Below are 129,427 nucleotides of genomic sequence, written 5' to 3' on the forward strand. Positions count from 1 at the left end.
CAGGGGTGACAGCCACCTGCGACACAGCACGGCTCCTGCCAGCCTTTGGGGCCTTTGGAGCTAGGAGTGACAGCCCGGAGCTGTCACGATGACGGCCGGGGCATGAGGCTGGCCCCTCCAAGGGGCTGTGGCACACACAGCAGTGGCTCAGCCTGGCTCCTCGGTCGCACTGGAAGCAGACGGGATCCCAAGTGTACAAAAGTCTGCGAGGTCAGAGATGGTTTTGAGGAGATGGTTTTGAGAAGGGACGCGCTTTGTCCCTCAATCCCCATCGCACCGGCATCGCTGTCCCGCCCCGGGGGCAGCGGCGGGAGGGCTGGGCGGTCTCCGGGGAGGGCGGCCCCGCTCCGGACCCGCCTCCCCGGCCGGCCCCGGGCGCCGAGCACCCTCCTCCTCGTCCCCCTGGCCCAGGCGGGGGCTGCCCGCGGCGCCGGGGCCACACAAAGCGGCGAGCGGCGGTGCCTCCGCGCCGCCCGTCCGGCGACAGCCGCGCCGGCCATGGAGCCGCCCGTGCCGCCTCAGGAGCAGCCGCCGCGCCCGCGCTCGCACACGGTCACCACCACCAGCAGCTCCTTCACCGCCAACCTGTCGGCCAGCTCCAGCACCCTCGCTTACGACAGGGAGTTCCTGCGCACCGTGCCCGGGCTCCTCATGGTGACCGAGATTGTGAGTGCGCCGCGGGCGCGGAGGGGCGGGGGAGCCTCGGCCGGCGCTGGGGTGAGGAGGGGTCGGGGCGTCCCTCAGCGCATCCCCCCGTGCGGGGCCCTGCCCGCAGGTGAGCGCGGGGAAGGACGAGCCCACGGAAGCAAGAGCGGCTCTGCGGCGGAGGCACAAATGTCCCGCCTGGAAATTGGGAAAGGAGCGCAGGGCACACGCGGTCTGCTCAGCCTCCCGTGGTATCTGCGGTATCATCACGTCCCGTAGCGGAAAGACGAGTTTTGGCAGACAGGGAGCTGAGCTTTGGAGACTTTTCTGTAACCACATTGGTTGTGTATGCTTTGCACTTGATAGCACACGAATAGGCATAATGTGAGAGTTTATTGAACAATTTATCTTTGTTTCCTAGGTCAAAAAAAACCCCAATTTCCTTACGTTCTTACTGCTTAGGTACACCTGTGCAGAGTGGGAGATGAACTGATGCCTTTTGGGTTTGCTAGTGAATTTGTTTTTTGCAGGTAGTCCGTAAGGTGTAAATGAACATACAGAGAGCCAGGCAGTGCTAAATTCGGTCACTTGCCTTAGTGAATTTCTTTTTGGAAGGTAGTCCATAAGGTGTAAATGAGCATACAGAGAGCCAGGCAGTGCTAAATTCGGTCACTTGCCTTAGTGGTAGGCGCTGAACTGCACAATGCCGGGATCCCTCTGCAGGCCCGTGTGCCCTCAGTGCGTTGAGCAACAGATACTCAGCATCTCCTCATAAAAATGATCTGTTTCACTCATCTTCACCATTAAAAATTAAGAGTCTTAAAGAGCTGGCTGCTCCAACTAACTTTTTGAGTTTCCTATGTGAAGTTTTTGTTGTACTGAAGCTTCAAAGATTAACTTATCAGATCACATTCGTTTTCACGGCTTGAAAACGTGCTTCACCAGAGCAGTGGAATGGCTGTTGGTTTTGCCGACTTCAAAGTTAAAATAACCAGGCGAAGCTTCAGGCTGATGTGTGATGTGGGACCTCTGGCAGGAGCAGTGCCATTGGAGAGAGGATGCACACTGAGATGCCAGATTGCTGTGCAGGCCAATAGTGATGGGGCTGTGAGGTCAGAGCCTGCTCCCAGCTGGTGCCCTGTGTGCCAGTGTCCTTGGGAATTCTGTCGATCTCCAACAGATAGGTGATTGTCGGCTTGTTTTGGCTGTTAAATACAGGAGATGCTTCACTGTCAAAGCTGTGGTAGATCTGTGAATAGACAAGTCTTGGAAATAATAGCTGCTTTCTTTTCCACTCTTTTTCAGTTAGTAATTACCACGGAGTTATGTACCTTTCTAGTACTTTATCTGAAGAGTGATCCCACTGTAGATTGTTACAGAGGTGCCCAAGGCTTTTCCAGAGCCCTGCTGGAATGTCATATATTCATCCTGGCTGTGAATACTGGATCAGCTGCACTCACGTTGAGCTACATGGCCACAGGGCATGGACAGGCTCCTGCTTACTGTTTGTTGGAAGTGTGCCTTCTGCTTTGTGTTGACAGGTGGTGTCGTGCAGCTTACCTTTCTAAACAGTGCTGATGCTTTTTAGGGGGATTTTGTTTCCTTTCAGCCATTCCTAGTTCCTGGGATAATTATAAAATGTGAAATGAGCAGTTCCTGGCCAACTCAAAGGAGCTAATAGAAGTCTCTAATGTAGATTAACTTTTACAGGTTTGCAATGGTGTATTTGAGAGAACAGAGTACAGTTCTGATATTAAGCTGAAAGGTGTAGGGCAAGTCCTACAGAAGTGGAGTACTGATAGATAGTGCCTTTAAGGAAATACTTCTAATTCCTAACTCCACTTATTTTAAAGCAGCTAGACTAACTGTTCTTCTGTGAAATTAAACAAAAATATATAGTGAAGACCTTTATATGGAATTAGCTGAAAGAACCCCAGTTACTAAAATCAAATAGTAAGTTTATATATGTCTGTGTGTATATATATGTATATATATATATATATATATACAATTTGGCATTGGGTTTTGGTTAAATATTTTCCACCAGTTTGGTATGTTCTTTTTTTTTCTGAGAGAGAATGTGCTTTAGCAGAGCATGACTAGAGATCCCAAGATCTCTACTTCAACACTTGCTGTGCATATTCAGCAGTATTGGAGTTGTGTACCCTAAATCATCCTGTTCTGATTGCTGTGCCTTGCCTGTACCAATTGGCCCTTCAGGATATTTCTGATGCCCCAGCTTATAGCATAATCCTTCTGCTAAGGATGTGCAAACCTGCAAATGAGACCAGCATGTAATTCAGTCTCAGGAGTTTGCAGCCTGGTAGATCTTTTCCAGTCTAAGCTCTGAGCTCTAAAGAACAGCTGCTGTGATAGGAGCATCCCTTTGCTTCTGGTGCCCCTTCTCTGGGGCATCTGTGACACGGACAGGGAAGAGGACTGTTTTTAGTGATATCTGCTATCAGTGCAACTTCTCATCTGCCAGATCCCATGTCCATGTTAAAGCTGAGCTAGGGGCATTAAACAATGGTGCTAAATGCTCTGAGAGTTTGCACTGTGGGGCTGCATAAATATTTGATTATTGCTGCTGTCAGTCAGCAATGTGCATGCAGCAAGAGGGGTGCAGTCTGTGTCTCCTGGCTCTGAAACTCTCTTCTCTGTGTAGGCAAAGGGCAAATCTGTATTATTCTTTGACCAAAGAGAATGGAAAAGCAGAAAGTTACCCCATAAATAAAGCATTCCAGCCCCTTAAATGGAGGATCTTGATCAGGTTTTGCTCCCACGCCCCTGATTTGCGTACTGTGAAGATGAATTAACTGCTGTGTGGGTTTCCATGTGTGCTGGTAACCAGCCTACATCTGCACTGAGGCTGTGGTTTAATGGCACAGTAAATTCAGCTTAACAGTTCCTACTAAGAGATCCTTTGTAGTCATGCAAAGCACTGGTCTGCTATTAACTCGGTCTCCTGTTTCAAATTTGTTCAAAATGAGTTAGCTTTATAAAGACAGGTTTTATGATGGATCAAGTATTATCCATCCTTTATGTAGCTGCTTTAGAGCCTGTGTAAATGAGGGGTGAGGCTGACTGTGCCTATTCAGCAGTAATAGAGTTATGTACCCAAACCTGGTTAATCTTAATTCTGTAATGCCTCTTGGTCTAGCACTGCATACATCTAGCATGAATGAGCTCAGAAATGCAGCCTGAAGTGTAGGCTAAATTACCTGGTGCTGACAGATTTCCATTGCCTTTGATGTCTGCCTCCATGACCAGAGCAGGTGCAAGGTTTCCTGCCACTCACTTGGAAAGAACCGGGGTCAGTTCATTTCTGTGGAAAAAGCAAAATGGAAATTGACACTGGGTTTCTGAGAGGCCTTTGGAAACTGGCATAAAACACAACTTTGGTGTGTGGAAGGCTGTCCAAAGCACTTATATACAGAAGTAGTGGTGTTTGCTGGGCAGGGCAGGGGGTTCTGACTCTGGAAACTTTCATTTACTGGCCTTAGTTGGCCATTGACTCTGCAGGTTAGTTTATCTGCATCTCTCTAACTTCTCAGAATGTCTCATCCATTCATGGAATATGTGTACTAATCTTTGTAAAGAGCACTGAGATCCATTGGTGAAAAGTAGTACAGAAGATGTAAGTGGTGTTACACCAAGTCTGTAAATGAGAAAATGAGATGTCAATTGCCTGGGTTGACACTGAAGTAAAAATACATCATATAAAGTAATTGATACTGATTCCTACAGTGTAGCACCCCCAGTCCCCCTGGAGGATTTACAGTTTCAAAATGAGCAAGTATAGCAATTTCTAGAGATATCTTTTGAGTGTTTCTTTTCTGTGAAATGATGGCCCAGAAAAGCTACATTTATCTTCCTGGTACTTTTATGGCCAAGAAAAATGATGGCAAGTGATACCTTCTCAGAGCTTTAAATCAGCTTCTCAAGTCAAGCATTGTGGATCACTTTGGGGAGGTAGAGAGTTTTGTGGTTGCTATGGATGTAGTTATAAAAATATTTACTTTCTAGCAGGATGACATTGATCTCTTCGGATTGTTGTTTCACACCAGTGTGTTGTTAGATGGATTCTCTTGTAAAATTTGCACTACTGATTTTAAGGCTTGTCATGGCTATTTGACCTTTACAAAAACAAATACTTATATAGCTTGGAAAGGTTTAGAAGGTTGATACTTTGCTGCTGCTGCACGAGATCTTGTGATGGTGTAAGTTTTAGTTAATTGTACTTACAGTTGCATTTCTTTGTGCTGTTCTGTGCACATTATTCTTTGAAATGCCCAGAATAAAATAGATACTTGAAATATAAGCCTGATAGGAATTCATTTACTTTATTAGCACCACATAAAATTGGAGTTCAAATTTATGTTTCTGGACAATAAAATTAAGTTTGATCACTGGTTCATTATTCTTCTTCAAATGTTAGACCTTTGAAGGTTTAATTCATAAAGGAAATACTGTTGACTTTGTTTATTCTAGTAGACTGGTGACCCTCAGAATATTAAATAGATATTGAAAGTTAGGTCAGATCTAAGATATTGAGGGTGCCAAAACCAGAACAACTGGAAATGCACAAGCGTTTGTTCAACAGACTTTTCACCTTTGTCTTTTTCCTGAGAGATGCATCAAACTCATCTACTGATACTCAAGTGTTAAATTAACTCAGCAATAAAGTCATATAAATGTTAAGAAAAACAGAAGTAATACAGAGGGGATGATCTACTGTGACAAAGTTAAAATACAAAAATTCTACTTAAAGCTCTCCTTGCATTTAGATTTTCTTTTAGTCTTACAGCCTCTCTGACTGCAGTTCAGTTTTATGTATATTTACCATCCTCCTTCTGCCCTCCCATTTCTTGGAAAAGCTCAGAAGAAGCATGGAGGGAGTTCCAAAGAGCATCTTTGCTCACCTGAGTGGCAGCAAGACTTTCTCTCCTTTCAGGAACAGTAGTGATTTTTTCTTTTTTCTTATAAGGTGATTTTTACTCCAATCATAGCATGTCTGCTTGCAAGTAGTTGACAACACTGAGCTACCTCCTGACATGTTGAACAAGTGCTCTGCCTGGAGGAGATGTACACAAGCACCATCTTACTATTATTCACTTTGAATTACTGAATGGAAAAAAACAAATCCTGTAGTGACTAGTCAGTCACTTCATCCAGCAGCTTCATGCTCCTATGCACGAATAAGAAAACACACAATATAAACTCTCAGCTCTCTCTTTGGTCTTGATCAGACAAAACTCTTGCTGAAGTCAGGTTTCAGCTCTGCCTTTCTTAGGTGCTGTTGTTCCACTGCTAACCCTTAGCTGTCTTTAGTGTACTGAATACACACATCTATATGGTTTCCATCTTCCTTTAGGATCATATAGTTATTTAAAGTTCTGTTTCCTGTAAGGTCTTTGGTTTCCTGGACAAGATCAGGGTGTTTCCTTGGGAAGAGAGAACTGTTTGGGGGACACAAGGAAACAGAACCCTTTGAACGTGCTCCAAGTGATGATAGAAACAGTGTTAGGGCTAAAATGGTAGGAGGGTGAAAATGCCTCTTAAACTGAATGAAGATATTTTACCAAAGGTCAAAAATGCAAAATATTCTCAATACGTCAGAGTTAAGGTACAACACGTATGAAATGTCTTTATCTCTTCATGAGAAGAATGCTTTCAAGTCATACTTAAACATCTACTTTGTTGTTGGGTGGGTAGTGAATATAATACAAATCCTCCTCCCCCCTCCAAAACTGTAGAAATTATTTTTCTTTTGTGCCTGCAAAAATTCTTATGTGCACAAACTTAATTTTAAATAAATAAATAAATAAATATTTTCGGGCTTCAGTGGCCTGTGTCTGCATGACAGTGAAATGTGCAGTCCTCCCATTATTCCTAATGGACTAGGCAGAGCTTCCCAGTTGCTTAGCTTTAGCATGATGCTGCAGCTGGGTGTGAGTCCTGTGTGAGGGTAGGTGCTGAGGGGACCATCATGGTCTGAGGACAAAGAGCAATGATGTAGTTGTAAAGAGACTGTGACTGCATTCCTGAAAATTGCCTTTTCCCAGATATGCACAGGAGTCCCAAATCCCTGGGTAATCATGCTATGGGAAGACAGTGATAATGCCAGATATCTGATAATGATGGAGACACCTGATGGTGCATTTTGTCCTAATCCTGGACTTGTCTGTTCTCTTTTCTTTGTGGTTGTTCATTTGTTGTTCAGTTCAGATTGTTGGGATTTTTTTTCTCCCATTGTGTTATTTTTTTTTCTTTCTACACTGTCATTCCTGCTTTTTGTTTGGAATTATTTATTATACACTGTTAAGCCTGCAGATTAGAGGATCATGAAGTGGTGTATGCCTATCTAAAACCCTCTGTATTCCATGCAGTGTATGATGAAGAGGTGTATTTGTTGGCAGCAGAGTAAGAAGGTGAGCAGGAAAAGGACACAGAAAGAAGTTGCCTTTGGGTCACACTGGATTCTTGCAAAATCATTAATGACCCCCAGGTTTCTGAGTCCATTAACAAAAAATGCTGCTTCTAGAGCAAAAGCAGATGCCTTTCCCTCCCTGCCCTTTGGATGGGAGTACTCCTGTGTACCTGGGGAGCCCACTGATGTGTCTGCTCTGTTCTGTGCTATGAACCTCCTGTGTAGTACCAACAGGCAGGGTTGGAGCAGAGGTGCCTGAAAGAGTCTTCTTAAAAAGAAGAATCTCAAAACCGCAGAAAAACTCTCTTGGGGACTCTGAACCCTTCAGTATGGAAAGTGTGGAGGGAATGATGATGTTTTGTTCTTGTTTGTTGATTGCCTTCTCATTCAACCTACTGTTTTTTCCTGTTCTCTTCTGGCAATAACAGTGCCATATATTTAGTTTATAATGGTCACGCAGACAAATATGCATATATATGTGTACACATACATTTATATATCTATAAATAGGTCTTAACTTCATTTTACTTTGGATAAAGTACATATTGTATTGTGTGATATTTCTGCACTTTTTCCCCTTTGAATTCCAGAAAAACAGCAATAAGTGTCCTTGCAGAGCGGACCTAGCTCTTTTTTTTTTTTAGTGTCAAACAGCAAATAGCTTTTAGCATCCATCAGGCCTTTGGCAAGGTAGTTCTGTTCCTGTGGCCTGAGCCAGTTCCCCGTGGAAGCTGCTGGTACTAATTCACCTGCCTCTGAAAGGACCAGATAAGGTATAAGGCTCTTGAAACTCCAGTGGAGGAGGGACTGAGTAAGGAAAGAATCAAGTCACTGCTTTCAGTGGCACCTGGGACTGGTCCAAGGAAAGTTTGGTGTCATGCTTATGTTAATGAACTTGAAGAGGCTGAGCTCCTGGTTCTACAGACATTAACATGGTATCCAGGCTTTGCCAGACCTCTTCACTGCACAGACTTGGATCAGTCCTGGGCGTGATTGCATTTTTGCCAAGCTAGAGAACAATATTGAGTGTTTACACTGACCATTTTTGCAAGCTATGGGTGTGCGGATGACACTGATGCAAGCACAGGTTTGCTGAGAGAAAAATCTTCAGACCAAAGAAAAAACCAATTTCAACAAATTGGTATTGTTAGAGGTATGCAGCCTGTGTAGTTTGTTCTGGGCAGCCACAGTGTTTCTGGTCTGATTTAAGATGTGCTAAAATCAGATTTTGTAGAACTGAGACAAAGTAAGTAGGTGTGGTAATAATCAGTAAGGTGTCAGTCTCTGGATATATCATAATCTAGTTATGAAGAATAAGTAAATTGAAAACATCCAAAGCAGGACCCTGGAAAGAGGCCATGTGGGAAAAGCAGCCTCTCTGATCATACTCTGGTAATCACTTCTGGTCTTTGACTGGTAGCCTAATGTGCACAGCTTGAAAGGAAATCTGTCAAGAACCTCTGCTTTATAGCAGAAAATAAGAACAGTTTGTATCATCAGCTTTAAATGTGGCTGCTGTGTCCAGGCCTGAATTTAAATAAATTAAAGGTGGCACTGTCTTTGCACAGATCCATTTATTTAGCCTCGAAGTTGTGCAGCTGCTAACAGGCTCCCTTTTTTAAAAATCTTTCTGGGCTTTTTTATTTTTTTCTTTTTTTTCCCCTGCCTGTCCCTTTAATATATATTTTAGCATAGGTTCTCTGCATTCAAAAATAATGGTATTCCAAAGGCTTCAGCTCATATGGCAGGTAATAGCTGAATGGGGCAGCATGGTTTTGAGACAACTGTTGGTGAAACTTTAAAACTGAGACAGTGTTGCAGGCAGGAATTCAGTGCTGAGGGACAGTGGAAGAGATTAAAAAAAAAGTCCTCTACCAAGAGGAAAACATCTACAATGTGCCTTTAAAATGACACTTCAGCTGATAGCATCAGCCTTGGTTGTGCCCAGCCAGAGACAGCCACTGCACGGCAGACTGACAAGGATCAGGCGAGGAGAAGGTGAGTCCATGGTGATTGCCTATTACTACTGCTGTAGGTTGGAAAGCATAAACAAATGCACAATTGTCCTTTACAGGATCAGGATGCAACTATGATACATGCTGGCGAGAGTGGTGCTATAATTCAGTCCTTAGTGGGGAAAAAAGACCAAAAAATGACAGCATTTGTGCTGATTTGGTTGTAGTTTAATTTGTAAACAGTGATGTACCTTGCTATCAGGGACCTCATGTGCTGTTTCAAAGAGCTTCCATGTGTATAAGCACTTAATAATTACAATCAAAAAACATTATTATGTTATTAAGGTCCTGGAAATTAAACACCAAAATTAGTTTCACCCTGGTAGTGTTGGTTTCGTATTGAATTGTGTGCAGGTACTGGAATCCAGTCAAAACCTGCTTGATTATGGTTTTTTTATCAAGAAACTTCTGTCATGGTCATTGCACAGAAGAGCTTTTCTAGGCGTGACTGGGATATTGTGCACACAGCATTGGAGGAAGTCAAGTTGTGAGTAAGGAAAGGGATTATTCAAAGGGAGAGGATGGTCTCCTGGCTAATTGCTTCCTTGGAAAATTTGATTTTTATCTTCTCCCTGAACCACAATGTTCCTATGGGATGCTAGACAAGGGAAGTAAGCCCTACATTTCATTGTGTTCACTCTACTCCTTGTTTTCTGAATCCCCAGCTTTGGGTCTGAGTTGCAGAAAAGCCAATTAATTCTCAGATGTGTCTGAAAGTCAGTAGCAGCTCTGTGTTCTGAAGATGCAAAATGCACTGCCATAATAAATGCTGTGGGAAAAGAGTTTTCCAGAAATTTGGCAAGAATTGGCTTTTGACCCTAATTTTAGTGCACTGTCTAAAATTGGGATAGCATACTACTCTATCTCAGAGATGTGTTTAATAATTTATTGATGGACTTATGGGGCAATACAGATAACACAGTGTTTTTCAGGAGCCCAAATGCAAAGCTGAGTTGCAGTTCTGCAGGCCATGCAAGTAAACAGGCAGAAAGCAAAATAAGGGGAGGCATTAGTTCTGAAAGAGGTTTTCCCTTCTGTTGCTGCATGCAGGTGGTTGTGGGGAGAAGGGGAAAGTATGTGGTCAGAAAATTATAGGCTATAGCATAATGTGTGCTTAACCAAGGATAGAATTAGGATGTGTGAAGAACTCGTTTCTGGAAGTGTTGCATACTTAGCCCCAGGTATTTCAACATGTTTGTCCCTCTCTCTCGTCCACCCCTCTGCCTCTGTCCCAAGTCCTAATTTCCCCTCTCTCTTCCGTGATGGGTTTGGTTTGGTTTTGTTTTGTCTCCCTGCCTCATTTCTTCAAGCCCTCTTGTCCAGCAGCTCTGGGCAACTTGCCAAAGGTCTGCTTTGCATGATTTTCCTCTGCTCTTCTTCAGGCTTGACAGAGAAAATCAACGTAGAAAATGCAGCTCCTACACTAAAAATTTGGCAAAATGTTGTTTTAGGAGAGGAGGTGTTGGGCAACTGAAAGAACAGGCTCTGCTCGATATGAGACATCCATCTTTAATGCTTTCGTAAAGCTGTGGGTGGACAAAGCCATGAAAAATACCATAGTATTTTAGAACAGTATTAAAAGTAGTGATACAGTGATTTAGGAGGTTGTTGGTGAATATTGTGACATGTTTAGTTCTTCCATTCAGCTAGAATGCAACTTTTTCTAAAACAAAAGGCATAAAACAGGCTGTATAGAGCTGGATTTTTTGAGACCAACTACAGTCTTGTGGTGATCTCAGTGAATCTCTTCAATATAAGAGATTCAGGCACCATGGAAAAGCAAGATCCCTGCTGAAATTTCTGATTGATGCTTCAAGGCCTCTCTATGTGCATAAGCCATGTTCATTGGACTGTGCAATACAGTCATAACAGTTACTGACAACAGTCATTGCCAGTTGGCCTCCAAGCTGAAAATATTTTCCCTTCCCCATGCTGTTACTAAGATATAGCACAGTACAAATCAATACATTAATTAGTGTTCTTTTTATTTCTCCTAATGCATGGGAAGGAGTTGGGATGCCAAATAAAATTCATACTTGACAGAAAGACAGTTGTCATTGGGAAACTACTTATATTTAATTTTGGAAAACCACAATCCTTATTTTACTCTTTTGAGTACATTCTTATATTGCTGGGACTTAACTTTAAAAGGCAGTGTGCAAGAGGAAAATAATGACCTACTTGAAGAGATGGCTCCTCTTGTGATGTGTTTTCTGTTTGAAACATGAGCATCCATGCAAAGATGTATAAACTAATCTTGAACATACAACACAGGCCTGTGGAACTGTAATTTAATGATGGAACTTGCCATGAGTGAAACAGTGAAAAACAGCTTATATGTTACTAGGTACCATTTCATTGTTCCATTTGGCATATTGAAAGGATTTTCTGTTTAACTTCTCAGAAAAAATGGTAGGAATTTTACCCAGGAGAATGAGGTTTCCAAGCAGTTTTTTTTCAAACTAGGGATTTCTTCCTAGACTTTGGCAATCATGAAACATGACCAGACGCTTGTACAAAGAACTTGACATTCTCTTTATGTAGTAACAGACAACTATCTAGCAAATGTTTGCCTGAAATAAGCAAGTCAAGATAATGTGTTAGAGGTGAGATGGGGTCTCTTGTAAAGTGTTTTACCAGCTCAAGTTAAAATTAAACTGAGTACACAGCAATAGATGAAAAGGAATTCTCTAAGGTTGGTTACATCTAATTTTCACTCTCCTTATTAAGCTGTACAGTATAATGCTAGTCTTGGAGGGGAAAAAAAAGAAAAAACACAAACCAAAAGAAAAGTCCCCCTCCCACCCAAAAAAAAACCCCCAACCCACCCTATACTGTGTCTGAAGTAATTTTCATTCTAAAACCTTAGCTTAATTTCAACATGCCTCTTCAATTTAGGTCTCAGTTTAAAAAAATGGCAGAGAAGGGAACTTAAAAAGAACACTTAATTTTGACTTGTGTTGGTTGGTGTTTCTGTAGATTACATGTTGCATGAACAATGTTCACGAGCAAGATGACGACCCTGAGAACTGGTGCAAATACAGTCTGGGTGAGTTGATGGGAACAAAATCAGATTAAGATCTAATGTACACAAACAATGTTGTTATGAAGAGAAGGTTTTAATGAATCAGTTCTTGATGCTCTTAAAACCTGTTGTGAATTTCCCATTGACTTCAGCCATCCCGCCATATCTGCACAGGAAATGAAGAGAACATGAAAGGAACACGAAAGCCAACCTACCGTGCAGTCTGTGTGCTCTAATGAGCGCTGGCATTGTTTGTCAGACTCCTCAGGACAGCAGCTCCTTCCCGAGAGTCGTTTCCTATCCCCTTGGTAGCGTTTGTGGAGGGCAGCTCTGCTGTTGCTTCCGTTTGGCACAGAAGAAAAGAGTATGCCCAGGAACTTTCCCCTCTGGTTTCTTCTGCCAGGGCCACGGATTAGTCTGATAAAAGAGATCACCTCCCTTAAGACCTTTCCTCTCCAATCCTCCTGCGTGGAGCTCTTGCTGTCAAATTAGATTCAGATCAGGAGGAGCCTAATTAACAGCTTGTACCATTTTTGTGTTGACCTGTTGTGCTAAAATTGACTTTGGGAGGATAACAGGCACGGTTAACCCACTTGGTACCAAGATTACCCCAAAAGTTCCCTGTCATGCTACCTGTTTCTTGCGCACAGTTTCTTTGGCTTGAACATCTAGCTGATAGATGGTGAAAGGGGAAGCTGTTCAGATCCATTGCTTGGACATGCTCTTTTATAACCCAGCTGCCTAATTTATGTATTTCTTCAGAGCTCCCTTTAGTCATGTATCCCACAGTCCCAGGACATACCTTATTTTGTAATGAAACACTGATAATTTTTTTACATCCACATCATGATTCTGTTAAATCCTGTGTATCAAAACAGCTCAGCATCATAGCTATCAATCTAAATTTGTTTATTCAGTACAACAGATGGGTTTGTCCCGTAGCTGTCCTGCCTTATCACTGGATTATCAAATGATATATGCCTTTTCCTATATCAAATTGCTGTGCATGCTGTGCTCTTCCTTTTCCCTTTGTGTGAACTAGCAAAGCCCCCACAATAGCAGCTTGTGATGCCTTTCAGTGCCCTAATTCCTTTTTGGTTTCTTGGTTTTATGTGCTAAGACCTGTAATATTGTTTGCAGTAGGAGATTACACTACGTGCCTCTGTGTTTGTGCACATTTCATCATAGTGGGCTGAGTTTTCAGTGTGTGTGGATGTGGGCATTTTGATATAGCAATAATTCATAGCTTGAAGAAAGGGATATCTGCAAAGTACTACTTTTTTAGCACTACTTTTTATATATGTATAAAATTTTTTAAGTTATTTGAAGTTTTTTTCCCTTTTTGATTTGCAACTAGTAATAGCAGGCTTTGCAGGGAAAATGTGCTAAAGATCTCTGCATACAGACTTTTTGAACAAAAAGCTGCCATGTCATTGTACAGGCTTTCCCTTCCCCCCTCAGTGGGAAAACAGGAACTTCAGAGGGGGCAGTAAATAGCTGAAATACTCAACAAAGAGCACTTGAACAAAAGGCTGGTAACACCTCATTGTTGTATCTGCACTATTGTCATTCTAGGGAAGAAAATACTAGGCAGAAGAAAGCTGTGATCCAAATCTGAGGAAATAGAAAGGGGAAAAGGTGTGGAAGTTAGCTAAGTAAATATAATTTAGTTGATTGTGTATATTGGGATGCTGTAATATAAACAGCACTACAGGAAAAGGCTTGGGTTTTTCAGAACCATTTGGGTGGGAAGGTCAAGCTGTAAGCTTGCATAGTGATATGGAGGCTTTTTATTCAAAAAGCTTGTGTGCAGTGAAAGATATTTTCAAAGTGTTTTTCCCCCAAAGCAAGTGCAGAGCACACCCTCACTCTGCCTGTAATTCCTCAGCAACTTGGCTGTTGCTACCTTACCTGGAGCTCTCCTCCCCATAACCTTGGTGTGTGCTGCATCACTCGCTGCTCATGAATCACAGCTCACATGCAGACAGCCTTTGACAAAGCCAGTGGCTGCATTTTTGGACATTGGTACTTTCAGCTGCCTGCACTGCCCCAGCAGCTGACCCAGTCACGGCTCCCCTCAGCCTGAGCTGTGACTGAGCACAGCAGTGGCGGTTGACTCCAAACTGCTTGGTGGTGGTGGTCTGACAAGGTGACTGCCCTCCATTTATCTGCCTTTCTCATTCCCAAGTGCTCGGTGCTGTGGGAGCCTTGTCTTCCCTTCTCACAGCTCAGTCTGTGCATGAAACTCGCTGTCTTAGTCTGCTCACTGGGCTTTGACAGTGCAGGGGATGGGTGGAGGCTGGATGGGATGGAGAGCAAGCAGTGCTATCTCAGTTTCATGATGTCCTAAGGAGATTTCCCTGAAATTTAGAACAAAGCTCTAGCCTGGGCTAGGACTGTGTGCTTTGCTAGATCCATCTAGGGGTTGTACCAGCTTTCAGTCTAAAAACATGCTTGTCTCCCAGAGGAAACAGCCCTGCTGACAGAGGAGCTGGAAGGAGAATGTGTGGGGAATACCTTACCACTAAGAGGTGTAATTGCTCTAAACACTTTCAGCCGTGAGGGATTCATTAATCCACAGTAATCCCTGTAGTTTGTAGCCATTCTGACATCTGTGAGCTGTATTGGGAAATCAGATTTAGAGGAGAAATTGAATGAAAAATTCTTGAAAACCCAAAATATATTAGCTGTATTGTGGAGACAGTGAAGCATTAGGGAATGCAGTGAGAGCAGCAGCTCTTGGCATTTCTGTGTTTATGCATTATGGGAGGCAAATACAAAATTTCTGGTTGCAGACTGATAGCTTATAAATGCAGACAGCTGACAAGGTCTCCATGCCTTGCTGTTCACTGCAGTTCACATTCTAGCCTGTGGTGATACCACAAACCAGTGATTTGTTTACCTCAAATACACTGAGCTCTAGAGTGCAGTGACTGAGGAGCAGCTTTGTCTGCAGTCACCCTTGCAGGGCATTAACCTCTGGCACAACAGCAGGGCAAACATCTGAGGGACATTAAATCATTTCTGCTCACATATTTAAATCTGGATAAGCCAATGGATTGAGGGGGATTTTTTCCCTTGATTGAAGACTTTTTTCTTGCACTAAAAAGCTGGCATTTGTCACCAGTTGTTCTGTTCTTTGTTTACATAAGGCCCATTGAAGCAGTTGGAGAACATTATACCCTGCCCCACAAATAGGCATGTATACTTAATTTATGACTTTGGTAATTTGAATTTCGAGTGTCAGGTATCCCACAGACCTTTTTACTTTGTTCTTTTATACTGCATGCACTGCTTGAGTATTTATTATGGAGAGCAGACAGGCTGTGGGAAGTCCTTAAGGCTTGTGGACTTTTTTCTTCAGAACCTTGAAAATAAAGTTATGGAGCTTGAGGAAAAGGAGTTCTCTAAAAATATGACTCATGTGTAGAGTTGTTTTACTTGTTTGGCCAATTAATTTTTTTTCATTTGGCAATTAATATTTTCACTTGCATATAATTCTTCACCCTAAAGTTGCTTGTTTAGTACCCTAAACATCTCTGCAAAACATTAAATGTGGAACAGTAGTAACAAGCCTTATATAGGTCTTATGTAGGCCTCTGTTGAAAACTTAATTCTGGATTTGTTCTTGATTCCTTCAAAGTCAACTCTTTCTATTACTACCACAAAAATAATAAAGAGAAAGATAAAGCAGAATTTAAAAACCCAATGTAGCTTGTTGCCAGAAGCAATGCTAGCATTTCTGATTATCTCTTGTTCAATTGTGTCTTGTCAACAATTTTGGATATGGCCCTTAGTTCAAAGTTATCTTTGATATATTGGTGACATATGGCCATTTTGAAAAAGGACATGACTTGAAACTGACTCAGAAAAATTCAGATGAGAAATGGGTTGGGGTTTTTTACCAATGAAAGCAGTAGACATTACGGCAGTTTTTTTAGAGACAAGATGAATTTTATCATTGCAACACTTGTGCCAAGGTGTCATCTCTTTCCAAAAAGCAATGTTGTAAGTTGAAATCTTTATGCCATTGGCAACATGGCCAAAATGGTCCTTTTTGACAGTGAGGTCTTTGAACATAAATGCCTCCAAAACAGCATATGCAAGAGTTAAATATTTATAGGCATGCAGTTCTTCTGTGTTGTTATTGCCAAGTGTACTCAGGAAAGAAAGCAATTTTGTCAGAGAAGGAAAAGGATTTTTCATTGAGGTGCTTCTACAACATGTGGATCAGTCTTTGTAAAATCTTTAAGCTTTACCTAAAAATGTGAATCACAGTCCTTAGGGTTGGATTATTATTCCTGGGACTCAAGATAGAAGTAGTCTGCTTCTTAATAGGCAGACAACAACAGATCTGAATGCAGATTCCTTATTTCTTTATCATCTTATTTTCTCCTCTGTTTGTTGGGCAAGGGGAATTGTTTCAACTTTTGATGATGAGAAGATTCTGGCTCACAGCAAGAAAAAATTCTGTATTGTACAAAATCAATTTTTGTGGTTTTCAGCTGTGGAAATTAAAAGATATTTTCAGTCTAAAGGTTTTTTTTTAAATAAACAGTTAAGGATTTCCTCCTGTTTAAATGGATGAAGAATGCAGCAAGAGGTTTTCATAGCAGGTACTCCCTTTGAATTTTCCATTGCATCATATCTGGCTTTATGACTTTGTATCTTAGCTGTGGGGCAAAATAAAAGTTATTCCCAAAGAAGTAATAAGCTTCCTATTTTAATGTAGCAGCTAAGATTTGTGAAACAATGCTGCATGCCCGCTAATTTTAGGCATCTCTATTTACATGGCCTAACAGGAAGATGGAGATGTAAAAATAGCAACAAAGAGCCAGTGACATTATTAATAAAGCAGCTGTATACAGCATTGTTCTCTTGTAGACAGCCTTTAAACAAAGTGAACTACATAAATAATCATTTATAATTCATAAGGTAGTCATTGTTAGGGATTCTCCTTTAAAAATAATTCACCTTATTAATGTAAAAACAATGGCAAAATTACTTTTTTTTTTTGTATATGTGTATTTCACATGCACCAAATGTTAAAATTAACTTACAAAATCATTGCTATTTATTGAGAAGCTGGTATTTTTCTACCCTCAGGAAGTATGTCCCTTCAGGGGAAATGGGAAGAAGGATGATAGAGTGCTGCAAAACTTCTTTCAAAGGAAGAGTTTGTATGTCTGTAAAAGAGGCAATATCAAGGTTAAGGAAGACTTTTCATGTATGTGATTTTATTGGATCAGAAGAACAAATCCTTCTGCCGTCATGCTCCAATAAGAAACAGTAGTAGTTGTAGTAATAAAAAAAATAGTAAATAGCCATATTGGGGAAGACATGTTCAGACAGATACAAATGGCCCTATATCTTTTGATCTCAGAATCTGCTTCTGCAGTTTAAATAATAAAAGAAAAAAGTAAATGAGATTACAGACAGTTACTGCATTTTTTTCCTAGTTTTTCTGTACAAGGACAATCATTTCCTCACAATGCACATCCCAAAAGCAAGAAACAAACATTGTATTCAGTGAGCACAGCAGATCAAGCCTGCACATTTAATTTGTATAAGTGCTTTATAAAGGAGAAATAGTATTCAGAACTCAAGGGCTATACTGTGGTCATCACCTCCATAAATACGCCTCTACTGCTTGGCTTGAAGTAGTCCCTCTTAGGAAGGACTTCTCAGGAAAACTCTCATGTGTTTATGAACCAGGCACTGCATTTGTGTAAAGGAAAAGGAATATATTAAGCTTTTTGTCTGCCCCACCCAAGCTCCTGAGGTGGAAGGGGGCAACCCTATCCCAGAGTTAAACTGCAGCTGCACTCTGAAAGTCCTTTCTGTCTTGAGGAGAGATGTGAAATTCATCATCATCTGACATTCTTGGCGAATGTGAGGAAGCTTCTTTTTTTGTCCACATCTTAGGTTCATGTTTCAAAACAAGAATTCAAAAAGCTTGCCAGTGTGGTTTTCCTTTTTTTTTCTTTTAATTTAAATTGCCTCAAGGAAGCACTGCAAGCTCTTTTAAGTCCTTCCACCAAACAGCTGATGTTCCTGACTAATGTGAGCTCTCAAATCTACACATAATTTTATAGTATGAAGATCTAAAATTTAAATCAATTAAATCATATGGCATTGTATGAGTGCAATGATAGGTCTCCTCACAAATCAACTCAGTAAATTGCAGCAGGATCTCCTGTGAGTCACATAGAATTTATTTTTACTTCTCTACTGCCTGTTTGGGGACTAAACTGTTTAGAGGACTAAACTGAGTGTTAATTCTCAAAGAAATCAGTTACAGGTTCTACTCAGAACTCCAAAATGTAATAATATTTGAACCTTAAATAAAAAAAGTCATTCAGTCTTTTAGTTTCACCAATCTTGATTTATAAGGAGGCTTTTGAAAAGGAAAAATTATTGGAATATGGAATTTTATCACTACTTTTATATCCAAAGGTGTTTGTACTGAATCTTCAAATTTTTCCCAAAAAAGCCATCACCTCTAGAAGCTGTACAAAAGAAGTTACTAGGACACAAAAAAATAGATATCCTGTGCCTTCTGTGTCTCTATGTGACTATTCTGCTTTGTAATTGTCTGCTTTAAAATTCATACTTGAAGGCGTGGTTAAATGAAAATTTGCTCAGAAAGTAACTGGAAAGGCAGATTATTTTTTATTTGATTCTAATGTGCTATTACTTTACATTCTCCTTTCTCTGCTGCTCAAGGGCAAAATGTAGCAGCAATTCCAGTGAGTAATTCCCAGCTCCATGATAGTGCAGCGTTTACTGTAGCAGTACCACTTCACAGTTTCCTGACAGGGCTGGGAGGAGGCAGGGAGTTTGGAATCAACAAGCATTTCTGCACAATATCACAGTGTTTCTCTCTAGGAAATCCTAGGTGGTGAGAGAAACCCCTGCCACGGGCAGGCCTTGCTGAATTTGAAGGAAGAGGGAGTGGCAGCAGCATTCCTTTCAGTAGCATCCCTTGGGACTGTTTGATAAGAGGCCAGGCAGTCTCCTCTCCTTGGTGTTTAGATGCTCTTGTCGACCTTTAGAGATTGAGCACTGTGGAGGTCACTGCCTTGCACTGTCACCCTTCCAGAGAGGTAAGTGCTGCTAAGGTCAGGCTGCTTGTCTCCAGTAGCATTTGTACCACCCCTCTTTATTTTCACATGACACTGTGGCCCTGATGGAGCCACTGATAGCAGTAGCCAGTGTGGTCCCAGCCAGCTGCAGCAGCTCTGAGCCTACAGGTCCTTCTCCTGGCTGCCTATCTCACTGTATTCTGCATCAAGACACTTTCAGACTAGAGAACGTGATGGGCACAGACAAGGCTGTCTTCTGCTGCCTCTTTGTAGATGGTGGCACTGTGATACCAAGTTAATGTATGCACAGTGTACAGTAACCTATATAAATTACTCCATGTGTGCAGATCCCCAGGCAAAACACAAGGTTGAGTTAGAATTTACAGGCATGGATAAGCAGTACTGTGCTCCTGAATGCAGCCCTCAAACTCCAGAGCATTTAATGTGGAAAGTGCCCTGGGACAAGGACCAATCTTTATGCTTTGTACACATTTTAATGGTCTGTTAATGATCAACCTCCACTCTGAGAAGATAAATTTCATGATGATATAATTCAAGCCAGATTCTTCACAGTTGTTTGAGATTATTGTAATTCTACTTTAGAAACAAATGATATATTGATGTGACATGTAATCATCTCATCATATTCTATTCACACTTCTACATCTTCCAGTCCTTGGTTGTCAGGGTTGCAGGAAAGGAAGGCAAGTTAAAACCAGAATTAATGGATCTGGTCAGTGGTTTGTTTAGCTCAGTCTCTGATGTATACTGATACTGAAAACTTAAGGAGGAATGTAAGAAGGAGCATGTGCTGCAAGCTTTTCTTCTCTGTTCTGGTTTTCTAACTTCTAGCAAACTGCACATTTAGGAATTTCCAGTGCTGAAGATTGCTGACTATCCTTACTGTCATGTATGTCCATAATATATACAGACAGGACTGACCCAGAGTGTGTATGATGTTTCCTATGGCATTCTGTGATTTGGTTATGTACTGTGGGGTTTTTTCCTTCTTTTTGATTTTGTTTTTAAAGACCATTTCATTCTGTTTGCTTTTCATCTTTTTGTGTGATAATCTTAGCAGGATGCTTCTTGTGTTGCAAGTCCTAATCTACTCCTCGCTCCCCTCTTTGTGCCACCTGACATTGTGCAGATTTCTGTCATATCCTCCTTCAGTCTTCAACAGAAAATTGGATCTGTCTTTTTTTCCAGCTTTAACTTTCTTTTCTTGTAGGAGCTGTTCTCTGTGCCTTGAATAATCCAACTGAATCATTTTGTAAGTGGAAGGGAGGAATGAGCAGAACATACTCCGTGTGTGGGTATATCATTGATTTATAAAGCACTCTGGAATTTTCTCTTTGGTAGAGGTTTTTATTACTTTTATTTTTTTCCTAAGAGTTTCTAATCTTCCATTGTAACATTTTGATGACACAAACAGAATTTACGACCTGAACAAACTCTTGTTTCTTATTTACCTTCTGAATATCCACTACTCTGCCTCTAGTTATTAATAGAGCTTCCTGAGAAACTGTAAGAAATCTGTTGTAGTGATTTCATAATTTTGATGTGGTATGTCTGTGTTTTCCAGAAAACATATTTTGCTTTTTTAATATAGCCTACCTCCTTAAATTTACTGTGTTACTGGTGTTAGCTCTGGTCTTCTGGTCTCACACATTCCATGCATATTTCTCAGGTGAAGCAACCTGTAATGTGCTGCTGGCATGGACAGCACGATTTCCTTACTGACCCCCACCCCTGGGTGATTTTTCTGGGATGCCAGATGCAGTGAGCCGGAGCACCGTATCACAAAAGATTCCTCATGCATGGACTGCAGTGGAGAAGGAGTACCTTTGTGATTTACACCTTTTTAGTAGGTGGTAGATTACTAAGGTGACATGAAATTGGGCGTGCTGCTGCATTTTGCCTGGGTGGTGCTGTCTTTATGCCTGGGCAGTGCCCATTCTGATCAGACAAAAAGGTTTCTCACTTGCATGCCTCCCTCTCTCCACTCTTCCCAATGAGACTTCATAGTTCCTTGGGCACTCCTGAGTGCTGGCTGAACACCAGGACTGGGCTTTATTTACTGGCTCACACATGAGGAGGTCTGGTTCCCGGTTTTTTAGGCAGAGGTGCTCCTGGACTCTTTCTGGGGGGTTTGGGGTGGATGTGGGAGGACTTCCCTGCTTTGTGGAGCTGTGGGAAAGGCAAGGGAGGTCTGTCAGCCCTCGAAGGGCTTTGTCTGAAGTCTCATTCCGGAATAGGTGTGTTCCCTATTGAATGAAGTGTCTGCCAGAAGGCTTTGACCCATTTCAATCTTGGGTCAGGAGGTTTTCTGACAAGTCACAGGATTTGGACTAAACTCTGGGGTAAGAGAGTTCAGTCTTTGATGAAGATATACATCCGGAACATATTTTGGCACATGCTGCTTCCAGCAGTTTTCTTTCTTAGGAAATCTGTCCTAAACAACAACTCTGGGGAGGTGATTCTCTGAAGCAATGGTCAGTATTGCCACCGTTTCAAGCCCATTTAGCCTGTAGTGAGAGGTGTGTGCTGGTGCTGCCACAGAGCCAAGAGCATGACAGAAATCTTCAAGATTAGTGGGAAGATTCAACACTGAAAACTGGTCACTTGAGAATAATTAAACAGGTATTCAGAAAATTTTTAGAAATTCTGGGTAAGTAGAAGAGACTGAATTTTGGGCTTTGATTAGGCAGAAGTGTTTTCAAAGCTAGGAGAGGCTTGAGACCCATAGCTGCTGCTTAAGTTTGATGCTAAGAGTTGTAGTGTGCAAATTATAAAATTGGTATGTCCACTATGACCACTGCATGCTTCTGTGAGCACTGTGGATTTTAGAATTTTTTTCTAGCAAGGCAAAGCCATGAAAAATCTAATGAGAGGGGGACACTAGAGAGTGGCTGATGTCAGCTCGCTGTAATGTTTGGTGCTTGAAAAAAAATGTTTGAGACTGGGAAAGAGAAGCAGTAGGGTAAGGCAATGTATTGATTAGATTGTTCCAGAGTACATTTACATGGCTCTTGAACTGTCAAAGACACTTCAGCAAGGTTCTTATATCTCTAGAAACTGTAGCTGAAAAACATTTTTTAATTTCTTCATCTTTGCACCTTTACTCAGTGTTAATGGAAATAGTTGAAGTTTGTATCTTTCCATTTAAAAACATGCTTTTCTCTTTTTCACCTTTTCTCTGACTGCAGCAAGATTTTTATATTTTGTATTTTAGTCTGGATTGATGTTTGATTTATCCAGCAATTACAGGCTTTCACCTTATTTTTTCTTACACTTCTTTTTTTTTTTAAGTTGAACACATCAAGTATTCTTATTTTGACTAGTTCGTGAATAAACTTGCAGTTGATGTTGCTCTTGTTGTACCTGGTAATGAAATGAACCTGTTAAATTTGCTTGGGGAAGACACTCAAATTTGGAATTACCCTAGTGATATATATCTATATATATATATATAGATATAGATAGATATAGATATAGATATATAGATATAGATAGATATAGATATAGATATATATATTGCTTATTTTGAGTGGTCCTTCCCGATTTGCAGGGGTTGCATTGAATGGCAATTGCCCTGATGCTACTGCTGGGCAAACTGCCCCTTTCCCTGAAGAAAAAAGCAATGATTGTGCTCGCTCTAGTGGCAGAAGGCAGAATTGTTGTGTCACTTCATGGATGATATGTGAGAGCACAAAAATTCTGATTTAAAGACACTTTTAAAGTGCAGTGCAAACACTTACTCCATTTAGCCTGAGCTGGAAAAAACATTAAAAAAAAGTAATTCTGTATCTGTAAATAATCTGCAAATAAATCAATAAATCTGTAAAATAAAACCAGCTGGAAATGCTACCATTAAATCTGCCTGTTCTTATACTGACTGTCCTGGATATGTTTAACAGGAAAGGTAGAGGGAGAATTCTCTTTTTCTCACTCTTTTTTTTTCTCATTAAAATCCACACCAGCACCACCATCTTGGTATGTAGCCAAGGCAGAAAAGGATGGAGGTTGAGACATTGACAGGCTGCTTGTGCTGCTGCTAAGGTAGCTCCTAACTTGTGATTTAGTAATGAAATAATGATGTGCAATAATTTAGAATGGTCTCTCTGTCTTCTAGTCATAAATCTCCTCTGCTAGGAAGAAGAGGCAAGATGTCCTGCTTTCTCCTTGCTGGATGCTGTCCATGTTAAGTGGCTCTGCATACAGCAGGCAATTCGTGCTGCAAATGCACAACTCTTCTAGTATCCATCTGCCATCCTTTTCATCTGCGCCAGCAGCAACTCCATATAAATCCTGCAGTGCTTATGGTCACAGGAAGCATCACCTGGATAAAGAATAGGAAAAGCTTCTGGCAAATGTACCAAATTTTTGTTTTGGTTTGGGGTTTTGTTTGTTTGTTTGTTTGTTTTTAAATAGGTGAGCCGTGGGTTTTTCTTCCTGTCAGTTCTGCTACATTGAGACTTCTTTTATTGTGGAAAGGACATATACACATTTTTAACTGTGTTGCTGAGTTAACCACTCAGGGGAAATCCTGGAGAATTCCAAACCCTGGTATTACTGGAGAGGAGTTGTTACATCGTAGTCTTTTGAATGCAGGTGGCAAGTACAAATTTTCTTTTGCAGTTTTTAAGCTGCTTTGAAAAGCAAAACTGGAAACACAGATTCAAGCTCACACCTGCTTTTATACCTGCTGAATTGTGACACGAGACAAGTGTCTCATGTACTAACAACAAAGCCCTCTTTTTTTTAAAGTGACTAAATAATCCAATACTTTTGAAGTTCTCAGCACTGCAGAAGAATTATGGCGTTTATTTAAGGGTTTGAATATGTAATTAAGCATCTAATTTTAAACCTGCACACTCAATAATGTTGGATTTTGCTACCAAGTTACTTCCTTTTTACCGTGTCTGCCAACTGCTGAAGTATGCATTAGTGCAGTGACTTATTAATGCATTTTAGTAATGGAGGTACCTGATCAAGCAGCAGCCAAATGACCACAAAATAAATGTCTGAGTTGAAATCAGAACCTGCCATAAACAACAGAAAACTGCTTGACTTTATCTTGCACTGACATCCCTATTCCCATCTGACTGGAAAAACTGGACCCATTGGTGGAGCCCTTATAGTCTTAGGACCCAGCATCCCCTCTCATCCATTTCCACATGAATGCATTATTTTCTTGGGCTTTCTTCATGCCTTTCCCTCCCCCTTTCTTGGGCTCATTTTTTCCAGAGTAGTAGTATGTTTCTGTAATTCTAATTAAGCATATCCTGACTTGCTCATAAATTAAAACCAAATACTTAGCTATTACTAATACACTCTAGCCTACCTGGTCATAGTGAGAAAGAGACCTTCCCAGTTCCTGGGTGGAGCCTTCTGCCTTGTCTTAGAGCTGATCTGGAGCAGTGAAGGTGTCTGTGCACCATCTGTGCTCACTCCCCAGCTGTTGCTGATGTTGGCTTTCCAGTATTGCTTGCCTGTCAACACTTGCCAGATTCTCTATGCTGGATGCTCATTGAGGTGACATGTGAATACAGTCCACTTTTTCCCAGTGGGGAGGTGTGATACCAAACCAGTAGGAGAAGTGGCATTCTCAGCTCCAGCAGATACAGCAGTGTCACCCAGTTTGTACTGATCTGTTGAACAGCAAAGCTGTCATGTAAGGGGCAGTCAGAAAATTACAAGGCAGGCATTTAACACCAGAGAAACAATCTCGGTATTTAGCATGCTGAGAATACCAGCTAATCACGGAAGGCTTGTCTAGATGTCTGGATTCCTTTGGCTCCTGAGGTATTTTGTAGATGCTGACGGCCAGTGTGAACTTTATATCAATTTATTGCATATGTTTACATATGCAGTGAAACCATTTGCCATACCATTTAACTACACGGAGTGAATTGTTGACCATGAGCTGATCTGACCTTTTCAGATCTAATCAAGAAGTCTGAAATATTATTTTAGCCTGTCAGCTCCAGTAATATGCTGTAAGAGTATCTGGATCTAACTGAAAATGTCAAATGTGCTCTAATATGCAACCCATCAAAGTTACGATGCAGGAACCAGTTAAGAATATAAATCTGTAACATCTGTGGTGCATCTCAATTGCCTGGGTGAGTTGTTCTGCCATTGATACAAGCCAGCTAAAAACATAGGCTAAAAGCAATTCTTCAGAATACACATGAGGTGTATAGCCACCTAAATATTAAAATGATCTTGGAAGAGGGGTTACAATACTACTGGAAAAAACAGGGCCCAGCATGAATACTTGTGTTCTAGGGAATGTCTTGCTAGCTCTAGTGTGTGGTTACATAAGATTAGTGGTCTTGTGCAACCTCAGAATTTTCCTTTTTAATTTTAATAATTTGCCACTTGTGAAGATTTTGCTCTTTCAAATAACAATCCATTATATAAACTGAGGTATCCTTATCAATCTTACTGCATTTAGTACAAATTTTTCATAGTCCTGTGCATTTCATGAGAAATCTACTTCTATATTTAAAAGTGTTCTAAAAACCAACACTTATAAGAGTATTTAATGATTAAATTTTATTTTTTTTTCCTCACATTCAAAATAGGTTCTGTTCTTGGTATTTTATAAGATACTCAGACCTAGGATAAATCTGCCTTCAATAATTATTTATCAAGCATGAGATCAATTGTTTATCTGTATAATTTCTGGATGATGAATTTAAATTTGGATTCAAGTGTATGGGTGTAATGAAAAACAACTTTGTATCCTATGAAAATGGTAATTTTTTTTAGCTAAACAGTCTATCAAAATTGTTTAGCGTTAAAACACTTGTTACACTAAAATTGAGTTGCTTTTTATCTGATTGTGGGTAGTTCTTGCAATTTGAGGTGCTATTAACTGAATTGCTACTATTAGTAAAACGTTGTTGGAAGTAGAATTAAAATGAACTATGGGAAACATTGCTGAACCGGTAACTTTGCATTGTAAATAATGTGTTTTAAAGGCTCCATTTAACCCTGTTTGAGCTGTTCTTGCTTGGCAATGCTGCCCTCCCCTGGAATGCTGCGAAAAGCAGGATTTTTTTATTCCAGTTCTAGAGCTTCCTGTTGGAGAGAAATCGGTGTATTGGTAAAAACGTTGGGGGGAAAATGCTCTTAAACAGACCGTTGTATGCCTTCTCTCTTAAGAGAGAAAAGCAAACTCCAAACAAACCATAAAACAGACATTAGTACAGTGCTTTTATGTATGCATGATGTACATGTAGATGAATGTACAAATAACATACATCTAATCTACTGTCAATACATGGTAGAGGGCTGAATTAAGTTTGTGTGGCAGTTTGGAGGATGAATTGAAGACAAACAGATACAAGGTGGTAGGAGGACCAATGACAAGAAGCTTTTCTATAACAGTATAGTTTTGCATTGTAAACATGAATGATAAATCTCAAAACATTGTATGTATGTTCAGTTCTGCAAATGTAAATGTAAATGTGACCATGGCCAGCAGCTTGCATGGGAATAGGATTGGCTCTTGTGCAAATGAAGCTGTTGCAAAACCATCATCTGCTGTCAGGGTGTGTTGATGACAAAGATGTCACCACCAGCTCAGGAAGTCCCTTTACTGCACAGTCCTGAGGGCTGAGGAAGGTAGTCCAAGGAAATATTGCTGTTGATGGTCTGTTCTTTAATGTATTTCCTCAGGTGTCTGGTACTAACTGCTGCTGGAGATAGAATATTGGGGTAGAAGGTACTTTAGGCTGTCCAGCTGTGGCTCTTGTGTGTTAAATGCGCTGCTATTTGCTTTAATTTTGTAATCCTTCCATTTCTCACTGCTAGATAATTTCACCATAGTCCAGATAGAGCAGAAAGAGTTAAACCTTGTTGCAAATACAGGAATTTTAGTTCCCACATTTGAGTCTAATAAAGTGTGTGGAATGAGCTTTGCTTTTTTGTTTGTTTGTTTGTTTGTTTGTTTGTTTGTTTTAAGGTATAAAATGCCACTTTTATTTTATGGTAAAGATTTTTCTTGTTGCTGGGCAACTTGAAAAACACACTTTTTTTTCCCTATGTCATATGACTTACATTTTGCTTGCTCCTCATTCCTTTTAATGCATTGGAGATCACCTAGCATTGGAGAAAACTGGAGAGAGTATGTTAAAACCTCTGGTTTGTGTATTTCTTTGTGTCTTAGATCTGAACAGACTGCCACATCAGGAGGGAGGTTTTTCTCCCACTGGTTTGCTTGAGAACTTTGCTTGAGTGTGAGTCCTTGTCTACTACTTAGGGTCAAGTCACCTGGGAGATGTTTTAAGAGCTGTGGAATATAATGACATTCCCAATCTGACTTGCTCTTCTCCAGTTACAGTTAAATGTTGTAGTGGTGTTGATACTTTACTACAGCCTTTTACAGCAGGGTCTACGAGTTGTTCTGTGTCTGTGGTGCCTGCCAATCCACAGAGCAGCTGTGGGCCATTCTGAGCTCCACTCCAACTAGTAAGTGACCTGTGACTGTGGCAGGTAGAACCTGAAGATCCCAGTGGTCTTTCACAGGCTGTTGTTTCTAAAGTGACATTGCTGGCAGGAAAACAGCAGCATTTGCCTTCATGCATCAGCAAGAAAGTTACAATAATCAATCCTTTTGGGAGCTAGCTGTAAAACCACTGCAAGTATGGCTCCAAAGTAGTTAAAGGTTGGGCTAAATCAACAGATAAGATGCCTTTCCCTTTGTGAAACCCTGCTACAGCAATACCAGTTTTATATGTTCTTTTTTGTTAGATCAGTATTTTGTCAGTGCAGCATCCCCATTCAGCTCATCAAATGGTTCATGTGAACAGCAGTCTGAGGTCTAGAATTGTGTGACAGTTTTCTTTCTTCCCCATAACTTTTGCAGGTGCTGGGGCTGCTGGTGTGGACCCTGATTGCTGGAACAGAATACTTTCTCTATCCAGCCTTTGGCTGGGTGATGTTTGTAGCTGTGTTTTACTGGGTTCTCACCGTCTTCTTTCTGATCATCTACATGACAATGACCTACACCAGGATCCCCCAGGTGCCATGGACCATGGTGGTAAATATACCCACTCTTTGTTGTTCCAGCTTTGCTGGGTTTTGAAGAGAATAAAATATTGGTGCATTCTACATGTATATTTTACCAACTCTACTTGTACTCTTTGCAGATTTTTCCCTGATTACTGTGTGGCTGCAGTGTTTAACTTTCAAACTACCCAGACACATTCAAAGCACTTTTTCTGTGATGTTTCACCATTTTGTTCAGCCATTGATGTAGTGACTTGATTTTTAATGTGTGTGTGACTGATACTTATGCACAGTGACCTCTTTTTTCTCTCTGTAGTGGTTATGTCCCATGAAGAATGAGTCTGTTGCTGCCTCTGAGGTAACAGACTTGGCCATATGGCTTAAACAGCAGAAATCCCTACTGGAATCAACACCATGCATTAGAAGCAGAACTTGGGCTCTTAAAACATGAGTCTTCCTCTGCTGAAGTTAAAGCAAGGATAGTTCAGAGGGAGCAACACTCTGACAATCCATATGTAGTCTACTGTGAAAATGGTGCTGAAAATTATTTATATGTAAAATATGTACCATGTAAAGGATGTACCATGTAATCCTTTGCTTTGAGCTCAAGAGTTAAAGCAAATCAGATAAACAGCTACTGTAATTACAGAAAAAATTCACAGGCACTTAAAATGCAGATCCAGTTTTTATGGTTTGAGCAAACCTGGCCAGCTCTAACTCTCAACAGTATATTTTTACCTCATTTGCATAACATCCTGGTCTTCGGGATAGTAGATCCTAAAAGTCATTGTCATTTCAGCCAACTGGCTATTTGTGACCCATCTAAGAATCACTATAAATTTCATCTTTACATTTGTTGGATACAGTGAGATACTGTTATTTTTTTTTTTAACAGCTAAATATTATTGACTAGGATTCTGTTATTTCTATGATGAAATGTATTTGACTTCTGTGTTGCTAACAGCCTGTTATCAGCTATATTGTGCATGTGACTAAAATTGAATACTAGAATACTCTCCTCTTTTAGTGTTCCCATTTGCTGCAGCAATAAATAGCCAGCTATAGCAATTACTAATAAGAACAACCAGGATTATGTTCAGATAGCTTCTCTATTTTCGAGTTTCATAACCAGCAATTACCATTAAGGCTGTAACACTGCTATAGAAATGTTGGATTATTTCAATTACAGCAGTAATGTATCTGGGTATATTTAAAGGTGTGGGGTTTTTTTTTTCCCATTGCATTACATGTAAGTAAAGTACATTCAAAGGGAAAGCATCTTTATATCCATTTGAATAAAGCTTTGGTCATTACCCTTCTTTCATCTGTTGAATGCTATTATGAGGCAACTGCACATAAATGAGTTGCCACTGATCTATGTGGCAGACAAACTGGAATATTTGATTTGTTTCTATTTCATATTGAGTATATTTCTTGCTCTGAGTTCCAAATAAATGTAAGTCCAAAATGTAGTCTCCTTTTATATAAAAGGGTCATTTAAAGAGAAAATAAATACAAAACAAATAAAAGATGCTTGTGTTCCAGCTTGTTTTGCCCTAAGGTATTAAAAGAGCTTTCGGTAACAGAGCTTTTGGAAACAGCCCTTGAACTGGTCCTTTGCTGCTCCTGTATGGCCAAGAGGAACGTTGAGTCTCTTTTCAGAGAGGTGCTTTTAAAGTCTTTGTTAGAAAGAGCATGACACACACCTTTTTGAGGGAGTTCACACCCACCTTTACCCTATTCTATGAAGAATCCTGAATTTCAGTATCTGCCAGTTATTGCTGTGCTTCCTTAGGTGACAGTTAGCTCAAACTGCTCCTATTGTACGCAGTATCCAAAATTACATCTGGACATCTCTGTCATAAATTCACTTTTTGCAGGTTAAGCACATTACCAAATTGCTTCAGATGCAGTTACTTTTACTGCAAATTAACCCAAAAGATGTGCTTCAAAACTGACTCTGCTTCATAGTGCAAGTTTTTTGCTAAAACAATCAATGGAAGCTTTTAAAATCTGGTGAATTTGAATTTAAGAAGCAGATGGTAATTTAGCATGAACCATTTGGTTTGAGTAATATATTGGCAGCAAAGGCCCAATCAGCTTGCACTACATTCCATCTTCCCCAACAGTGTTATTTCCCAGAGCAGCACTTTGCAGAAATTATGTGCTTTTCTCTTTTTTCTACATGACAAGATATTGCAGGGATTTGTAGCTTTCCAGGGTAATTGAGTCTTTTTGGAATGGGAAATCTGAAAATAACAACAAATACTCTAGGTAATCAAGTTTGGGGTTTCTAAATCAGTGCTTTACAGAAGTTCACCAGAACCTGCCAATTGTTGGCATCTCATCCTAAAATTGACAATTTGATATTTTATTGCTGTACTGCCCAGATAAAACAAGGGGAGAGATCTGTGGATAGATATAGTACCTTTTATTAGACAAGCTGATATAGGTGAGATGAACCCCCACTCATTTGTAAGTGTGTGAATCAAATCTCAAGTGCCAGTCCTTGGACTCCATCTGAGTGCTGAGGCACTGCCCAGCCCAGTTCCCTGGGAAGGGATGGATGGAAGGATAGAAGGATGGTGGATATTTTCCACTGTTCCTTCTTAACTTCTCTTCTTGAGCTGCAGCTTTTTTTATATTTTGCCAAAGCTGCTTAAAAGTGAATTAAATTGTGGGTAATTGGCATAAATTCCTAGCATCCACTGGGTCACACAGTGGGGATTAGTAAGTTGGAGTTGCACCAGCTTGGCAATATTTAGGCAACTAGAGCAACAGAGTTAGGGGTTATATTTGTGTGACAGTCTGGAGTGACAAACTGGGGTCAGAAGCTGAAAGGAGCTGATTATGTACATGAGGAAACCAGGTCTATATTGAGTTACCCATTCCTGCAATTATAACTAGATGCAAAGCATATCAGAGGCATTCCACTTAAACATGGCACCAAATTTGTATGCCTTAGACAAGTAGCAGAGTAGAGTTTAAAAGGATTTAACTTTTCTTTTTTCAAGAAGAAACTTCCATGACCAAGTAGTAAAAAAGCAAAGGACAAAGTTTCATACATACATTTTTCATCTTCTTAGACATCTGTTCTCTCTTCCTTTCCTGTTCTCTCTCACATGCAAATACCAAACAAACTTTTTGTTTGCTCTCTGTAGGGTTATGTGAGGTCATTGTTATCTGCTTTGCTTCTTTCTTAGTAATAAATATAAGTACCCTGAGACATTAACTTTGCCTCTTGAAAGAGAAAATGCATTATCTGCCATGACTACATGAAGACCCATGTAGTCCAGTCAGACTCTTCTCCTACTTGGATTTACCTGCTTCTTTCTCCACTTAAAAACAGGCAGAAGTGAAAGGTACTGAGAGATGGAAGAATACAGCTGAGAAAAAAAGTCACTCTCTTTATGTCCTTCAGTAGTGTAGAAGACAAAGTTTTGGAAGCTTTATAAATACTCTCCATATGCCAGGAGTTGTTGGTTCCTATCTTTGTGTAGGTTAGAAGTGTAATCAAAGTGCAGTTTGATCTTGTTTCTTTGTTTGTTTTTTATCATGTAGAGTCATATTCTTACTGCCTAACTCTTCAATTGTGGTAACCAAACTGAGTCCTTACTTTCACTTCTGGAAAATCACGGCACACCGACTTTAAGACTTTTCTGGATTTAGTGTGATGGACAGAACAGTTTGTCCAAAATATCGTTCAATGTTTATGGATTTTCAAAGCAGTTAAATCTTAATCTTACAGATAGAAACATTGACAAAGACAAAAAGTTAAAAATGTTAGTTAAGAATGACATTTCTGGTGTACACTGCATGTGTTCACTGTATTTCAGAAGAGAGTTTTGTAATGCTGGAAAACGAATGCCTGTTCATATTAATGATGTATGTTTGTCTTTTCAACAGGGTTTGTGTTTTAATGGAAGTGCCTTTGTTTTGTATCTCATTGCTGCCATTGTAGATGCATCTTCAGTTACCAAAGATCTGGACAATCACAATTACAACAGCTGGGCAGCTTCTTCAGTGAGTTCAATTTTTGTTTAAATCAATTCTACATCCAGTAAAGTTATAGCAAATGAAAACTCGTTGGAAGTATGGGTTGAAGTTGCAGGTGTTCTGCATTTTGAAAAGCTGCAGAGTAATAGGGGTCACATGCAAAACCTATAAGTAGCTGCAATTTAGTTCATAGTTTTTAGAGGTGACTAGAAATTTCACCAGGAGATGACAGTCACATCAGAAAAGGCAGTAATGTTTTTAAGATCACACTGATTTCCTCCTCCCTTGCCCCCATTTATAACCAGCTCTCTGGCTGAGGTCAGAGCCTGCACATCAGAACAGACAAAAAAAGATTGTGTGAGCATCGAGTCACCCCAATGCACCTGGACAACTTCAAAAGCAGTTTAAACTAACTCAGCTAACTTTGCATACTTATGCACAAGATGCATTCAGCTTCCTGTGGCCTGAGCTATTGTCCACACTGTCCACACTGTCCACACAGCACCTTGGAGAAAGCCCTGGAATGGTATTGCTGTTTCCACACTGATCTTCCTGTTACAGCTTCAACTTTTGATAATCTTTCCTTTGAGTTGCAAGAGCAACATGTGAAAAATCATGTAACATGATTAAATCACTAATTAGTCTGACATTACTATCTTAGTGCTTAGATTTAGAAATCCAAAACAGTGAAAGTGGACAAAAAATAACTTAAAACAAAAAAGGAATAGAAATCAGCCTAACTTTTTGAGTTAGGTGAACACATTCCCTAGCAAAGTGAAGGGAGTTGTAGAAGAATTTATTTCATGTTGTGGCAACAGGAGTCAAATTCAATTGTATACAGGAATTCCAAATTAGTGAGTGTTCATGCTTCTGCAGTTGTCCTACTGACTATTCACAAATCCTGTCTGAAGCTTTTTTTGTATGGCCATGAACACAGGAACTATGAGCACCTGCTCTGTTTTTGTCCTGGGAATTGGATCATTAAATCCCTGTCATTTCAGTGGTGTTCAGGGTCTTCTCTTGGCAGTTTGTAACTACAGATCTGTTACTCAGCCACTGCAGCTGACAGGAACTTGCTTGCTGCTAGATAAAGCTTCCATGCTGATTCAGGTTTTATGCAAAATGCATGACTGCTCAGTGTCTCATGGGAGGTTTGGATTCTCTTCTAATACTTCCTAATAATGTTTATCTAACACAGTGTCTAAATAAACTATTAAATGTGGATTCTTGCTTTCAAAATCCATTAAGGGTTTCAGGGATAGAGGATTTAGCAAATCATCTATCCCCAGTAGTCATTCTGTTAGAAAGATTTTAGATGGAGCTTTTATTTAATAAGAAACAAAATCATTGGAAAAAGAAGAATGCTCCAGTATTTTATTGTAATAAGATTTTACATCACCATCTACAGTTTTTTGGAGTTAGAGATTAAATTAGCATTAGACAATGCTCACCAAGAGCCCCCTGTTAAAAGGCTTAGATTTCTGCCTGGATGCTCAGCATGTGAGCATCACAGTGCCTACTGTGCTCAGCAGTGCCTACCCATGCCAATGATGGCATATAAGCCAGGAACAACTGTAGAATCATAAAATATTTTTAGGCTGGAAGGGACTTCTTGGAAGCCATCTGGCCCAACTCTCTCCACTCCTACAGCTGGGCTAACTCATATCAGCTTACCAGGGCCTTGTCCACTTGAATTTGAGTATTTCCAAATATGGCCATTCCACAATGCCTGCGTTTGATTACTCACACTGTGTGCTGGGTTTTTTTTTTCCCCTAATATCTAATTGAAATTTCCTGCCTATAACTTGTGTTTGGTTCCTTCTTGTCCTATAATTGCTCAGCTCTTAGAAAAGTGGTGTTAATCTTATTTGCAGTGACAGCTTTACTTGATTCAGTTACTAGCACAAAACATTCTGGTATTTTCGTTAAGACCATGTTGAATATTGTCTGTTTTGAACAACATGCAGTGATTAACAGGAACTTAAGCACTAGTGCTGAATTGGACTTTATCAGTACAAGTGAAATAAACCTAGCCTGCTATAGAAGGCTTATAATGGTATCAATTTCTGACAATGTAGTAATATGACAGCGTGGTTGCTGCCACTGAGGAATATCTTTATCCATCAGTAGAGGACCTCTGAAATTGGTAAGCTAATCAGCAGTGCTGTTTGACAACATGTCTGGGCCTGCATTTAAATCCAAGCTTTCTCTGTAAGCAAACAGATGCATTGTGAGCCGTGCTGGGGTACAGGTGGGCTGTGAGCAATATCTGAAACACAGCAGCAGGGTAGGAGTGCTAGCTTGAGCTCACATTGTCCATATAATGAGGAATATATATAAAAAGTTGAAATATGTCATGTTTTGTCTGCTCCAAGCCCATATTTCTAGGCATAGTGTAAGCTTACTTTTACACAGTGCTGGCTGTGATGGCCACACAAGCGCAAGGTGAGAGTGTGCCATTTTTTCTCAGCTTGCTATTTTCCTTTTTCCCAAGTCCCATAACTATTTTTTTTTTTCCCTTAGAAATTACAATACTTTCAAATATCTTTATTTCCTAATCTGTTTTTTCCTCTCTCTCAACAGTTCTTTGCCTTTGTGGTTACCTCCTGCTATGCTGGAAATACGTATTTCAGCTTTATATCCTGGCGATCACGAACTTTGCAGTAAATACTTTATTAAAGTGAATCCTGTTGTGTAAAGTACCTTGAGGATTATTCAATTTTGATAAAAGCTTGGAAGAGGGGTGAGGTATTTTTGAACATTTCTCCTAGAAATGACACGATATAAACTGAGATCAATGGATTATTTATAATAATGCCATCTTTAGAGACATTTTTAACCTGACTTTGTACTATATAATAAAATTTCATACTGCTTCTTTTAAAATCAACATAGTATTTTTCTAGACATTGTATAGTTATTACTACTAGACCTTTAAAAAATCTTACTCAATGTGCCAGTTATGTAAATGCAACTTTTAAAATGTTACAGTTATACTTTTGATACTGAAGGCTACCAAAACTAAGATTGATATTGTATCATTATTATGTATGAAAAAGTGACATTGTGCAGAAAAAAAAACACCTGAAAGTTTAAAAAAAAAAATAAATGATCCAACTGTACATGTTTTGTAAACTGAGAGTAGAAGCTTGCTTTTTTAAATTTCTTTTTCAGAGTACAATAGATACTACCAAGAATTCTGATGATCCTGTCAGTGTGCATAGTGTAACAGCTTCTCAGATCACGAGGTTGCTTTTGGTTACTGTAGGTCTGAAGCTCAGGTCCGAAGCTGAAGAAATGCTGTTCCTGGAACACATTATCTTAACAGGTTTCTCAGATCCAACAGGCTTCAAAGCAGGAGCCCAGACAACACCCCCTTAGTGCTCAGTGCTCAGCCTGCTGAGGGTATCACAAATCTCTGGCTGAAGGTAACAAACACTTCTTGTTTCTCAGCAGACTCTGGTTGTTTGGGTTTTCTTCTCCTCAGATTAGGCCATTACTCTCTCTTATTAAAATCTGGGCTTCTAAATCCTATTAAATGATACAGAGATTAAATCCACAGCAGAATTGTCAAGACACCAGTTCTACAAGAAAGGAATTTCCTCCCTCCTTTCCTGTCTACTGGCATTATCTGCAACTTGTTAGTTTAACAAATGAAGTTGGTACTTCTATTTAAATAACTTTGAATCAAGCAGAAGTATGACAGAATATGACTTTCAAAACAGATACCTTTGAAAATTACTTTCAAATACAAATTACCTAAGGATTTTTTTCCAGAAATTACATGGTGAGTGAAAGGTTGTGATTATTTTATGATGTTATTTAAAGCTTTCCTCATTTAAAACTACTGGTGAACCTTTTATTCTTGGATTAAGAAGGTTTGGATTCCCTTCTAGTCTTCAAAAGCTTATTTGGTTGATAATATATGGCAGCAGAGAAACCTTACTGCTTAAAAAAATCTTCTTTATTTCTCCTTGTAAATAAATGGTGTGTGGTTACTTACATATGTGCCTTGCAGAAGATTTATCAGCAGACAGCTAATTCCCTTCTTGATCACATGCTTTTTTTCTTGATTATCTGTCAGTCCTAAGATTTCAGTGTAAGGGAAGCCAAGATATTATTTAAAAACCTATACTTGTCTACAAATTGCATTTGGCCTACACAACATGGGTCAGGCTGTCTGCTGCTTGCTAAATTTATCCAGTTGTGAGAAGGAAGAATGGCTACCAACTCTGCATTTTATCTACACAGATAAAATGTGTCATTAAAATCCTGTATGCTCTTTTCCATCGCTGGGAATAAAAAGAATCAAAGGCATTGAAATGATCCAAGTGCCAACTGACAAAATGTGACTTTATCAGTCACACTGTTAGAAATATAGCCAAAATTAAAGTTTCATCAGTGACTTCTCATCAGTCAAAAAGCTTCAGTAGTGATAGAAATTCTTTCTTAATTGATATTTGATGTATCTATTTCAACTCCAAAGGATGTGACTATGTTTGCACAAACATTTCAAGATTTTGTAGTAACTGCAATGGTTTGGTCTAAACTCATAACCCAGACCTCATTTGTGGACAGAGGCAGTAAGAGGAATAGAGCTAAGAGGAGGTTCTAATTCGTCCAGTTTACTTAAAACTGTCATGGCAACTGTGTGTTACATGTCAGAGTTGCCCTTTAATGTAAGATAAAACCAGATAAGGAGTGATTCTGGAAAAATATCTACATGCTCTCTGAGACTTCAGTGCTGATCCTCGAGGGAAGATTTGCAGAATGACTTCTGAAGACAAATCTGTGAGTTGAACCCTTAATTCTGAATTTAAAAAAATACATACTAGGCAAAAATTTGCTTTGTACTTGGCCTTGGTTTTTTTTTTCTTTTCTTCACAAACCATAACTTACCTGCCTTGCTCTGTCCTTTCACAAAGATAATTATCTTACTTCCCATGCTCTTTCTCATCTGTTGCCCAGGTACCAACTGTCTTATTTTTAAAATGCTCTGAATATCTAGTTAAAATTGGAGGAGTCAGCACAAGCTGACCATTCCTTTTGGAATTTGCTTCTCCAGTTTCAGGCCTGAAGAAAGGCATAAGCACCCAAAAGATTATCTTCCAATTCACTAGTCTTAAATATTGATTTGGAAAGTATGAGTTAAAATGCATTTGTATATTCTAATATTGATAAAGAAGATAAGCTAGCTGTGCTTTATCATATAACAATTAAAACATGGTTTGTATCTGCTGTAGGTTATAACTTGTAAGATTGAAAGAAGCCTTAAAAGAACAATTAGTAAGTGAAGTCATTACTGAAATGCTTAATATTTGGTATTTAGAAGAATAAACAAACTGCTAATAAACTTGCAAAATGAAGGTGTTTGACTTATAACTAACTTGTTTCAGACAAAGTCTCTGAAAAATCTAAGTCACATACATAAGGGTACTTGATGTCAACTTATGGCCATTAATTTTCATTTATTAAGGAGTTGTCAGCACCTTTTTTCATCCTCATACACAATGCCCCTAACAAGACAAAGTAAAGAGCATGAGAACTAATAAAAACTTCAAATGCAGTAGAGTTAGGTTGACTTTGTCCCAGTGCTTCACAGAAGATGCCTGTATTGTTGGGTAGAAAATATGTCTTTTATTCTACTGGTATTAATTTAAAGTTATTTCTGTTTCACTGCCCTGAACTCAGATCAGCAGGGTCCCAGTCACACACACACATTTTCAAAAGAAATAGAGAACTAAAGAAGCTGAACCAGCAGGTAAAACTGCGTATTTCTAAATAGGAAGTGAAGAAGTTACTGGAATCTTCCTCCACAGGGCTTATAGAAACCTGTAGCCATGCATGCTTCCGAATGGGAACTGTAAGGAGAAAAAAAACCAAACAGCTGTTTAAAAGTGGAACAAATTTTTCTTTTATTTCTCAGCAACTAACATTTTACTCTTGTGGCAGTAGCCAGTGTTGTAGCTTTGATATCTAGTGACATGAGATAAAATGTGGTGGGACCACATTTAAAAGGTAATACCTTTTACCGCTACCACAAGATGGCTTAACAGAAGTCCAGAACTATGTACTGCTTAATCTAATGAGGACCATTGCCCACATTTTGCTTCAAGTAAATTGCTTATGCTGGGGCCTTATGTGTGTTGGGGGTCATCTGGGCTTACACGTCTTCCCTCTTAGGACAATTTTAGTTGCTGAAAGAACTTATTAAATACTAAATATGAACAGAATCTGTGTCGTAACTGCAGAACAAAGCAGCAGAAGATAGGATCACTACTGCAGTGAGTACAAAAGTAGCATACACCCAGCTCAGAGGCCTGCTAATACCTCACTTGTCAGAAAGCAGAACAAGTTATTTTTAAACGTGAAGAAATACATAGCTTCCTTTGCTGCGTTTCATTACAATTGCTGTATGATTTAATTCAAACACTGGGCCTGAGACATCTGGACAGCCCTTATAGTTTTACCTGTTGCTGCCCATTACTGCAAATGTTTTTATCTTTTATGAGAACGAGAATCAGAGGGCTGGGAGATTGGCAAGAGTGGGAGCCGTGTGAGAAGGCGCTGTTTGCAGCTGTGCCTCCACAGCAAAGCACCGGAGTCGCTCCCCTCCCAGGGGTTTGTCACTGTCCCCGCCGAGCTGCTCGGTGCGGAGTTCCCTCCCGGCAGGCGTCCCGCTCCCTCGGGCCTGTTTCCACGAGTCCCGCTCCCTCCGGCCTGTTTCCATGCATCCCGGGCGGGCTGCAGGGCGCGGGGGGAGCCTCCCTGCGCGGCTCCCGCTCCCGGCTGTCCCGGACCCGCTGTCCCGCCAGGGTGCGGCGGCGTCTCCCCGGCGGCCGGGAAACCCCCGCGGCTCCCCTCGGCCTCCCCCGCCCCGCGGCCCGGGCGGGCGGGGAAGCGCCGCGCTCCGCCCGGCCCCGCCAGCCCCGGGGCGCCACCGCCCGCCCCGCCCCGCCCCGTCCCATCTCATCCCGTCCCGTCCCGTCCCGATCCCCGTGCCGGGCCGAGGGGAGCACGGTCGCAGCCATGTCGCACGGGGCTCGAGTGATCCGCACCGGGGTCAGCAGCGCGGGGCCCGCCGCCCCGCCGCCCGTCACCGTCGCCTCCTCCTCGGCGGGCTCGGACGGGGAGCTCATGGACGGCGGCTATTTCCGCTCCTGCGCCGGCATGCTGAAGGTGGCCCAGATGGTAAGGGGCGAGCGGGGCGGGGGCCGCTGCCGGGGCTCCTCGGGGCCCTCGCAGCCCGCGGGAATCGCGCCCGTCCCGGCCGACGGCTCCTGTGGCGGCGCGGCCGGAGAGCCCTCAGGCTCCGCGCTGGTTTGGCCCCTCAGCCCTCACAGCTGCCAGCAGCACCAAAACCCGCGTTCCTCTGGCAGAGCGTCTGTAAGAAGCTGTCCTTGCCTCCTCCTAACGCAGCGATGATCCCTTCTGAGCAGACGGACGTGTGCGAGCCCAAAGTGTCAGTGTTAACTTTTTGCCATTGACAGCGGTAGCACCGTGATGCGATGGCACACCGTGCAGCGCAGCACCTCATTCCATAGTGTGGGTAAGCTTTTAGGAGACAGCGGGGACAAGTGGCGGTGCCCACAGCGACCTGGTAGAGTTGGGCACCACAGCTGAGGCTGCAGCTCCCGCTGGCTCCGTGCCCTGCCTGCCAGAGACCTCCAGCAGTGACCCAGTGACACGGGGAGGGATGCGGGAGATGTGTGGCTGAAATTCAGTAGCAGTCGATGGTGGAACGCTGCCAGCATTTGAGCCTTAAGTGAGCGCATGAAATTCAGCTCCATGCAGATGTGGAGAAGATAACCAGATGGATAAGCTCTTTCTCATTTTTATGGGCCATAATTATCTGAGGGGTGATTTGTCAGCTTAATTACGGTAGTGGCAGTGATAATGCCCAGGAAAGAGGATGAAGGACATCGTGTATGGATACCTTCACACGTACATTTTCATCCTGCAAAAACTTGTGCCTTGACAGAGTTTTATCCTGGAGTTGTTGCCTTCATTTTTTGTAAGCTCCCAATGCCTTCTTTCCCCATGCCTGTATTTGTCCGGTCATTTTTTTAAAGTTGTGTAGATTATTAGATTTCTAAACTGACATTCAAAGTTAGGATTCATTATGTTCTAAGTTATTGAGTAGTAACATCAAATCCTCAGGTTTCTCTTTAAAAGCTGCCTGGTTTCTTCCAGTTTGTTATTAGCTGTCAGCTGCCCTTAGAAATGACCCTCGGTAGCAGGAGATGAAGTTGACCATGACTGTTCATGGCTGCCTTTACCTGCTGAGCATCTGCCCTGCCCTCATGAGACCTCGGAGCTGTCCCTCACTATGAATTCTGTGCAGTAGGAGCACACAGAGTTGCCTGCTGCCTTCTTCTGTCCTGGGCTCTTCCCAAACCACTGAGTGGATCTGGGGAGTCTTTGCAGGAGACATGTGAGCATGTGTCTACATTGCAGCTGAACCTGTAGCCCTAAAGCAGTAGCCTTGTGCTCTGCTGATAAGCTGAAAGTCTATTTGCTTTCACCGCTGTAGAAAGAACAGATCCTTTTATGGGCTAGAAATAACTCATCCTCTCTGCCCTCCATGCTGCTCTGGTGTCTCTCCAGCTCTGAGGTGTGACTCCTAAAGCTGCCACAGCATGGGTATTGGTGCTGTAATGTCAGTTTCTGGTGTGCGTATTAAGTGCGTGCATTCTTTACATGCTTGACATATTTTCATGTGCTGGATGTAAATCTATCTAATTTTATGTAATGCTTCACATACTTTGCATAAAGTCATATTTTATCGATGCCATTCAATCTAAAATTCATCCAAATTTAAGCAACTGGCTTTCTGTGGTGACTTTAACAGAAGTTAAAATAATCTAAATTATTTTTTGGAGATGCACTCTTTCAGCTTCACCTTCTTATATTTTTGTGCTTTTCATCTTGCCTGTAAATATCAGTAGGAGTTACCTCAGGTATTCAAGGAACTTTGGCAAATGAACTTCTTGCAATATCACATATCACAATAGTGCCTTCTCAAGTAATTCCATATGAAAACCAAATGTTTGTGCTGTAGCCTGTAGAAATAACCACGATACATTAGTTCTAGATATACTCCTGCACCCAATAAAATAGGAAGAGCTAAATATTTTTGCAATTCTCTTTTATCTCTTCTCAGTCCGTATTTATACCCACAAGTCCATTTGTATGAGCATTCAGTTCTCCTAGTACAAAGTGTTGGCAGTAACTTTTCCTGGTAAAAATTTCTTCATGCTAAGTCTGTAGACATTCCTGCACTAGTGTAGGTGTGGCTGGTGGCTGTAGTCTTACTGAGAAGCAGAGCCCTTATGCTGGCAAAGGGGAAAGGTAAGGTCATTTGGGTTAGATATATATCACATTAAATTGAGTGCTGGGCCTCTGAGTGGTTGTGGTTGTGGTTGTGAAGAGGAAACGTAACAAGTTTTGTTTTCTCTTTCTTCCTCGTCCCCTTTACCAAGAAGTAGAGGATGTTGTAGAGAGCAGGAAAGAAACATTTCATCATTTACTGTAACGTTGAGGGCTGTTTGCTGTGCTTGCAAGATAAAAACCCCAACGATTAGATGTATGTGTGAGTGACATTAATCTAATGTATGACAACAACATGCTATGGAAATCATAGGAAGAAAACAGAAGATAATGTTACAGCTGTTCTGCTGTAAGACAGGACTAAAACTCAGGATTATTGAAGAGATTGTGCAGCCTGAATTGTTGCTAATTTTGAGTGTTACCCGTGCTTTCTCTTGAAATTCTGGGTGCTGTGGTGTCTAGCATAGAATGAAATTAAGAAGAAAAAAGTGTTTCTTGCCTGTAAGCCTATGCAAGTTCCTTTACTTTTTTTGCTAGAGAATTTCTTTAACCTTGCAGAATGATTATAGCTTTGAAAAGACCTTGTATTTTATGCATTGTCTTCATGGCCTGGGGAATAGTCTATAAATATGTTGAAAATTAAATGGAGGAGAAAACATAGTTATGCAGACTTGTGTATTTTGTGTGGCACTAAGACAATTTGAAAGTTGCTTTTCCATATGTGACTGTCACTAACCTTAGTTGGGGCTCTTCAAAATCCAGTGTGACCTGACATTCTGATTTTAACAGGAAATTGCAAAGTATTTCAACATCTAACTTGCTCCAGCTTGTTTATGTTGCTAATACAGATTTTGCTTTTTCTTTCCTTTCCTTCTCTTTTCTCTTTTTTTTTTTTTTTTTTTTTTTTTTTGGGCATTTGCTGTTGTGCCAAGACCTCTTAGGGATACATGCAGGATCCCACTGTGGCCACCTTGGTTCTTTAGCAGCAGTGCACTAAGCAAGTGTGTGAGTGGGTGTGTATCAGTGTGCACAATACACTTAGACCAGAGAAACTGAGTTGAATGACTTGAATTTTTGCCAGCTTGCCAACACTGACACAGGTGGCACTCTCCAGCATTCTGCATGAGCTGTGCTGGTTTGGTTGAGGCACATTTGCTTTGTGTTTGTTTCTTTTTCTTGAAAAAGAAATTCACAAAACCAAGTTCTGCTTGGAATTATTTGAGAGCTACTCAGTCTTTTAACTTGATCTTCAGAATGAAACATCTTTCTGTCCAAGGAGGTGATTGAAGTAAAACATCTAATTCTGTGCTACTGCTAACTTGTTTTATTGTAAGCCTTTGTAGGAACTGTTGCTAGCCTGGCAAGTTCTCAGTGGATGGGTTCTTGGGAGTTTTTTTGAGGTATCCTGTGCCATTAGGGTCAGTGGTATCAATGTGCCTTTGTATTGTCACCAGGGTGGCTCGAGTGCCAGCATTGATAGATTGAAACAAGTCTGGTTCCACTGAACCAGACTCAAATGATTGCATTTGTCCTGGAGCCTCATGTGCTTTTTGTATTTTTACAGCTGAAGTCTGGAGGATGCCACTGATGCTATTCTGGATGAGATCCTGCTTCCAGCCCAGCCCATGTGAGACAGGGGAGCCTGTTTAGGTGTCCCCCTCTCCTAGGCACTCATAGGAGTGATTGTATCACTTGTGCACAGTGTCTGGGGCAGAGCTTTGCAGGACTGTGCCCATACAGAATGAAGAGAGAAAATTGAAGAGCTGAGAGCTCACATGTAGGAGAGCCATCATGGCACAGCACATGCTTGTGTAGGTTTTCAGGCTTCTCAAACTGTTGTTGGACCACTCCTTTTTCCTGAGAGGTGCACAGTGACCCATGGCCACCTTTGCCTCTCTTTCACCTCCCCCAGGTTGGGCCAAGCTAACTGTGCTCACAGTTCAGACTGAAGGCCATTGTTCCCACAATGACACCACTGTTACAGCTCTGTCAGAGTAAGCACAGCCTCAGAACACAGGGTGCTTTAAGCTAAAACCAGTGCTGATTCTGTCAGCTCAATGTGAGCCATCAGACAGAGAACAAGACAATCAAAATTACCTTCTCAAGGCTGAAGAAAAGATTTACAAGCAATTGTAATGTGAAAAAAGGATAAACTCAATAAAAGCTGACTTAACAACGTCATCTTAACTTGTTAAAAATGCTAAAGCAATAGCTAAAGCTTTTCTGCAGAGTATCTATTTAATTTCCAAAGTATGCCTTGACAAAAGCATGACATACTTGACAAGTGAATGGCCAACAAGACAGTGTGTAATTCTGAGCAACTTTGAAGTGTGCTGAAACCTCTCTGGGTTATTTGTATACTAACATATAGTTGCATAATAGCATTCAAGAGAATATTCATTCATCCAACACTGAAGGCTAGAGAATGCTGGCAATGAGGCTGCTGTAGCCAAGCTCCATTTCTGAATGTGTTTCCAAATTTACTGAAGAGCTATATTCAGAAGAATTTAAAATATGAAAAGAAAGCAAAATCTGTTAGTGCAAGAAAACAATTTCTGATTAAAATCATTGATGCAAGAAAAAGAAATTCACAAAAGCAAGTGGTGCTTGGAATTATCTAAGAGCTACTCAGTCTTTTAACTTGATCTTCAGACTGAAACATCTTTCTGTCCAAGGAGGTGATTGAAGTAAAACATCTAATTCTGTGCAGCAGTGTGTCAGTGACATGATTTTGCCTTTATTCTAATAAAGCTGTTCAGTCAGAAGAGAGGCATTCTGGTGACATGCAGAGGTGCTGAAATTGTAAGCCTGTCTGTGAGTCCTGTATAGAATGTGCTTTCTGGGGGATTGTGGAAAATCACCCCAAAAATGTGCAAGATAAACTACTGGCTAAGCAATGAGATGTATTTTCTGAGGCCAAGGTCAGAGCTGTTGTAGCTGCTCATTATTTTTGTTGTTCTGCTCGAAACTGCAGTAAAATCACCTTGCTGGGCATGCTGAACAAAGAGAAAGAAAAAAACTATCTGAGTCTTAGATGGCTCCAAAGCTGGAACACTCGAGTAACGAATGTCCAGGCTTAGTAATTAAGCCCAGCAGGACTGGGAGGTGCTGTTATTTCCCCTCTGAGGACACAAAGCTGCCTGCCTCAGCCAGTGGTGTTTTTAATGTGCTGCTGTTCTGGGTGGCCATTTTTTCTCTCCAGGTGTTTGTGCAAGAGCTGGAAGCAAACACTGTGTTCTCTGCATGCCAGCCAAGGAGTGCTTGCTGGGAGCCTGACACACTTTTGTTTGATGATGTGAAATTCCACAAGCAACACCATTTTAAGGAGTTTCCCCCTTCTGTCTTGTCTCCATGCAGCTGTTCTCAGCTGCAGTGATGTAGGTGTCTGCCAGGTTACACAGTACCAGGGAACTAATGGAGCTTCACTTCAGCTCTCTGGTTTGCTTTTTCCATAAGTGTTTTTAGGGAACAGTGCACCCACAGAGGCTGCTGTGGGCAAGAAGAGGTGTCTGCCATGGAAGGGCAGGAAATACATGAGCTTGAAGTGGTTCCATGTGTTTCAAACCACAAACTGAGAATGTAGTCCTTTTGCTTTTTCTCTTGGGCAGGGGAAGGTTTTGTACCATCTGTTTTAATTTCTATCTGCCTCTTTCAAGAAAAAAAAAAAGAAGCTTGTAGTTTTTCTGATGTCAAAGCTGCTCTAGAAAGCTCAGAAATCAACTCCAAGGCAATTATAGTCATTACTAAACACTAGGATATCTCTGCTCTGAATGTGTCAGTGAATGTTTTATTTTTTACTTACTAAAAGAGGCTTTCTAAAAGCTCAAAGTTGGAGCCATCTTTTATTGCTTATTTGGTGCATCCATTTGGATTTGTTGCAATCCATTCATTAGCAATCTCTGTGCATGTAGAGGTGATTGTTTCTGTAGAGGTGATTGAACAGGGGTCAACAAATAACATTTTCTGAAAGAACAAAAAAAGGGAAATGAAGCATAGGAATTTACCACATCACCTGAGATGTGTTCAGTATGCCTGAATGAGCAGAGTGAAATATTGGCAGTGGTTTCTTAGCACATTTGTTTTATGGGAAGTTAAATTTTAAGGTGGTGTTTAAAAATCTTAGGTCACACGGTGTCTGCGGATAATAAGATATGGTGAAAAATGTGGCTTCTTACTGCTCTGTGACTTACTTTTAAGATGTGCAAGAGCAATGTGTTCCCTGTCCTCACTTTGTTTGGATTTGGATCCCTTTGAACATGCTCCTCTCCTGCCACAGGGTGACAGACCCCACTGAATCCCTTGTTTACAAGCTCAGTCTCCCTCTGCCCAGAGCCTGTACATGACACAGAGCACCTTGCCAAGCATCCTTCACTGGGCTCTAGGGCTGCAGGGGCTGGGACGATTTGTTGTGTCTCACTGGGATCCAGCAGAAGCCATGAGTGAGAGAGAGAAGCACACCTGACCCTGAGGCTCTGGTACCTGCTCTGCATTAGTGGGGTGTTGTTCCCCAAAGCCAGACAGTGTTTCCTTCTATGAGTAAGTGTTTCCTCCACTGCCCTCCCTGGGGAGTCCCTGTGAGGTGCTCACTCAGTCCTCTGGCTGAGCTGTCCCCTTTGTGCTATTGTCATATCGTGTGTGCTGTGGTCTTGTCCTCCTATTTTGTGGTCATATGTAAAGTATGCAGCAGCCAGAAATTGCTATTTTCTGTACACAGAGCTCAGACTCTGGAGTTGCTGTGATTTCCCTTCACCCACCTGTAAGCTTCCTCTCCTTTGTGTAACTGAGATTCCTGAAGGGGTCATTGTGGCTGAAACAACTCCCTGGCCTGTGATGATGGTCATCTGATGAATGTAATGGCAAGGACAGATGTGCCTGACTGGTCAAGGCTAGCTGTCTGCAGCTTTCAAAGCCAAAACAAACCCGGCTGCTGTTCCTGCAACAATAGCAGCAGCTGCAATGCTTAGGGCTTCCTCTTCTGCTCACAGCTTCCCTTAAGGAAAATGGAAGTGTCGTGATGACAAAATTGAAAAGCTGCTTCAGGGGGAATTTTCTCATAATATTTTTGGCAGTTTGTTGTTCTGTTTCTGTTTTTTAGGGATACCACTAATGAGTTCAAGACACAAGTGCTGACAGCTGGGCAAAAAGTATGCTGTTAACGTGAGATGACCATCAGCAGCTGCAGAACTGCAGACTGACTTGGCCTATTTTCCTCGAGTCTGTAATCATGCTCTGCAAGAGCTCTTTTCTTTGTTTGGGAAAAGCACAGTCCCCACTTGCTGCTACTCACCTGCTGGCTTGTTGAGCCTTTTGGCAATTGCTTGAGTATCCAGCTTCCCAGCAGACACAGGAGTGCTGTCCCGGCCTGTTGGAGAGACCTGTCAGTCTCCAGGCACTCACTGAAAGCTGCCAGCTGCAGCAGTGCCACGGGGAATCTCATCTCTTCTCATTTTTCCCTCTTTTTCAGTGCCCTTCACTCCTCTGGCACCTTGCTAAGCATGGAGTATTCACACTTAGAAAAGGTTGCTCTGTGGTGTGCAAAGACCCACCCTGATCCAGCAGCTAGGCTGTGATGATGCCAGGTCATCTGGGCATTGTCTTGATGTTTTCTGGAACTCTCACCTGTGTTTTCCCGATGAAAATCATTATATACCAGCACAGCTAACAAGGTCGACTGGGTGATGTAAATGAGTCCTCTTCTTATTCAAGGAGACCTCCTCAAGGATCCTGTTTCCATGGCTCAGCAAAGCCCTTGCTGGAGATGATAGATAACAACTTTTTAACTGCTGTCTGTGACTGCCAGATGTCAGTGTGGTGATCTCTGAGGCAGGGAGAGATGTGGCAGGTGTCAACTGAAGATCTGAATCAGTCAAGCACTAAATGCCTCACTCAGACAGTGAGAAGGGGCTGTGTTGTGAGCAGCATCTCTACGGGGGAGTGATGAGCAGATTGGTCGCTGAGGGTTGGCAGGCAGAGGCATGAGGCATCGCTGAGCCCTTCACATGGTATCCCTTGATCTCAGCAACAACTTCCAGCAAGATGAGATTGCTGTTTGTTTTTTTCATGCATCTAATTTGATAGCTTAGCTAGAATGATTGTTGCCCTGGGGTACTGGTTTTTGTGTTGTATGTTCCTATCTTAGTTTTAACTGGCTCTGTGCTGCTAGATACGTGTTGGATGTCCAGAACATGGTGGAAACTTTGCTGCCTGTAAATATACACAATGTACCCTGGGCTTCTAGCAGCCAGGCTTGGTTGGCCAGCCAACGTGGGCTCCTTCTCTGCAGGTGGTATTGCCATGCACAATTGGTGGATCCATTTTTAGACAGCCATGAAATTGATCTACAACATCTCTATCGCTCACAAGTATGGATTAAGCTCTTTCTAGATTGTGTATCACTGGCAATATAGGACTTCACTCTGGGGCTTTTTAATGGGCCAGCAATACAAGCAAGCCAAACAATCGATCTGAGAATGGTTCAGAGTGGTGGTCTCAGAGGTGCCTGGTTCCTGCAAGCAGTTTATCTTCCCAATCAGCTAGAAGGAGGTGTGGCAGGTGAGGTGGGCAGCCTCCTGCAGTCCTTCTCCACTTACACAAACCTACTCACACTGGGGACTGTCTCCTCCTGTCCTTCTGTCTGACTCTCAGGTTTACCAGATGGACAAAACAGCTGATGTGGCTCTCCAGGAGGATCTAGATGTTGGAAGTGCTTGACTTGCAGAAGACAGAAGTATCAATCACAGCTTGCTGAGCAGTTCTTGAACCTGGAGAGATTTGGTTATACTAATTCCCCTCATTTTTGGCTGCTATAACCAGATACTCCATTTTCTCCTAGGGGATTCTGGAGATTCAAGTCTCTTACAATGTTTTTACTTCCTGTAGTCTTTTGAGATGATTTAGAGATTCTCCCTACTATGCAAGAGAGATAATCTTCTGCAGTGGGGTGAGCCACAGCAGCAGCCACAGGCTTATGTGGTTTTTTGCAGCAATAAGGTTGCCTGCACAGAGGCAACCTTAATAATCCCTTATTAATAAATAAACAAGCTACAAAGTAAGGGTTCTCCTGGTCCACAGTAATATTTCCATTTGTTGCAGGTGGCACTTCTTTGAAAGTTAGAGGGAAAGCAGCTGTGTTTCCCAGAGCTAGAACCTTGCTAGGGCATTTGCTGTATTAAAATTTCTGTTCCTATCCATTGCAGACATGCTAGCAGTCAGCTGTGCCGTTAATAGGGTTTTGCAGTGGATTTTACGTGTTTGGAGAATTGTTTGTAACTTGCATTATGTCACTTGTGCAATGTTACTCAGTTGCTGCAATACTTTGAGGGTCATGTGTGCAACTTTTATATAGATTGGAAAAACTTACTGATAGTGCTATCACAGTTGGAATGTTTTAAATTTAAGTAGATTTTTAAACAAATTGGAGAGAAGAAGAAATAAAATTATGAGGTTGTTGTGGGTAACAAACTTTTATATTTTTTCACTAATTCACTGCCTGATGGGAATATATCATATTGCTTGCCATGTAACCATGAAGTCCTCAGCTTTCAGTAAATAACATGCAGGATTGTGTGGTGCCTTTCAGTGTGTGCAGGCAGCTGTGGGATTGAGGCAGGGAGCTGGTTCAGCTGGCAGGGGTGGGATTGAAGTCCTGCATGCCCTGTGATCAGTGGCAGGCTGGGCTTAATTGCAGCTAGTCATTACAAAGACTTGCCTTTTTAATGATCATGGCTGACACCCTGCTTCAAGGGCTCTTTAATAATGTCCTTCATATGCTGGCTCTGGGATTACCCCACATCCTTTTCCACCACTGAGGCCTGGGCCTGAGCAGAGAGATAACTTCTTATTAATAGATACAGAACACCCCTCCCTTGTACTTAGGATTGTCCTCTTATCTGTGTTGTAGAGGGTCTGAATAAGATTATTTTGCCTTTTCTCACCCTCCCACCATTTTTATCTTCAATAAATACCCTGTGGATGGTGGTGCACAAGAGAAGTGACTTATCAGAGGCCAGGCAGCCTCCTTATTTTAGCAAAGCAGCCAGACAAGAAGGAAATCTGCCCAGACGCAGGGGCTGAGAGATGATTGTGCAACCAAAGACTGACTGCTTCACAGAACCATGCACTTGCAGGCAGCTGATTTCATCTGCCATTAATGAAGTTTCAAATGGACTGTGCCTTTTATCTTCTTTTTCTGGTGGGGGTTTACAGCTCACATTTCCAACACTGCCCTGGGAGAAGGAAATCTTGTTTACAGCAGCAGTCAACATTGCTGCTTAAATTAGCTGGACCAGTCTTGCCTGAGCTGCAGTTATAACCTTGGTCTGTGCTTTGCTCATCTTTCTGATTTGGGAAGCTGTTAAAAAATTATTTTACTCCATCCAGAAGTATGAACTTAATAATATGTGGGTGTTGCTGCACTGTGTTGAGGTGTAACATTTGGAAATGTCCAGCTGTAATCAGTGACATTTCTCCAGGGCACAGTTATCCTGATTGGCTCTCATAGGGATGGAAAATTCCATCTACTATCTTGGCTGGTGTCACAAGCTGGAAACTTTGACTTTTTTTCATTCAAATACAAAAAGCATTTAGCTCTTATATTTAAAAAATGCTGTGATGAAACTGCATGAGTCAGTGCTGTCCCTTGCTCCAAATTTGCAGACACACTTTCTGTACAATTGCTTGCATTAAAACTTGGGTAAGTTTTAAGATAGTGGAAATCAAACAGGTTTTATCAATTTTATGAATAGTTTTCAAGGTCCTCCTCTTTTCAGATTCAGGAGGAGGGACATTAAAGCAGTACAAAGGTTCATCAGTCCTCCAGCAAGTACAATGGATGAAAAAGAAAACCACTTTCAGGTCTTACCAATAGGAAACTGGTGAGGCAGAGCTGCTGCCTGCAGTGTTTGTGCAGGTGTAGCACTATGCTGAATCCTGTCCTCTGACACTTCTCCCCTGAATGGTGCTAATTTTTGGTTAGCTAATTTCAATACGTGCCCTGATGCAAGACAGTGGGCAAGATAGTTAGGAAACATTAAAAGGGGGAATTGGGGTGCATTGTCATGTGTAGAGGGAGATTTGGATGGGAAAGAATGAGAGATACAAAAGTAGAAGAAATATGGAGTGTAATGGAGGGAAAGAAAAGGAAAGGGGAATACGGAGCAGAAAAAAAAAGGAAAGGAAACACCAGAGACAAAATGTCTCTTCTTATGGGAGGATATGGTAGAGGGGAAAAGTCAAGGGAAAAAATACTCTGAGAAACACGAGGATGTGGTTATACATTGCATGGCAAAGTAATTAAATGAAAAGATAACACAGAGCTGGGTGGATTATACACAAGAATGTGTATGTCCTGGTATTATGGTAAAACTTTGAGATAAGAGTTATAATGTTCCTCTGTTACTGGGCACCTTGAGGCAATTTTGCCTCATATTAATGTTATCTTTCCTCCTGCAGTTAGGCTGGCATTTCACATCTTATTTCTACATAGAGAAAGAAAATTATTATCCAGAGCTTAAAGTTACATGGTCAGATAGCAGTTTCAGCCTGGCAATTCAGTACATCATCTTGGTATTTGTAAAAACCATAGTCTGTGTGTTTCTGCAATGAAGCTTTTTAATATTGTTCTTTGTACTACCACAGAAGATAGAAATCCAGATAAGGGGTAGGCCACATGCAGTGAGTTAACCCCAGCCAGCAGCCAAACACCCAGCCAGCCTCTCACTGCCCTCCCCTGCAGGATGGGGAGAAAATAGAAGGAAGGCAAAAAGACCCATGGATCCAGATAATGGCAGTTTTATAAGGAAAGCAAAAGCTGCGCACACAAGCAAAGCTGTAAATTCTTCCATTACTCTGTTCAGGGCCAGGCTGGGTAGGTGCTCTAGCTGAAGGTGCTTCTGCCTATGGCAGGAGGCTGAGAACAGATGGTCTTTAAGGTCCCTTCCAGCCCAAAACATCCTGTGATTCCATACACATTGGTTGCTTGGGAAGAGAAATGCCATAACCTAAAATATTCCCCCTGAAACCTGTTTGCCTTGAGCTTTTATCACTGAACACATCATATGGGCTGGAAAATCCCATTGCTCAGCTGGAGCCAGCTGGCACTGCCAATGTCTTGCCCCCTTGTGAGTGTGCTTTGGGATGAGGGGAGGGAGAGGAGAAGCAGGAAGCCTTGCTGCTGTGTGAGCCCAGTTCAGCAGGAAGCACTGATAGGTCATCAGCAGAACCACCTTTCTGTGGATTTAACCACAAAAAGGGCAGCCCCTGTGAGCTGCTGTGAAGGCAGCTGGTGACACACCCACAGCAGGGCATCACCACTGTGCAGGGGCTTGCAGAGCTGCCACAGTGGGAAGGGGCAGCCTGTGCTCCACTGGCAGAGTGGTGAAAGAGCTGCTGCACAGGGGTGACTGAGAGTGTGCAGCTCTGAACTGTCAGGGATGGACAAGAGGATGAGCACTGAAGTAGTCCTAGCGTTAAAGGTCCGAAACCAGTTTATTTGCAATGTCTTGTGCATAGTGTGCTTTCTGAATCACTGCTCACAGTTGGTTTTAAGTAATAAGTGACAGACAGGAAGTAAATACTGATTTCCATTTTACAGTGAGCTAGTATTCACATTTTTATCTTGTGTGCTGAGCTAGCAACTCAAAGCAACTCTCAGAAAGTGAACCTTTTCCTCCTTTTGCTTGTTGTGTGGCTTCCTCCTTGGATGATTTTCACACCTGCTTGTCTGTTACATCTGTTGATTGTCCATTTGGGCTTTTGGGCTTTTTGGAGAGGGAAGCAGGGAGGAAAAGGATATGGGTATTTTGGTATGGCTTTGGGGGGTTTTGTCTTGTCTTTTTTTGATTCTTTGCTTGTTGGGGTATTTTTAGTGAGCATCTATTTTCATTCACTCTGTAAAAGAAAACAGCCATCTTGTCCTAGACATTTATTAGCAGTCCTCAAAATTTTTGCCTTTATTTTACATGTCTGAAGTGTTTTGAAGGAGCAAAAGTTTAGCACAATGCATGTGAAGTCTTTATTAGTCCTCATTTGGTGACTGGAGGAGCTGAAGTGGGGAAATACATGATTTACTGAAGTTCAGACAGAAATGGGGTTACAAAACTGGGGTCAGGATTCAAGAGTCAGTGACTTACAATTTTTCCCTTGTTGTGTCAGTGGAAATGAGCCTCTCATCCTCAGAACATTAGGCTTTCCTTTAAGAGTATGTTCTTGTCAGTTTTGGAGATCATGTGGGATTTATGTTAGTGCAGGTAGCTGTGTCTGTGGAAAATTTAGTTCTCTCCTGACGTTACAGAGGAATTACGTATTGGCAATAAAGCCAGAGCCTTATTTATGACATCCATTATAGCAGGACAGTAGAAAAAGATCATACAAAGCACTTGCACAGATTGATTCCTGGGTTATAAAATTGTTCTGTGGTCAGATAAACTACAATCATCTACTACATGAGCAAAAAATGCTTTGTGATACCAGTAGGTACATGTGGAGCAAAACAAGTCATTTCTTTTGTTATCCTCAGGACACTAGTGAATAAAATTGTACATGTAATCTTTGGGCTGGTGGGCATGCACTCCTGCCTGTTCCTTCCTTGGAGCAGGTGGTTCTCTGTTAATTTTTTGAACTTTCTGGCTTGGCCTGGGCTTTTCCCTCTGTGCTGGTGCACTGCAGCACCGAGTGTTGGTGCAGGAGAGCCCAGCCCATCAGTCCTGAGGGCAGGCAGCTCTTGGGCAGTGTTCCTGGTGGCCTCTGGGGCCAGTGATAGGACTGGGAGCCACAGGAGCACCCAGGCAGCAGAGAGAGGGGCTGAGGGTTGTGTGGCTGGCTGGCTCTGGGTCTCAGCATCATGCCCAGCCCTCTCCCATGTGGACAGGGGGTTTGGAGCCAAGCTTGCTCTGTAACCTAATTGCAGGACTGCAGCCACCCAAGAGTGAGCATGGGGAGTTAGAGGTGGAATTCAAATCATCTAAAATGAGGAGTACAACAGCATCTGGGCCTAATGCCATGGGGCTTTTCTCCAGTATGCATTTGCCTTAGGATAATTGGAAGTTGGGTCTTCCTTCTATGTATAATTTCTTCTTCATATGAAGGCACAATTCCTCTCCTTTTATTAAGAAGGTGTTGAATTTTCCTGCAGTGGAAGATTCATTTCCTTGAAGTCTTGATACACATTTTCTCTGTTTTTTACCGAGTATAATAATGATCAATAGACTCCAGATGCTCATTCTTTGTCAGGGACAAGAAGAAACAAGGAGGAAACCAGCTGATTTTTAAAAAGAAGCAGCATTTCCAGCACTTCCAGAGGCATTTTATAGCACAGGGGAGGAGAATGTATCCCTCTTGTCCAGTCTTTCCCTATCTTCTCTAGCCTGAGAAATACAAAAGGGAGCTGTGCCATTCTGAACAGATTGAAGTAATGTCTATGGGTTGGAAGGAAGATCCAGGGAATTACAGGTTTGTCAGCTTCACCTCAGTCCCTTGGGAGGTGATGAAGAAAATCCTCTTAGAAAGCATTTCCAAACACATGAAGGACAAGAAGGTGATCAGGAGTAGTCAACATGGATTTACAAAGGGGAAATGATGCTTGACCAGCCTTGCTGCTTTTTTAATGAGATGACAAGCTTGGTGGACAGGGGAACAGTGATGGATGTGGTTTACCTTGATCTTGGTAAGGTTCTGGTCTGCCATAACATCCTCACAGACAAGCTGACAAACTGGGTATGGGTGAAATAAGTGGGCAGAGAGATGGATTTAAAACTGAGCAACCCAGCCCAGAGGATTGTGATCAGTGGTACAAGGTCCAGTTGGAGGCCAGTCACTAGTGGTGTACCTCAGGGGTCCATACTGGGACTGGCACTGTTCCACATCTTCATTAATGACCTGGATGATGATGCAGAACGCACTCCTAGAAAGTTTTAGGTGATGAAAAACCTGGGAGGAGTGGCTGATGAGCCAGGGGGTTGTGCTGCCATAGAGAGAGAGATCTTGGCAGTCTGGAGAGAGAGGAGTCTCAAGTTCCTCACAGAGAAATGCCAGGTCCTGTATCTGGAGATGTTTGAGGGTAAGCCCCTGCACCAGTACAGGCTAGAGGTTGGAAAGCAGTTCTCCAGAGATGACCTTGGGGTCTTGGGGGACAGCACAATGACCATGAGCCAACCATGTGCTTTTGTGGTGACAGTGGCCAACAGCTTCCTGGGCTGCTTTAGGAAGGAGACCACATCAGTAAAGAAAGAATTGTGTTTCTTTTTTTTTTTTTGTAGATCTGAGTTAACTTCCAATCAGAAGGGGGTTCAGGCTTGGGAAGGTATGTCAGTGCCATTCAAGAGGCAGATTGTGAGGATGTGGTTACCTCATCTTCAGCTCCAAGTAGGGAAGAGAATGCAGGTTCTGTGAAAGTCTTGCAGGCTCTATTATGTCTTTTCTGTCTGTAAGTGCTGACTGCCTTTAGCTCACATTGCCTTGACTGCAAGATAGTTCCTGATCTATACCAGTGTCCCTAAACATGCTTCACAACTCATTTCAAATATCTGGTCCAAAGGAGAGTCAAGAAGTGGGTTCATTTAAGCTGATTGACTTCTGTAAAACAGAGTAAATGTGGAACTTTATTTAAATCCAGAAATCCCTCCTTGGGGTTGATTAATGCATATGGTCTTTATTTTGTTCTCAGAAACCAGAAAGCACTTAAATAATAGTACCTGCAATGTGTCCCTCACCCCTTTTGTAGTGCAGGTCTGGAGCCCAGGTGTATATTGTGGAGCACACTGAAATCTCATGAGACTGCCCATCACTTGACCTGTACTTGTGCTCACCCTGGCTTGCTGGCTATGGGTTATTACATCTGTGTTGCTGTCATGACCTGGAAAGTGCTATATTGAAATGGAAATAGCAGTGCCCTGGGTTTTTTGTTTGTTTGTTTGTTTGTTTTTGTTTTTGTTTTTTTTTTTTTGTGCCTCCAGTTTTTATTTTCAGGGTGTATAAACCTGCTCCCCTGAGCACAGATGCATAAAGAACACTCATAACATTTGATCACTTCAGTGCTTTGCCATTCCTTTCTCTCTCTCTCTCTGTGCCTCCGACTGACTTCTCAGATAGATGTTCAGCTGTATCCCAGACAGTTACATATTTATCACTTTATCACTCAGTTCTCTGGAAACAGAATCCCAGGGGGAAAAAAGGTACAGTCATCCCCTGGTATATCATGAGAAAGCAGTATCTGGTGAAGGAACTTCAATATTTGTCAGTTTCAAAGAACAAGTGATATTGGGTGGCTCTCTTACTTGTATTTGTTAGCTTTCTTTTTTTAACAGGTGAGTTTTAAACTCTGACTGGATCTGCAGGCAATATAGTGTGGCAGATAAGGTACAGCTCTATAAAAAGTTGTTGAAAGGTCCCCTTTCACCTGTCTGTGAAACAGAATCACATGCCTATGAACTGAAGACACTCTTTAGAAATCTCATGTTGCAAGATTTATGCTAAGAAAGTAAATCTTTGAAAGAAATATCTCTTTCCATGCAGTGGTTTCTTCCTGTCTGTGTGCTGAGGCACATCCAAATTAAAAAAAAAGGGAGAATCTTTACTAATTGGATTTAGAGTTGTTTTAGTCATGCAGAACTGTTGAAATGGAAAGCATGTTTGTTCAAATCCATGGTTCTACCCTGTGAGGAGTTGAGCAGATTCTTCATTGGTACCATGTATCTTCTGATTTCTGAGGATTGTGACACCTCCGATGTATCTTCTGTCCCTGGATGACTCGCATTCTTCTTTATGCTTCTCAATTTCTTTATACCTTTTAACTGAAAAGAAAAATACTGCTATGCTTCCATGAAATTGAAAGAGCTGGGTCTAGCTTAAAATAAGGCTTTTTCCCCACTGCTTTTTATTATTTGGATGGTGGTTGTACTTCAAGAGTCCAGTCCTCCTCCCTATCCTTTGTACACTGAAAAAAACCTGCTAAAGTTAATTGTTCATGCATGAAATGAGCCAGTGAGCAGATTTAATATTTCTGTGAATTAACATTTCCTTCTTGATTTTTACCATGTAAAACCTGGGAACTGATTATTGTGAAGACACCTAAATAAGGGAAACTTCTTCCAGCCTTTAGTGGTTAGAGAATGTTGTCTTCATCCCATCTTTATCCTAGAGCAAGGCTCAGTGCTTGCTGTGACTTGTTGTGGAGTCTTCCTATAGAATAAAATTTCATTAAATTTAGTTTTAATTTATGGAAATAATAGCTTTGTCTTGCATCACTTAGAGTGTGCTCCTAGCTTATAGGGTAAATTATCTCCTTCTGATTGTTCAGGTTATTTTTTTTATTATTATTTAAGTTATTATTATTCAGTGGCTCAGTCAGATGACTCTGCTTAACTGACATTAAGATTCAGAGAGCAGGGCTCACTTACAGGGCTAATATCAGCTCCTTGGACTGCCACAGTAAAAATAATGGAGCTGGACCAGGTGTGACAACAGCTTAGCCACTTGTGTGGGAAGGAATCCTGAAAACTTTTTCCTCCGGAGCCACCGTTTTGAAGTGGTTCACTGTCAAGACATTGATGTGGCTGTTTGGATGGAATTTGGTCTGGTGAAGGTCCTTGTGAAGTTTGTACATACAGACCTTTTGGTTGCCCTTGTACATGTGTATATTTATCCTGTCCACTCAGAACTGAGCAGGTGAAACCTGGCTAACACTTAGGGAGAATCTAAGCTATGTTGTTTGGGCGTTGTGGTTGGGTTTTTTTCTCTTTTAATCTTAAGGAAATTATTCTGATAATTAATGCAGTTGGTTAGGAGTTTGGAAGATGAGTGTGCAGGAGAGGATGGTGCAGTCTTGAAGTGCTGGCTTCCTCAGATAGTTTTTAATGTCCAGGAGAAACACTTAAAATGTGAATCATTACAGCTTCTGGCTGACTTTGGATGAACTAAAAATTACAGTGGCTGAAAGCATGCATTGACTGAGTCTGTAATAAAAAAATATTTTAGTATATTCTTGGTAGATTTGTTTTGATCACCCAGGTTAGCCAGGCTGGTGGAAGCAGCAAGATTAGTAAAATAAACAAGTAGCTTTAGATTAAAGAAAAAAAGGAAATAGCTTTTGTCCTTAGCAAGCATACAGCTGTAAGAAGTTGTGCAATAATGCTTTATAGTTTTATGTGGCAGTGTTAACTTAAAAAGGTTTTGGGGCTGAGGTGAATTAAATCAGTTCTTCCAAATGTTTCTATTATTTACTCTGATACTGCCTTACAGTCCACTAATACTTCTGCTCTGTAGGTGGCAGAAAAGGAAGAGTAAAACTGTTAGCTCAGGTCCCTTGATTGTGCATGTGAAAAATGTCACTAAATGAAAGTGAAAGGTGTGTTCATGGACACCTCCATTTTCGCAGCTTTCAGTGGACTCCTGAAAGTCTCTGGGCTTCAGATGCTTCAGTCACTGGTGCAACTCCTGGCATCCAGTTCCATTTCTCTATTTGAGACCTCTTCTGTTGTACACAGAGACATCTTCAAGTTGAGTTCTTCAGGCTGAAACTGCTGCTTTCCTTCTGGCCACTGTCGCTTTCACCAGGGAGTTGCTTCAGCTCATTTATCAGCTAATTATAAAACCTTATTATCATGCTTGTCCATTTTGTTGGGACCACCCCTTTTACATTAGGTATTTGTCTTTTGTTTCTAAGTGTCATTTTGTTGTGCTTAAAATCATCTCCACAACCCTCTGAGCACCAAAGTGAACACCTTGAATATGCCTTTTGTCTTCCAGATCACGCTGCTGATTGGATTCATCAGTGTAAATAATTCTCCATGGACAGATTACAGTGCATACAGCTTCTTTCAGATTGTCACCATGTGTGACCTGGTTATGATTTTGTTCTTCTACATCATGCACATTTTCAGAGTCTACAGGAAGCTGACTTGTGTTAGCTGGCCGCTCGCGGTAAGCCTGGGCTCCTCTCCTCTCCTCTCCTCTCCTCTCCTCTCCTCTCCTCTCCTCTCCTCTCCTCTCCTCTCCTCTCCTCTCCTCTCCTCTCCTCTCCTCTCCTCTCCTCTCCTCTCCTCTCCTCTCCTCTCCTCTCCTCTCCTCTCCTCGGGGTTGATGGGGCTTTCTCAGTCCATTCCCTTGTGCTGTTTTTCACTCAACTCTCACTCAAGATAGGCTGTCTTTCACTCAATTCTTTTTTGCCTCCTGTGCAAATCCTTTTGTTGCTTGCATTCAGCTCAGCAGATTATGTAACTGTAAGATTTTCAGCTGATTTGGATTTGATTCTGCCCTCCTTTGCACAAACATAAATCTAGATTTACTATATGGAAGGCAATAATTTCATTAAGAGACAATTGAAAGGAAGCAACTGATCATCAAGCCTTCAGCAGGTGGGTCCTAGCTCAGGTCATTTATAGCAGCTCAGGGATTGCTAAAGCACCAAATCATAGCTTTAGAATTCATGTACTACATCCTGTCCCAAAATAAAGCCTGTGAGTGCTATTTAAATCAAATGTGCCTCTTTTTGGTATGGTTTTAGATAACTTAAACAACAGCAAAAAATAGTAGCCTCAGCCTGATTGCACAGCCTGGCCATTCCTGGGGTATCCTGCAGGATGTTCCTGCCTCATTCCCGCATTTCCTGTACACATCCATCTCTCATACCCTAGCAGAGAACGCACAGGCAGCAGCAAAAATGTGAGACCTGAACTTCCTCAGTAGCTCTGCTCAGGTCAGCTAACAGAGGAGTTCTGCATCCTAGTGTGGGATGGTGGATTTTAACAACCTCTTAGAACATATGTTAGTGTCCCTTGCATATGTTAGTTCCAATGAAGAAGGGCCAAAGGAGTGGGGAAAACCAACTGGAGAGATAGAGAGGAATTTTTATACCCAAGAAGTGGTTGGGTGGTGGTTAATGGAAACTATGTAAGCAATTTCCAGATCTAAGATAACAGTTTGTCCATCCATATATAACCAGAGAGAAAAATTTAGTTTTCTTTTTCTTTTTAGCTGAAGAATATGGCTAGATTTTTTTCCAAATAGTGCCAGCACTATTTGTTTCTAAAGGTACTTATTTATCTAGAGATAGTACAGATGCAGGGATTCAAATAAAGGAATGAAGTAAGCTAATAAATGACAGTTTTGCAGAGCAATATTTAATTTGTGCATTGCTGTAACAGGATTATGCTGGTTTTGCCTCTGCATGGGCTGCTTCTGGGGTTTTTTTGTTGTGTGTTTAATTATTCCTCAATGTTCCAGAGTTTAAGGCACTGAAGTTTGTGGCTGCTCAGCTTCAGAAAGCTTTATAGGATGTGATGCTTGAACATTGCTACTCTGTTGCAAAACAAACAACCTCATTTTCAGTCACATTGAAGTATCTTTAGGACAGAAGAGGAAGACGTGAGAGAGTCTGGAAAACTACAGCTAGCATTTGGATGAGTTTCCTGGCAGGATCTTTACATTGCAATCAGGGGTGTGATTTGCAGCCAGTAAAGCTGAAGTGGTTCAAGAGGTTGTTCATTGCTGACACCTTTTAAAGCTTGGAAGTATTTCTCCAGAGGGGCACTCTTCCGGCCCTGCCGGGGTTGCTTCTCCACCTAATGTGGCCTCTGATGACTCTGTTGCAGCTTTGCCCATCCCGTGGATTCCTCTAAAGTAGTAGCCTGTGCACAGTGCTTTATTTGATGTCTCTAAGGAGGCAGTGGAATGTCCCATTTGCTGCTGCGTCATGGGCTAGTCAGAGAAGCCTCCTTGTGCATATCATTTATTCTGGCAAATGCAAGGCTTGAGATTTTGATTACCCGAAACAAGTTTACAAATTAGGAAAGTAACTTGTGCTCTCAGAGCCTACTTTACAGGAAAATTCCTCCTCAGCTCTTTTTAACACCTGAGCAGGGTGAAACTGGTATGGTAGACTGTTCATCTTCTGGGCTTTCCTTGGAAAATTTCCTTTTGGGATTGTATTCCATCTTCTGATTTGAGACAGAATCTCTCCTCTCCTTTCCTTTGTATTTGCTTGGCTCATGCTGATAAAGGAAGCAGATATCCACCTGCCCCACCCCACTATGCACAAAAAAACAACCCATATTCAGTGTCCAAACACTTGTACTGGTATCATAAGTTTTGTGGGGATTCAAAATCAAAATCCACAGAGACACCATGCTTGTATCTAGATAAAATTGACTCCTGGACTGATACTTATCATCTCAGAGAAGAATTTAAATGTGGTGCCTTGGTCCTCTCTCAGAAAACCCCATGGCATCATGTTTTACTGCAGCTGTGCTTTTCATGGCTTCCCTCCCTTCCCTCCCTTCCCTGTGGTTCCCAGTCTCAGCTGATGTAAGTTTTTTGTAAATGCAGCAGTAGATCCAGTGCTTGCTTCCTAAGATTATCAGAAGTAGGAGCATTTGGTTTCCCACTTATGCCATTTCATATAGGCTAGAGAAATATGTCCTTAAGGCTCCTTCCTTGCTCCAGAACCATCTCTTTAGATAAGGTGTATACTTGGTGCAATGAGGTAATGTACTGAATTGAAAGGATTGCATCCATACCCAGCAAGTAAATCCTATTCCAGTAACATTAGTTGACCAAACTGTTGTTTTTGAACAGAAACTGAGGTTTGGTATAGAATCCACTCACAAGGTGAATTGCTGGGTTTTGATGTTTGGTTTTTTGCTTTGTTTTACTTTGCCTTTTTTTTTTTTCCCTTTTTGGCTATGTTTTGTCCTCTGGGTTTGAGGGTTTGAGTCATCTCTGCCAACTTACTTTCTTTCTGAGACACATCAAAATGCTTTGTAGATAAGTTTCCCTTTTGATGTATGCTGTGCTTGTCTTTTCAGGAGTTTCTTCATTACTTAATTGGTACAATTCTGCTTCTCATTGGATCGATTGTAGCAGCATCCAAGAGTTACAATATAACAGGACTTGTGGCTGGAGCGGTAAGACTGTGTTTATTAGGCTTGACACTTTTAAAATTGCAATATATATTAAGTAGGCCATTGGAAATCTATCACTTGTACCTCTGTTTTCTTACAGACTTGCCTTACTTGTGTCTTGGTTGGGTGAACAACCTTCTAGCTCATTTTAGTGAATGTTCTGTTACACAGTGCCAACAAAAATATTTTGTTGTCAGATGCTGGACTCATCACTAATGTTGGTATTTGTCTTGCCAGAGCATTGAAACCAAAGGCTTCTGCTTTAACTCACAGGAACTAATGTGTTTAGGTGAAGAATTAAGACAGTTAACTTTTGACAAAAGACTGTTGTAGCAGCTGGAAATTACCTAAAGGATTTCATTCCACTTTTCAGCTTTCAACTCTTCCTGCTCCTGAACAGAGCCCTGTTCAAGATAATTTCTCCTGAGCTAAAACCCAGTGAGGCTCTGAGCTGACTTCTGGCAGGTGCTGTCTTTTTCTCTTGCTGGAAGGCTTTACAGAGAGAGGCATGACTTCCAAGTGTGGGTGACAGTATTTTCACAGCAGCAGGACCTGAAATACAACTCCACAATAAAGAATTACTTTCAGAAACTCAGTCCTAATGGTGCAAACAGACTAGGAGACCTACCTGACTTGTTTATTTGGCAGACAGCAGGGAAAGACTTGTTTGAATGGGGCAGTAAAAGAGCAGTAATCAGAGGTGCTAGAAACAGTCTTTTCTTTGTTGCAGAATCCTAGTGAGAAGTTTAGAACTTGACATTCCATGCTGCCGTCCAGCTGTTTCTCTCTCCTTGTGCATGACTCTCTGTCTGTCTTTCAGTTTTAACAAGACATAAGCTGCTATTATACTACAGAAACTTCTGGGTTTTTTAGTCTTTTGTCAGAATGGAGTAAAAAAACCCACTATTTTTTGTGTCTGTTAATCCCATAAAATGTGTAGCTGAATATACAAAAGTGTCCATACATGCATGGAATATGTGTCATCTAATGCTCCATAAGTATTTGTGGTTTGTTTGTTTTCTCATCCAGACTTTCGGGTTCCTGGCTACGATACTCTGTGTTATAAGCATGTGGTCATCCTACAAGGTTTCGTGCATCACACAGTCAACAAGTAAGTATTGTGCTTAGTAACTGCCTGAATGCTTCCCAAAATGAATATTTATATTGTCTGGCACAGGGCTGTGTCTACCTGGAAGAATCTATTAATGCCCTGGTTGCTGTGACTCAGAATTACTCAAAAAGCAATAATTCCAAATTTTCTGGCATCACAAACATTGTCACAGCTACTGACAGCTGTTAACAAATAACTACTGGAGCAAAATAACTTGCTTCTAGCTAATAGTGAACATAGCAGTGCTTTCTTTTCTCCTTTCCCCACCCCTTACCAAAAAGTTTCCAGTATGCTGCTTAATAAATAGGATGAATTTGTTTGTGGCAACACAAGTGACACTTGTCTTCCTTTTCAAAGATGCATCTGTGTGACTCCATCACCTGTGCAAGATGTCTGCCTTACAAAACAGGATGCCAAAGAGGAGTGTCCACTACTGAGGAGAGAGACATGGGTGTTTTGTTACTAGCCTGGACAAGCTGGTAGCTTTGGAAGGTCTACTTGAATTCCTATGCAAAACAATGTTGTGAACCAAAGTTTTTTTGCTCCCCCCACCCAAAGAAGTTTATAATGGAGAATCTGCTTGTTTCAGAGAAAGACAACTTCTATCTCTCAAGCTGGGCTGTGGCTGTTTCCTGCTATTTGCAATAAGTGTTATTTAAAACTCATTTGGACAGTCATTTGGTTCTCCTTTCAGAGGGATGGAAAAATTCCTTCTGATTTCCTCCATCTGTTTACACAAGGGAAATCCTGCAAATTCCTACCTGATTCTTAACTTCCAAGGATTATATGTTTAACAAATGAACAGTTACAAACTAATTCGTGCCTGGATAAGCTGACCCAAGCCTTTGTTAGCTCTTTCTATCAGAACTGTGGACTTTTTCTAACATCAGCTCAGCTAGCATCAAAATTTAAGAACTGCAACTTGAAAACATCATTGCAAGCACTTCTTCCTAACCCCAACAGTACATGATGAAATCAGGGATTTCCTCCATGAATTTTTAGCAAAGATTATTCTTTTAAAATTCCCTTGCCAAATACAGGAAAATATGCATCCAAGAACACACATTTAATATTTTATGGGGTCTTTTTTCTCCTTTTCATAGTAAGACCACTTCTTTAGAAAATTCTATGCATTTGCTATAAATTATTTGCTTTGTAATCTACCAGTGTTCGTGGAAAGCCCATTGTGAATGGAGCAATGTGCTTCTTTCTCTCTCTTACATGTGGTATTGTCACTTCTCTGCCTCAGCTGGAATCTGTGCTCCTGGGAACTCTGCCCAGAGCCTGGACAGGCAGAACAATTCAGTTTTGTCCAACCTGGTATCATAATGAAATTCTATGTAACTTAAGTGCTGAGACAATGCCTTCTTGGCACCTTTGTCTTTCCTTTTGCAATCCATCTCTGGTGAGCTGGGAGTTCTTTGCAGGAAAAAAAGGAAGCATGGGCCTCTCTTCCTCTTTGGTTCTTCTCCTATCATGTTTAGCTGTGAAGTAGAACTCAGTTTATTCTGTTGGGATAACTGCATGATGGTGCAGCAGAAGTTGGGTTTATACAGTTTACCAGGGAGAGTCTGAAGAAAAAAGCATTTTCTGGCCTCCTATTTATTTTTCTATTTGTCTGAAATTCTGCATCAATAATGCTAAGTAATTTAATGGGTGTCTCAGAAAATTCTTTTTGTGCCTCATGGCAGGTCAATATATATTGCTATTTGTTGCCACCTTTTTTTTTTTCATCCTAATATATGTATCTTTACTTAGAATTTATTTTTAATTCTGACAACAGAAAATTGGCCAGCTGCTAAAATGTCAAAAATTTTGAGTAAGTAAATGAAAATAGATAACTTGAAGAGGTAAGAATTCCCCTCCTCATGGTGCACAGTTTCTGTGATTCTTTTTGCTATTCCTTTTCAAAAGTGTCCTGTTTGGAGCAACACAGGGCAGGAAACAATTCAAAAGGACAAAATTCTGTTTTTAGTGGATGAAGGTACATACATTCACTCCAAGATAAAGTGCTTCAGTATTAATACAGAGGATTATTCAAATAAACCATATAACAGGCAGGTATATTGTTACTAATTTCATATTGGCAATTATTTTTCTACAGTGTTCAACTTCTGCCCCCTACCTTCAGATGATGTGTTTTATGTTTAGTCAGGAATGAGCCATTTTTTTCTTTTTGACAACCAGAATTGAGCGTAGCTCAAAGGCTTTCTGGCTAGAAAGAACAAACATTCTCCTCAGCTGGGAATCCATTGTCAGCAGTGTCAGTATAGCTCAGCCTTCCTTGTGCTGCCAGCACAGGACCACTCAAATGGCCTTATGTGACAAGAGACTTCATTCTGGGCACTTTGAGTGAAAATACCTGCAGAACAAGGTACTCACACACACACACACATATGTGTGTGTATAATTTTTTGCAACAGGGGTGCTTGATCTCCAGTCCTCCTGCCAAGACTGACTTTACAGTTTTGGGAAAGCAGCACTCTGGCTTTAATTTGCACTGATATGACAGATGTTTGAGGATACAACCTCTCCTGTTTTCCTAGAAGAAAAAGGCTGTGTTATTTCTCCTTCACCTCCTGAGGTATGACCTCAGATTGACAGTAGGAACCTTCCCACATTAAGCTTTAAGCCCACTTGGCAGTCCTGTGGCAAGCAGTGTTTGCTGAGACCTCAGCACTGCAGTGGCAATGGGGAGAAGCACCTGCTAAGGATTGGGGCTGGAGCCTGAGCTTGCCCTGCAGAAAATGCTGTTTCCACTTTCTCCTGGAACCATGCTCCCTCTCCTGGCACTATACTGCCTTTTTTTTTGCCTCTCACATCACTACTGTCAGTTGTCACCATATGGAGAAAAAAAAAGTCAAGGGGAATTTCATGCAGTCTAACGACCAAAGAATTTCTGAACTATGTTCTGTGATCATCCAAAGAATATGTTTTGCTGTAAGTGCACTTGCTTATACTGGATCAAGAGATATGAGTTACCAGTTCCCTTTTGACTTTTGTGCCTACTGACAGGGCTAAAATATTCCTGCAGCTTTGGCTGTTGTGACAGCGCCGGGTCCACAGACCCACCAGATGCTCCTAATCAGGATGCTCTCAAGCTGGAAGACTGACATCTCTGCTGCCAAAGTTTCCTTGCTTTCCCCAAATCCTCCTTGTGAAGCATGTCTACCAAGAAGAGCACAGATTTTCTGTTACCACCATCTCCACCGGGGGTTGCTGAATGACAGCTCCGTCTGGCAGGGAATTCAACACTTCTCTGCTGTACCTCTGCCAGCAAAAGTGTTTTAAGTCTCCTTCAGTGTCAACCTGGTTCTGAAAGCTCCATCTGTCTGCAACTTTGTCAAATATGGGATTCCAGCTGTTTTAGAAATAAACTCTGTTAGCTATCTGGGTGATGTGGAGAATCAGACTGTTGTCCTGGTCATTTTTTTCCTTCCTCTACCGCAGCAGTGGCTTTCTCTCAGGGGAGTATCAGAATACATCCTGTAACTGGAGGAAGATAGGTAAGAGCCACAGAAAAAACTGCTGTTGTGTTTGGATGTGCTCCCACTGTCCCACCCAAAAGTTGTCCATCCTCCTCAGCTCCAAGATGAGTGTAGTTTATCCTTTGAGCTAACACAGAGTTTGAGATTCAATTTTTACTGAAAAATTAAAGTGTAAATGTTGGGAGAAGAAAATTGGTAGTACAAACTGTTTCATACTGTGAAAAAACCGAAACCTCATGTTTGAGCTCTGGGGATTTGAGATAAGCTAGAGAGTGAATGGTGCTTTTGTCAGGTAGAAACCAGGAAAATGAGAAGGGGAAATGAAACCTTTAAAAAAGGGGAAGAGTGTCTTTGAAAAGCTTGAGGACCACAATGCTGGATGAAGACACTGCAGGTTATGTGACCTGCATAACTTGCATGCTTTTTCTGTTGCTGAGAATTGGTTGTGCTGTTTGGAAACAGTTCACTTTGTGGGGCAGCAGGACACCAGGATAATGATAACTTGTAAGGAAGTGTATGTGTGCTGGTGGGGTGTCGAATGATGCTCCATGGAAGAAGGCTAGGAATTTTCTAGCACAAAAAGGAGCAGTAGAGAAGGAAGATCAGGTGCAAACATCCATAGAAAGCTAATGAGGGGAAATTAATGGGAGTGCCTTGTGCATTAACAGAAGTGGTGGCAGATATTAACAGTTTCTGTGCTGGTTATTAAAGGGCAGATCTGCCTGGAGTGACAGAGAAGTCTCTTTACTGCTTGCCTGCACTTTATACCCTGTGTCTGGGATTTTCCTGTTCTGCTAAAGCTGGGGGGGGATGCACAAGCCCTGACCACAGGCTGTGGAATGTGGCATCAAGTTGGCACATGCTCTGCCCTGTTTAATCTGAAATTGCTGTGGGCTCCACTGTGCTTAGAGACAGCATGGAGCCACATGGGCTGCTGAGGCTGTGTGCTCCCCAGGGGCCTTGGCCATCCCTGCAGCTTGGGCAAAGTGTGGACCTACTTTTAGGCTGAGTGCCATCAGAAAGCCAAGGAAAGCTGGATTTACCTATCTCTGGGCCCTGCTGGGCATCCTGGAGGTGCTGCTGGTTGTGAGAGCCAGGGAGAAGTGGGGAGCAGAGGAAGGGAGGCCCACATCCTGTTCTTTCTGCCTGCAGAGATTTACACCCCAGTGGCAGAAGAGAGCCCTCACCACAAAGCTCTAGGGTGCTCTTAAGCAACCCACCTGTTTGGGCTGTTTCAAGTTTCACACTGGAGCGAGTGCAAGTGCCGTGCCCTTTGCTTACCCCTCACTCCTCTGCAGACACACAGGGCTGCACACTTGGGAGGCCATCCTGTTGGGAACAGGTGGCTCATGGTTCCAGTCCCTGATCCCAGGGCTTTTCTAACCCTAGCAGGTCAGAAAGTGGCACCAGTGCTTGTTATCTCCCTATCCTGGAGAAGAACAGTTACTTTTTTCCAGCACAACGGCAGCTGGAAAACAGGAAAAGAATGATGTCCTTTCCAGAGGTCACTGATTACCCACAGCAGGCTACTCCAGAGTTTATTTCTGTTCTGCCTGTCCCTGAGCCCAGTCCATCAGCCTCAGCTGGTCCCCTGGGTCAGCACACTGGTTTCTCACAGCCAGTATGGCAAGTACACAAGTTTGTTACTAGGGACTGATCAGCATCCGCAGCGGGTTCCCACCACCCCAGAACTTGCACAAAATAAAGAAAAGGACATATTTCTAACTAACTGATGATTCATCCTCTTGTTATCTCATATCTGCACTGTTCTACTGTCTAAATGACTTGCCAATTCATTAAGGATCAAACAAGCCCTCATCACGTGCCTGAACCAGTCCCTCTGCCTTGGGGCAGTTGGCAAAAAAAAAAACAAAACTGTCTGCTTTTTGCCCTTTACCAAACCTCTGCCTGAGCTGTGCTAATAGTGAAAGTGAAGCTGTCTGGCATGCCCAGAAGCAGCACTTCACAGGTGGGAAGATTGAAAGTTATGGGAAAATAAAGAAAAAAACAAGGCAAGAAGAAGAAAACAATAATTAGAAGAGTTGCAGCATCACAGGAGTTACCTGCCTCAGGGATGAGGTGGCTGCCAGCTTTCAGTTTTTCAGGTGAGCTTTCAGTTTTATATGGAGGCAGAATTTAGGTACCAAAATCCTTGGCATTGTTCTGGCTTAGTGCTGTGAAAGCTTGGCTTTAGGATTCCAGCACTGAATAATCAAAGGTCTGGTTTGACTGTGGCTGCTTGTACTGTGCTGCAGGGGACAGCAGTATGATAGGGAGGGCTCATGAAAGGAGGCTGTGAGGGACCTTGGCTTTTTGTGTGTTGATGGTGAGGAATAAGGGCAGAGCTCAAAGAGAAAGTGCAGATGAGGGAGCTAAAGTCCAGGGGTCACTGCAGAGTAGCAGCACTACCAACCTTTCCTGAGGGAACAGCTCAGCACAGTGCTGTTCCTTGGATTAACATTTTTATATCGCTTCTTGAGCACAACACCACCTCCAGCAGCACCTGGTTTTGCCATATTACTGAACTACAGCCTTACAGAAAGGCACAACAGTATTTTCAAAAGCAGTTTTGTCACTGGGTAAACGCTGGCTCTCAGGTGAGACATGTATTTGGGTGAAGTATGTCCTTCAGAGCACTAGCCAGCCATAAAGGCCTGAACTTTTGAAGCAGATAAAAAGGATTAGGGCATAGATAAATTTGCTTCAATTAAAATTAATTTTTGATAATCCTGGCTTGGACTGATTTAAATTCAGAGTGCCCAAGATTGTGTAAATTTCATTTATTGCTCTTCAGATGTTTGCAGACCTAGAATAACAGCAAGACACCAAGCAACCACTTGAAAGGAATAAAGTGCCACCTCTAAAGCCCAAGCCAAAGAACAGCAGTCCTGCCCTCCTCACGGTGACAAGAAGTTCTGCCTGCAGAGTGATGTAACCCAGGAATGCCCAGGTGCCAACACGTGGTGCTGCAAAGCCCCTGGGTTACTCTGCCTGGCCCTGCAGTGATTTCAGCCCTGCCTGGTGCACAGAGGCACTGTCACATCTGTCACTTCAGAGCCCTTCTCCCAGGGGGCTCCAGACAGCTGGGGCCATGCAAAGGCGGGCAGGCAAGTGTGCAGCAGCCAAACACCTGAGAAGGAGGGGATAGCAAAGAAGAAAAGGAGCAGGCTGAGCGCTCTGTGCTTGCATGTGTGGGTGTGTGTAGAAAAGCAGTGCTGTGGGGGGATGAAAGAAGCACCTGTGTGTTTCTGTGGGTGCTGAAGGGGCTCCCAGAAAGACAAGGAGAGCACACCAGCTCTTGAGGCAGAGCTGGCATGTGTGTGAATGCCATGACAGCTAGGCAGGGTGGTGGGGCATTCCTCCCCAAAGAGGGGAATGTCCCCAGGGCACTAATGGAGGGTCATTGCTAAATTAAGTGTGTCTGAGCCACTTGTTCTTTTCTTACATGTTTGCACTTGTGCAGGAAGAGCAGCACACACAGGCAGCCCTCTCAGCACAGGAGGAACGGTAACAAGAAGGAACTGGAATGAGGGGATGAAGACTCGGTCTTGAGGCATATAACCCTTGGGCATAGGAGGTCAGACTAGGAAATTAGAGACAGCACTCCTTCTGCAGTACTTTTACAGCTCAAAGAGAGTAAATATCCTTGTCCCAGGAAAAAGCACAGTGTATCTTGGAGACCATTTGCATGGGACTAGCTTTAATACTCAGCTACTCTCCCCTGCACATCTGATGAAGGAAGAGAAGAATCTCTTCTCAAGAGTGAATCATAGCAGCGAGTCAGAGTGCAGGAGTTACCCTTCCCCTCTGATTCACCCTCTAGATGTGCCTCTTCCTCCATCAGCTACCAGGGCAGCTTGGCCTCTCAGCTGGAACAGCTCAGGGTGGAGCTGAGACACTGCTTTCACCTTCCCATGTGCAGCTGGGGCAACAGCCACCTTTTACTTCTAGCACTTGTATCTCACACATAACAGAGCTGCTGCTGTAGCTGGGTGGATGGAAAGGGACCAGGCTAGGGGTTTGATACCACCTCAAAGCCTGTAGCCGGCCAAAAGCACCCATTTGCAGCTTCCTTCTATTACATCTGCAAGCCAGCTGTGATGGTGGGGTATGACTCCCCTCCTCCCCCTGCCAGCACACACACACACACACACACAGTTACACTAACAAAACTTTCCTTCATTATGATTATTGGGGGTTATATGAGGTGGACTGGTGCTGGGGGCTTTGCACCACCACTAGTATGAATTACAGCTCTGCTGGTGTAACAGCTCCTTTTCCACCAGAAGTGCTTTGTCTGTCTAACATAGTCTACTGTTATTGCTACATCTGTAAATCACTCTTAACATAAAGCTTAATGATCTGCATCCCCCTTTTCCATGAACTCCTGCCAAACAAGAGCACAATGCTGCAGCTGTAGCTATTAAGCTATGGTGGCAGCAAAGCACTCCATTAATACCTCATGCTCAGCAGTTTGTGGTGCATGAGAGCTGAATAATTATGCCCTTGTTACCCTCAAATGAGATACACAATTGCCAGAAACAAGCGTTTACAATTAAAAAAAACCCCAAAACTGTATCAAGTCAAGGACAACATTGGTTCATTCATAAAACAAGCCTTTCTGAGCAAAAGGACGATGAGGCAGAAAACAGGCTTACATTAATGAGCCAGTTGTTTCTAGAGCTCTATTGTACCCTCTCAGAAAGGCCTCCACAGCCTCTTTATCCCAGCTGTTTTGAGAAACTTAGCAGGCAGAGATTTAGCCAAGGCTCTTGTTGCTATGAGTTGCACTGATAGGGAGGTTTAGTTTAGGTTTGAGGTGCAGGAATGGGAAGCAAGGCTTTAGCAATGTGAGTATCAAATCCCAGTGCTCTGAAAGCATTTGAAACTGAGCAGGCAGGCAAAGGAGACTGAAAATGAAAATAGGAGTGATGAGTCCTCTTTGCTGAGGATGCCTTGCTGCTCACATCAGCATAGCAGCTCCCTACCTTTGGTTAGTGGAGGGCAAGAGACCACAGAACAATTAAGTAACTGCCCCTTCTTCACCTAGACCTCAACATGAGCAGGGATTTCAGAATCTTGTCTGCACTGATATTTCTGGGAGAGGAACAGCTGGTGCAAAGGAAGTAGCTAAAAGGAGAGCTGTAGTGCAGACAGGCTTGCATTATTTTGAGCAACATTGCACCATTCTCTAAGCAAGGGTAGAGCATATGGTCACAGAAAAGTTGTCATCCTTTTTGTCTTCCCATGTTATGCTTCCTGTAAGTCCAAGTGAGGACTAAAAAGAGAGCTCTGACATACAGCCCAAGCTTAGCACTGCAGAGTAGTGCCTGCCTGTGTGCAGCTCATCAGGCAGTGCATACCTGACTGGGGATGTGCTGTCCCCATCTGGCTGTGCATGCATCAGGCTGCAGAAGAATGTGTTTGTGCTGTCACCTCCTCATGAAGCCTGACTCTCACCTCAGGACTTGCTAAGTTCAAAACAGCCACGTCTGGTTTATTTTCCCACCAATAATTCAGCCAAGAGATAATAGGTCATAAGAAACAAACTGAGTAAGTGATCAGGGCACGTGGGCTGGCCAAAGCAAGTTTCACTGGGATGCCTGGAGAGGACTGGAACTGCAAGAAGTCCCGTCTGGCACGCTTTACAGCTATGCTTGCCAACATTGCTGTTTGTGGGCCCTGATTTTTTTTCCAGCATGCATAATTTGCATTTTTGGATAATAAGCTTCCCTCATTTAACTTCTTCAGAGTCTAGGAAATGCACAGGTACGCCCTACTCCATTCCTCTCCCCGCTGTGATCCACAGGCCTTTCACTGAAAACCACAGCATAGTACAGACCACAAAGTTCCCCAAGACTGCAGTGCAGTGTTTCAAGTGCAGGTGCTGCCATGCAGCTGAAGCTCGACTTGCATTTTTAAAAACATTTATTGGCAGTTACAAAACACAAGTAATGCATGTAAAACCCTTTCAAACTGCTCAGGCAAAGTATCTCCCTGGGACAATACTGATGAGATTATATTACCAAAAATACTTCAAGCTATATATTAAGAAATAAGAAAATTAATGGAAAGAGTATCCTTAAAGAGCACAGTTCAATTTATAGAGGGACATGAGGGCTTCAATCCCACTGGAAATACAGGTAGGAAGAGGATGGAGTCCTTCAGACCAAGTAATTTCAATCCCAGGATCATCTCTGCCCTCTTGTGGACAACCTTCCCTCCTGCAGCTTCTCGGCAGGTTCCCGTGCAGACGGCAGGAACAAGGCAAAACCATTTCTGCCCTTCCCTGTGCTTCCTTCCGCGGGCTAGGAATGATGGCCATTCCCAATCCAAAGGGCAGCCACACCCAAGGCCCAGCCAAGCAGCGACCCTCGCTTGGCTCCTGCGTGACCGCAGCTGTGTGAGAGAGCAGGTGGCTGGTCCTGCTCCTCCCTGGAAGGAGAAAATCCCAAAGCAAGGAAACGGATCTGAGCCTGGGCCGAGGGATGCACACACAGTGACCAGGTGGTGCCTGTGCACTCACGAAGGAAAGCTGCGTGCTACCAGCCCATATTCTGCCCTGCTGCACTACATTCTATCATTTACACTGAACCAGCCTGGATTAGGCTCCTGAGGAGGGGGTTGTTATGATTCTAGCAATAACGCAACTATACTGTCTGGTCAAGCTTCAAATTATTAAATCTAGTATTTCTGAGTTATTTTCTCATGGTGTAAAATCCACCACTGGCATACCTTTCTAATACAACATTTTGCCTTGATTGTTTTCTTGCATCTAGGTAATTAAAAGTATTTGAGACCTTTTTCCCTTTTGAGTCCTTACAATTGCACTCATGTCTGGCAACTTCATCAAAGAGACAATTTCATCTTTAAAATGATTTCATCTTTTCATGTTACAAAATAAAGAAAAGCATACTGTGGCACCCCAGTTTCTGTGCCAATGATGAAGGAAGCATCATTCTCCTCCTGCGGACAAGATGACCACCAGCTAATAAGTAATCTGCAGGACTAGGAAACAAAAAGGTGCTCCCCTGCCAAAAAGCAAAACATGCAGGTTTGCTTCCTTTTCCTCACCCCTTACCACTGACAATCAGCCAAACAATTTTTTTAAGATCAGGCGGCTCTCCCTCAACCAAGGAAGCCAGTGACCTGTGTTTTTCTACACCAGAATAAATTATTTGCTCTCAACACCTTTTGCTAGGTTGTGCTCCTTCCTTTAGCAAGTCTGCCCCTTTATTTTTTCAGTTCCATGGAATCAAGACAATAGGAAGCGGCACCTGATTATGCTTCTCGCAGGAACTTACAGACCACACGTAAAAGCTACTGCAAACCACTTAGGCTGGACCCTGTGTCAGGGGCAATACTGACCTTAACAGATCTTTTTTCCTGGGAACTTCTAGTGAGAATATCCAGCCACTTGGACCCTCTTCCCCAGGAACAGGCAAACACAATGCAAGCTCTTTCCTCCAAACCAGGGACAAAAGAATGATGTTATTTCCTATGGCTAGTTTTGGGAAAAGTACATAGCAACACCAAATCATAGCAGCAAAAACAAGACACACTTATTTACTAAACCTTTATTTTAAAAAAGATCACAAAATATTTTATAAAGTTCCTTAGATCAAGAAAACATAATGTTTTAAAAAAGATCACAGGTTTAGAACGATAAAAATATTTAGGCATTTAAAAATTATTTAGATGGAAATTCAAGGCAACGCTGGAAACTACAAAGTTCTTGCTTTATATATAGAAAATTATTGTATTATCATCCTGCTTTAATAATAATGAAAAAATCACTTAAATTCTTAATGGTATTAAAAGCGACATATAGCTCTGTCCAGCATAAAATTTAATATCCAGAGAGCTGCTTATGTTTACAGCAATAGACTAAAACAAAGATGAATTTTCATCTTGAAGGCAGTATCAGCATCTTTATTTGCTACGATTTTATGGAACCTTTGAAAATTTTCACTAAGAATTTCCCTTCTGTGTAGAAAGCTTGGTACTTATTGCACAAATTTGAACAAGGATCACCACGACAGCCATTATGCAAAACCATCTTGTGCTGAGCTCTAAGAATTGTGTGAGATCATTCACTGCTCTCTCAGGTTGGAAGATGCAAAGGTAGAACTCACCTGTAACAGACCACAACCCTTCCCTGCTCTTTTCAAGCACAGGGTACAAGCAGTAAGGCACAATTCCTTCCCACACTCAGAACCAAAGGGCACTGGCAGCACTGTGTTTAACGTGGGCTAAACATCAAACACAAAAATTAACATTCACAATCTATGCAATGCCCAGTACAGATCTTCAGAGCAGTTCACAGTCCAGCTACTGGACAAGTCCTCATGTATCCTGAAAAATCCTCTCCACTGATTCTCAAGGTACTACAAAAAAGCCTTGAAAGTGGTTGCAGAGCCTTAGCCTTGACAGGTTCAGCTGGAAAATACCAAAGCTGAGTGTCCAAGCAGGCTCCAACCCCACTGCCAAGCACTGTGGAGAAGAATGGAGAAGACAATCCCCAGACAGATGTACTGGGCCAGCTGCTTCCTTCCAACAGGCTTTACTACCAGTTATGATGTACAGAGATGTTCACTTTGCCAACAGGAGAAATTTGAGGCACTTGTATCTAACAGCACTTCTGCCAGAGCTCCTATCACTCTCCTGAACAATCCCTAATCTGCTTAAACCAAAATCAGCCACCTTAATGGAAACAATTTAAATAGCTGGTTTAAATAAGGTTGGCGGATTTCATCAGAAGCAAAGGGCTGGGAAACAAGCAAAGGCCTTTGCTGACAGAGCACAAGGAGTAAGAGGCATCCAGCATACACACAGAGCTCCTGCAGAACCAGACATTTAATCCAGCTCCAATAGCATTCTCTAGGATCAGTCTAATTAAGAGACAGACATTTAAAGCCAGCACCTGACACCAGAGGCATCAAAGGGGCATGTCAAGACTGCCGACAAGTCTGCTCAGACACTGCAGTAAGGAAGCCTCTCCCCCACCTAGACTGGGAGGGCAGAGGACCTAGGAGTGATAAGGAAAGCTAGGATATAGGAAGCTGATAAAGCAGTTTAAAAAATAACCTCACAGAAGCAGAAAACAGCACACACACACACGCAAATCTGCTTCTCAACTATTTTAAAACAGAGCAAAAACATCCTACAAGGTGCAAGAATTAATAGCACTATCACGCATCTTAGCCAACAACTGGTTTGGAAGCAACATTTTAGGCAACTGCCTCAAACCTACAACCATTCTGTGACTTGCTCCTAGGATTTAACTACTATGTGAGACTATGGCCAGGTAAACTGCCAAGGCCAGGAGATGACTTTACAGATCCCTTTCTGTATTTCCAAGAATGGACATCAGTAACACACTGATGTGGAGAAAAGCCTATAGAAAAAAAACAGCCAAAACCTAGACTTCCATTAACTTATCCTCAGGCTGAGAAAAATAACAGGAGAAATTACCTCAAGATAAAAGTCCTTTCATGGTGCTGCATTGCTTAATAAATACTCAGCAGCACAGTGTTGCTCTTACACTATATTTACAGCTACCAATTACAGATGAAGATTTAAAGACTATAGACATTTTGGTGTGGAAAAAAAATTCAGCAGGACTCTAGGCAATAAAAAGAAACCAAAACAAGACTGTTGGAATGTTACTTATATGGGTATGGTCCCCACAGTAAGACATTGCAGATCATAGAGGAGATATTTTTCATTATGGATATTTTGTATCACCAGTAACACTGCTTGTAAATCAAACATCTCTAATCAACCCAGTTATCAGAGACAGCTACAGCAAGCACTGACCGAAAACAGATTTTAGTGCAAACAGATACTAATAAATACAAGGGAAAAAAAAAGCCAGTCCAAAGAGCATTTCTCCTTTACAACACAGAAAATTCTATGAAGGAAAGTATCTCTTCTATGCATAGTTCTAAAACCAAGCTGCAGCTTTAATTTGGTGCTTCACACCACCCAGCAAAATTTGGCATCCTCCAAGCAAAGTGTAGTGTTAGGCTTAAGTCTCAGACCATAGAGAGAAAGAACATCACAAAATCACACTCATCAGAAAGTGGCAGCAATGGGAAAAAAAACAATTTTGACTTGCTACTACAGTCCTTTGTCTTAAAACAATTTCCTCTTTCTTACCTAAATACAGCTCAGGCAGTTTCTGGAGGGCTTGGTCTCAATGCTGCCACAATAGGTTACAGGACTGGGAACACACCAGGCTGGGATACCGGTGAAATGCAGTTAACCCCTGGGAGACACAGCAAAAGGCTCAAGCACTCAGTCAGGTTTTTCTTATTTGCTTTGCTATTTTGGAACATCTCCTGGCTTACAGTAATTTGCTCTGCTTTTGAAAGCTTTCCTCTTAAGAGAGGCATAGCAGTCTTGCTTTTACCTCAGACATCAGAAAAATGCTTTTTTGGCACTTCATTCCTTTTACAGCCATCAACATCTGGGCTGACACATCCATCACCTGTCCAATACGTGTCCCATCAGTAGTTTTCCTTGCAGTCCTACAGACTGATGCTTGCAAAACAGATCAGGGGGACAAGTGCTTATTCACCTGTTTACCAACTGAGCTAGTCAGCAGCAAGGAGTCTCAAGCTACTGCCATATCTATAAACACAGAAAATGGTGAGGTTTAAAACCATTCTGGCAAAACTTAGCATTATCTATACATAAACAAGCTGCATATGGCATTAACCTTGCAAGTAATATTCACCAGGGTAAAACCAACATGCTCTAAGGTTTTTTCCATTGATATTCAGATTGCTGCTTCTGGGGTCGCTTCATGTAAAATACTTATTCTTTATCTTATTCCTCCCACTGCTGGCTTTTCAAGTTTCTTCCTGCAAATGTTACAGCTTTTGAAACCATCTGAAAGAAGATTCTGGCATACAAGTCCAAACTTTGACAATCATGGGGTGCAAAACTGTCTCTCAATATACCATTTACATTACCTTCCCCATAAACTCCCTACAGTCACTATAACATGAAACTGATCTCCATAGACAGAACTGAGACACAGGACTAGTAAAAACAACCCAAACCCCCTTACTTAAGGATAAACATTCCTGTAAATTCCAGTTAGGTATCCCTTTTGCATTCAGTTTCACCAGGAAGTACAAAAATGAATTCTGCTGTGCTAATTTTTAACTCACAATAGAAACATCTGGTCCATTTAACCAGGAAATATCTTTAGGTTATAGGTCAGAATTTATGCCTCAGACATTAACCTTTATTAGTCATCTCTGTCAAAATTAAATCAGCACACTACTGTTCTGAAGTTATTCTGTTTAGACCCAAGGTTTCTTAGTACCTGTCATCCCAGCAGATGATCTGGCAGGACCAGATTAATAAAGCTAGCTGTGACAAAAACTCTCAATCTACAGCTACCTTAGAACATGATGCCCAAGATGCCATTACCTGACCAAGAATCCATAAAAATTGGTGATGAGCAATGTGTACAAAATCGACTAGAATAAAGAAACAGAAGTTGTTACCTACAGTGCACTGAAAGTTCATTTTAGTTTGCTCCAGTAAAAAAAAAAAAAAAAAAAAAAAAAAAAGAAAAAAAAGAAAAAGAAAAAACCAATTTCAGGAAGTTATCTTTTTTTATTCAATGGCTGATTTTCTGTGGCACGCGGAGCGTTAGGAGGCTTCTCAGGGTGTTTCTTGACATTCCGTTTTTGTTTTATTCTGAGACAGATCTCTATGACAAGTTCAGCTACAAATACAGAAGTTGCAAAAAATCCAAATACCTGTGAAAAGGACAGAAATATGTGCTTTCAAAATGCATAAACAGTATTTATTCTAACACTGTTTGGAAAGATTCACTGTACCATTTTATATACATTAATAATGCTTATAATATTAAGATTATAGTCCTCCTTAAATCAATAGTTTCATTTAAATTAGACACAGATCAGAAGTCATAATTCTAGCACATTCATTGTGGAAGTTTTTACAGTTGTCATTCTTTTAATCAAGTGTGAACCTTATACTGTGTTCTAATCAACCTTTAATAGCAAAAGTATATTAGTTGCATTGCCAAAATCAGTTATTAAAGTAGCATGTAGCAGACTATTTATCTAAGAGAGGGCTGCTGATTGATGAGAGCAAATGAAGAATAACACAAAGAAGACGAAGGAAGACAAGATCTGCAGAGCCTGGGTCAGCAAGGGAGAATGAAATGACATTTTGTGAATGACATTTTGTTACCAGTCCTGGCAAGATGAGAGGTGGTAAAGAGAAGGCAGCTTTTTTCAAACAAGGAAAGAAACATATGCGTTATTCCAACTCTACCTAAATTTTACACAACTGGTTTGGACCAAAGTAGTTTGACATTAATAAGTATTAAATCACAGTAGTTTTTATTTTCTGTACCAAAAAAAGCAAAGCTGACACCTAATTTATGCTCAACCTATTAGGTCTAAATAGATCTACATCACATAAGATGACAGTACAGAAGTGTGTATCTCTAATAGCCAAGGCTGCCATGGAACAGAATTATCTTGCTTTCTTTTCCACATCAGCTTTCCAGCAACCCTGAGGAATGCCAGCTCTTTGGATTTCCTATGGTAAGTTTCTGGAAGATGTGAAATAGCTAATTCCTCCTGAAACATCACAATGCACTGAGCTCTATTCCCTGCCCAATTTCTTCTCTGCAAATTGAGTGAAGTTTAGAGGGCAGAGAAAATAACATAAAAATACAAAGTAAATCTTGCCATTTTAAGACTTACACATGCAGCATATTCTTCAGGCTCATTGCAGTTTGCAGAAAGCAGTATTGATGCTGACAGAAAAATGGCAACTATGAGCAGCACGGTCAAAAAATTCTGCAAATATAAAGAAAAATATATATAAATATATATATATAATTTAACTGTAGATAGGTTACCTAAAAAGAATGAACACCATAACAACAGCTGAGTTAAACTGCCTGTGAATTTATGTTTTGATACTTTGATGCTAGTGGAAGCTTCAGAAAATACATTTCACAACTAAATTCCAAATGACATTCAACATTATCAGCTATTTAAACAGCATTATCATCTACTTGAAGGAGTCTGCCTTTTTTTTTTTTTTTGTATTTTTAAAGTATTTAATTAATTTCATCTAACCTTTTTTCACCATCAAATTCAAGCTCAGGACAACCATGGTAGCTTTATTCCTTATATAAAACATTTAAGAAACCACAAAAGTGTAAGTAAACGTGCTCATTCAAACCTTTTGCTACACTCCCTTATTTGTATCTCACATAAAGACACCACTGTTTGCTCTGAAGGCACATAGGAAGGGACACTTGTGAGATGGAATAACATTCCGACTGACTTTACAGAGCAACTTTCTCCCACTGCTGGATCATCTGAAGCATGAAGCCATAAACTGTAACTGTAACGAGCTATGATTATTGCCAAAAAGAAATAGTCTACACCCACTAGGAAAACAGATAGGGTAAACTTTTAAATTTTTTTTTAATTGTAAGCATCATGCTGGTGGTAAATTGTATTCCACATGTGTACAGATCTGCAATGGCTATGCTGTAGTATTAGCAGCATTAATGTGGAAAGACTTTCCACACAAGTCCTAAAATCCTGCAGGTAGCCAGCTTTGACAAACATGTCAATATAAACTCTCAAAGTTGGCTCATTTTTAAACTATAAAATACTTTAATCTACCCTTTACATGGAGAAGAAAAGGAGATTCATTTTGCATAGGATTTTTACTTGACAGCAGACTTTATGCACTTAGAAGAAATGGTTTGTTTTTCCACAAAAAAAGTTTTCTTACCAGTTTCCGCACTTTATCTTCCCCCAGTGATTCATACAAATCAGTGCAATACACATACAGAAACAGGAGGCTCAAAAGGAAGGCACTGCAGCTTGCAAATTCAAAGTAGTAAAGTGGACTACAGTTGTAGCATTCTTGCACAAGTTCTTCACAAACAACAGCCACTAAAGAGAAAATCTGCAAACAAATAACATGCTTGAGTTGGATCAAGTCTCTAACATCTTCAACAGACATCTCTGATACAAACATTAATAAAGCTAGCTGTGACAAAAACTCTCAATCTACAAAGAGTTTGGTGAAGTTCCACGCTATTTTCTTACAGACAGAAATAATTATACAATGCCATGGTTTACACTTGGTTATTAAAGGTGGTCCATGAAGTACACTCAGGTAAGCTGAGCACACAGCCAGCCAGAGGCTTCTTGATTAGACAGACAAGATTTCTGTTTTGTGGTTTTGTGCAGCTGCCAGTTTGAAGGAGATGAGGCAGCATGGAGAACACACATCCTGCAAAATGCTGCTGCTTACGACATACAGCTGCACTCAGTTCTGAATGTATTTGGGTTCAGGGCAGTGGGGGAAACTGGACAGCCCTGACATACTCAGCTACCTCCCTAAAAGTTCACAGCTGATGTTACCCCACTTGATCAAACTTCAGAGGAAGCCCATGAACCCAACGCTCACATGCTTGTGACCCAGTAATGACAGAAGCTCAACCACTCTTGCAGGAACTGAAACCTTCACTATGTTCAAGCATGCTGGACAATGTTTAATCCATGCACAGCTCTACATTCACCTTCTTGCCACAGTGTGTTTTGAGAAAAGAACATGACTTACTTCCTGTACAGTCACCATATCCCTGCTACTGGATTTTCTACTGTTTTATCACACAAGAAAGAATATTGCTTTATTTAACCATTCGCTTATTTTGTTTTGGCCACTTCTTGCTAGTTCCTTCATCCCATAAATAGCATCATTTCCTTCATCCCATAAACTTGACATAGCTTTACAGATCTTTGTAAAAAGGAGTTCACCAAATTAAAATGAAACCACAAGCAGGAATCAGACTGGGTCATAAAACTGAGACTGATATGAGAATGACGTGTATTTTTAATAAGAGTATGTGGGCAATAAAGAAGTTGACAGTTTTCTGTTTTAAAAAAAAAAAATCAAAATTTAAGATTCAGAATTTTTCTTGGAAAATAGCCATCAGTCTTTGGTTTCAGTTTTCTCACAGTAAAAACAAGAACAACAATTTAGCAGTAGGAAGTGTAAATTCCTCTTACTAAGCCAGGTTCAGAAGAGCACTTCAGAGAACCACGTTTTGGAAATGCAACAATATAAAGTAAACAGGAGTTCGGTAAGGGAAAGAATGGGAGCTGGGAAACATCAGCAGGGGAAACTATCAGGCCTCCTCATGTTTCCTTTCTCTCCACAGTGGTTGGCAACACAAACTTCTCAGCAGCCCTTGCACCTAAACCAGTGAACTACAATGTCAGTTTTAAACTCTGACTTTCCAGATTTTATGGTTTGTTTTTTTTTTTTTTTTTTCCATTTCTAAACATGGGCTTATAGCTGCATCCAATGACTTTCAATTTCACATTTTTCACAAGGTCAGCTGTGAGACAGCACTGTACATGAAAACTTATCTCTTTTTATAAGCACTGGAAAGAGAAAGTCATCACTTTCACTTGGGCTGAAACAAAGCAGAAAGAAAATAAACTTGTCCTTAAAGTACATGTCCAGATAACCATAATATGATCTAAATAGCTGAAAAAGCTTCTCTACAGAGTGTACAAGTTGAAAAAAAATCCCACGCAAACAACAGTTACTGTAAGTAACAACAGAGTTTAATGCAAATTAAAAGAGCAGTTATAAAGGGTTCAGTGTCAAATAACTGAGATTTACCAAGTACAATCCTGCGTGGGACTTGTCCAAGTCAATATTCATTTTTTTATTAATAAGCTGAGTAATAAAATAGAGTACATCAATTTAAAAAAAGTTGGCTTGAAGAACTTTAAGTAAGTGCTTTGATTAAGTTAATGTATCAGCAGCACATTTACAAGACGCCAGAGAGCTCTGCTTGGATTTCTTAACTTGCTCTTTGGTTATCACCTTCAGAAAAAAAGGTATTCCTCTCTTGTCCTACTACCACCAAAAAATAAAAGTTTTCAACACCAAAAGCATTGTTGGAGAAGCACTTGTTTCGTATTTTTAAAAATTTTTTATTAGTCCTGTGTGTTTATACACCAGAAATTAAACACCTTCATCTGTCTCTTAGCAGCAAAAAATTATTCATTGATACTGACATTCGTGTTGGAAGTTTCTAAACAAATGTCAATTTAAAAGAAGATTTGACAAGTGAATTGCTACAAAAGAATTTAACAAATGAATTGCTACAAAAATAGAGCAGATCAATGAACTTGCCAACAATCCTGTGAAGATGCTTGGCATCTGGGAGGTACTGGGATTTCCTGTACAAAATCTTCTAGTTCAGGTAGGTGCACATATTAATTCTCTATTAAGTTTACATAATTCAGGCTACTACAGAACATTAACAGCTCAAAAAGGAGCTGATTTTTAGGCCTTAATTACAATTTTCCTTTCCAGCCAAGCCATTTTGACTCAAGTTAAACAATAATTGATGATAATTTGTCCTGCTTTAGGTAAGAATTTGTTTCTACCTCAATTTTGGCACAATACACATTGTGCCATTTACCTTTGTGCTGAATTTGGACCAGTCGTGGACTAACGAAAACATTCCACCTATTTAAAAAAGGCAAACCACAAACAAAACAACAACATCCTAGAAACCTGTGCAATAACATGCCTCCCAGCATCCTTTAGGCACTCACATTTGTGACTTTCAGCAGTGACATTTTCCTTGTTTCATTTGCTCAAAAGAACTGGCTTAGGTTACAGAGCATGCCATTATTCATCTGAAGAAAAGTATTTCTTAGGTCTAGAAGCCAGTTTTCTGCAGGTGATTTCAGAGTGTTTTATAAAACTCCTGATCACCTCTGCAATGAACAGAGCCCACTTTCTGATTGCAACACCCCAGCAATTATCAGGGCGTAATCCCAGTAACAACCACTGGTGTAACACAAAGCCAAAAGGCAATGGCCATCACTGACATTTCCAAAATCAACTCTTTCCCAGAAAAGGAACCTTTTACTGCAGAGACTGAGGCTTCCACCTTCAGGGCTTTCCAGGGCTTGTTTAAAGTGTTTTGACCCAGACCTCAAGATCTCTGCATTTTGATAAAGGTTACAAAAAAGGAGGGGAAAATGTTGGAAATTTGGAGGGTGAACAACTATAACTCCATTTTCTTTTTCCTCACTGACTAACAGGTTCAAGCTATAAACTGTTGCTTATTTAAGAACATGTCAAGCAGCTATCCATCCTGTCTAGGATAATGATAAATTTTCTTTTTTTCTACTTAGAAAGCATTTTAAATAATTAAGCAGCTTAAAGCTTTGGTACATCACTAGATTTGCCTACATAATCACTTATTTTATTTTAGTCAATGAACCTATTTATATAAACATTCTGCTTGTTAGGGAACAGAACCCAGCAGATCTTGCTTTAATCATCTCCAGTAGATGAATTAAAAGTTTATGTTCCATTATATTTATTTAAAGCATTCTTGGGTGTTATTTTTGTTTTAAACACTCTTAGAAAACTTCATTTTTGGCAGTGTTACCACTTTATGAACACTAAAGAATATTATATTTCTAATTGAGGGTTTTGACTGTGTGTGAGATGAAGCTTAAAACCCAAACGTCCTGTTTTCTGCAATGGTGAAGTAACGAGAAAGGGTTGGAAATTACCTACAATTCCTGTAAGCATGACACATCTGACTAAAAAACCACTGTGTTGGCTGCAAAATGTAGGCTGACACACATTTGCAGTCAGCTGCCCTTTACCTCTACGGGTTTCACTCATTCCCTGCTAGTACCTAAGAGTGATGCTCCTCACATCCTTATTAGCACTCACACAGGTACATTTTTGAGGAGTCCATCACCAAACACTGAACAGGACTTTGCAGCAGGAGCCCAACTGCTTGATTCAGGAGCCACAGTATGTATAAAAGGCAGAAAATAAGCCTTTTATTACCTGGTGAGCCCAGGGCCGCCTGACATGAAGTGATGTCTCATGCAATAGGCCACCATGATCATGGGTTTCTGGTGCAATTTTCTACCACAAATCAAAGGAGAAATAGGCTCCTTAATTTTAGCATGGACAGCCCAGACCGACAGGCTTAGAACGGGCTACAGGATCTGCAAGAGAGGAAGGTCTGGAGCTCATGATCCAGCAAAGCCCTTCCCAGTTCTACTGCCCTATGAAGTTCAACCAAAGGCTTCTTCCTCCTGTTTTCATACAATCCGGCCCTCAGAAGAAACGCTACATTTCCTGCGGGGCCTCCCTCTGGTTTGAGCCAGGGCGGGCGGCGTTTAAGGCCGGCAGGCAGCTGGGGCACGGCGGCCGCTGCACCGAGCCTCGGGCGCACGACGCCGGCGGCACCGGCCGGGGTCGGCACCTCCTCCTGCAGCTCGGACACGAGAAGGAACACTCCCACCACTTCCCCACCAAAAACCACTTTGAACCAGCACCACGCCAGCTTTCCACCTGAGGTACAGGTCTGCACAACTTTAGTGACTCCATGCCACATCCCAAGTCAGGACACCTTCCTGGCGGAGCCCTTTCCGACAGGCAGAATCCATTCCCTCGAAGCCTGTGTGTGGCCATCTCCTCAGCCTGCCCTGGTTCACCGAGGAGTTTAATTTTTAAGCGGTAGGGGACCGTCCTAAAGGCGAAGGGTCAGCACAACACGCTTGTTTCCATCCCAGACTGGGGCACCCCCGCCCCGCCGGCACACTGTGAGTCCCTCCCGGGCCCGGGGCAGCCATCCTGCCAGGGGTGCTCCCTGCGCGCCGCCCCGCACGGCGAGGGGAGGAGGCACTCACCGTCTGGAACACCTTGACTGGCAGCCGCCATCCCCGCAGGTGCCGCAGGGTGCAGCCCAAGGGGAGGCGGCGGGGACTCTTCGCCTCGGGTTCCGTGGTCGCGTTGTAGACTGCGCTGATCATGGCCGGGCCGCGGGGCCGGCTCCCAGCTAGAGAAAACCGAAAGCAAAAGAGAGGCAGGCAGGGCGTCTTCGCCTCCGGTTGCGTGGTCCGCTTGTAGGCGGAGCTGTGCTCCCTAGCCGAGCCGGGCCGTCGGCTCCCAGCTGGAAAACACCTGAAGAAAATGGTTGGGAGGTAGCGGGACGCGTCCGGTTGTGTGGTTTGGTTGTAGGCGGAGCTGTGCTCCCTGGCCGGGCCGGGCCGCCGGCTGCCGGCTGCAAAACGCCTCAAGAAAACGGGCGGCAGGCGGCGGGACGCCTCCGATTGCGTGGTCTGGTTGTAGGCGGCCCAGTTCTCCATGGCCAGGCCGGGCCGCCGGCCGCCATCTGGGAAAAACCGCAACAAAGGGGGCGGCAGGCGGCGGGACGGGAGAGGGCAGGGGCGAGAGGCCCCGGGGAGCCCGGGGGCCCCGGGGGGCGGCGGTTGCACCGACGGTTGGGCCCGGCGGGACAAAGGCGCTGCCGGCGGCGCCCCCTGGCGGCCGCGGGCTGGAGCGTGAGGGACGGCCCGGAGCGCGGGGCCGCCTCAGGCCCGGTCCGGGCTCAGTTCGCCAACAGGGGCTTGGTAAGTAAAGTTTACACGAGTATTCACTTGTCACACGAGATTACGGTATCAAAAGACGGGGGTTAAGGCAAAGCTTTGCCTGGTTACGTTCACATAATCAATTAGGTTGGAAAAACCCTCTGAGATCATTGAGTCCAGCCTTTGACCGAACACCAGCAGTGTGTCAACCAGACCATGGCAGTGAGTGCCACGTCCAGTCTTGCCTTAAACATCTCCAGGGACAGTGACTCTGCCACCTCCTTGGGCAGCCCATTCCAGTGTCTACTCTTTCTGGGAAGAAATTCCTCCTAATGTCCAACCTAAACCTCCCCTGGGTGCTGCTTGAGGCTGTGTCCTCTTGTCCTGTCATGAGTTGAGAGAAGATCCTGATCTCCATCTTGCTACAGCCTCCTTTCAGGCAGTTCTAGATATCAGTAAGGCCACCCCTGAACCTCCCTTTCTCCAGGCTAAACAATCCCAGCTCCCTCAGCTGCTCCTCAGAGGACTCGTGTTCCAGACCCTTCACCAGCTCAGCTGCCCTTCTCTGGACCCACTCCTGCACCTCAATGTCCTGCCTGAATTGAGAGGACCAGAACTGGACACAGCACTTGAGGTGTGGCCTCACCAGTGCTGAGTACAGAAGAATCATTTTCTCTGAAGATATTTCTTGTTGTGAATGAGAAAATACTCATATCACTAACCCTGTTCTAATATACTCCCATACCTTTGCCCAGGTCAGCTTTTAAAAGTAACTATAAAAGTTTTTGCGGCCTACTAAGAGTAGATTGAACCTTTTATATGTAAGCAAAGGTGTGTTATGTTTGCTTCTATATTATTGATGTATTACCCACAGAGCTATTATGGTCCTTTGTAGTCAAGTTCAATTATACTTGTTTAAATTCAAAGAAAAGGAAAATTGCTACAGGTTGAGAAAGGGGAGATTTGTTTGCTTAACATTAGCTGTATAGGGACAGATTCCCTGCTTAGGGAACAGGTCAGGCTGTTCAGATACTGCTTTTCTTTGGAGCCACACAGTGCAGTGGGAATGTGCTACAGAGCCCCATGAGGCTGGGGCTACTTCTAGCTCTGGCAGGACCCCCCCCTTAACTGGGCAGATGCAGAAGTATGGGCCACAGCAAAGCAGCTGGGCCATGCTCCCTGAGTGTGTACCAGCAGGCTGTGTGCTTCTCCCGGTTAGAAAACACAATCCAGGGGAATACAGTGTCCCTAGGCAGGATCACACAGACCTGCTGCTGTCACAAGCAATGTGTGGCTGCAGGAATTGGCTTGGGAGGCAAGTGAGCAGGGCAAGTCCTGTGATTCCCAAGGCGTGGGCGTTTCCACTAAAACAAATGAGGTGTCACCATGGGTGTGCCCCAGCTTCTGCCTGGGATTGGGGTGAGTCTAACATGGCTCTGTTGGCAGCATCCCAGACTACAGGACTGAGCAGGTAGGTGCAGTCAGGAACATTTGCTGTTACTGCTTACAAGTTCCCAGTGCCTTCACTACCTCTTTTCACACTAGTGCATTATAAATTAGGTTACATTACAGAAGCTGGCATCTCTCTTCTGAAGAAAATTTCCTTCTTGTTTTCTTTTCTTCCTTGATTATATTTCACAACTGGCTGAATAACTCCAAAGCCACAAAGCATATGTCTAGGCTATACTGTGGTCTGACAGAGACAGAACTGGACCGAGATAGAAGCAAGCAGCTGTCAGGTCTTTTAAGATGTTCAGTAGCATCTAAGGCTATTTTGTAGCCCTTCCCTTGTGAGTCTTTAGAATGCCTTCATGCAGCATTGCTAGATTATGAATACAGATGTTAGTACTGAAGACAACTGTCCTGAGGACAGACTGCTTTTCAAGGAGCCGCAGAAACACAAAACAAGAGTACAAGAGATAAAATAGATGGCGACCTCTTTCCAGTTTCTACTGCCTTTAAGCTGGTTTTCCTGTTCAGGCCCTCTCCAGGAAATACATATCAACGATGCATGAATGATAAAGGCTAGCTTGCCATTTAGAGCCTAACTTATTGAGGCCAATTTATTTATTTTTTTATAAGAGGTTAAGGAAAAGTGAAACTCCAGCAAAACTAGGGAACTGTAAGGTCATGTGACAGAGAAGGAATGAAAACTGGACAACAGCATAGCAGTTGGTATCTTGAAAATATTTATAGCATTACATTATGCTGCTCTTCACAGAGGTACAGCAGGTATTCTTCACTCTTTTTATCACACTAACTTTCCAGTACAATGTTTTTCCTTCAAAGAGGGAATTGAAACAACAGTTACTTAAGTAACAATAGAGTTTAATGCAAATAACAGTAACTGGCTGACTGTGATGTGATGGAAATCCCGTTCCAGGTATACGGCTATTAATTTCCTTTTGCTTATGTGCTACACCTGACAGTTTTCCAGAAAAAGAAGTCTTTCTTACCCTGCCACAGCCTCTGCTGGACTGGCAGGAGCAGAGCTAAAGGCAGGACATGGTGGCAGAGAAGCAACCCCACGGTTAGATGCTGAGCTGTGGTAACATCTCCAGTCAGTCAGGCACAGAGGGACATCCCTGGAAGCAGATTAGTGATGAGTGACCTGGTTTTCTCCCTCATTACATCTCCTCCAAGACACCCTCCACAGTGACCAAAAAATCAATGCCAACGGAGAAAGCCCCCTCACTAGAGGAGATGGCAGTGTACACAGCATAGTTGTATGGCAGTTGCCACTTCTTGCCCCCATGTTGAAATAATTTCCAAAACTGTGACTGGAGTTCCTTGAAGCAATTGGGTAAATGCCAGCTGCTGCAATAAGGGGGCTCCAGGCCACAGCTGCATTGCTGTTTTCATCAAGTGAGCCCCAGTGGCTCTTTGGCATGCTCTGTGTGCTGTGTTACAATGAAACACTACAGCCTGAGTCCCTCACACTCAGCACTGGCCTCACGAATTCATGTTCTCCTTTTCTCACTTTCATAAATGCAGTTATGGGGTTTTTTGCTTTTCTTGCCAGAAGGCAAGGAAAAAGGAAGTAGAAAAATGGGAAAGCAGCTTGGAAGCCCAAACCACTGAAAGAGACAGACTTAGTTTCATTGGAAGAGTGATGAGGAAGAAATGTGTGTTACTGCACAATTCAGAAAGCTCCACTGAATACAGCCTGTCGGAGGCACATCTCCCTCCTTCATTTTGATGTTCTCACATGGGCACCTCAACATATTCTGTTCAAGACTATCCCCTTGTATTACATGAAGTAAATACAGGATGATAAGCCAGCAAATGGAATATTCCAAGTACTGCAACAATGAGCTCAGAAAAGACTTCAATGTGTTGCATCTGCTGAACTTTCTTTAGCTCTTGAGGCTCTATTTTTGTGCTCAGTATTGCAACTGAACTTCACAAACCGTGACACCACACTAAACAGGCTCGAATGTGTGATTTTTAAACAGCTGAAGATGAAGAATTAGCATTTTTAACAGCTATTACTAAGTATCCCTTATGGCACCAGAGATGAAATAAATCCCCACACTTGCCAAATGCAAGCTTAGGGTAACTCTTCTCAGTGGTTTTGTGCATGCATCTGCATGGCACAGAGAAGCATTAAGCCATGAGGTATTTGATAGGCAACAGTTCAGCTGCTGTAGGTGTCCCACTGCAAACTGTTTGCTCCCCAAGAAGAGACTGCAGCCCAACAGGCAGCAATTCTTGCATTTCAGAAGTATCACTAGAAATTTAAGGTTAATATAGTAGCTAGTCCATCAAACCTAAAAGCCATGTGCATGTTCCAGAAATTGTAATTTTCAGCTGAAAAATATGACCTGCCTGGAAATAAAGTGGACATTTACTCAAAAATATCAAGCTTAAAATTTGCAGAACAGCTTTATTAGAATCAGTATACTCAAAAGAACTGACGTGGGAACAGGGTAGAGAAGGAGGAAGAGAAGATTTACAAAATTCCCCTGAAACCTTTTAGTTTCAATCTGATCAGCAACTTGTCTACATTGAACTAGCCCTGAAAGTCTAAAGGAATTTAGTTGATTTATATTGTAGCATTTTTTCAGTGTTCATACTGAATAGAGTTTAAAAAGTGTTATTAAAATTGTGTCCTGTAGTTCTTGTATCACCTCTTTGCTTTCTGGATCTTATGTGCTAGTCTGAAACTTTGTACCCAACAGCACTAAAGGCACAGAAGAGTGATTGAGAGCAAAATTAATGTAATTTGTAATGTTACTCTTTCAAAAATTGGAGTAATCCCAAACCTAACCCCTCCCCAGCCTAGAGCAAGAAAGTATTCTTGCCAAATTAGCTTCACTGTTTTCACCCAATTTATTTATTTTGGTGCTTCACTTTATGGTGAAAGGAGAACAGGGAGGAGGGTTTACTGGCACTACCTTTTGTGAAAAGGGCCCTCTGTCACAGAGACTGTGTTTTGCATGGTAGCTGTGGTAAATCCCACTTTAATTGTCTACTCTCACCAAGGCAGGAGCTGGGGGAACTGCAGCTCAGGAGGACAAAGCAACCAGCGCAGGAGCCTTGGTCTCATCAGAGGGAAACAAGAAGCCAGAGACATCAGGTTACACAGAAATATTCTCAGGTATTTTCCTTTTGTGGTAAATTTCCCCCCCCAGACAGCATGAGCAGGCTACAGATAGGAAGTGACAGTAGCATTAATAGAATTTGAAGGAGGTAAGCAGGCTACTTTAGTATTTCAGAATGAAGAGGCATGGCAGGGGACAGTCTTTGTGTAAACAAGCATTTGTAAATAAGAATTTAAAAATCAAAGCAACCAACAAACTTCAAAGCTATAGGGGCTTAGGGAAAAACACATTTAGAAGCTTCAAATACACAGAAGTGACATCTGTTTTAAGAAGTGAAATTATAATGAGTCATTTGTAAGGTTTTCCCCTGTCCCAGCCTTCCCAAATTAGGGCACCTGGTGTAATAGCTCTTAATATATTATATGGCCAACTTCCCAGCTTCATAAAGGGTTTTGTGCTTTGATAGATGCTCAAAGGAACTAACCTAGGGACTGCAGTTGTCTATCAAAAATATGGACAGTATCCACTAGTTTAAAATGTTGCCCTTAAGATCCAGTTCCACCCTAAGGACACACACACTGCAGTTGTGTGAGAATGGGTCCTGTTTTCATCATCAGAGGATCCTTTCTCTCAAGCACGCTCCAAATTCAGTTTCAAGTTTACATACTGAACCTAGACAACTGTTCTGATACTGATGCATGCCATGCATCCATCATTGGAAGCCTAATTTTTTGCTTCCAATCAATTTATTCTATACAGCTGTTCATCAGCAGGTCATGCATTTCCCCATGTGTCCCCCCAACCTTTACTGAACTCTTGACACAAGCAAAATTTTCAGGGCTGCAGTTAAAGACAGCTAAGAACATTCACTGAAACTTCTCAGTCCACAGTTCAATCTTCTATTTTAACAAGTGTGCTTAACTTGAGGGAGTTAAGTGCATAACTAGATAAATGTTGCTCTTAAATAAATTTAGGTATTTTGAAAATATGGAGGTAACTCAGGTCAAGGGACGTGATCCTGTCCCTCTACTCAGCCCTAGGGAGGCCACACTTGAAGTGCTGTGTCCAGTTTTGGGCTCCCCAGGAGCCCTGATCAGGTCCCATGGAGGAGAACAAAGACGATTAAAGGAAGGGAGGATCTCTCTCACAAGGAAAGGCTGAGGGAGCTGGGCCTGTTCAGCCTCCAGAGGAGATGACTGAGAGGGGACCTCATCAATGCCTGCCAGTATCCAAAGGGAGGGTGCCAAGAGGATGGAGCCAGGCTCTTCTTGGTGGTGCCCAGCAATAGGACAAGAGGCAACAGCCAGAGAGTGATGCACAGAAGCTCTGCTGGAATGTGAGGAAGAACAGCTTACTGTGAAAGTGACTATGCACTGGAACAGGTTGCCCTGAGACACTATGGAGTCTCCCTCACTGGAGATATTCAAGAACTGCCTGGACATGATCCCGTGCCATGTGCTCTGGATGGCCCTGCTGGAGCAGGGAGGTTGGACAAGGTGACCCCACTGTGGTCCCTCCCAACCTGACCCATTCTGTGAATTCACCAGAACCACTACAGAATGCAGGAACTGGGGAAGAAGAGTACCACCATATTCAAAATAGAGAGATTTCTAACAAATCAGAGAAATTAAGACTGATTAAAAAAAAAAAAAACAAACTAGAAAATCTGAGCTCATTAAAATGTCTTGGCAATCATTTGATCAGGATATATCTTTTACATTTCCTAGTCTGAGGCTGTAAGCAGAAAATAACCACAAATTTCACAGAGGAAAGAGCAATGTTCAACATTTGTGTACTGGAAGCTTAAGTCAAGTCCTAACCTTGGTCAACTACTACTTAGACAACACACTGCAGCCAGCAGCAGGATCCTTAGTCTAATGTGTGCTCTGAAAACACTGCAGCACAAACCACCCAAGTCAGATAAGCTAGTTTCGCTCCTAGGAACAAACACTGCAGATTTATCCCCTTCCTTCCAGAAACAATGTTTTAAGGAAGTTTAAATATTTGCCACTGATGTTATTAACTGAGAGGTGAAAATATAAAAGCATGTTTGAAGATGTTTTGCACCACATCCTTAGATGTAACTGTAAACAAACAAGAACACCATGGCTCCAATGAAAGTTATTTAAATTTGAATGCAGAGAATACTTTATTAACTGATTACAGTTTTGATGACCAATTTTAAACCGTAAGTAGTGTGGGAAACATAGTGGGGGACATTAAGGCTGAGCCATATATATATAGACAAATCTCGATACTGATATTCTGTACATTTAACCTCTGCTTTTTCTTTATACATCTTTTATTCAGTGTCTGCAATTAATCAAAGAGTAATAAACAAAAGAAAAAAAAAACCCCAAACCTGGCCACTAATTTAGTCTTATACCCGGAATGAATTTTTGCATGGGTTTTTGAATGCAGTGTAAATTTCAGTGGAGATGAAACAGATTTTTTTAACCATATTCCCAATTAAGTGTTTAAGTATAACTGGAGTTTGTTGCTATTATAGATTTGTGCAATTATTTTTCTCTTTGAAAAACGAGCAGTCATTCTCTCATGTAGAGGTTAAATCTATTTAAGATAGTATTAAACTTACCTAACAGACTGGGAAATCAATATAAATTAAGTGCCCGTGGTGTGTATCAGTTTTCTTGCTCTAAACAACCCCTATCACTTAAGTGGACATACTTGCAATTTTACAGAATTACACTGACTTTTCAACAAAACCCAGAAAAAAAATTAATGTACTGGTTTTGCACTGTGAGCAGTGCTTCTACACAATGTGATAACTGTTTTCCATCTGTACAGCTCCCTTTTGTAAAGTTGGGCAACACATATAAAAGAAAGACAGACATCAATGGTTTGTGTTCTGAAAGATATTTCAGTTCTTTAGTTCCAGTCACTGAAGGAAGAGGCAGAGGCAAGTTTGAATTATCCCAGAAAACTGAACAATTGGTTTTATTTGGTGTCTTCAAGATGCTTCACCTTCTGTGGGAGATGTAGATGATGTAGGAGAGACCATTTCAGGTTTTCGTGAAATTCTGTCCAATTCTGCCTGAACATCTGTTAAAACTGGCTTCTGACCTACAAAATAAATGTGTATCATTCAGTCATGTTTATGAAAAGCCTATGGTATCTTCAATTCTCAAATCAGACAAACCCCAGTAATTGTTACTGCATGCTTTAGGTGCACAACTAAGGTATAAGGCCAAAACCCAAAAGAAACAGAAAGGAAACAGTAGAGAGAAAGTCACATCCTTTCATATTTCTGAAGAGTTAAAGTATAAAATAATAAATACTGTTAAGACTAGCAGTTATGACTGCTTCTACACAATTTTCTGTATAATTTGAATTTGAAATAGTAAAAATCAGTGGTTTCACCAAGCCCAGCAAAGCCAGTTTTGTGTACTTGATCAGCATAAACCTGACACCACTGCTCATGCATGCACACAGACCTGCAGATGACAAATCCCTTTCTCTCCTCACCCACTTATCTCCTCCCTAACTTGAACTGGAACAAACATTTGTGCAGCCACACTCTAACCTAATTTAAGCTCAAAACACACCATTTCCCCCCACCTTTTTAGTTCCTACTCTTTAGTCTAGGCTTCTAGCCCACTATGTTCTATAGCAAGAATGGAGGAGCCAGCATGGGAAAAGGCAGTGCAGGATTAGGACTCCAACACTGACAAGAGTGCACAGCATCAGTAAAAGAATGTTCTGACACATGTGCAGTTGTAGCAGCATTCCAGCATCCTTTCTGAAGATGCAAATTAACATGAACTATCCATAAAGATAATTTTGGCCAGATGTACTTTGCTGCTCTTCAAATCATTTAACAAAAGAATACTGTATTAGAATCAAAACAGCTAACATTCCAACTACTAAGCAGAAGAAATTTCCCAAAATTGCTGCTGAGGAAAAGGTAATTCTCAAATCCCAAACTGCTGTCTTAACAGACAGTTTTCAGATTTGAAGAGTGAGTGACACAAATATCACTAAATACAGACAGCAAACATTGAGGAAGGTGAAAAGGCCACATTTAAGCCATGTTTGTTTGTATTTATAGTAATTCCTTGAAAACACAGTCCTTTCTGATGCTAAACTGGCTATAACCCTAACCCTTCATTAGTTGCATAGCAGGAAATATCTGAGAACTGTTTTGCTCCTTAATAATTAAATTTTGTCCTTAAAGTTTCTGCCACAACCCCAGACAGAACACTTTTCTGGAGTACTGCCTCTGTTTGCTTGGCATCATCCAAACCTGCTGCCAGCCACTCCCCACAGGATTTTTCAGTGGGTGCTCTCTGTGCCTCATATTGCGTCAGCTGCATTTGTTTGAACAATCTCCATATGCTGTTCAAACTGGCACTGCTGACTTTGCCTACAGCACATTAGGAAGCACTCAAACTTTGCTTAGCCCACTGAGTTCTGCACTTAGAGAAGGGAAGTGTGCACAGGCTAAAAAAAAAAACAGGGTTAATCTACACAAAGTGTTAGTGGGAAGTGTGAAGTACCAATGAAAGACCAGCATTCTCCCCTAAGTGCAGGAAGGAAGGTGTCTGTGGACACATGATCTTAAATAATACAGAAACATTTTAAATTGGAATAGCAAGAAATGCCAGTATAGTCCTGCATCTAGCTTTAGCACTGTCACTATTAAACTTTCTAGATTAATAGTAATTATGAATTGCTTCATATATAAACAGCTGTCAAAAGAAAACACATTAAGTATTTTTACAGGCCGTCACCAAACTCAAAGTGCTCATCACATCAGAGCTAGAACTCTAGTGAAAGAAAATTTAAAGCTATTTTAATACTGGCAGTATTGTCAAAAAGAATCAGCTTGAAATACAGTCCTAACCTATTTAATTAAGACTAGAAAACCTATATAATTAAGACTAGAAGAGGCATATGGCATAAGCCATTTCATTGGAATGGTGGAAACAAAGGGAAAAAACAAGGAACTCATGTAGACACGATTCATGCTTAAACAACTACATGAAGATTGTTTCTTTGATCCTCTGAAAGCCACAAAAAGGCAATACTAAAGTGCTTTTTTTTTTAACTGAATGTTTTTATATATATATATATAAAAACATTCAGTTAAATATAATAGTATTCATACTTTTGATAAACAAAACTAACAGGAACAATCCATCACTCAATTTAGATTGAGTCAATCTTTAATGTCATTAATCATACCTGACTTTTTTGCTGATGGTGGTAAGTTGCTGCCAGCACCTCCAGTCCCACCTCCCCCTGGACTGCCACCAACACCACCAGGGCCACCAGGAGAACCAGTTTTCTTGCTCAGGAGACTATTGAAGAAGTTAGCCAGGACTCCTTCAGATGTAGCTCCAGCTACAAGGGGAAGAAGGAAAGAAAAACCACAACACAAAACCAACACAGATTTTCTAAGTAAATACTTATTTAATGTGTTAATAAATCTAAATAAGCACATTAAAGCAAGCAGGCAAAGCAATTATTTTGCTTCTCCAGCTGCATGTGTGCCCTCACAAGAAAAAGTACCTTTCATATTGGGATCAATCTTTTTTGACCCAGTGGGGATAGGTGTAACACTGGCAACATTCGATGTTACAGATCTATTTGGTGTCCTAGGAGATCCACCAGGAACTCTTGGTGAGGCATCCTATTAAGAAAAAGAAAACAAAACAAAAAAAAAAAACAACAGAACAAATCTGAAGTGTAAGAATAGATTAAATGAAGCATTTTGTTATTTCTCACAGCTCCTAAGCTTTTGTATTTTAAATGTAGTATCTCATGCAATTGAAACGAGAAAGGATTACATTTTGCTGATTGTGTACAAGATTTTTCACACTTGTAGAACATTGTTAAAACTATTAACTTTGGTGTAACTAAAGCACAAGAGAAGACTTTAATTTTATCCCCATGAGAAACCTGAAAATGCCTCTGGCCATAAATGCCTTCTAACATACAGAAAGGAAAGCCAGGACCTTCAGCCATTGCTGTCAATACAAGTTGTCGTGACTCACTGTGGAGTGTCATAATTTGAGAGCACTATTTCATAGAGTCTTTAAATACTGTGTAGTTAAAAACAGTTGGTTCAAACAATATTTGACAGTGCAGATAAAAGCAACCCTCTAAATATATAAAAGTTAATGATTTTCATGTGATGATATTTAAAATTTTTGTTACTAACCACTGGCCTTCCTGCAGCAGTAGGTGGTTGTTTAGCCAACTGTGACTGAAAAAGAACAAACATACACATGAAGTGTTAGATATTACAGTGACTAAGAATGCAACCCCAAATTTATATTGGGAATGTTGTTAAATGAAACTCTTGTTGCTTGTTTTATAGATAGAAAATTACCTGCTGCTTCATAAGAAACACTTGGTCATCCTCTGCCACAATTTCTTTTTCATGAACAAACTGCAATACAAAAACATGACCATAAATTTGACTAAAAGAAAGTAAAAAAAAATAGGGTTTTTTATCTGCTGGTGAATATGACCAAAACATTCAATAATGAAGTACATGTCTAAAATACTCTGATTGCTGCATATCACGTTTTTCATATTTAAGACTGCTGTCTCATGATTTCATTTAGGCCAAGTTAATTAGAAGTGAAATACAATTATCATTAACTCCTTTGACCTGTTAGGCATAAAGCTGTAGATACATTTGTAGAAAGACCTACTAAAAAGTTCATTTAATTGTTCAGTAAAGAGGAATTAAGTAAATGGTTATAAGGCCCATTCAGGAGTCTCAGGATCTGTCAGAAATGTTCATGGATGCACACACTCTGCATCATGCCCCCGTCTCTGGCAATTTATTGAGGCCTCATTTCAGTATTACTTTATAGGTAACTATGGCACACATGACTCTTCACCTGTGTTGCATCACATTGGTGCAGGAACTGGACACAGACATCTCAGATCCCAGTTCTATGCATCAAATTGCAAGCACTCCCCTTCCAAATAAGCTCATCAAAATTTTTGCCCAAGCAAGCATGGCAAATATTAGTATCAAAGTTTATAATCCAGGCCTGAAGTTTATAACTGTGCAAGAGGAAATATTATCAGTTATATTTTCCTTGGATACCTATTTAAAATGCCTTGATATTTTCCCTAAAGATTTCAGAAAGGACACAGTATTAGTTTTCTCCATTAAAATAATTCTCACTTGAAAATAAGATCAGTCACAAAGTCTTAACTTTGTTAGAAAAAAGTTATAGAAATATTTGCCTTCAATAACCTCCGAGTGCATGGGACTCCACTGCTGCAGGAATTTTGTTCAACAACCTCACATATGTTTACAGGTTGTTCTGTCAAGGCTTTTGTTAGATAGCACATTGGAAAATACACTGAATATATGCAGAAGCTGTTTGCACATGTTTATTTTTTATTTTACACTGTCTCAAGCTTTCTTATTTTAAATACTCCAAAAGAAAGAGAAAGTATGAAATGATAAACAACTCTGAGAAAAATGAAATGTTCTTAAAAAAAAAACCAAAAACTGAGAAACTGATAAATCATGTTTAGGCTTTTCAATACCAAATATGCCTTAAAAGCAAAACAAGTGTATTTGTAGTCTTGAATAATGTAACAGTGGAAGAAAAAAAGGTGTAAGCTGAAGAAGAGCTATACAGAACAAAACACATAATGATCTTTTTAGTTAACTAAAGAGCAACTTTAAGAACAAAATAAGAACACCACCCTGTGGTACATGACACTTTTGATAAAATGGAAGCATAGCATCAATGAAAGAGAAAAAACCTGCAGACAAATAAATAGCAAAGCAGTTAAATGCAAAGACATCTCAGTGTACCTTTCTGACTGGTGGTTTTGTTATGATATCTTCAAAATTGTCATCTGCTTTTAGTGTCTGGAAGTTCTCATGCAATATTCCTATCTTCTTGTCATTATCCCAACCTGCAGGACTAGAGAAATAATTATTTGGCTTAAAATTCTATTGCTACTTCAGGTTATTCTTGCATGCACTCCTGAACTGCACCCAGCTGAGAGCCAGCAAAGCTGTCACAGTGCCCATTCTCCTATGCAAGCTGGTTATTGATCAGTATGAACAAGTAGAAACTAGTTCAACATAGCAGAAAAAATCACTGGGCTTAACATTTCCCTTTGGAGCAGTGAGTGTTTGTAATCTTCATCCACTGGCCCTCACCAAATTCCATGGAACTTCAAAAAGCATAAACCAAAAAAAGGCTCTAAATGCTGCTTTAAAGTATTGCACAGGTACATTTTGTAAACACACACACATAACAGTGCAGGTAACTTACATAAATACAGCATCTTTTTCCACAACAACAGCTGGAACATTGAAAGGAAATCCGTACAACTTCTGGACTATATATTTATACACTAAATCAATGTTTTTGTTTTCTTTTACTGAAGTGTAAATAAGTGCTGCCCCATCTGAATAAACATGTTAAAGAAAACTCAGTTTAGTGGCTAGTAAAAGAAAATGAAGTAACCTTTAAACTATCAAAAAAGAGTCAGCTACTTTGCAGAATTTTGAAAGGGAATACAAAACCAAAGCAAAACAGGTCAAGTAACTTGCAACATTTCATTCTGAAATAAGCTATTAAGTAATTTAAATCAATCTTTCTTTTTTCTGCATTTGTTTTAGGCCAGCTCAACTGGTTTTCAGTAAAACTGAACTGATTTTCAAGTAAAATTAAGGCTCTTCTCACTTTCAAAGCCCCCCAGTACCAATGGTTTCAATACAATGCCTTTAAAACAGTCTTCTGCTTTTAGTGAACAAAAATTCTCATGCCACATCCTTATATGTTCTCATTATCCCACCCTGCAATCACTGCAGCACTAACACTAGCAGCTTCAAAAACGCCAAAGACCGTCCACTTTCCCATCTGGTATATTTTAATTAGGGGAACAAACTCTTACATATACAGTGATCTGCTTTTACAGGAAATGAAGGCATACGAGTTTACTATGTTTCAGTTACTAAGAGACCAAGAGAGTGCTTAGTATTCTAGCAGAGTTTGGTATCAAATTAACACATTATATGCACAGGATTAATAAAAGAGAATTTTTTTCTTTGGGATTGTAAAAATACCAAATTGCCTAATTTATTTCTACATGCCTGCAATTCAAATCCTAGAAGAAACTTACATAATGCAGTCTGACTCCTATTCTGTGAAATTTAGAATGGAATTTCCAGTTGTACAGGGCATATGCAATCATGGAGGCTAATCCCTACTATTTTATATTCTTCTGCCACACACAAGAGTTACTACATAATTCCATCTTGAAAAATTAGGTCTTGGAAGCCCTTTGAAGGAAGTGCCATTTTAACTGAAATTTCTGGCTCTTGAACTAATTTTTCTATTCATCACCTGCTGTCCCTCCAATATAATTTAAACTTCCCTTCACCACAGCACAAATGATGACACAATGTAGGCATGTTAGTGGCATCTAAAATCTAGATCTCAGCATGTCTGTCTGACTAAACAACACTAGACAGTATTTTATACCCTTCTTCTAAAAAAATTACGTTTAAATATAATAATAGCACAGCAACAGCTTCTGTGCATTGTCTCTGTACCAATACAGTGGACTTTGCCTAGAGCAATTCACACTTCTTTCCTTCCATCCTAACCTCATCCTGTAGAATTACTGAACATGGAGGAGACTTCATATTTGGGACAAAATTAATAATATGCCTTATGTGCATCTGGAGCAAGATCATACTTAAATGAATTATCTTGTTGTTATTTTAGAGAGCTTGTCAGCTAAGATGTGCTGTTCTGAGAACTGATTTTCTAAATGTGGAAATGGAGGCAATAAGGCAATTCATGGTAAGGGGACATACTAGAAACTGTAGCAGCTGTTTTAAAAAAAAACAAGAAAACAAAAAAATTTAATTCAATGTTGCCCATAGGGGTAGCTGAAGCAGACTGCAAGCTACAGTAAAAGAGCTGCATCCTACTTTGGTACAGACACAAATATTCTTTTAAGCTTGTCATAATTAATCTAAATGTTGACATGAGTAATTATATCATCTTTGTGATGTGTAAAAGGATACATTGTAAGCAAAACCGTCTGATATGTGACTGAATGAAGTCGAAGTGTTCATCTCTGTAGTCATGCTCTTTTTCCAGAACACTGATGGCATCACACTGTCAAAATAAACACAAAATTAATACACTGCTTCCAGTCATCTGCTAAAATAGCAGTGCTGCTACACATCCAGTTCACAAGGGGAAAGGGAGATGGAGTGGGGTGGGGTAGTGCACAGGAAAACAAAAACCTGCTAAGAGAGTTCAGAAGCACAATTGAACCTTTTTGGTTTTGATAATACATAACTGGATGTATATGGAGTCAGCATAACTTGAGAGTTCAAGTGACTGGAACTTTTCATTCACTCTCCCTCCCCACTCCAATGCATTCCCCACTCAAAATCTCTGTTGAAAACTTACCACTAAATGATATCACCATTTTTTACCCAATGTTTTTTACACACTGTGGCATTAAAAGACAGTGGATTTAATCTGGTTACTAACTAGCTCTTTCCAAAGGCAAAAGGAGGCAAAAGCAAAGAATATGGAAGCAGAAAAAGAAAAAAGGTGTGGGGGCAGGTGGAGAAAAAAATAGAAGGAAACTAGCAGGTGAGAAAAAAATGCTGTTCAAATGAGAGGGTTAGCCTTCCAGAGAGGGAACAGCATATGCATCAAAAGGTTTATGCCTTCCCTGGGGGCCAGCAGAGGCTGCAGAAGCAGTATGCTTAATGCCAGTGAGAATTGAGGAGCTGGGGGGAAAAAACCAACAAAACTATATAAAAAAATAGCCACAGGAGAACCACACCATTGTTTTCTTTAATATGGTTACATATCTAACAAACCAAAACAGATCACATGAACACCCTAAGAACTGAGAACAGTTAAAAGTGAACTGCTTCACTAACTACAATTCTCAAAGAAATTTATCTTCAGAAAAATATCAAAAATATTAAGCAAACCCACTATTTTCAGAATATGGAGGACTCTGGAAATCAAGGGGAAGTCTAGTTGCTTACTGACTACCTCATTTTTGTGAGCAAAACCAGGTCTGAGGTATTTCTCAATTCCTTAAAAACTGGTGGAACTAAAGGAAAAGCTACTTCCAAAATAACATTAAATAATGGGTTCCAGAAGATAACCACTTCAGTATTAAACACTTTTAAGGAGTTCTTAAGTGAGGTATTCAGAATAACTTAATAACTGTGTGCTTCCCACCCCAATCCACAATTGACAGAATTACTTCAATAAAATATGCAAAAACCTAAAACATGAAACAAACCTTTGTACAAACTACTACTACTGGAATGCCTAAGTTACATGTTAGTGTATCTGCACCCAGGGGTAAAATCACACTGTCATCTTTGTCTTCCTGTAATGAAGTATTTCTTCTCTGTGGAGAAGCTGGAAAATCCTCGCCTGGTTCTATATACTCCTGGAAGTCTCTTACCACTGAAAGTAAAAAAAGTTACATTAAAACATCAGCTGCTTTATTATTTCAACAATGATTTCCACTGCCATTGATCTCTAGCACTGTACTTCCGCATCTTGGTGTTGAAAAAACAGAGCATGCACCTAATCCTGGCTAGCTGCTGGCTCTGTGCAGCACAAGGGAGAACTAGCAAGTCTGAGATCTGCTGGATTAGCAGCCAGAAGAACATGATCAGATAAAACTGTCCATAAGGACAACATGAAAGCATATTTTTTTATCATTGTGAAACCACTAGGCAGTTGCTACTAAGGATTACTGTTTGATCTGCTTCCTAAAGGACATAAGTTTCCTTCCATTCTTATGGCAATGTTAATGGAACAGTTTGTCAGAAAAAACCAGAATTAAGCCTCACACAAACTGCTTAGTTACTACTGTATACCAGGTTTTACTTACAGACCCTTTGTCCACACTTCACTCTCTGTACAGTGACTCAACAGTAGTATAAACAAAAAATAATAGAATACATAAACACTGGTTTTAACTAGCTTTATAATTACTAAATAGCATATTAAACATTTGATATGCTTTAAAATGTCAGATATAACTTTAAAATGTAGCAAGTAGGGTAAGTTACACTCTAACTTTCCTCTGTCCTAATTCTTGTTGCAAATCCTTGTCATGTTCTGCTGCACACGCCCAAGCCTCAAATTACACAGTCACTTACTATTCCTACATCAGGGATGCCATGTGAGGCATAAAATGCCTTCATTTTTCACATCACATGTCCTGTTCTACACAGCAGAAACAAGGCTCTACCAAACCAAACCGAAGCACTGCCTACTATTCCACAAGTAGCACATCCTGATGCAGCACAAGAAGCCAGGCAGCAAGGCAGCTCAGCTGCATTGTGCACAGGGCCAGTGAACTACAGCAGAACATCCTCACTTCTGTGTTAATCCACTGCTACTGTCACTAAACTGACTGAAGCCCTCTGAGTTCATTCCTAGAAAAGCACCTGTGCAATTGACAGAGTAAAACTTATTTCAATGCCCCAAAGAGGAAAAATTATATTAGGCCAAGATTATTCCATTTTTCTGCGGATCTTGGAGTTCACAATAACAAAAAGCACATGCACAGGTTATCCTCTCAAACTGTCAACACTAATTTAGGGAATGCTGCTAATTCAAGTCTGCTCCAAAAAGCTTCTTTGATTAACTGAATGTATCTGAAACCCAGAGTTCTCACCACAACATGCCAGTCACTCTACAATGTCTTTCCTGAATAATATCCTGTCCTGGGATAATTGCATAAATCCTCCAGGGGACCCTAAAATTCCCAATGTGTATCACACTAATCTTTATGTAAGTAGGGAAGGCAGTAAAAAGGAGGATTAATTTAGTACATCACAGCTCCAAAACTGTGGAATACTACCTCAGGTCTTCCTTAGAAACACAATTTCATTAAACACAGATTAATTCAGTGAAGAGGAAGAGCTATTTCAACCCTTCACACACTGCTGCTATGTATCCACAAATGTCTTTCTGTATCAGTTCTAGTCCTCACAGGGTCTGTCTTTGAGTGAGTGGAGTTAAGCTGCTAGAAATGAAGACACACACAAACCCTCAGTAGATTTCAGTCCTGGTAGCAAGTTAAATCAGTTCTCAGGAGCACTGAGCTTGACAGGAATCTAGCGGGATCCCGTAGCCAAAAGCCAGGCAAGCAATGTTCCCTCCCTCCTTTGGCAGTGTCAAGCTCCTGCCCGCCTAGCAATGCATGAAGTCACTTCACAACAGGATCAAAACAAAAACCAGCTTCCAGTCACATCTGGATTGTGTCCAGGGTCTCTGTTATACCCAATATTCAGATTACTTATATCTGTAAGAATTAGACCAGATGATAGAAAACCAAAACAGACAAAACTAAATGGATTAACATTTTTTTCTTGACTCATTTCATTGCTTACATTTTCCGGATTTTGTAGTTTCTCTATTCTGTTCAGTCTGTAAAGAAGCAAAACTAACAGCTATACAGCTTTGATAACACAGATACTGTATCCATACTTTCATCCAGCAAAATCCTATCCTGAAAGTGTTTGAGGGGATGTTTAATACACATGCAGTAGCATCCAAAACCAAACCAAAAAACACATCCAAGAGAGCTCAGCTCCTCCCACCTAAACAACTTCTTGTGGAAGATACAATCCTTGAGGATGATACTTCCCTTAGAAGAATCTCTCTCTTAAAGAGACAAACAAAACAACTAATATTTCCCATACCTCATTCCAGAGTATCTACAACTGTCACCTTACATTCCACTTCATGACAGCACAGCTACAACCTGCATTTCTAAATTAGCATAAGCACTCATTGCTTAAGAATGTACCAGTCAGAGTGCAACTTCAGACTTAAAAATAAAGTTTAATCATGGTATTTGATCTCAACACACAGCTTTCTCAAATCTCTTCCTTGTAGTAATTCACTGAGAGATGAATGGGAAAGACTCAAATTCTACTACCAGGGTTGCTCAAAAGTAATATGGAGCTATAATGTAAGTTCAGTCAGCCAGTTTAAGAAACCCTGCAAGACCTTTGTGTTCTGCATGTTTAAAACGAAAAAGACAAGATACTGGCAGAGCAACAAATATATAGCTCTGTTAAAATCAATAATAATTACAATAAAACTCTTCAAGTGGAAAGGTCCCAGACATGGCCATGCTGCCATGAATCCTCTCAAAATTTACACTTTTGGTAGGCACAGAACATGTCTCAGATTCTCTAACTGGCTACCTACAGAAACAGTTAAGAAGCTGATGTAGTGATCTGCCTTTAAAAAAATAAATGAAAAATTGAATGCTTAGAATCTTTTTTTGCTTGGTGAATCTTACCTAGAAAAATACATAAAAAGCAAGACTAATTTCAGCTGTGTTCATTCTGAATTTTTCCCCCCCTACATTGTTATTTTGTTAGAAAGAAGTACTAGTATTGTTCACATAGCTACTTGAGACTTATCTGAAGCTAAACTTGCTTGGTAAGTTCTAATTTTAAATAACACTTCTAATGAATGAAAAGGACTGCAATGGAGAGATTAAATGGTGCAGAAAGCATTAAGCATATTTAAATGGATTTCCATGTATTTGCAGAATACTCACATTTTTGCTCCATTTCTTTCATTTCTTCAGGAGGAATTTTTAACTTGTCAATATGTTCTCTTACAACACTTGCCCATTTTTGTAAAGAATCCAGTGCAGTCCAAGGTCTAGACATGTCTACTACCAACATAACTAGAGTGTCCTTTAGAGAGCTTGCCTCCATTGCAAATTTGAGAAGACCTTTGTGATACAGGTCACCATCCAAAATCCATACATTACATCTTGTTTGATCTACAAAAAAAAGGAAAAACATTTAATGAGATTTACTTGAAACACATCACTCCATAATGGCTACTGAATGTTCCTTGGACATGTGAAATACAAGAAGAAAGCAGATGATGTTTTATCAGTCCACTGAACACACATAATGACACAGCAAGCTGCAGCTTGTGGGGAGACAAGCTCCTTGCTTTTCATACTCTGATGTTTAATGGCTGAGAACTGAAGATCTTAAAAACATTATCTGAAAGGGAGGACCCAGAGAAAGCATCCAACATTTTCAAAATAGTTGTTCACCATTTTTGAGTAGAAAAATGTTTTCTTCAACATGCAACTTCAAAGAGAAAAAGTGGGTGAATTCAGTCATCTTCCTGCAGCTGTTGGCCTGCTCAGCTCTCAAGGATTGCCATCTCCCCTTCAAAAAACTCCATCTGACATGCTTGGCTAACTCTTAAGAGTATAGAATATACCTCACTATACTCAAAAAATCTGAAGAACTGTAAGATTGTAATGACTGAGTTTGACTTAACAGACAGTTTACTCTTCCAATTTGCAAAAGGACAATCACCATACAAATAGAGCATCCCACTGTTTTTCCCCCTAAAAATACCACAATACTACAAATTCACAAACACTCGTACAGTAAAAGAAGAGATGTTGATTCAAAATTAGTTGGCTTCATTAATTACATTTCCTTTCAGGTAAATTTTTATTACCTGTTACAGAAGTTCTGAGGAAGACATTTAAAGCAAACTCCCAACCTTCTTAAATCTGGTTCCAAGCCATCTTTGAGACCAATACCCAGACATGAATGTCAGTAAAGCAGGTGATTTCAAAAAAAAAAAAAAAAAAAAAAAAAAAAAAAAAAAAGACCAACTTCTTCTAGTTCTCCTTCTACATGTTTGGGATTTTTTTATAGTGGGAGTTCCCATTTTTCTCCAAAGCTTCCAGTATATCCTTACTAACATCCTGTAACTCCAGGTACTGGGATATTAAATAGGATCTTAAACATATTTTTTCCTTTCCAACCATATCTTCACTCAAGTTTTTGGGTTTTCTTGTTTGTTTTTTAAATCTCCTTTAGCACTGTGCACAATTTCCTACCCATCAGCCAATGACAGTAGTCTTGCAGATTGTGTGCCAGCAAGACAAAGGTTTCTCTGCAGGTTCAGGATAACTGCTTGCCACAGCAACTGAAATGGAAGATAGAAGCCTGGGCACCTCCTCCTCTAGGCCTGAGGAACACACATCTATTCAGAATGCTGCAGCTAAGTCGGCTTCCCTGGTCTTTTCTTTTTAGCTTTTTCTTTTGACAGGTTCCTCTCCTCCTCTACCACTTAAGTGGTCATTCCTGGTATCTACCGGAGAAATTACACAGACTAAATTCCTTATGATACAAATCACTTCTGGCATAAGCTGGATTCCTGCATTCTATAAAGACAAAAAAACATCCCACTGTCATTTCAAATATCATACTACTGAACCATTGCTTTCAAACTGGTTTAAGATATTGTTACAAATACAGACTCACCATCTCGGTCTTCATCATGCACGTTTAAATACAAATACTCCATTCCTCTTCCTTTTTTGTACTCCTCTATTCCTTGAATTTTTCCTATTAAGCTAGTTTTACCTGCTCCATCTTCACCTGGAGAGACAGAAGTAAGATACCACTCAGTCTTTAATCACAGTTACATATTAAAAACCACCTGGGGCAAGAAGAAAACCATATCCTAACAGGGTGGCTGAGCTCATTAGAGTTTTGAAACACAGCCGGTTTTGCCCAAACCATCCATCTGTTCTAAGTGCATGTTTCAGCTTCAAATACTATTTCTACTTATTGATAAATGCATTTATACCACCAATTGTGCAACCTGAAATAGGCTCTTATACCCATCTTTAAATGGATATGTTAAGGAGCAGTTAAGCACCTCAAACAATTTCAGTCTTTCAGCTACAACCAAATTAGTAATAAGGTTTTTCTAGAGTTTAATTCAGAGTAAACTCCTCTTAACAGTTCAGAACTCTCTCATTTCAAACAGCACACTGAATAAAGCAAATCTGTTACCTCAGCTTTTATGAACTGGTTTCTTTGAATATTTTCTCTGTTACAGATCTCAAGACACCTTAAAAAGAAGTGACAAATCGGAAGCCCGCTGCCTTACAGTACATGTGTGTGTGTTTGTATAGCATAGAGATAAGCTTGCAATCCAGATCCATTCACTCCTCTCCCCTCCAAAGGGAAGCCTGGATAACCACTGAACCTTACAGCATATGCACAATGTAAACATCACAACTACTGCCAGAGACCCTTCTTGAAAAGCTTCATTTATAGTCACAGCTCTCAGAGTTGGAAAACTTCATGTGCCTTTTTTCCAGTTCAAAAGAGTAATCAAGCTGAATTTGGACACAAAGTAGGGGTTTGCCAGTTTGGTTTTTTCTCTTATTTGCAGAATGATGAGTATGTAACGGACATTACAGAATTCTTGAAACTCACAGCTTATAAAATTAAGGTTAATCCCAAGTTCCCAAGAAGCACATTATTATTTTGTGTCAAACAGAACATTTTTTCCCAAGTCTCTCCTATAGAGGGAGAGTCTAAACACATGCTACTAATCACACAACAAAGACAAAAATTCAAGGGCAGTAACTTTCACTGCTAAACATAATGACATTTTCCCTTTAAAGAGAACTGACCATGCTCTTATAGATGTCACTCAACGGAATGAACATATTTTAAATGAAATATATTTTGAGAAAGAGAGAGAGAGAAATAAGATCAGAACTGAAGTTTGAAGTCTAGTTAAGTATAGACAAGTTAAATGAAAAATGAAGTTGCATCCCTTTAACTTTTCCACAATTTAAGGGTTCATTTGTGAGTTCCTGTATTAAATCAAGATGTACCTGAGCAGGTACAATTACAGCTAGTTTTAAATAACCATTGAAAAGCAGTATTACTTTCTAGTCATACATCAAGCTTTTCCTCTTGCAAAAATATCTTTTAAATAATTCTGATGAAAAATAGGAGAGTTCAAGCTTCATCACCGTAGATGAATTACAATTCTTCCTCTGCCCTCACCTCTGTACTTATCCAAGCTTCTTGAAATTGTCATGTATGAATAACTGAGAAGACTTTATTCACTGCTGCTCTGACAAGTTATGAAGCTGCTTTAACTTTGCCAACAATGTCTGTATGATTCATTGAGCTATTTTACCTTTCTGAATTGGTAGCTTCAATTAATGCGTGCCAGCAGCAGGCTCAATAGGTAAGACAAATCAAAATTTGTTATTCCTTTTAATGACGGGTTGCACTTAAGAGCTTTCTGAGTTTCTCAGAACAGATAGCTTCCAGCTAAGTTCTTTTGCATACTAGAGTTTGATTCACACGGGTGACAATGAAGATTTCAACTTGCTTGAATTTGGGAAGCTTTATTATCTCCTCTGTGTATACACCAGTTCTTAAAGTAGCTGCAAGATGTCTAAGAAACTCCTGTGGTTGTAAAAGGTTCTGCCCCTGATAAAAGATACATTCAACCAGTCTGAACTAAACCATACTTATACAGATGCTAATATCTAGAAAACTATTGGTACAAAGTGCTCAAGCTAAGCAATATAGGCAAACTTGAAATATTCTTCCCACGAGCCTCTTACTTGTCATGGCTCTGTGTTATGTAATTTCCTCTCCAGACCCGTATTTCCAAATGCCTAAAATAAACTGGAGTTCAATACTGTTAAATTAATACCTTATGGCAAAGTAAGAACTGGAATTTTATTTTCCCTTCTACACTGAAAGAAATTTTACCAGTACAGCACAAGACAAATTGATTTGATGTAAAATTAGTACCTCTGGACACATATGCACACACAGCAGTTATTTCAGCCTTCCATCAGTTCCTTCTAAGAACAACTTGAATTTAATCTGTTTCATGAGGAAGCCTGTCTGTTCTCTTGTCCTTAGCAAATACTCACACATTTCAAAACATCAAGACCAGGCAGGTGGATCACTGACACACATAACAGTGCTGTACAAGTTACTGCACGAAGAGAGCGGCACTCATCTTTCATGAGGGAAAGCTGCAATGATGCATCAGTGAAGTCTGAAGTTAGTAATACATAAACCAACTAGTTTACAAACAGGATGACCCACTTGCAAAGGTACAAAATAGCTGCCTAGTCAAATGTGCCATACCTCATAGGAGGTCCAGAGTTCTTGACACATTTAAGCCAAATTAGAGTCAGTATTATTTAAAAAGCTGGGAGGAAGTAAAAACAGGATCATCACTTATGACACAAGGACTTCCTCCTTTTTGCCCAAACAATTGATCATAAAGGTGAGGCAAAGAGAACTGTCTGGACCAAGAGAACAGTTCATAACAGATGAACTGTTTCATGTTTTATGAACAGAGTCATAACAATACTTTGGGGTATAAGGGACCTCCAAAGGTCAGCTAGTCCAACACCACATTAGTGAAACCTAACATGTTAGATCTGAGGTTTCATCTACTTCTGCTTTCTATGTGCAGTATGTTGCATATACCTTTTGAAATCATAACAACTGCAAATGTATTTGTATCCTTGTTATTATTTTTCCCAGCCTAGTCTTCAATAGAAAACACTTGAAAAGTCAACACACTTTGAATATACTCAGTTATGGTGGGAAAGAGCAGCAGCAGATTTTTGCTTTGTAACTACTCTTCAGCAACAATAAAAACCAGAAAATCTTAAACCAGTGTTTATCTAAAACTCCTAGGTAGTTTTTAGAAATCTTGAGATCAAATTAATTCTAAGTGCCAACTTTTAAGACTTCTCAAAACTCAAACATTTTATTGTAATGCCTTTACTATTTACAGAATCTTCTCTCAGAGGAAAGGGTAATACATGTGAGGAAATTAAAGTCTATTAGCTGTTGTAGGTTTGATTGATAATGCACAACATATCAATACAGCTACCATTAACTGCTGCCTGGGACATATACAAAAGTATGTATGTTCAGAAAAAATGTCAACCACAATACATATATACTCACATATGGCCTTCCAAATTACAAATCTTAACACATTTAACACATTTACCTTTTTTTTTTGTGATACCTCTACAGTATATGAAAAAGTAATGCTGCTCAGTATCAGACAAAAGGAAAATTTCATATTCGCTAGGTGCAAACACCACTGCCTATAAATATTATGAAACAATTCTTTTTCAATTGCTACTGGAGCAATAGAGAAAATAGAGATTTATGCACCTTCAAGAATAATTACCATCATCCTCCACGTCATTTCAGAATTTTGGAAAATCCTGTAGCTTCTTTATTTTTAACAGTGGGATAATTAAATTAACAACTGACTTCCATATATAAGCTCACAGAGCAAAACATTTCTGACACAGCATTTCTGATATAGCATTTCAAAGTAGAATAAAAATCAGGTAGATTTTGCATCCTTCTTTTGCAAATAACAAAAAAATACCTCCTTTTGCAGAGTAAATACTAAAGAACAAGATTTCTCCATTATACCAAAATGCACTCACACATTAATACAACAGTGAGGAAACAGAAGTGATGTTTCTAGCAAGCGGTGCTATGCAAAGCTGAATACAAGTAAAAGAAAAACAACAGATTTAATTTTGCACAGAAGTCAGGCTAGGAAGCAGTTGAAACAAAGCCAAACCAATCTGCTTACACACAGTACTTCACTGTCTTGTTAACAAAATGGAAAGTCTTATACTCAACTAAACAAACGCTGTCGCATTTTTATCCACACACTGCCACTACTTCATTCCTCTGAGGAGCTCCAGGTTGGGGTTGTGAAAGCTCCTCTGTCCAAGGTGCTACTCCGCTCACAAAACAGATTTTGAAAACATCCTTCCTGCTGCTGCCCCCAAACATATAGGAAACTGTAACAACAGAAATCCTTCCCAGCCTCCTCCCTTCTCACTACTCCAGGCAAAAAAACATCTTTGCTGAGCAGAAAAACAAGTATCACTAAATGTTCTGCCACAATACAGAATTTAGCAGAATGGTGCCCCCAGACAGGAAGGGTGGGCAAAGAGGTGAGTGAGTCTCCTTCTGTAAGTGCAGGCAAACAGCATTTATCTAGGCCCTGCTACACCAACTGTTCAGCCATAAGCTATTACATTAGAGAGGACTTAGGCTCTCCATTACAGAACTTCCTCAAACTTTCAATTAACATTTTCAAATTCATAATATTTACTACTCATGCTACTTCCACACTTCTTGCAGTTTAGCAAATGAAAAGAGAAGTAGAATTTCACTGGTCCTACAACTAGACATTTCTTAAAGAAATCTGTACATGGAAGAACAATCAATGTGTTATCTGCAGGACAGACATGAGCTTTGACTGTCTGTTTAAATTTTTTCTCCATTGTAAAGTGTCCATTGTGTTTAAAATATGTCAAGGCAAAGAAGCAAGAAGTGAAGACTTCTTTTGTGTCATCAGTATTGGTAGCATGCCCCTCTTCAGTCCAGGACTGTGATTTTTTTTTAACAGCTCTTTGAAAAACCCTGGATACCTTACTTGTTTGTAGTCTATAATCCTAGTGGTTCCTTGAAGGAAGTTTTGTGTTTGCATTTTAAATCCATCAATTAAAATTCAGCTTGATATGGGAATTCTACAACTCATCTCTAAAAAAATCATGTTCAAACAACGCCAAACAAAACCAGAAGTAATGGTCCCAATTAACATCTTCTGCACACCCCACATCCCCAAGCATGCTTTTGTGAATCAGCTTTATACTTTTTACAATGCAAAAGACAGCTTCTGGGTAGAAAAATTCAGAACATTCAATATCTTTAGCATAAAATATTGAGTATTTTTATTAATTGGAAAAAATCTATCTTGCTTAAGTATGATAGAATAAAAGCCATCAAGTCTGAACATGAGTTATTGAATGGGGCTAAGATGCCTTCCCAGAATCCCAGAGCAATCTCTGTTCCATACCATGTGGAATGCCCGAATCCCAACACAGTGGTGTAGAGACAGAATGATCTTCTTCCTACTAGAACCAAACACATGTGCACCATAGCTATTTTCAAGATAAAATACTTGTCACAAGCTAATAACTGCCTTTTCTACAGCTGCATATTAGTGAAAGAAGCTTGTTTACACATTCTGTACTAATTGAAGAGAGTCTTTTACAGAACAAGACCAAAATAATCAGAGTAAGCCAAATTTAGTTTGCTTTCAGAGAATTAAAGAACAAAATTCATGATGCTGAGGAGAGCATACAATCTCTCAAACCAACATGGAAGCTCACAATAAGTAGGCCATAACAAGTTTACAAATAACTTATCACTAAACTTTCATTTGCTCGTTGAATAAAAATTGTCTCCTTCTCCAAGTTTATTTTACTCTGCCAGATAAGTCTTTCCCCTCACATACTATTCACTTGGTATATGTGTGACACTGAAAAATTAAATAACTTTTCTGAGGAGCTCCTTAATTGCACTTCAGCCTTTCAACATGACAGAAAGCAGATTGCAGCCAACTCTTCCAGCAAGTCTTTAGCCATGTCCTGCACCACAAGAATACATGGGCTGACTGTGGAAACAGGTACAGCAGTAATGGTGCTACCTGTGCTTGGAGAGACCCACAGCCAGAGAAAGGCAAATATTGCAGAGAATTCTGCAGTGACTATGAACAGCACCCATTCCTAACTCAGTCCTTCTCCTTTAACATAGCAGGAAGTGTCTAGTTATTTTATCCAGGTTCACTACCAAAAGAGAATAATCCCATGTTAGTATCCACAGGACACCTTTATTGGTACTCCTGCTATTAACCTGCCTGGAGAACACAGAAGCACAGTTCCTTTCACTGTTCTTCACCTTTGGAGCTATTTCTGAGATAGATCAGTACCCAGCAGCACCTCTGACACCAAGGAGACAAACTAAAATAAATGCAATTCAAGAATTTCAGAACTTTCCATGCTGTTTTAAGTTACTTCTACTACACAACATCCTTGTAATTCTGGATTTTTGAAAGGGTATTATAGCAGGAAGGGCATAACAAAGAAGTACTACTTAATTCCAAAAAAATGTAGCTACAAAACAAGCAATTAGAATTTTATCTAGGTCATTGCCCCATCAAAACAATTGACACTTTAGAAGCATAACTCTGCTGACCTAAACACAATTTGACTACATTTGCAAGGCTTTCATTGCCTGCAGAAGGTGAATTAGTTGCAAGAAGAGGACAAAAAGAAACCCTCTGAGTTAACTTCTGCAGCACTAGGGAATATTTGAAATATATTTGAAGAAAAATACTTGAAATTAATAATATGGACAGTATGAACAAGCAGTATTTTATCAGTTTCAATGATTAAATGATAACAATGAAGCTGTCAGCTTTTTGAAAAGGAAAAATAAAAGAAAAACTAATTTTTATAGTATTGAGTACAAATTTAAGTAAGCAGATTTTATACCCTCACCAAAATTTGCTGTATTAAAACTTAATTTTTGAGTTCTTCATATTCCACAGGTCCACTAGAAGAAAGCAACAAGCTAAACCTGCTGTTGAAGATATGTAGGGGATGGCTGTTATTTCAGAAAATGGTCCAGGTACACAAGTGTACCTGAAAATTAGCTGTGGATTCTTTCCAAGCATCCTTACAGCCACTGGACAGGAGCAGAGCTCCACAATTCAAACAAACAGCCCTAGCCCTGGGAAGTGAGATGTCTGAGGTAAAGAGAAAATGTGGACATGAGGCAGCTGAACTCTCACTGCCCATTAAACTCAAAGCTTTTATCATCAAATGCATAAAAACCCAAGCCCACTAGAGATTGTGCAATACAGACACACAGTCAGGCACACGAGTGTCACTGGATGGCTTGACATTGTTAAAACTTCAGGCAGAGAATATACTGTGCTTCAGAGACAGAGGAATGCATGAAACACAAAGCCAGATCGAAAACAACCATCGAATTCACTTGCCAGCTGGAAGCCTGTGTGCTGTGCATCCTGGAATGACTTTGAACATTGCTGCTTGAATGCATGCAGCATTCATTGGACACATTATTAGTTCAGGTCTCTGAATCAGGCCTCCACACATTCTACAGCACTGTGGATTCCATTCAGTCTGCAATGGTGAGATGTCAGCTGCTCCCCTCTACCCCACTCGCTGATATATCAGAAAGGGAATGAACAGGAGAGCTCCCAGCTATAAGCATCAGTTTTCCCATCACAAAAACCATCTCCTGTGAACAACTACCTTTATTACACAAGTGAGCAAAAGACAGTCCATGAGAAGAAGAAAAAAGAGAAAAAAAATTAAGCAAGAGCAACAGTAACACTGCTTCAGCTATCTACAAAAAGTAGGTAGAAATATCAATGAGAGCACTCAATTTCCTTAAGAAAGCATGGACATTTTACATTTTCTGCTGGTACAGTTTGCTAAACAAGGTAGCTATGGCCACTATGACAAAACTACCTAGGAATCAGAGCATAAAGGACTTACAGTAAAGTTTAGAAAAGCTTGCACTTTTATTATTTGTTCGTACCACAGAAAGATGAGAAACTTTCATGCCACATCTGGTGCCAATCAGAGTTTAAGCTTTAAAGAATAATAGTTATTGAAAAAATGTCTGCAAGTGGAACAACTTTGGAGAAGTAAAACTGTAAGTCAACTAATTTTGGGCTGATTTTGAGCAAATAATTACCAGCATTGTTTGTTAACCTTCGCTTCACAAAACTATGTGCCATATCTAGAGATTAACATTTGGCATTCCAGTCTCTTTTAGTTAGATAACTCCAACTGCTTTCCAGGTTCTTAAAACTGAGATGTTAACACAGCTAAAAATAAATACTGAAATAGCAGAATTAGCATGCCAGACACAGACAGGTTCCCAGAACAACTAGGCATACAACTTCATGCACTGTTTGAAAAATAAAAATGCTGTAGGCAAATTAGAAAACCTGTCCTAGCAAACAAAAGAACACTACATGGTGGGGTTTACCAGCTGGTTTTTCAGGGTGGGGCCATGAGATGTTGGAGGTTTAAGGGATTTTTTTAATGCAATTTATATTTAAAATAAGCACTCATTTGTTACTATAAATAATATTTCATGTGGCAAGTTTTGACCAATATGACTGTTTATAAAGTAAATATTTGCCTGCCACAAATTGACTGAAAACCATCAAGATGCTGGTCAGCTTTACACCTTTTCCTCAAAAGTACTGGAAGTATAAAGAAACTGAAAATAATCATGCCAGGAAGTGCTTTATATTAGTAACAAAAGTTAGTACAAAACTATCTAAAGGAACAAAGCTTGAACATAGAGGAAATGTTTGATAACAGAGAAACTGTAAACACAGTTCAAGAATCCAAATAGACAGAATTTCACATACTGAATCTGTCCAATACTGAATACATAAGACCTCTCCTTTTCCTGTGATGTGGTGTGCTTCAGGAGAAGCATCATGACTTGCAAGTGAACAACAAAGATCAGGTATTCTCATGAAAAACATGCCCATGGTTTTGGACTCTGGCCAGTCCTCAGATTTGGTATTCTTTTTCCTAAATACATGCCACATTTGGGGGGTTTAAAACCCCTCTTGGATCATGGCCTTCCATGAAAACACAATTCCTAAGCAAGAATTAGAATTTCTTTTATAAATCTGTACATTTTCCAAAAAATGCATCAGTCAAATAAAGGAAAAAAGGTATTAATTACATTAAGCCATTCTATAAGCTCTACATAAATGGTAAGAAATAAATTTCTATACAACAGGTTGTACAGCACAAACTAAATGAACATTTGGAAACAATCTATGCTATCCTTTCTAGCTCTGAAGGAAGAAGTCTCCAGTTACTGAGCACTAAGGATTACCTGACTACGAACAGAGGGGAAAAACAAACAGTGTAATCTTCTTGACAAGGATCACAGCTTGAAGAAGAATCTTCCAACTTCAGCAAGGACAATCATCCAATTTAGGTTCAAAGTTTCACATAAAATGCTATCAATTGTTATGAAATATTTCCTTTGTTTAGTATCACTGCAACTTCCAATCTCAATATCCTACTTAATTACATAACATACAAAGCAACAAATTAAAGGGTAGTAAGTCTTGTGAGAGCTTCAGAAGACCATGGTATCATCCTTGCACAGTCTTCTCTTTCTCCTTCTCAGTTTTAAGTAACCACTCAGCTTATCAAAACAGGAAGAAAAGGATCACAGTGATTGCTTTAGGATTACAGAGGGGAAAATAAAAGCCTAACTTGAAGAACCTCAAGAGAATATAAACCACAAGACTACGCAGAATCATAGTGTGTACAGTCTGCAAGAACATCTTTACTGAGTTTTAACCCTGTTTTCAAATATTAACACAGTTCTTTCTGAGGACAGGGAGGTTGGCAAAATGAGCAGAAAAAGCAGCTAGTTATAAATCCATACAGCTGGACTCATTATGTTGTCTACTGGTAATAGTATTTAACAGTCTTTCAGGAAAAGCAAAACAAAGCAAAATAACAAAAAATCACACCACACTAATAATAGTACTAATAATTATTCATACACATATACTTGAGAGCATCCATTTCTCTCTCTCCTCCACGAAGCTTTTAATTTTGACGTATCATTTTCCTTCATGAATTGCAGCTGGGTGTCTCATTACCGCCCTATCAAAGTCCCCTTCCGTACCTGTCACCTTGCCGAGGCCAGGCTGGACTAAGGCCCTGGGTGGAGATGCCGGGGCGGCAGCGCTGGGTGCGAGTGGGCAGGGCAGAGCCCGCCCGGCCCTCCCCGCCCCCGGGCCCGCAGGCAGCACCGTCATTGATGCCGCTCGGGCCACGGAAGCGTTTTTGTGTCCGCATGACACACCGCAAGCGCCGGCAAGCGGCACCGCCGGCCCCGGGAGCCGCACGCCCCCCGAGCAGAGACAATAACAGCTCCCCATCCCAGCCATCCCCGCCTATGGAGCCACGGTGGGGGAAGGACAGTAGGGTATTATGGCGAGGTACCTACGATGAGGGGCGTATCTAAAGCATCTGTGGACAATCTCCAAAATGAAGCAAAGCCCATGCAAGGGAGGAAGCAGGAGGGCTAAGATAGCGCCTTGCCACCCATCACTCCCCCCTCCCCTCGGGGCGCTGAACAAGGGAAGCCCCAGGCACCCAGGAGAGGGCTCAGGAGCCAGCCTGTGTGCGGCGGGGATGGGGGCAGGATCGGGATGCTTTGCTCAGTCAGTGTGCGGAGGGGAAGGCACAGGGATCAGGATGCTTTCCTCACCCAGCAGGAGGACGTTCTTTCCCGAAGGCAGCTTGGAGCGGGAGCGCGTGGACACCTCGCTGAGGATGCAGGACCTGGCACGGAAAGGCGACAGCGCTTAGGAAGGGTCTCCCGCTTCCTCTCGGTCCCCACCCTCGCCCATCTCCTGGGGATGGGGGGGGGCTACGGCATGAGGGGCGGGGGGCAGGGCAGGAGCTGCCACTGCCAAGGGGAGGTGCCCCCCCCCAACTCAGTGACTGGGAGGCACTGAGAGCCACCGGGGGCGGGGAGATTATCCAGCCCCTTCCCCTCGCCCCCCGCAGGGTACCGAGGCGCCCCGAGGGCGGCGGCCAGCGCGCCCGGGTCCGCGGGGCGGGGCGGGCACTCACCAGAGGTTCTGCCCATCGTCCTCATCGCCCGCCCGCAGCTCCGCGTTGTTGTTGTTGGCCGTGGCCGTAGAAGCGGCGGAGGAAGCAGAGGAAAAGCTGGCAGCCGAGCCGAGCCCGGAAGAAGAAGAGGAGCCGAAGGAGCCAGCTCTCCCCACCGCCGCCGCCATCTTCGCTGCTGCCTCCTCCTCCCTCCCCTGCCCCGCCGCCTCCCCGGGACGCGGAGCGGGCGGCGGCGCCGCGGCGCCGGCGGGGACCCGGATGTTGGGGGGGCGGGGCCGGGGCGGGGGCAGCGGCGCTCCGGCCGCTCCCCTCAGCCTCTCCCGCAGCCGCCCGGAGCAGCCCCGAGCGGCTCAGCCCGGCTGCCTGCAGCGCCGCTCTCCCGTGCGAGGTGCTGCCGTGGGCAGGTGTTGCCCGGGCAGCCCCGGCCCTGCAGGAAGCACCTCGCATGCAAGAGAAGTAAGTGCGGCTCAGGGGCAAGGTGTGCCTGTTGGGGAGGACAGGGTGGTCATCCTCTCCAAGAGGCCTCGTCACTTGGTCTTCCCTCACGTGTATCGCTTGAGAATTCGGAAAAGATGGGTTACATCACCATTATCTTAACATCTCGGAAGTTGGAAGTTTGGCTGGAAGTTCCAGAAGAAGCAAGCAAGTGTGCCAACTCTTTTTTTATATGCTTCCTAGGGTAATACAAGGATGGTGCTAAATTCTGTGAAAGTTCAATGGGTGAGTTTTGTCCCTTAAGGGGAATTCAGGGAAAACCTAGCGCAGGGGATGTTTCTTTGTGTCCCCCCTTTTAAACAAAGGATGCACATTCCCAGAGACTCTGGGTATACGGAAAGGTATTGGCTGTATTAGTGACTCCTGTGCCAGCAGTTTGTACTTTTATGTTTCTTGATGCTGTGTTGATTTTTTTCCTCCAGAAAACACTGATTTTAAATAGTATTTTGAAACAGGGGGGTGAAAAATCTGTTTTTCTTAGGCATATGTTTCTCTCAATGGCTTTCTGTTGCTTTGCAACCCAAACTACAGACGTTTTTTTTACATGATTGTTATTTTGTTAGGGATCAGCTGTTGTAAGGTGTAGGTCACCATTCGTGAAAGTGTATTTCTTTCAGGTACTTCAGATATAAAACAAATGAAACAACGGTAGCCACACGCTGAATTGGAGGTATCTATCACAGTAGATACAGTTATTGATCAGAAGTATTTTGTCATGGACAGAATGTAGGTGCAGAAGACTCACAAAGTTTTGATGTTGATGCATTATCTGGTAAATAGGGACCCCTGAATAGAGGAGTGCTGCTGAAAAGCTTTCAAGAAAAAACCTTTCTGCATGACCACCCTGCAAGGTCTCCTTATGGCCTGCTGTAAACTACCTTCACCTGTTATCTCTGGTTTTCATCACTGTTTGGTCAACTGACTTAAATCACAGAAATACAGAAAAATTGATTACTGAAATGGCTGAATAATGCTGCTAATTTAATGAGCTGATTCAGCTTGTGGGAAGCGTTTGACAAGCGGCAGAGCCAATACAAAGAATGGGGAACAGAAAATACCAGAGTAAGGGGAAAAGAAGGGTAAAGTTTGAATTTGGAAAGAGTGGGATGGGAATGCTTTTTCAGTGTCAATAAACAGATGAGCTCAGATGCAGGTTGAGTTCATGTTCTGAGAGAAAAGGGAAACACACAAGGAGCCCCAACAGATTCTGTTAGGAATGTGCTTCCTAACAGAAGCAACTTCTAAGAGTCCAAAATTCAGCCACCTACTTCAAGCAAAAGGGATAACATTGCTTTTAATATAATATGAGAAATAGATTGCTATTTATCTGGGCATGTGGATTTTAGATTTTTTGTGAAAGTTTATTTATAAGGGGAAAATCACTGAAATTTTATTAATTAGCTTTAAAAACCTCACTTAGAGGCACTGAAAGTTAGGAAAGTTTTAAACTACTTCATGTTGCTTGTTATTTTAAATTATGTTCCTTATCATAATGTCCATATGTGAACTATATTCAATTGAGATATGTAAATAATATAACCCTAGGGCTTTTTTGAAATTAGAATGTAGGTGGCACAATTAATATCTAAATATGTGAAAGTAATAGAAAACAAAGGGCTACAAGGAAGAATGATAATAAAAGCTTGCTGCTTAGGAACATATTGATGATGAGAAAAGATAGTGCATTTTTCCTGATTTTTTACTGTTATAGAGGCTAGTATTGCTATCTGGGGAAAAAAACCAAGCCTGGTAATTATAAAGCTACCAAGGATTATTCACACTGAAAGAGAGACCGCCTCTTCTCTTTCTCCCTTCCTCCTCCCCCTGCCATCCATTCATTCTGGAGTCTTTTTAAGGTGGCTTTCACTGCCTGATCTTCTCCTCATGGAGGATTTTGCTGTGTACCTGTGAAGGGATGTGTATAGTTAAAATTCCCTGAGGATTCACTTACCAGATTGTCACACATGAAGTTTTGATGATGGTTGTGTGATGTGTTTTCTACCTTCAGCAGAAGGCATCCCACCCCCTCCCATTCTGCCCCCTCTCCATTTTATTTCTGTCTCAGGAACTGCAGAGGAGAAAGTGAAAATGGAAATGCGTGGTCATCATGCTCTCAGGTTAGGTTACAAAGAAATCAGGATGGAAGCAAAAATGTTGAGAGAATCAAGCCTTCATCAACTGCAGTGTGCTGATAGAGTATCTCAATTAAATTATTCATAGAGTTAGCTGTACAGCATGATAGGAAGAGGAAATTTAGGAAAGCTGTAATGAAGCAACCGTCGAAAAGCAGGGGGAAAATCAGTAATACATTTTTGCCTTTCTTACCCCTTGAAATAACTTTCTGTCTGCCAAAATGATCTTGTGAATGTATAATAAAAACCACTCCATGTAGTATTTTCCAAAATGTAGCTGTGAACAGGAATGGGTGTTAATGATGCCTAGCAAACATCAAAGCCTCATTTTCTCCTACCTCACCCAACCTATTAGCCAAGGACATTAGATAGAAGGTCTTCCCTACTATCAAATTGTAAGTTTTGAAGTTTAAGTTAAGTTTTTGATTTGATACTATGTTATACTCAGTGGCTGTTACACTTGCAGAGATAGGTATGCCTATGCAATAGGAAGGTAATCAAGAGACGGGTCCCTCAACTGTGCTGAGAAAAATCACATTTTTTCAGCTGATGATTGTTAAAGCCATTCTAACTGGAAACAGCACTGCCAACAGCTTAACCACATGCACAAGAGTAAACTGCAGTAGCATCTCACTGGTGAAATAATGTCATTTCCTAATACAGGCAAGCTCTCCATCCCTGTGTGAGCTGCCCTGGGGTGATGCTGTGGAGCAGACTCTGGGAGGGAGGGGAGCCAGCTGTGCCAGCTGTGCTGTGCTGACCAAGAGGCACCAACAGGGACACCCCTCCTGTGCACAGCTGGCTGCTGATCCCAGGAGTGGAGTCTCAGTTTCTCTCACACTCTGTGCCTTTGCACTTTCTCATGTGTTTTAACTCTGCTGTGCTTGCTCTTAACAGGGGGCTCCTTGTTGTCTGTCTCTCTGCACTGAAAAACTTTTGTCTGAGTTAGCAGTGTATGAAATTCAAGATGTGATGGTCCAACTTCCCTGTCTGCATCTATTGTCAGTAGCCAAATACTATAAAATTGGTTGCAAATTAAGAAGGCATTTTTTTTCATAAGCCTGTGGAAATGAATTGTTATAGTTCAATTACATTTAAAAGATCCAGTTTGGGCTCTCAAAGACACTTTTGCCTTTAAGGCAAAACTGGCTTCTTAGTGATGTTGACCTTGTTGTTGAAATCAGAATTATAGAGGTCACTGTGCTCAATACATGCTTGTAGTTTGCTGTGCAAAAAGCTTCCCTTTGAAAAGGCAGCACTGAAGAAGCAGAATACATAAAATTTCCAAAAAGATGTTTTGTTGCCTTTGGCAGCAATGTATTCAAAAATATAAACCTAAGTCTTTAAAAGAGAAAGGGTGATTTGTCATTATTTGCTGATTGGAATTTGTGTGCAGTTAATATTCAGAAAGCATTCATGGAGTTGGTAATGATTTTTGAAAGTGGCTTTTTTGTAGTATTAACAGCCAGTCATCTGAAACTTAATCTTAAAAGTGAATTACTGATCTTGTTTACAACATTCAAGTTATTCTGTCAAGAGATGAAAAAAATACTGTATGACTTACCTGAATAGTTGCAATAGCACAATTTGCAAATGGATTACTTCAGCACAGAATTAATATTTCAATCTGTATGCTGAAATTCATTACAATACTTAAGAATAACAAACATGTCTCAGGAGCCTTATTGGGATTAATCCTAAGAAATACTGGACTCTGACCAGTTTTATGTATCACATTTCTATTTTTCATTTCACAAAGTATAAATCTTGTTATTCATCCAGGTATGGTTTGTGTTGGCTGGTAATAGAAGCTCTGCAGACCATGCAGCTACAGACCACTTCGTTCTAAATTAATTTTCTGTGTACTGCACTGTAAATTTTTAAGAATGGTCAGGACTAGCTAACTGTGAAGTAGTATATTATGGTCTGCTGAAAAGGAAAAAACTGTTGTATTTCACATAGATTCAAGCAATGTTTGATTTCTTGAATGTAATTTGTTACCAGAGCATCTTAAACACATGTTTAAGTGCACCCTTAAATTTACTTGCAATCAATGGGATTTAAAATGTACTTTACATATATGCTTACTATGAATATATAGAAGATAAATAACTATGGAGGGTCTGATCAGCTAAGATCTGAGAGTCCTTGTTTTCCATTGGGAGACCAGGTACATTCCCTCTCAAGGCACATTCAGTTCTTTCAGTGCCACATGGTGTAAGTACAATTGTTCCATTGGTTTGAGCAGGTTAATTTCTTCCAAGAGAGAAATGTCTCAGGTTGTTTGGTTCTTTAATACAATACTGTTTATTCAGAAAAAAATATATATGGATGAATAATTTTTTCAGATTACGTAGAGGCAGTCAGCAGCAGGCACTCCTTGTGGTTTTTTTTACAATTCTGCTTTTTCAGTGAGTTCTTTACCCCAGGGAGCTGAAAGACTTTTTCTCAAGTAGCTGGTTTTCTTTATAGAGGCTTTTTGGTTGCCTGCTTGGATAGGCTAAGATAAAATAAGGAAGGATCTGTGTTTGTGGTGTTGCAGCTACTTTATGCATGTTGTCTCATGGTATCCGTGAAGATTTTTGTGTTTGCTCTGTCTTCAGTAGGAATTAGGTAAGATATCTTCCATTTACTGCAAAATGAGAATGATACATGTGACTTCCTCACTTTTTTCCTTTCACAGTCAAGTCTTTGAAGCCATACAGAGTTCAAATATATATGTACTTCTTTAAACTACTGGATTAGAAATCACAATTTTGACTAAGTGGTATGTTTCATATGTTGGAGGAGGATATTCTTTTCTATATTACTCTTGCTGTGAAAATCTTTATTGAGGATGATGTTTTTTTTCAATAAAATTGCCTGGTAAAATCATCCTCCTCCTCAGAGCTGTATAAATGGATGACTTTGGTTAGTATAATCAAGTTATGAATGTATGGCTAACCTGTACTGTGCTCTCTGTGAATTGGTAGAAAAACATAGCCCAAACAGAAAATAAACAAAAATCGATCACATGAGGAACTGCCTTAGAATAGCCTTAAAATGTCTTAGGGTGTTGAACAGAAAAGCAAAAAAAAATTATTAATATGATAAGAAGAGAAATACTGGCAATGAGAGTTGAGAGTTCTCACTTGAAAGCAAACCTAAAAGAAATAATACATTCAGTAAGCAGAATTATGAAGGTTCTTTTCCATGGAAGGAAGCCTGATTGTTTTGGGTTTTTTTGGCTTTTGTTTAAGTCCTGGCAAGATCTGTCCTTATGTTGTATTAAGAGCTGTGATGCTCAAAAGCAGCAAGCAGAGCTGCCTGCAGAGTGCCAAGAATGGGGGTTGTTGAGACACATTTTAACACATAGGGCAACATTTGAGGAATAGAGAGGGGGATACCATGGCAGGAGGGGAGAGAATCAGATCTCAGCACAAGGCATCTGTAGCTGTCCTTGAGATAAACACAGCAATGGGACAGAGCCATCATGGCCCTTTGCCCGACTGGTTAAAAATAAGCACTGTACACACTTCATATGCATCTCTCCCTTGAATGTGTGGGAGGAGAGAAAAAGCCACACAGGAACAGATGCTCTGTTCTTGTCCTGTTCATGGCACCCTCCCAGGTTCTTATCCCTGCCCTTCGCTCACTCCTGCCAAACTCAAGGGAAAGGCCTCTGTTTGATTCTTAATCCCTGTAGGATGGGAACACATCTATGGACTGAGCTGAGGATTGACTGATTTTTTAATAAATTTATTGGCTCATAATAAAAGAATAAATCCTCTCATGCACCATAAAAACAATTTCTCATTACTTTGGTAAGAATCTTGACAGGATAAAGAAAAAGGATCAAATCTTAATTTGGGGAAGTACTGTTCTATGAAATTGATTCACAGCAAGTATACCTGAATGAGTAAAAGTACCAAAGAAAAGTAAGGAAAGAAAAACTGTTTATTTACTCAATGTTACATGTTTTCTAAGAAAATCAGGGTGGGTTTTTTTCCCAAAAAAACTTTATAGTTGTCCGGCATTCTGTTTGTCATTGGGGCTTCCTGCATTTGATTTATTTTTTTTCTCAAAATTCTTTGCAAACTGCCCGTGCAGCATCTATCTTTAAGATGGAAATTTGCTAACACTGACTGTATGACTACAATGAAAGTATTTCAGCTAAGTACTCTGAAGGTTTTGAAATGAATGTTGATATTTATTAAATGCAGTCTTCCATGTTTTGGAAAGAGATCAAGGTCAGTTGAAGCATTTGTCTGGCTCACATCATGTTACATTCAGATTGCATGTGAAATCTCCAGTTGCTTTGTTTTGCCTTTGGACAGATGCTCAGAAGGTTTGTCAGGAATGTTAGGGCCATGTTGGACAGGTGTATTGTGGGGCTGATTCTTCCCTTGACTTGAGCTAAATCAAGTGAAAGCCCTATTAAGCCAGAGGTATTGCAACAAAGCAAAATGAGCATGAAAGGATAGTCAAACACAGACTGTTTCCTGCAGGCTGTTTCCTCATATTCATTCATTTTTCACTGTGTGAGGAGCACAGCAGCCTGGTACAGTGGCAATCAAGCATTAGAATGGCAGAAAGGGAATGAGAAAGTACCACCGATCTTTCTAATGACATAGTCTGATTTATGTATTACAGATTTTCAAAATATATGTTACAGTAATTTATTGTCTAAGGTAAGCATTGTATGGTTTCATATTGGGGTAAATATATGTGGGCTGTATGTTCAACTTCAGTAGTATTTTGCTTGCTTTCATAAGACTAAATATGCATACACAGCTATTCTATTTAATAACTAAATCAAAATTTGTGCAGAAGGCCACACATTTTTTAAAAAAATTGTCATTTTAAATGTTTTTCTGTGTGTCCTTTCTCTTAATCTCCTTTGTCTTTCATAACCCCTTTCTTACTCATCTATAAAACTTGAATGCCCTGTATTCTCTCACCCACCAAGTCACTCTGGACCATTAAGGTCCTGGAGCTTCTGATGTTGTGGCACCTGGGGACATGATTTATATGATTTAGTGTTGTCAGTGTTAGGTAAATGGTTGTACTCAATCTTGGAGGTCTTTTCCCACCCAAGTGATTCCATGGTACTATGTTTCATTCCCTCTGTGATAAAGCTCTTCTTATGATATCTCAATGTTTTGGAGCCCTTTTATGTCCTCAAATCCTTTTTTTGAGGTTTATGTTGATCTTTGTGCTGGCCTTTCCTTCATGCTTGTGTCAGGATAGAATCCACTGTCTGAGCAATTTCTCTCATTCCCACTCCTAGACCCCTGCCCTTCCTGAATTCAGAAAAGGTGCTGATGTGACAGTGAAGCACTCAGTGAGATAAGTGGTAGACTTCCTGAAACTGTGTTCTCTGTGCAGTGTCTGTTAGTAGGAATGACTTGCAGCAACAAATCTGCAGGATGGAGCAGGGCCAGAGAAACCACGAGGAGTGAAAAGTGTCCAGGTTACCCAAGCAAATTGGATTGTAAAGGGGAAAGATTGGAATGTGTGAGAAATTAAGATAGACTGCTCTTAAAAAGTGCAGAACCATTGTCAAGTGTTCTGTCAATCCTGATTTCCTACTGTTTTAACTGCTTTTCTTCCCTTCTCAGGCCTCTCTTAGGAATCTGGTGATGGTGATGTCAGTTATCTGCCACTACTACATTAAGATGCTACTTCCAAAACGATAAGTGATGTCATTCTCTTGGTAGAATTGTCACTAAGCTTCAGTCATTGTAGTGACCTGCAGGGCTCAGCATTCCAGCAAAACCCTTAGTGCAAATGTTGAAAATCTTTTCAGTTTGTGTGTCAAAAGTTATCATAGGCTTTGAGATGTATGGAAAAACTGGAGTCTGTTCTATGGAAATTCGGCATTCCAGAAAGGCAAATCAGTACAGAGTCAGTGAGGAGAAAGAGATTGGTGATCCATGGGAGTGGAAGTGTACAGTGGGAAACTAGGAGTGTAATTACACTACAAAGTGAAGTAGAAGTACATAAATAATTCATCTAATCACCACCAAACTGTTTCCAGAAGTGAATTAGTGCAGCCACCTTAGTTTGGCTCTGAATACATGCTGAGGAAGACTGGCTGTCTCAGTGACAGGGCACATTGGCCTGAAAGGAATGTGCTAACCTATCTGCACAGCTTTTGGGACCAGGCCATGTGGGTGTGGAATGTCTGCAGTGTCTCTGCTCTGACAGGCCTGGTGTCACAGCCAGCTGGGACCTCTTCACATTGCATACCGTGGTAGGAGAGATGTGCTGTGAAAGGGCTTGCCTCCATGAGCCAAGCTAAATGAGTGTTAACAGATGATATAATTTCCTTCTCTGAATGTACCATCACAGAGGTAAAGCTCTCTTGAAGCCAAGGAACTGTGTTAGTAGAAGAGCATAAGTCATCAACTGACTAGGAATACACTGACTCTAAAAATCAAAACAGAATTTTCACATTGAGACTGCTATCTGATAGAGTAGTTACTAAAGGGACTTGGGTCAGTTTCTGAAATAAATGATTTCAGAAATAAGCCTAATGAGCCTAAGTGATACAACTGCAAGTGTAAAAGTTGAGTACTTGCAGTGATTTAGGAGTTCCCTACTAGTCCTATTGTGTATGTCTCACAATTCTGTTCAAGCATCAGAGTCAACAATGCATCCCACTATTGACTCATCTGGGAAGAGCTGGGTCCTAATTAAAACCTTGTGGAGTAATATCCTGCTCTTATCTTTCATGTATCTCTTATCTACATATATTTCGACTGTATTTCAGTTAACACAGTTGAGGTGTGAAAGCAGTGGCTTGTCTGGTAGCCAGAATATATAACCTTAAAAATGTGTAGGGAATTAGACTGCCTCAGTTGGACAGTTAATGAAGCACTTCTGTTTTATTGGGATTCTTTTTAAGTAGCAGTGATAGAAACAGAGAGCTCTTGGCCAAATTTCTTGTAACAATATGCCAAACAATATACATAATTATTTCAGTCATTCTAGTCATGAGGACCTGAGAACTGCTGAATTCAGCCAGATGAGAAGCCTACCTAACCTAGTAAGTAAATACTTATGGAAAAAATGTCCAGAGGCAGTCATGCTTGCAGTGATTTTTCCATCATGCTCTTCGGGCCTTCCGTGACTAGGAGACTCTTTTGTTTAACAGTTACTGCTGACTTACAGAATAGAACTGCTGAATCAATGAAGTCATGTTTTTTCTGCTCCATGTACAGTTTATGCCTCACAATATGTAATGAAAGTGAGCTTAGTTTATTATTGAAAAAAAAACATACCTTTCAATATTTATATTGGGAAAACTGGTGTATTACTATTAATAGGTCACCTTTTGAATAACGTTCATTACTTGATAAACTGCTCTCATATTCTTCTCTAGATGTTTTTCTAATTCTATCATAATGTTTTTGATAATGGAATGACTAAAGCTCCAAAGTATTCATAAAGTGTTTGCGGCCTGAGTGTTTACAGGGCAGATTTTTCATGTTTTTCTGTTAATTTTTAAATAATTTAAAAGGTATGTTTGTTCCTTTAAGCACCAGATATTTTTAGATTTCTTTCCTGGTGATACTAACACCCCATACATGTATATATATGTGTATTTTCTCTTCCCTTCATGGTGTGCATTGCACTTAATGACACTGAATAGCCTCTGGCATTTTATCACTCATTCAGTATTGAACCACCTCCAAAGCTTTTCATAGCTAGTCCTAGATTTCCTCAGCCTAATAGTTTTGTGTCATCTGATTTTTTTTCCTTTGTCTAATTATGTGTGTTCTTTTTCACAGCGTTTATGAATATATTGAAGGCCCACATCTGTCAGCTGAGCCTAAGTCAGTGAATCCTGAAAAAAAATACAAGCAATATAAAATACAACCTATAAAAATAATTCAGCCTTTTTTCTTCTTACTAAAATGAATTTTACTGTTTTAGTTTTATTATTTATTTATTACATAAGTAGATGCATTTTTAATTTGTTTTCATAATGCAGATCTGCTTTTCAAAGCACTTGTAGGATAATGGAAATAGAAGACAAGAGAAATTCACTGCTTTCTGGTAATTTAAATATCACACATGTTGACATTAATGACTAACATTTTTATTTCATATTTCACTGTATAGGATTCTGGCACATACTGACAATTTAAAGGTGATTGTCAGGAAAGAACTATATAAAAGAAGCTGTTCTTTTTATTTTTTTTTATGTTAGCATGTAAAGGTTGTCTTTGACTGTCTTCAATTTCCTATTGGCTTAATCCACTATACTTACTTATTAAGCTATGAATACCTGCAAATCCTTTAAAGGATTAACTGTATCTGCCTGCTAAGCTTTCCGAGGCAGTTAAAAATAACTGCGGGCTGATTCTACTGACCCACTAAAAATTGGACCTGCTCTACATTTTATGTTGTATTTGCTGCTGCTGTGACAGATGTGACACAGTCTGGAGGTACTTAAACCTTCTGTGAAGTTGGGTTGACCAAGTGCTCTCAATCCCCCAGTTCTGACTAGCAGCTGTTTTCCCTTACAGCCCAAAGAGGATCAGCATTTGCTTTGTCTCATGAAAAATGCCAGAGACCAAGAACATACAAGCTGGACAAAGAAATTCAGCTTAATATAAATTCATGAAACAAAGGTGTCCTTCTCTGAAGAAAAGGCTTTGCTTTATACAAGTGGTCTGCAATGCAAATGCAGTCCTTCCTGTTTGGTATGGTTTTTTTCTAGCTGTGCTCATTGACTTCAGAAAATGTATCTCTTTTCCACATTTACAAAACTGGTATATTCTAATACAGTATAAGCATGTGTGCTGGATGCTGCTAGATATTGTTAGGAAGGCAGCCAAATATATTATATCCATAAGGGGAAGCCTTACAGGGAATGCACAGTTTCTCTCTGGTTTGGAGAGTGCAGGAGACAGCAGCACATTAAAATGTGTACAGACTACCTCCATTCCTACTGGCTGTCAAGGAAGAGTTGCACTTCACCACCTTCCTTGATCAAGGAAGTTAAATACTGCAATATATAAATGGAAACTTTGAGACAAGACTTAGCACTTTCCACTGTCTTTTGCCAGGTATTTTCTCTCAGAAGTCTTGTACTGGTACAACAGAAATTTATGGCTTCAAAAGGATGCCATAAATGCTGGTGTTTTCTTGCTGTCAAAGGACAGAATGGGACAGTGATTCTCTACTACAGTGGTTTCTACCTTTATTAACAGATTGTTTAGGTTCCTGTACAAAAAAGCAGAAGTGCATATAACAGCTGAAACTGGTTCTCACACTTTTATAAGAGCTGAAGGAATGTAACATGGCATAAAGTTATTTTCCCCACAAGTCATAGGCATCAG

At 40.9% G+C, this 129,427-nt stretch overlaps 4 protein-coding genes across 5 annotated transcripts; 2 read left to right on the forward strand and 2 right to left on the reverse strand.

Annotated features, from left to right (window-relative positions):
• The first annotated feature begins 488 nt into the window (after positions 1 to 488).
• CMTM8 (CKLF like MARVEL transmembrane domain containing 8) lies at positions 489 to 37,437 on the forward strand. 2 transcript variants are annotated; one of them, XM_058814372.1, is made up of 4 exons: positions 489 to 666; positions 28,082 to 28,255; positions 32,131 to 32,247; positions 34,804 to 37,437. In XM_058814372.1, exons 1-4 carry the CDS (start codon positions 499 to 501, stop codon positions 34,885 to 34,887), a joined length of 543 nt encoding a protein of 180 aa, XP_058670355.1. In that variant the 5' UTR covers positions 489 to 498; the 3' UTR covers positions 34,888 to 37,437. The 2 variants fall into 2 exon arrangements, with proteins under 2 accessions (XP_058670355.1, XP_058670366.1); XM_058814383.1 differs by having other exon boundaries at positions 28,082 to 28,237.
• Positions 37,438 to 39,185: 1,748 nt separating this feature from the next.
• On the forward strand, positions 39,186 to 66,005 carry CMTM7 (CKLF like MARVEL transmembrane domain containing 7). Its single transcript, XM_058813079.1, has 5 exons — positions 39,186 to 39,411; positions 58,291 to 58,464; positions 61,347 to 61,445; positions 62,472 to 62,553; positions 62,911 to 66,005. The coding sequence occupies exons 1-5, from the start codon at positions 39,250 to 39,252 to the stop codon at positions 62,922 to 62,924; spliced, it is 531 nt and encodes a 176-aa protein (XP_058669062.1). The 5' UTR covers positions 39,186 to 39,249; the 3' UTR covers positions 62,925 to 66,005.
• Positions 66,006 to 77,655: 11,650 nt separating this feature from the next.
• On the reverse strand, positions 77,656 to 85,279 carry CMTM6 (CKLF like MARVEL transmembrane domain containing 6). Its single transcript, XM_058800642.1, has 5 exons — positions 84,821 to 85,279; positions 83,970 to 84,050; positions 79,854 to 80,030; positions 78,803 to 78,898; positions 77,656 to 77,821 (listed from the first exon to the last, which is right to left on the reverse strand). Exons 1-5 carry the CDS (start codon positions 85,277 to 85,279, stop codon positions 77,666 to 77,668), a joined length of 969 nt encoding a protein of 322 aa, XP_058656625.1. The 3' UTR covers positions 77,656 to 77,665.
• Positions 85,280 to 92,116: 6,837 nt separating this feature from the next.
• DYNC1LI1 (dynein cytoplasmic 1 light intermediate chain 1) lies at positions 92,117 to 117,666 on the reverse strand. The gene is made up of 13 exons (XM_058802789.1): positions 117,469 to 117,666; positions 117,101 to 117,174; positions 106,394 to 106,510; positions 104,644 to 104,874; positions 101,347 to 101,516; positions 100,094 to 100,187; positions 98,328 to 98,463; positions 97,859 to 97,970; positions 96,401 to 96,460; positions 96,230 to 96,274; positions 95,578 to 95,698; positions 95,251 to 95,409; positions 92,117 to 93,129 (listed from the first exon to the last, which is right to left on the reverse strand). The coding sequence occupies exons 1-13, from the start codon at positions 117,633 to 117,635 to the stop codon at positions 93,017 to 93,019; spliced, it is 1,599 nt and encodes a 532-aa protein (XP_058658772.1). The 5' UTR covers positions 117,636 to 117,666; the 3' UTR covers positions 92,117 to 93,016.
• Between the last annotated feature and the right edge of the window lie 11,761 nt (positions 117,667 to 129,427).

The sequence above is a fragment of the Ammospiza caudacuta genome, chromosome 1 (genome assembly GCF_027887145.1).
Source record: "Ammospiza caudacuta isolate bAmmCau1 chromosome 1, bAmmCau1.pri, whole genome shotgun sequence".
Lineage (NCBI taxonomy): Eukaryota > Metazoa > Chordata > Aves > Passeriformes > Passerellidae > Ammospiza > Ammospiza caudacuta.

What these genes read in the sequence shown, in the direction of transcription:
- CMTM8 (XM_058814372.1), top strand. Translation starts at nt 499, where the DNA reads ATGGAGCCGCCCGTGCCGCCTCAGGAGCAGCCGCCGCGCCCGCGCTCG. An exon ending in TCCTCATGGTGACCGAGATT is followed by an intron (nt 667 to 28,081) that starts GTGAGTGCGCCG and finishes TAACTTTTGCAG; the next exon opens with GTGCTGGGGCTGCTGGTGTG. An exon ending in AGGTGCCATGGACCATGGTG is followed by an intron (nt 28,256 to 32,130) that starts GTAAATATACCC and finishes TCTTTTCAACAG; the next exon opens with GGTTTGTGTTTTAATGGAAG.
- CMTM7 (XM_058813079.1), top strand. Translation starts at nt 39,250, where the DNA reads ATGTCGCACGGGGCTCGAGTGATCCGCACCGGGGTCAGCAGCGCGGGG. An exon ending in TGCTGAAGGTGGCCCAGATG is followed by an intron (nt 39,412 to 58,290) that starts GTAAGGGGCGAG and finishes TTTGTCTTCCAG; the next exon opens with ATCACGCTGCTGATTGGATT. An exon ending in GTGTTAGCTGGCCGCTCGCG is followed by an intron (nt 58,465 to 61,346) that starts GTAAGCCTGGGC and finishes TTGTCTTTTCAG; the next exon opens with GAGTTTCTTCATTACTTAAT.
- CMTM6 (XM_058800642.1), bottom strand. Translation starts at nt 85,279, where the DNA reads ATGGAGAACTGGGCCGCCTACAACCAGACCACGCAATCGGAGGCGTCC. An exon ending in GGCGGCCCTGGGCTCACCAG is followed by an intron (nt 80,031 to 83,969) that starts GTAATAAAAGGC and finishes ATTTGTTTGCAG; the next exon opens with ATTTTCTCTTTAGTGGCTGT. An exon ending in AAGATAAAGTGCGGAAACTG is followed by an intron (nt 78,899 to 79,853) that starts GTAAGAAAACTT and finishes TTATATTTGCAG; the next exon opens with AATTTTTTGACCGTGCTGCT.
- DYNC1LI1 (XM_058802789.1), bottom strand. Translation starts at nt 117,635, where the DNA reads ATGGCGGCGGCGGTGGGGAGAGCTGGCTCCTTCGGCTCCTCTTCTTCT. An exon ending in GCATGATGAAGACCGAGATG is followed by an intron (nt 104,875 to 106,393) that starts GTGAGTCTGTAT and finishes TTTTTTTTGTAG; the next exon opens with ATCAAACAAGATGTAATGTA. An exon ending in GAAAAAGATGCTGTATTTAT is followed by an intron (nt 97,971 to 98,327) that starts GTAAGTTACCTG and finishes TTATTTCTCTAG; the next exon opens with TCCTGCAGGTTGGGATAATG.